We start from the raw sequence: 144,179 nt of genomic DNA, 5'->3' as shown, positions 1-144,179 counted from the left end.
CCCAACATCGGGAACATGTTTCCTGTCTCGAGCGTGTCCAATCCCTTAATAATCTTATATGTTTCAATAAGATATCCTCTCATCCTTCTAAATTCCAGTGTATACAAGCCCAGCTGCTCCATTCTATCAACATATGACAGTCCCGCCATCCTGGGAATTAACCTGGTGTACCAACGCTGCATTCCCTCAATAGCAAGAATTGCACAGGCTGGTGATGAGACATCATCTATCCATGGTATCTCGCCATGTTGCCCCGACCCTCTGAGCTAAACCAGCATCTGCAGTTCCTTGTTTCTACATTTCGATGCTTTTTAAAGTCGGATAATGAGAGTTGTAGGTATGTGTGTCGCTGTTAGTGAAGGGGGTGTGAAGGTTAAATTCTCCAACTTTAGGTAAAACCCCCTCCCTTCCTCTCCCCCACCCCCTCACCTTCCTGTGCCCTACCCTGGTATGCACCCATTTCCCCAACTATTCTGTCACCCTTTTCCCCCTCCATCCTCTTCCACTCCCCCTCCCCTTGACATGACATCTCACTCTTCCCCTATCCTTATCTAATTTCCTGTTGTCCCTTTTTCATCACTGGCCTATGTTCACCCCATCTGTAAACCAAACCCCCCTCACCTGTATCCACCCATCCATCATTCACCAGGCTTTGTCTCTGCCCCACCTCTTTTCCACCTTTTTCACCCCCAACTAACATCAGTCCGAGAAGAGTTCTGACCCAAAATGTCACCTCTCCATGCCCCCCAGAGTTACCCCGGCACATTGTGTATGTTTTGTTTTGGTAAAACATCATCTGCAATTCCTTGTTGCTGATTGAACATGCAGTGAAGCAGGGCAACACTTGAGGGGAACAAAAAGATTAACGTCTGAAGTGGGGTTCCGGCCCTAAAGCCTTGTGTGCACAATTAGAGCACAAGGTATTGGGGGGGTAGGGTATTGACATGGATAGAGAACTGGTTGGCACACAGGAAGTAAAGAGTAGGAATTAACGGGTCCTTTTCAGTATGGCAGGCAGACTATTGGGGTGCCACAAGGCTCGGTGCTGGGACCCCAGTTATTTATAATATATACTAACTATTTAGACGAGGGAATTAAATGTGATATCTCCAAGTTTGCGGATGACACAAAGCTGGGTGGCAGTGTGAGCTGCGATGAGGATGCCATGAGGCTGCAGGGTGACTTGGAATTGGATGAGTGGGCAGATGCATGGCAGTTGCAGTATAATGTGGATAAATGTGAGGTTATCCACTTTGGTGGCAAGAACAGGAAGGCAGATTATTATCTGAATGATGTCAGATTAGGAGGAGGGGAGGTGCAACGAGACCTGGGTGTGCTTGTACATCAGTCACTGAAAGTAAGCATGCACGTACAGCAGACAGTGAAGAAAGCTAATGGCATGTTGGCCTTCATTGCTAGAGGATTTGAGTTTAGGAGTAAAGAGGTCCTACTGCAGTTGTACAGGGCCCTGATGAGACCACACCTGGAGTTTTGTGTGCAGTTTTGGTCTCCTAATTTGAGGAAGGACATTCTTGCTATTGAGGGAGTGCAGCGTAGGCTCACCAGGTTGATTCCTGAGATGATGGGACTGACATATGATGAAAGAATGGGTCGACTGGCCTTGTATTCATTGGAATTTAGAAGGATGAGAGGCAATCTAATGGAAACATATAAAATTCTTAAAAGATTGGACAGGCTAGATGCAGGAAAAATGATCCCAATGTTGGCGGAGTCCAGAACCAGGGGTCACAGTTTAAAAATAAGGGGTAGGTCATAGGACTGAGATGAGGAAAAACATCTTCACCCAGAGAGTTGCGAATCTGTGGAATTCCCTGCCACAGAAGGCAGTGGAAGCCAATTCACTGGATATTTTCAAGAGTGAGTTAGATTTAGCTCTTGGGACCAGCAGAATCAAGGGATATGGGGAAAATCCAGGAATGGGGTACTGATTTTAGATGATCAGCCCTGATCATATTGAATGGCGGTGGAGGCTCAAAGGGCCGAAATGCCTACTATTGCACCTATTTTTCTATCTTTCTATTTCTATGTTTCTATGAAACGTCACATCTCTTTTTCCCTGGGAAGCTGACTGAGCCGCAGAATTACTCCAGCATTTTGTGTCTACCTTCGGTGTAGACCAACATTTGCAATTTCTTCCTGTACAAAGAGATTTACGATATAGGAGTTATTTCAAACCAAATTTTCTCTGCTAGTTTTTTAGTAAAGTAACGTAGAACAAATATAATTCTCCATTTTCTCCCCATACCCATATAACTCTCCCATCAAACATTTATCCAAATTCTCTGCAATAGATTTAGCATCGGCAGCCAATGTAGACAATCCTTTTCCATGGTTTGTGCTTAACCTTTACACTAGTTTTGTTTCCGCGCTATGTTAACCCTTCTGTGGACTGTTATTATATTTGGCCACCGATTAGAAATGGCAGTTTGACAACTTCAAGGCAAACTTCAGGTCCCTGCAAATGAAAGCTGAGGTGCTCCGCAGTGCTGCACATTTTCACCATAAATTGCATCATCTGGTTCCCCACAAGGACCCCCAAAATGGAACGGCGCCATCTTTGGTCATAAGAGCATAAGGGGTAGGAGTAGAATTAGACCATTCGGCCCATCAAGTCTACTCCGCTATTCAATCATGGCTGATCTATCTCTCCCTCCCAAACCCATTCTCCTGCCTTCACCCCATAACCTCTGAGATCCGTACTAATCAAGGGTGATTCCGTACTAATCAAGGATGATTCAGAATTTTCATTTTTATACTGAGATTTTAACTAAATTTAAGTTTAAAAATGAAAATTCTGAATTTGAAATTTGGAGAGTCACGCATATGTAAGTCACCAACATTAGCGATGATTGCTCCTCGGAATGCAACATGGGCAGTGAAGGCCCGACTAAGGTACAACTAAGATTCTGGAATCCAGAGAATGGAAGTCTCAAAGTGACAGGTACAGTGGCAGGGGAGGATGGGGTGGGGGGGGGGGGATCATCCTTAAATGAGTTATGAGGGTTAAGGTTTAGAAGTCAGATGAGATTGAATAAAGGATCCATTTCTAACAGGATTTGTTCCTAACAACTGTTTGCAACCGGAGCTTCTCTGAATTGGAACTGAAGAGCAACCATGCATGGGAGATGATGACAGAATCAGCCTGGACAGGAGGGCAAGCAGGTACAGCAGGGGTGGCCACTGACCGCTGAGGGTGTGTGTGTGTGTGTGAGTGTGTGTGTGTGAATGTGAGTGTGTGTGCGTGTGTGCGTGTGAGTGAGCGTGTGAGTGAGCGTGTGAGTGAGTGTGAGTGAGTGAGTGTACAAGTGAGTGTGAGGGTGCGTGCGTGAGTGGGTGCGTGAGTGGGTGCGTGAGTGAGTGTGTGTGAGCGTGAGTGAGTGTGTGAGTGCATGAGTGTGTGTGAGTCATGCTCCTTTGACCACACCGGCTAACTGCAAATCACTGATTCACATCACTGATTCACATCACTGATTCATTTGTGAAGCTCTGCTTTAAAGTTAGGAATTCTTAATCTGTTTCAAAGGTTTGCATCCTTCTTGGACCTCATTCAGAGTGGCTGAGGGCTCCAGCACAAACCATCTCAATTTCTAACCTACTACTCTGGTTCCCATTCCCTGCTTCCATGTTTAAAACCTCCCAAATAGCCTATAGCAAACCTCCCTGAAAGGATTAATAAAAGAGTCATAAAGAAAAAATATCTGTTGGATGAGTGGGCCGAAGGGCCTGTTTCTATGCTGTACGACTCTATGACACAAACTAGCAAAAACAGAATTAGAGATTTAAATAAATGATTCTTAAAATATTCAGTACCAGCAGCATCCAGCGTTGTGAAACCTGGAGGAAGCTGATTGACTACCTTTGACAAAATGCCATTGACAATAAAACTAAATGGTTCCCAACAGAAGCATTTCAAGGGGCTCTGCCTCATCTCTGACTGCAATCGGGTAAGGTCTGTGTTACGCAAACATACTTGTACAAAATGCTCTCTTCAAATTTGCATAAATACAATTAATAAAAACTCTGTTCCCCTGCTAACTAAATCACTTGCTAATATGTTTTGAGTTTTAGTTTTTTAAATGCAGCATTTAAACAGGCCGCTCATCCTCCCCAACCCTTTGTATTGTTTCTATATTAACCCAATTTATCTTGCAATCCCTACACTCTAGGGACAAGTTCCAGCACTGGGAGGTGCAAAAGGACTTGGGAGTACTGGTGCAGGATTCACAAAAAGTTAATTTTGCAAGTTGGATCGGTAGTAAGGAGGCAAATGCAAAGCTAGCATTTATTTCGAGAGGGCCACAATACTAAAACTGGGATGTAATGTTGAGGCTTTACTCCGCATTTGGAGTATTGTGAGCAGTTTTGGGCCCCATATCTGAGGAAGGATGTATTAGTATTGGAGGAGGTCCAGAGGAGGTTTACGAGAATGATCCCAGGATTAATTGTGTTAACATATGATGTGCGTTTGAAGGCACTGGGCCTGCACTCACTGGAGTTTAGAAGGCTGAGGGGAGACGTTATTAAAACTTTCCAAATAGTGAAAGGCCAGGATAGAGTGAATGTGGAGAGGATGTTTCTACTAGTGGGAGAGTCTAGGACTAGTCCGAATAAAAGGACGTACCTTTTCTTTCTTCAGAGGATGGTGGAATTGAGACATTCATTGCCACAGACGGCTGTGGAGGCGGTCAATGGATATTTTTCAGGCAGAAATTGACGGATTCTTGATTAGTAAAGGTGTCGAGGTTATGGGGCGAAGGCAGAAGAATGGGGTCAAGAGAGAAGGATAGAAGGTCATGATTGAATGGCCAAATGGTCTTATATTCTGCTCCTAGAACTTATGAACTTAGAACTTTAGGATATGGGAGAACACCAGAGCACATGGAGGAAACCAATGCGGTCACAGGGAAAACTTGTAAACTCCACACATACAGTCCCCAAGGTCACGATAATACCTGGGTCTCTGGAGTACCGAGGTAGCACTCTACCAGCTGCGCAACTGTGCCACCACTGAGAATTAGGTAATCGGGCTAGAACAAAAAAGAAAAGTAGACAATAATAGACAATAGACAATAGGTGCAGGAGGAGGCCGTTCGGCCCTTCGAGCCAGCACCGCCATTCAATGTGATCATGGCTGATCATCCTCAATCAGTACCCCGTTCCTGCCTTCTCCCCATATCCCCTGACTCCGCTATTTTTAAGAGTCAGAGATTGGGAGGAAGTAGAATGGAGATCTTTATTTGAGTAGGGGTGGTGATCAGAGGAAGAAGATGGATCATAATACCAGTGTACAGGGTTGAATGAGACAATAGACAATAGACAATAGACAATAGACAATAGGTGCAGGTGCATTTGGACCTTCGAGCCAGCACCGCCATTCAATGTGATCATGGCTGATCATCCCCAATCAGTATCCCATTCCTGGCTTCTCCACATATCCCCTGACTCCGCTATTTTTAAGAGCCCTATCTAGCTCTCTCTTGAAAGCATCCAGAGAACCTGCCTCCACCGCCCTCTGAGGCAGAGAATTCCACAGACTCACCCCTCTCTGTGAGAAAAAGTGTTTCCTCGTCTCCGTTCTAAATGGCTTACTCCTTATTTTTAAACTGTGGCCCCTGGTTCTGGAGTAAACAAAGCAACATGGAGATTTTGCAATAATTCTCCACATTGTGTGTAGAAAAAGGGAAAGGAGTTTCTTGTGTACTTCAATTCAATAAAATATGATGAAGTTTCCACGTGTGTGGAATCTTTATACAAGATCAGCTTCAAATTTATTTTTAATTGGTTGGCAGAATTTAATGGCTGTCAACTTACTACTGGCTGTGCACACAATGAGATGTTCCTTTTTGTAATTATTTTACAAATCTAAAGCCTTTCAGAAAAAAATGGAAAAACACTTTTTTTTCCCATGCTTTAGTCTTCCTATTTCATGTATGTTCCAGATGGTGCTGTACTTCACATCAGAATAGTAATAAAAATCACTGGCTCATTGTAATCTCGACTGATTTTTTTGTCTCCCTATTGTAACGTTTCACAGCCTTGCATATGAAATATGTATCTGCGTCCGCTTTAAAAATTGTCAAAGACTGCTTCCACTAATCTAAGAATTGACGCAGCCGCTGGCCCGCGGCCGAACCCCGGACTCAGGCCACCGCCGCCAGAACACCGTCCCAGCCACCGGAGCATCGTTCCAGCCCCGAGCCGGATCGCACTCACGTGAGTGCCGTTACCGTCTCAGCCTCGCGCCAGGCCGCCCCGACTCGGCGCCGCTCCTCCCTCGGGCTGGGCCGCCCCGACTGGACCCTGCACCCTCCTGCACCCTCATGCATCCTCCTGCACCCTCCTGCACCCTCATGCACCCTCATGCATCCTCCTGCACACTCCTGCACCCTCCTGCATCCTCCTGCATCCTCATGCACCCTCCTGCACCCTCATGCATCCTCCTGCATCCTCATGCATCCCCCTGCATCCTCATGCATCCCCCTGCTTCCTCATGCATCCCCATGCATCCCCTGCATCCTCCTGCACCCTCATGCATCCCCATGCACCCTCATGCATCCCCCTGCATCCTCCTGCATCCTCCTGCATCCCATGTATCCCCCTGCACCCTCATGCATCCCCATGCATTACCATGCATCCCCCTGCATCCTCCTGCATCCTCCTGCATCCCCATGCATCCCCCTGCACCCTCATGCATCCCCCTGCATCCTCCTGCATCCTCCTGCATCCCCATGCATCCCCATGCACCCTCATGCATCCCCCTGCATCCTCCTGCATCCTCCTGCATCCTCATGCATCCCCCTGCATCCCCCTGCATCCTCCTGCATCCTCATGCATCCCCCTGCATCCTCCTGCACCCTCATGCATCCCCATGCATCCCCATGCACCCTCATGCACCCCCATGCATCCCCCTGCATCCTCATGCATCCCCCTGCATCCTCCTGCACCCTCATGCATCCCCCTGCATCCCCCTGCATCCCCCTGCATCCCCCTGCACCCTCGTGCATCCTCCTGCATCCTCCTGCATCCTCCTGCATCCTCCTGCACCCTCCTGCATCCCCCTGCATCCCCCTGCATCCCCATGCATCCCCATGCACCCTCATGCACCCCCATGCATCCCCCTGCATCCTCATGCATCCCCCTGCATCCTCCTGCACCCTCATGCATCCCCCTGCATCCCCCTGCATCCCCATGCATCCCCCTGCACCCTCGTGCATCCTCCTGCATCCTCCTGCATCCTCCTGCATCCTCCTGCATCCCCCTGCATCCTCCTGCATCCTCCTGCATCCCCCTGCATCCTCATGCATCCCCCTGCACCCTCATGCATCCCCCTGCATCCTCCTGCACCCTCATGCATCCCCATGCATCCCCATGCACCCTCATGCATCCCCATGCACCCTCATGCATCCCCATGCATCCCCCTGCATCCCCATGCATCCCCATGCATCCCCCTGCATCCTCATGCATCCCCCTGCATCCTCCTGCACCCTCATGCATCCCCATGCATCCCCCTGCATCCCCATGCATCCCCATGCATCCCCCTGCATCCTCATGCATCCCCCTGCATCCTCCTGCACCCTCATGCATCCCCATGCATCCTCATGCATCCCCCTGCATCCCCATGCATCCCCCTGCATCCCCATGCATCCCCCTGCATCCCCCTGCATCCCCATGCATCCCCCTGCATCCCCATGCATCCCCCTGCATCCCCATGCATCCCCCTGCACCCTCATGCATCCCCATGCATCCCCCTGCATCCCCATGCATCCCCATGCATCCCCCTGCATCCTCATGCATCCCCCTGCATCCTCCTGCACCCTCATGCATCCCCCTGCATCCCCATGCATCCCCCTGCATCCCCATGCATCCCCCTGCACCCTCATGCATCCCCCTGCATCCCCCTGCATCCCCCTGCACCCCCATGCATCCCCCTGCATCCCCATGCATCCCCCTGCACCCTCATGCATCCCCCTGCATCCCCATGCATCCTCCTGCATCCTCCTGCATCCTCCTGCACCCTCCTGCATCCCCCTGCACCCTCCTGCTTACTCATGCATCCCCATGCATCCCCCTGCATCCTCATGCATCCCCCTGCTTCCTCATGCATCCTCCTGCACCCTCCTGCATCCTCATGCATCCTTACTTCATGGATGACATTTACATTACTGCCCATTTATCATCCTTTTAACATGTGCTATTTAGCGTGCTGTTAATTTGTTTTTATATTTTAAATTAAACAACATTTTAGGGGTGAATAATAATACTCTTTACCAGCCTAAAACAGTCCCTGAATTCCACAAATAACCCTTCCATCCTCCACCAAACTCACTTCTCCCTCCACCTTACTTCAGGATCCAAAGGGACCATTTCCTTTCAGACAATGTGCTGGACTCTTCCATCTGTGTCAGTGCCTGTATCCGCCTCACAGCATCTTCCCTAACAAGCAAAGGAAATGCAACATATCCCCCGCCCCCACACCCCATCCTCAGTTCAAGTTTGAAAGACTTTCTAGCAATTTATTTTTTAATTATTTTACTGTATTCGTTGCAGATAATGTGGCTTCTAAATCGGGAGCCAAAGATAGATTGTGCCATAGTTCTGTAGAACATATTTATCACATCTTCAATTCACTTATCACTTCAATTTACCATCCCACTCTCAACCCAGCCATTCTGTCCTCAACATCCTTCAATGCTTTAATGAAGCTCAATGGGGCTTTGAAAAGTGGCATCCAATCTTCTGACTGGGGCACCCGTACTGTCCTTTGGATTCCACGCTATATGCATCAACGTCAGGGCATCAACGTTTCCAGCAATTAGATCATCTTTCAAATATTCACAGCATTTTTCTTTGATAATTTCAGATAATAATTCCACTTCTTCCATTTTATGCTTCCTCCAGACTTGTTTTGTTTCTTAAGACGTCCCATTCCCACCGTCTTTATAACAAGAGAAATCGAATATAGGAGTAAAGAGGTCTTTCTGCAGTTGTACAAATCCCTCGTGAGACCACACCTGGAGTATTGTGTGCAGTTTTGGTCCCCTAATTTGAGGAAGGACATTCTTGCTATTGAGGGAGTGCAGCGTAGGTTTACAAGGTTAATTCCCGGGATGGCGGGACTGTCATATGCTGAGAGAATGGAGCAGCTGGGCTTGTACACTCTGGAGTTTAGAAGGATGAGAGGTTTTCTCATTGAAACATATAAGATTGTTAAGGGCTTGGACACGCTAGATGCAGGAAACATGTTCCCGACGTTGGGGGAGTCCAGAACCAGGGGCCACAGTTTAAGAATAAGGCGTAAGCCATTTAGAACGGAGACGAGGAAACACTTTTTCTCACAGAGAGTGGTGAGTCTGTGGAATTCCCTGCCTCAGAGGGCGGTGGAGGCGGGTTCTCTGGATGCTTTCAAGCGAGAGCTAGATAGGGCTCTTAAAAATAGAGGAGTCAGGGGATATGGACAGAAGGCAGGAACGGGGTACTGATTGGGGATGATCAGCCATGATCACATTTGAATGGCGGTGCTGGCTCGAAGGGCCTAATGGCCTACTCCTGCACCTATTGTCTATTGTCTATTGTCTATCATCTTGCACTGTCATCTTTTATTGTCGTTTAATGTCCCCTGCCTTTACCCTCTTGTAGGCCGTAACTATTATTCTCCCCTCCCCTCCCCGTTCTTTGTGCTCTTAATTTTGCTCACACTAACGAGTCCATTAAGCTAAAACTTACATTTCTTTCTCCACAAAATGCATTAGATTTTTACATTTCAGCATTTTCTGCTATTATATTACCTCCACAGCTATAGGCTGATTATTTCACCACACACACTATAATCAGGTTAGAAATTCTGAAATGTGCGGTGTACAATCGTACTTCACATACCACATACTTCACAAACAGAATACTCAACTAAAATTGTAAACTAGCTGGGTTTAAACCAATTGCTGGGCATAAAAGACTGTAGGCCAAGACCTGGTAAATGAGATTAGTACAGATGGAGAGGGTGGTCTGAAGGGCTAGTGTTTGTGCTGTATGTTCCTATGACTACAAATGGGTGCTCACTTAAAGGGTTTTACTTAAAAGGTTTATTTACTCAAAATATTTTACTAAACTTTCCGCTGGTTTCAGGTCAGAATTTTAAAGGAAGGTTAGGAAACATTATGTCCACAATCTTGAAAGAAGATGAATAAGATGAAATATTTTAAAGATATACACATAGTGAGTAGAAAAAGCTAATCCTGAACTAAAGGTTTAGTTTAGATTTTAGACATGCACTAGAACTATTCCACACCCTGGGGACAAATAGCAGAAGTCAATTAATCTCTTAAGGGCCTGTCCCACTGTACGAGGTAATTCAAGAGTTCTCCCGAGTTTCCCCTAATTCGAACTGGGAGAATGACGGTAATATTCGTTCGTAGGTACTCGGGGCTCTCGTGGACATTTTTCACAGTGCTGAAAAAAATTCACGAGGTACCACGTTTCCCAAGTACCTGCCGTTAGCGTTACGAGCCGCTACGAGACATCCACGAGCTCCGACGTACCCGCTACGTACATTCTACGTACTTACCACGAGTTTGATTTTTTTAAAACTCGGGAGAGCTCTTGAATTACCTCGTACAGTGGGACAGGCCCTTAACCCTTCACTTCTTTGGGGTGTGGGAGGAACAGGGTACTGATTTTGGATGATCAGCTATGATCATATTGAAGGACCGAATGGCCTACTCCTGCACCTACTATTTTCTATGTTTCTATGAAACTGTAGCACCCAGAATAAACCCACACGGTCACAGGGAGAACATATAGAAACACAGGGAGATCTTTTAGAAACTTACAAAATTCTTAAGGGGTTGGACAGGCGAGATGCAGGAAGATTGTTCCCGATGTTGGGGAAGTCCAGAACAAGGGGTCACAGTTTAAGGATAAGGGGGAAGTCTTTTAGGGCCGAGATGAGAAAATCATTTTTCACACAGAGAGTGGTGAATCTGTGGAATTCTCTGCCACAGAAGGTAGTTGAGGCCAGTTCATTGGCTATATTTAAGAGGGAGTTAGATGTGGCCCTTGTGGCTAAAGGGATCAGGGGGTATGGAGAGAAGGCAGGTACAGGATACTGAGTTGGATGATCAGCCATGATCATATTGCATGGTGGTGCAGGCTCGAAGGGCCGAATGGCCTACTCCTGCACCTATTTTCTATGTTTCTATGTTTCTATACAATCTCAGTACAAACAGCTACTGTAATGGGGATTGAACCCTGACACTCTAGTGCTGTAAGGCAGCAACTCCACTGCTGCTGTGTCACTGTGCTGTCCCTTATATCAATATTAACAATTGCAAATCAATCATTTTCTACATTGAGCCCAAGAAATATTGTTCTACATATAAGTAAGAACTCCGATTTTATAAGACCATTCAAATGGTGATGTATATTAGGATGGACACACCACGACTCACTGGGGAAGGTGCATTAAATGCACCTCCTCTAAGATTATGTTTGTGCTGGTCCTCATAAAACAGCAAAGCAAAACTTAACCAATGAAAATCCAACAACATGGTCTCTGCATAATGGAACATACTCACTTATTGGAAATTAGATATACATTGGAAAATGCACAAATGTTGCTGCACTCTGTACCTATACGAGGTGACTTGTGCTTTAAAATTTGCTGAGTGGGAAGTGTTTATAGTTCTGTTTTATTGATAGTTTTAGTTTCCATTTCTAAGAAATGTTGATGTCAGCAAGTTAGTATGCAAGGAAGTGCATTATTAAATTGAAATTATTTAAAGGACAGGAGGAATGTGTTTTAGAAAATGACACAAAAGGCTTGACCCATAGTTACTCCAGAACTTTGTCTTTTTTTTTGGTAAACTAGCATCTGCAGTTCCTTGTTTCCAGGTATGTATATTATTTTGTTTTTTTTATGTTTCCACTTTAGTCCTCTGTTTAAAGTGATCCTTCTAGTGTATCAGATTGACAAATACTGGCATTGTGATAAAAAGGAATTAACCAAAAGTCATTGAAGAAAGCCATGGCATTTCTGTGAGTCTTTTAACAATGATTTTATTAGCGACAACAGTTGATACTTACTATATATTTTTAAAACTACATCGCTTTGATTAATTGCAATTTGCAGCAAGTGTTATTTGATGAATTTGAACCAACATTAACAATCTATCAAAAAAAAGATCTCAACATTAACAATCTATCAAAAAAAAGATCTCACAAAAATCTAGCATAATGCTTTATTAAGTGTTTCCAGCTCTTTTCCTAATTCACACAGTTACTAACCTTACAGCCAGGCCCCAGGTAGTCAAGATGGGAGGGAATACATCGAAGTCCCTCACCCTGAGCACAGGATCGCCCCAGGGTTGCGTCCTCAGCCCCCTATTGTACTCCCTGTACACACATGACTGTGTGGCTAGGTTCAGCTCCAACTCAATAATTAAGTTTGCTGATGACACTGGTGGTGGGCCTGATCTCAGACAACGACGAGAAGGCCTACCGGGAGGAGGTGGCTGATCTAGCACTCTGGTGCCAGGATAACAGCCTCCTCTAGAACATCAAAAAAAACGAAGGGGCTAATCATGGACTTTAGGAGGGCACATCATCCGAGGACGTACACACCATTGAGGATAAATGGGGATACTGTGGATAGGGTGAACTGTTTTAAATATCTGGGAGTCCACATCTCCGAGGATATGACATGGGCATCACACGCCTCAGCACTCGTGAGTAAGGCAAGGCAGCGCCTTTACCACCTCAGGCAATTGAGGAAATTCAGAGTGTCTCCGAGGATCCTCCAGTGCTTCTACGCAGCGGCGGTGGAAAGCATCTTGTCCGGGAACATTACCATCTGGTTTGGGAATTGCTCTGCCAAGGACAAGAAGGCTCTGCAGAGAGTAGTGTGTTCGGCCGAATGCACTATGGGAACTTCACTTGCCCCCCTGCAGGAACTATACATCAGGAGGCGCAACTCCAGAGCCAACAATATCATGAGAGATCCCTTCCACCCCTGCAACGGACTGTTCCAGCTGCTACGGTCAGGCAAACGCCTCCGTTGCCATGCGGTGAAAACGGAGAGGTGAGAAGGAGTTTCTTCCCAGAGGCCATTCGGACTGTAAACGCCTATCTCACCAGGGACTAACTCTACTGAATGTTTATCCTTCCATTATTTATTATGTAAAAGAATATGTGTGTTATGATTGTGTTTATAGTTTGTTTGGTTGTTTGTCTTTTGCACAAAAGTCCACGAGCATTGCCACTTTCATTTCACTGCACATCTCGTATGTGTATGTGACGAATAAACTTGACTTGACTTGACTTTGATTAATTGCAATTTGCAGCAAGTGTTATCTGATGAATTTGAACCAACATTAATAATCTATCAAACAAAAGATCTCACAAAAATTGTGAAGTGATTCTTCTAGCATAATGTTTTATTAAGTGTTTCCAGCTCTTTGCCTAATTCACACAGTTACTAACCTTACAGCTCTTTACACTTAACTTGGTCGAGTTCCAAATCAACCCCAGCACACATCTGTTGATCAATATGTACTTGCTTCCCAATTTTAATTACAATGTGACTATTGTTCCTAACCATTCTCGCAACATTCTTTCCGACCCATTTCTCGTACTTTATCAGTTTTTAAGGGATATTTATTATCTTATAATTTTTGCTTTTTCAACTTTCTTTAGCCTAGGATATATGTTCCCTCCTCATTCCATGTGTTTTTATTCAAAGTTGCTTTATGTCTCTGGTCTATTGAAAGTTTCTCTTCTTAACAGTGCATAAGGCCCAGATAGAGTAGTCGTGGAAAGGATGTTGCCAGTAATGGGAGAGTCTAGGACCAGGCGGCACAGTCTCAGATTAAAAAGATGTACCTTTAGAATGTAGATGAGGAGGGACTTCTTTAGTCAGTGGGTGGAGAATCTGTGCAATTCATTGCCACAGACGTCTGTGGAAGCAAAGTCATTGGGTATTTTCAAAGCAGAGATTGATAGGTTCTTGATTAGTAAGGGCATCTAAGGTTCCTGGGAGAAGGCAGGAGAATGAGGTTGTGGGGAAAAATAGATCAGCCATGACTGAATGGTGGAGCAGACTTGATGGGCCAAATGGCCTAATTCTGCTCCTATGTCTTATGATCTTATGAAGAAGTTCAAGGGGCATGTGTTCCGATACTCCTCCCCCCTCCTCTCTCCCACCTCTCTCACCACCTCATCTCTCCCCCCTCCTCCCCCCCCTCTCCCTTCTACTCTCCCTCTCTCCCCCTCCCCACCACCCCTCCAGGCCCCCTCCAACCCTCCCCCCCCCCAGCCCCTCTCCACCACTCCCCTCCCCTCCCCCCACCCCCAGAGATTTATTTAGCTTTTCTATGTGGGGGAGGATGCCCCTATTCTCCGAATCACGCCTTCGCCCCCCTCCTCGCAGCCTACCACCTGGATTGGAGCGGCCTTTCCTGCCGGGGACCCAGACCAATGCTTCAGCAGCGGCGGCGCAGCGCTGGATACATCACGGAGCGGGCGATTGCTTACCTGGATTGCCGTTGAAGCTCTGGAGTGTTGGGCCGGCTGCTTTAACATCGGAGCTGTGATTCGTAGAGCTTCCAGCGGGGGCGGCACTGACTTCAACATCGGGGAGTCCTGGGGCCCTTTGCCGAGGGCCGCCAGCGTTGAATCTCCGCCCAGCGCGGCCTGTGGACTTCGGGTGCCACGGACTCCGGTAGGAGGTGGCCGACTCGGATGTCCAAGCCGCTGAGGATGTTCTCCTGTCCCGACGTCGGACTTCGATCAACCTGGCGAGCGGGCCTGAACATCGGGCCGTCCTGTAGCGGCAACAGCGGGGGGTTCGGGAGCCCCACGATCACGGGAGGACAACAGAGAGGATGACTGAATTTTTGGAGCCTTCCCTCACAGTGGGAAACTTTGATCCCGCTGTGTGGAGATGTCTGTGTTAAAGACTGACCACACATTTCACTGTACCAATTGGTACATGTGACAAATAAATGTATCTTGTATCTTGCTAGAATAAAATATACTGGACTGGTACTTCAGAGGTTGGTGTTTAATACAGATCAAATGTTCATGTCGGGGGGAGTGGGAGGATTTATGATCAGTTAATTAAAGAAAACTTGGAAAAAGAACAATAAATAATGGTGATCAGGAAAATACCAGATAAAACAAAAACAAACTGCTGGAGGAAGAACTCAGCAGGTGAGACAGCACCGGTGGATAGAAATAGATAGGCAACATTATGATTATTTTGATTTGGATTAAACGTGCATGGAATACAAAACCAAACGCAAAAGCCAAATTATCACTTTCGGCGGATTATTAAAAGTTTTTTTTCATAAGCCTTTCTGGTTTTGGCCAACATAAGTCTTGAGATGGATGGAATTCTCTTTATTAGATTAGGCGGCCCCAGGTGTGATTGGCTGACCAACCATTTATCTTTTCATTCTTTTTTTTGTCTCCACAGGCAGATGGAAGAACATCTTTCCAACTCATCCCTTGATGCCTGGGCCTCTCAATAAACCTGGCAATCCATCTCATTCTCTTTAGGTTGTTGTTTGAAAGAAAACAACTCCTGCTGTTCCCAAAATGAATAAAGAACATCTTTGCTTAATGTGGCTGGGATGAGATAATTATGTCAACTAAACTGTGAGCTGCAAAGCCTGCTCATCTGGCTTTAATACGCATCTTTAATGTCTGCATCCTGTAATGTTTTTAAAAACATATGTGAATTTACTTAATGTTAAACATAACAGTTAAACATAGCTCAAGACCAAATCTCTTCTATGAAAAAATAAAATCTCAAAACACGACATATAAATTCCTGTGTTTATTTTTATCTATTTCCAATTTACTAATCATGTTTTTAATGTTTTTCTCCACCATTTTCCTCACATCAAATCGGTCCTCTTCGCCAGCCCACTTTATTCAATTGTCCTTCCCTTCCCAATCTGGCACAAAACTCTAAATCTCTTTCCAGTTTATTTAAACGTCAATAAAACATAAAACAAACCAACAATTTCTACATAAAAATGAGGCAGAAGTCAACATCTGTTTCTGAGTTACTTCTGCGCTGAACTACTGGTGGAGTACTTGCCATCACATGCACTCAGCTTCAGCCTGGCCACACAGTACATTCTCCCCAGGGCAATCTATTTCATTCTATATATCCAGTTTTATGTTCCATGGGTGGGGCAAGGTATCGGAAATCCAGAAGGGAATTTCTTTCAGAAAAGTCAAGTTTAAATTAATGGTTTGAAATAAGGATTCATCATATTTCCAAGTCTGCTGATGATACAAAACTTGATGGGATTGTGAGAGAAAGGTGTAAGGCGAGTCAAGAGGTCATCGACAAGATGAGCGAGAAGGCAGGAACATTCCCCATTGCAAAATGTTGTGTTGATATGGGAAGTTATCCACTTTGGGGCACAAAACAAAAACACAGCAAATGTTTGAAGCGATAGAAAAATTGGATGTTCAAAGGGACTTTGTTCTCTCATACAAATTACTGAAGGCAAACATGCAGATGTGACATATGACTCGAGATGGATAGGGTATGCTGGCCTTTATTGCAGGAGCATTTCAATACAAGAGTAAAACTATCTTACCACAATTATGTAAGGTCTTGGTGAGATATACTCAGCATTGAGGAAATGCAGCACAGAATAACTAGACCAAATGCCAGTTGTGGCGCTGTGTAAATATGCAGAGAGACGGAGTAGACCAAGACTGAATTCTCTCAAGGTTAGAAGAATCAGATATCTCACTGAAACTTATAAGATCCATACAGGGATTGGCAGATTAGATGCAAAGAAGTTGAATGATGATGATGAAGAATTTTGATGATGAATTTAGAATTTTAATATTTCGTTTACTCTGAGGTAATTTATTCTTTTTCTATTATCACGTTATTTCCTAACTCCTATAGCAATATAACCATGGAAAATGTATTTCATTGTGTGAGACGGCTCAGCTGATTAGGCCTATCTTTAGAAAAGAAAAATATCTATTTCCCATCAGCACTAAGTGTGTAGACAGATCATGCCTCTTCAAATATTTGTCACAGTTCTGTCTAAATATGTTCAGCGTTTGTGTACGCAACACCCTCGCGCTGCAAGTGCTTATCGTCATCTGGCAAGGGAAAGAATTCTCATTCCCTTCAAACCCTTCCATTAATTATTAGAAATGTATGTCCAATGTTTTTTAATCTTCTGTCAAGAAGTTACCGACTCGACATTGCATCTATCCCCGACTGCTTTGTCAAGATGAGGGATTCTGATGACTTTTCAATGTTGGCCACACATCACAACCCGAGTTACCTCAACTCTCTCAGAAACATTAAGGCCTATTCTCCTGGATGAAACATCATGGCCTATTCTCCTGGATGAAAATGGTGTCAGGTATCCACATCTCTTCAGCAGCATCAAAAAAAACTGAAAATTCAGACCCCTCATAATTTTATACAACTTATTCAATTCTCCCTTTTCTCTTACGAAGGGAACCATCCTATCATATCCAGTCTTTTCTCATATTTGTAATTTTCCAATCCCTGCAACATACTTGCAAAATCCCTTCTGTACTCTCTGCTGCATACAATTCTACTATAACCATGCAGTTTGTATTCTCTGTGCCTTAACTAATAAAGCTTAATATCTCCCATTAAATATATGTGGACACACACTCCAAGATTTCTCTGCTCTCCTGCATGTTCTCTGCATTGGTGAGCAAGATGTCTTTGGTGTGGAAGAACAATTTGGTATTGCCTGAAGCCCACTACTGAACTTCCCCTGCTGCCAAGATCTGTGTGCCTCACAAACCAATTTCTAGACAATTATCAAGTACCACACACATGAACTGTGGCTGGGTCTTTCCTGACCTGTGTTGATTAGCCTCAGGCATCAGAGAATATAGGGCATCTGATTATATTTTATGACATTAGAATATAAGGAAGGCGAGCATTGTGCTACCCAAACCTCAGCTTACTGGGTAAAAAGTTTGAACTTTGATGTAGATGTAGCTTGGTCAATTTGTATGTACAATAACACAAAAACACTGACATTTGACTGTATAAAAAATACTGAAACATTCAGAAGGATAGTATTATTTTCCTCATTGCTTTCAGTGAGTTATGATATGGGTTGAAAATTGAAAGAAAAATCATTAAACCATATTTTCACAAAGTTTCACAAAGTTCATATTTTCACAAAGTTGGAAAAGTGAATTCTATATACAATACTCCTGGGGGCCACTCTAAACTCAGATTTAGATTTAAATATTATTAGTTTCTAATGTAACAGTACAATAAGCACTAAAAAGCACTTTAAGGTTTTTCAGCATTTCATGTGAATGAATTTTCACTTCTGCCAGAATTGATAGATCACGACTTTGAAAACACTGCGATTATTTTAATTCTGAATATTACTTGCTTGAAATTTTTGCAGTCTGTGATTCATGAGAAATTCTGATATTCTTTCACATTTAACAGCAACCACTGTGTGGAAGGCAAATGTAAAGGCCTGCTTTTAGATGGTCTTCAGTGTGAAAACACTGGTATGAAATAAATTGGATGAAGATGCTTCAAATCTCTGGAAATAAAATGGTGCTACTAAAGTGACCACTGATAGCTGGGGAAATGAAATCATTGTATTAACTGCTAGACCACACCTGCAAATAAGAAGTTGGATCAATTAACTGAGACAACACTATATTGGTAAGTGCACTGAACTTTATTTTTCTGTAAAGTTAATACATACAAATATTAAAAGGACAATTGACAAAGATTAAACAAATTTTAATTATTTTTAAAAACTTCCTGTATTCTTAGAATAAAGGGGAGGTCATTTAAGACTGAGATGAGAAAAAACTTTTCACCCTGAGAGTTGTGAATTTATGGAATTCCCTGCCACAGAGGGCAGTGGAGGCCAAGTCACTGGATGGATTTAAGAGAGAGTTAGATAGAGCTCTAGGGGCTAGTGGAGTCAAGGGATATGGAGAGAAGGCAGGCACGGGTTATTGATAGGGGACGATCAGCCATGAATCACAATGAATGGCGGTGCTGGCTCGAATGGCCGAATGGCCTCCTCCTACACTTATTTTCTATGTTTCCATGTTTTACTTCTTCACTTTCCACCATTCAGGGACCCCAACAATCGTTCTGCAACAGTCATCTGGAAAATAAATTGAGTGAACATTGAGATTTATTTTTGGATAGATTTCCCATATTCAAGTTCAAGTTCAAGTTCAAGTGAGTTTATTGTCATGTGTCCCTGAGAGGACAATGAAATTCTTGCTTTGCTTAAGCACACAGAAAATAGTAGGCATTGACTACAAAACAGATCAATGTGTCCATATACCATAATATAAATATATACACACATGAATAAATAAACTGATAAAGTGCAAATAGCAGAAAGTGGTTATTAATAATCAGAGTTTTGTCTGAGCCAGGTTTAATAGCCTGATGGCTGTGGGGATGTAGCAATTCCTGAACCTGGTTGTTGCAGTCTTCAGGCTCCTGTACCTTCTACCTGAAGGTAGCGGGGAGATGAGTGTTCATGAGATTCATAGGATTTCCCATTGACAATTTCAAAAACCTTGTTCAACAACAACACTTCCTATGAACCATCAGTTTCTTGAACCACACTGCATAATCCTAACCTCAGCAATAACCTAGTATAGACTTTGTTTTGGTTGCACTATGTACTTCCGTTAGCTCCATTATGGCGCGGCTTTAAATGGCCGCGGACTTGCTAGCGCCCGCCGGGGGCTCCAACATCGGGACCCGGAGCAGGGCTTTACATCGCCCGGCGCGGCTTTAAGTGGCCGTGGGGCTTGCTAGCGCCCGCCGGGGGCTTTGACTTTGACTTCGGGAGAGGAATGGAGAGCAGGGGAGAGACAAGACTTTGCCTTCCATCACAGTGAGGTGGAGATTCACTGTGATGGATGTTTGTGTAAATTGTGTTGGTGTGTGTCTTGGTTCTTTTCTTGTATGACTGCAGAAACCAAATTTCGTTTGAACTCCATGTGAGGTTCAAATGACAAATAAACGGTATTGTATTGTATGGTCTGGTTACTTAGTATTACTGATAATTTAGTGTTCTTAATTATTGTATATTATTCATTGTGTTGTGTTAATGTGCTTGTAAAGCTACACCAAGTAAAAATTTGAATGTTCCATTCCCAGAGCAGATGACATTAAACACTCTGGGGTCACCAAAAACAGTCACAAAATGCTGGAGTAACTCAGAGGGTCAGGCAGCATCCCTAGAGAAAATAGATAGGTGAAGTTTCGGGACCCTTCTTCCTGACCCAAAATATCACCAATCCATTTTCTCCAGAGATGCTGCATGACCCGCTGAGTTACTCCAGCATTTTGTGTCTACCTTTGGTATAAACCAGCATCTGCAGTTCATTGACATTACCCTTGAGTCCCCAATAGCTCGCAAACAGCTAAGTCCACAAGCAGAAAAGGAGCAAGTGGACCATTGTTGAGAAATGTAAAAGTTTAAATGATCCAGAATAGATGGGAAGATAGACATAAAATGCTGGAGTAATTCAGCGGGACAGGCAGCATCTCTGGATAGAAGGAATAGGTGATGTTTCGGGTCGAGAACCTTCTTCAGACTGAGAGTCATGGGAGAGAGAGACACAGAACTAGAGATGCTGCCTGTCCTGCTGAGCTATTCCAGCATTTTGTGTCTGTCTTCAGTAAAAACTAGCATCAGCAGTTCCTTCCTACACAGAGTAGAAGGGAAATTATTGTATTTCCTTCCTTGTACTAACTTAGATAATTTCACTGAGAGTGATAGTAGACAGAATGGATTGTGTTCTCCTTGGCTGAACCTGGTTCAGTAGTTAAAGTATATCAGCTTTGCTAGAAGGTGAGGAGGGAACCAGATTGAGTCAATAACTCATTTGCCAATCTCCTATACTCCTCTCTATAATCCATGATCATGTGAAAATATGAAATATCGCACCTTGCACCTGTTCAATCAGATCATCTCTCATTCTGCTAAAGCATGTGTAAGTCACTGAACTGAAACATTAACTTTATTTATTTCTCCATAACTGCTGCCTGACCGTAATTCTGCCACTATATTCTTCACTCAGGTTATTTCTTTCTTTGCACTGTCCATTATAGACAATAGACAATAGACAATAGGTGCAGGAGTAGGCCATTCGGACCCTTTGAGCCAGCACCGCCATTCAATGTGATCATGGCTGATCATCCCCAATCAGTACCCCGTTCTTGCCTTCTCCCCATATCCCCTGACTCTGCTTATTTTTAAGAGCCCTATCTAGCTCCCTCTTGAAAGCATCCAGAGAACCTGCCTCCACCGCCCTTTGAGGCAGAGAATTCCACAGACTCACCACACTCTGGGAGAAAAAGTGTTTCCTCATCTCTGTTCTAAATGGCTTACTCCTTATTCTTAAAACTGTGGCCCTTGGTTCTGGACCCCCCCCAACATCGGGAACATGTTTCCTGCCTCTAGCGTGTCCAAGCCCTTAACAATCTTATAAGTTTCAATGAGATTCCCTCTCATCCTTCTAAACACCAGAGTGTACATGCCCAGCTGCTCCATTACTCTCAGCATATGACAGTCCCGCCATCCCGGGAATTAACCTTGTAAACCTACGCTGATTATCTAACCCTTGATTGTACTACCACTTAAAAGCCACAACACCAGTTGAATGGACGCCGATGTTCCAGCCACATTACTGCATCTTATTCAGGCACATCCCTGTCCTGGATAGGGAGGGGAGAGAAAGAAATATCAAATGCTTGAATGGACCATTTTCACAAGTGTTCAAAAAGCAACTAATATGTCATTGTCATGGGGTGACAGATTATCAGACAAGCAAGATGCACAGTCTATGAGAAATTTAATAGCAAAGGGATCAAATGAAGGGCACGATAAAGGTTCCCTTAAAGTAAAATGAAATCCATAGATGTTCTTACATTTGTGTAAAGGCATCTGACTGAACAGCTGTAAGGAAGTATCATATTCAATTGTCACTCCATGAAACTGTGCATGAAATACAATATTGGAAGATTTTTCAGGCAGTTTGAGTGCTCCTAAATTGTAGTTGGAAAATTGGGATACTCTATAATAGAGTTTAAGTAGCAGCTTAAATTTTATTACTAGTTGAGGCAATTACTCATCATATTGTCATCTTCCATGAGAGTATGATAAATGGAACGAGCAGGAGTGCATAAACTGATTAGATTTATTTGAGGATTTTAAGTTCTTAGCGAGCTGTCATCTTGTTCTTCTTAGTCACTAGGGAAACGAGGAAGCAGCAGGACAAATATGAGCTCAGCTACACCCAGGTCCTTACCTTCTCTGTCCTTCCCTAATCCTGTGCTGTCAAATTAATACAGAAGAATGCATGACTAGAGATGCCACGTGGCTTTCTGTGTCAATATGAAACCTCCACCATAATCAGTTAAATTCTTCAGACAAGAATCCCTGGGAAATTCTGTAGGGGGCATATTATGTTACATTGATATCAGATTATTCTAGGCACTTTGATTGGGATGATAATAATGAGTAAAAATTGCTTGTTGGTTTCTGTGAAGTTCTCGTTTCAGACCTATAACCATATAACAATTACAGCACGGAAACAGGCCATCTTGGCCCTTCTAGTCCGTGCCGAACACTTATTCTCCCCTAGTCCCATCTACCTGCACTCAGACCATAACCCTCCATTCCTTTCCCGTCCATATAACTATCCAATTTATTTTTAAATGATAAATCGAACCTGCCTCCACCACTTCCACTGGAAGCTCATTCCACACAGCTACCACTCTCTGAGTAAAGAAGTTCCCCCTCATGTTACCCCTAAACTTCTGTCCCTTAATTCTCAAGTCATGTCCTCTTGTTTGAATCTTCCCTACTCTCAATGGAAAAAGCTTATCCACTTCAACTCTGTCTATCCTTCTCATCATTTTAAAGACCTCTATCAAGTCCCCCCTTAACCTTCTGCGCTCCAAAGAATAAAGACCTACCTTGTTCAACCTTTCTCTGTAACTTAGTTGCTGAAACCCAGGCAACATTCTAGTAAATCTCCTCTGTATTCTCTCTATTTTGTTGACATCTTTCCTATAATTTGGCGACCAAAATTGTACACCATACTCCAGAATTGGCCTCACCAATGCCTTGTACAATTTTAACATTACATCCCAACTCCTATACTCAATGTTCTGATTTATAAAGGCCAGCGCACCAAAAGCTTTATTTACCACCCTATCTACATCAGATTCCACCTTCAGGGAACTGTGCACAGTTATTCCTAGATCCCTCTGTTCAACTGCATTTCTCAATTCGCTACCATTTACCTATGTTGAGAAAGAGGTGCCATTTTGCCCAGAGTGTGGGTAAAATATAAACAGAAGCTTGTAATTCATTGAAAGGACATTGTAAAGATATATTTTGTTGTATACATCTACAGGTTACCAGAAAACAGAACTTGAAACTTTTTTACCAGAATCAGGAAATATATCAGAATAGCTTAAAAAGGAACTGCAGATGCTGGAAAATCGAAGGTGGACAAAAATGCTGGAGAAAGTCAGTGGGTGAGGCACACCCACTTTACCTCCCCCCCTTGACTCCATTCAAGGACCTAAGCAGTCTTTCCAGGTACGGCAGAGGTTCACCTGCACCTCCTCCAACCTCTAGATGTCAGCTGCTCTACATCGGTGGGACCAAGCGTAGACTTGGCGATCGTTTCGCCGAACACCTCAGCTCGGTCCACATTAACCAACCTGATCTCCCGGTGGCTCAGCACTTCAACTCCCCCTCCCATTCCGAATCCGACCTTTCTGTCCTGGGCCTCCTCCATGGCCAGGGTAAGGATCACCGTAAATTGGAGGAGCAGCACCTCATATTCCGCTTGGGCAGTTTGCACCCCAGCGGTATGAACATTGGCTTCTCTAATTTCAGGTAGTCCTTGCTTTCTCCTCCCCTTCTCAGCCCACTGGCTCCTCCTCTTCCTTTCTTCTCCCCCCCCCCCCTATTTCCTTCGCTCCATAGATGCTGCCTCACCCGCTGAGTTTCTCCAGCATTTTTGTCTACTATCAGAATAGCTTGATGTTATAACTTGACGTTTAGGTTAAAATTCATATGTTTGGTTCAAACCCAATTGAAATTTAGGGATTGGCAATAATTTCAAATTTAAAAAATGAAAAAGAATGAATTAACTTAACCTGAAAAAAAACTTAAAGAAAACCAAAGGTCCTCAAAAAATTTATATTATGTTGAATAAAAAACAGAAATAAACTGGATAAGGATCTGACGAAGAAATCAGCAGTGAAGAATTAAACGACTTCTACAGAACTTGTAGTTTGAGCAAATGGCATTTTGAGGATCAAGGGTTAAAATGGGAATTCTGTCTGAATAAGGTGCTGATATTTAGATATGTTACAATATAATACACTGTATGTGCTCATGTTGGCATTACATAAACCAGTAAAGGCTATTTGTGCATCTGTAGCTTATTGTAGCACATCTTTAAGTCATTTTCTAAACAGCACAATGTTCTTTGTCAGAACAACTGATGCTATCCACGTTTAGAAAGACTTCATAACAGGGAAAAAAGATTGTTACGGACATTCAGACTTTGAATTGTATTTCTTGCATAAGTAAGGTGCTTGGTGTGAAGTGATTTACCCCAGCCACCTCCTGTAACAACAAAAACCAAACAAAATAAACACAGAACACAAGCATGAGACATTCAGGAGCTCAGACAGCAGCTGTAGCAAGAACAAATAAGTTACATTTTCATGGGAGTCAGAACTGGTGAACGTTACAGGTAATAGTTAAAAGCATTTTAACAGCTTTTAGGAATAAAAAATGGAAATACAAACATAAACACACACACATCTACCAGTGAAAAGCTGGAGATGGTTAAAGCTGGTGATATAGAGTCATAGAGTCATAGAGTGATACAGTGTGGATTCAGGCCCTACAGCCCGACTCACTCACACCGGCCAACAATGTCCCAGCTACACTAGTCCCACTTACCTGCATTTGGTCTATATCCCTCCTAACCTGTCCTATCCATGTACCTGTCTAACTGTTTCTTAAATGATGGGATAGTCCCTGCCTCAACTACCTCCTCTGGCAGCTTTTTCCACACACCCACCACCCTTTGTGTGAAAAAGTTACCCCTCGGATTCCTATTAAATCTTTTCCCCTTCACCTTGAACCTATGTCCTCTGGTCCTCGATTCTCCTACTCTGGGCAAAAGACTGTGTGCATTTACCCGATCTATTCCTCTCATGATCTTATACACCTCTATAGGATCACCATTTATCCTCCTGCGCTCCATGAAATAGAGACCCAACCTACTCAATCTCTCCCTATAGCTCACACCCTGTAGTCCTGGCAACATCCTCGTAAATCTTTTCTGAACCCTTTCAAGCTTGACAATATATTTCCCATAACATGATGCCCAGAACTGAACACAATATTCTAAATGCGGTCTCACCAACGTCTTATACAACTGCAACATAACCCCCCAACTTGTATACTCAATACTCTGACTGATGAATGTCAATGTGCCAAAATCCTTTTTGACCACCATATCTACCTGCAACTCGACCTTCAAAGAACCATGCACCTGTACTCCTAGATCCCTCTGCTCCACAACAGAGCCCTACCATTCACTGTGTAGGTCCTGCCCTTGTTCGACATCCTCACACTTCTCTGTATTAAATTCCCTCAACCATTTCTCCACCCACCTGGCCAATCGATCCAGATCCTGCTGCAATCGTTCACAACCATCTTCACTATCTGCAAAACCACTAACAGTGAAAAGCTGGAGATGGTTAAACAGCTGGTGATATCAAAGTCTGTGGCAATGGAAACTAGAATGCAATAGAAGTTATGTAGATTTATTTGTATATCCAAAATCATGCACAATGTGCCAAAGAAAGAGACCCAAGACCAGGCCAAATGTGAGTTTTGAACTATATCTATGTTTCCAAGTTGCTGGACCTGTTGTCATCCACAGCCAGTTCACCCCTCAAGATAATTTGATTTTGAACTATAGATCATGTCACTGGTAATCCCCAAGGAAGGTATTTAGTTTTGTTTAGTTTAGTTTAGAGATAGAGCATGGAAACAAGCCCATCGGCCCAGCGAGTCTGCACTGACCAGAGATCCCCGCTATCCTACACACACTAAGGACAATTTACATTCATACCAAGCCAATGAACCAACGAACCTGTACGTCTTTGGAGTGCGAGAGGAAACTGAAGATGTGGGAGAAACCCCACACATGTCACGGGGAGAACGTACAAACTCTGTACAGGCACGCACCTGTAGTCTGAATTGAACCCGGGCCTCTGGCGCTGTAAGGCAGCAACTCTAACGCTGCTCCTCTATGCCCACCAACCCTGATATTATTTTGTCAATGCTTATATCCCAGCCATTTTTGCATGTGGGAAATTAGGTAGGTCTTACCACAATAGCTAGGTCTTAAAATACACTCATAGCTATCTTGTTGACTGTAGTAACATGCATTTATACATCTATTTCCTGGCTTCCAGTCATTAACCCTGAACCTATTTATATCAGTATCATAATACCCATTTCCCAAACTGGCTCTTATATAGTACTTAGTTCAACACTTTATGTTCAAGCTCTGTAATGGGATTTATTGTACGAGTTAACCTCCACATTACAATTCCACTATGCCTGCTTCTATTTTGCCCATACTTTTCTAACTGTTATTTCTTACTGTTATTTTTGTAGTTTCTGGACGTGATGCAAGACCAATTAAATGCATCAAATGATTCCAAAACTGTAGCGTATTCAATCCTTCAACACAATTATTAAATTAATGCTTTCCTTGATCTCGTGATTTAGCTTTGTAATTTCAATAAATTTACTGATTATTGTTTTTCTCTGGCACTCCTGAGGGCCAATCTAGATGACAACAGTGAGCATAGTTCAGAGTTGTTGATTTGAGCATGAAGCAATCCGTGGTTATGAAATGTACTTTATATCTTTCGATCTTTTCAAAGGTAAAATTCCTATAAATCGCTAACAATCTTTCAATATCAACGGTTTCAACCCTCAGCACAAGAAGTCTGTTTTACACTATTCTCCTTAAACCATGCCTTTGAAGATCTAAAACTGATCTTTCCTGTCTTGGTGCCTGACTTGCCCCCAGCTTATCAAATTTTCGTCAGACTTTTCCGTTCCAATAACCCTGAGGATACCAACTCTCATTTTTGCCATATTTTTGACAATAACCCATGTTATTGTCTTCACAAGGTCTTTGAGGGAAAAGCCACCAATATTAGGAACACTATTCAATTCTGCAAGCATGTCGATCATTGATCACATGCATAAATCTTTATGACCATCTTAATATATTTTTATCCTGACAACGGAGAGGGAATTTACTGTTCAAACACTATCATAAATACGTGGCAACTCCTTAGCAACTGAATATTTGTTACTTTTCCTCTGCCCACCAAACTTCAAATATTGATTTCCTCCATGTGCCTCTCTTCAAAATGTCTCCAATGACTCAACTAATTCCTCCTATTCCAAGCCAAAAAAAAATAAAAAATTGGCCTAGTTTCAAACTCCACAGGGTTCCAGTCTGATTGCTTGCATGTTGGTTGTATTCCTGGCTCTTTTCCATTTTCCTATCACCCTTCTCCCAGTTGTCCTGTTGCTTACATTCCTGTCTGAATGCTGTGGATAGAGAGTTTAAAGCACCACACCTGTCAGAATCATTAAGGATCTGAACTCTATTGGAAGATTAACAAGTGTGACAAAGACATCTGAACACAACCTATTGAAAACATTTCACTTTCTGAAAATACAATTATTTTGAATTAGAAATAAAGTGAAGAACCCAAATCACTGTATTCAATTTATTTCAATCTGTAAATTCTCATCATAAAACTCAAGTTATGTACAGGATTAATAGGTTCCAGCTCCGGCCACACCGGGGATAAAGGCAACAACATTTCTCCAATGTAAAGGGTATAGTGAATCGATTAAAATAATCTACATTCACCAAATGTATTCTTGCTTCATCATCCACTGATACAACCCCGATCATCTCAAGTTCAAGTGAGTTTATTGTCATGTGTCCCTGATAGGACAATGAAATTCTTGCTTTGCTTCAGCACAACAGAACATAGTAGGCATTGACTACAGAACAGATCAGTGTGTCCATATACCATTATATAAATATATACACACATTAATAAATTAACTGATAAAGTGCAAATAACAGATAATGGGTTATTAATGATCAGAGTTTTGTCCGAGCCAGGTTTAATAGCCTGATGACTGTGGGGAAGTAGCTATTCCTGAACCTGGTTGTTGCAGTCTTCAGGCTCCTGTACCTTCTACCTGAAGGTAGCAGGGAGATGAGTGTGTGGTCAGGATGGTGTGGGTCTTTGATGATACTGCCAGCCTTTTTGAGGCAGCGACTGCGATAAATCCCAATAAATCGATGGAAGGAAGGTCAGAGCCGATGATGGACTGGGCAGTGTTTACTACTTTACTGCTTCATGAACTCTAGAACAGGCTACCCCATTTCTCTCCAGTTGCACAAATTCTATGTTGCACAACATGTTGCCACCCTTCTCCCATCCAGGACTTTTCATTCCTCTAGAACTGATGTTTCATTTCCAATGCATTCAATTGAAAGATCTTGATCTCCTTTACAAAAATGTACACAAAAGATCACCCCTGAGAACCTTGCAATTTCATCTAACTTTATGTGTTATCCCAAGATCAAATCTCAGCTGCTTAGTATCCACCTCCCTTCTACTCCACATATACAAGCAGAATCTTCACCTTTTTGGTCAAACTCTCACCTTCTATTCCTTAAAATACTTATTATTTTACTTACTATTTTAACTCTATTCATTTGGTCAGGTATGGCATTGTAATGTGTGATATACCTGAGGGTGATGTCGTAATATCCCTCATGAGAAATTAATTGACATGTGGCAGAGTTTATGGGTCAAAGAGCGAGGGGTTGAAGGAATAGAGCATCATTTGTTAATGCGGTCAGATCAAAAATGGGGAGTGTAGATTAGATGGCAGGGACAGAGGTGAATCAGAAATTGCAAGGCTGAGGAAGAAGTGGTAAGCATTTCAGAAACTGGGAGATTTAGAAATTGGAGTCAGAGATTGGGAGGAAGTAGAATGGTGATCTTTATTTGAGTAGGGGTGATGATCAGAGGAAGAAGTTGGATCATAATACCAGTGTACAGGGTTGAATGTGACAATAGACAATAGACAATAGACAATAGGTGCAGGTGCATTTGGACCTTCGAGCCAGCACCGCCATTCAATGTGATCATGGCTGATCATCCCCAATCAGTATCCCATTCCTGCCTTCTCCCCATAATCCCCTGACTCCACTATTTTTAAGAGCCCTATCTAGCTCTCTCTTGAAAGCATCCAGAGAACCTGCCTCCACCACCCTCTGAGGCAGAGAATTCCACAGACTCACCACTCTCTGTGAGAAAAAGTGTTTCCTCGTCTCCGTTCTAAATGGCTTACTCCTTATTCTTAAACTGTGGCCCCTGGTTCTGGACTCCCCCAACATCGGGAACATGTTTCCTGCCTCTAGCGTGTCCAATCCCTTAACAGTCTTATATGTTTCTCCGTGCTTACCACGAGTTTGATTTTTTTTTTAACTCAGGAGAGCTCTTGGAATGAACTCGTACCATGGGACAGGGCTATTAAGGTGCAGATTTGATCACTGAAGAAACAAAACGTTGTGAATTCTCAACGTATGGGCTTTGTAAATGTTAATGTGGATTTAGTCCAAGATGTTAATCCAGACCCAGTCTGGCTGCATTAGGAACTTTGGCATATATGATGAATCCCTTTGACTCTGGTGTAAAACTGATGGGGAGGTTCTTCAAATAAAACAAAAGTGTTGATTTTGAAGGCAAGAGTAAAAGTGCTAGCCAGACAGGTGCACAAGAAAACATTGAACACCACACCAAACAGAAGAAGATGTTTGATTCAATAAGGTGATAAATAGATTGCAGAATTACTTTATTTCCAAATCTTTAGCAGTCATTAAAAAAAACCCAATTCAGAAACAGAAACCAAAGGCAGAACCATTAATAATCATCAGGCTGTGTTGAAGAATTTGCTTTGACACTACAATTTTGGTAGCTTCTTGAATCAAGTCTTGTGGGACTAGATCATGTGAGGTTTGATAGATGAGCAAATTCAGGTTGAGCTGTTAAATGCACACAATTTCACATTTGAGTGTTTATGTAAAACCACCACAGCGATGGGGGTGGTTTCCAAAGTGCTGAAGGATTCTGACTGCTGCTTAATGTCCATGTAAATACTGCTTGTGGGCAAATGTTAGTAGCAAAGGTAGGTGCTGTCAACCTGATCTTACAATATGCGAATCTGGAATGAAAGGCGAGATTTGTGGGAATAGTCATTCCCAATAGAATGGAGATCATCCAACAGATGCTTGCGCACTTGGGGCAGTGAACTGCTTCAATGGTAAAAATAATCTCACATACCATTACAACATGGAAGGAAACTGGCCAGCCCATCATGTCTATGCCTTCTCTCATAGCAATTCCATTCCTTTTCAAATGATCAATCTATTTCTTTTCAAATGATCAATAACTCCCCTCTAATTCTCCTACCATCCACCTGCACTAGAGGTTATTTACAGTACCCAATTAACCTACCAACCAGCACATCTTTGGGATGTGGGAGAAAAGCAGGATACCCAGAAAAAATTCACACAGTCACAAAAGACAATAGACAATAGGTGCAGGAGCAGGCCATTTGGCCCTTGAGCCAGCACCGCCATTCAATGTGATCATGGCTGATCATCCCCAATCAGGACCCCGTTCCCGCCTTCTCCCCATATCCCCTGACTCCGCTATTTTTAAGAGCCCTATCTTGCTCTCTCTTGAAAGCATCCAGAGAACCTGCCTCCACCGCCCTCTGAGGCAGCAAATTCCACAGACTCACCACTCACTCTGTGAGAAAAAGTGTTTTCTCGTCTCTGTTCTAAATGGCTTACATTTACGGGAAGAAAGTGCAAACTGCACCCAATACTCTCAAAGTTACATTTGCACAGGAGTTGCTACACCACTGTCCTGCTCTTAAAAAAGATACATGGCCTCGTGTGTTTAAGACTAGAACCAGGACAACAAATGACAGTAATGTTCAGCAAGTAAGCAGGTTCTCAAACTTAAGGAGAATACTTAAATAGAAAACCATAAAGGAGAGTATTGAAATTGATGAGATGTGTGAAGAGCAAAGCTGAAGCAACATGTTAAAGTAATTAACAGAGAATGCTGTAAATGTGCAACTAAATTGAAAATGAATGGCTGACATCTCACCATGAACACTGTTACAGCTGATGATTGTTCAATTCTATGCAACGATGTGTGCACCTCAAAAAATTCAATAGAGTGCCTTTAACAAAAGTTGCGCTGAAACTGAAGGCACATTCACTGATAAGCCCAGGTCAGATACAACATTTGTTTTGTTTTTAAATAACAAGCATAAAATGAAGTTTCCAATCATAGTAAGCAACTACACATAGAGATAATTTGCATTGGGGAAAGAGTGACAAAGAATTGAAGATAGGTTGAAAGATTGTGCCTAATACACAACCACATCGAGACAAGCTTCTATAGAAGTATGCAGATATGTTTAAAGATTCATATTCCAGCATTAAGGGACATAAAGCCCAAATATGGGCTAAATGCCATGCTGCAGGCCTAGAGTAATATAACATGTGCTAAAGGCACAAGCAAAGTAACAAACACAAATGACAGAAAACGTTGATCAAAACTGCACAGCATGATTGGGCAACAACATTTATTGGCCGCCCAAAGCAGCCAAAGTATCCCGTTTTATTGGAGACGATAAGGCAATCCTCAACTGAGGTTTGGTTGATGAAGAAAATCTGCTGTCAACATTGTAGTAATTACATGCAGAAATGGCAGGGCCCAGGTTTTTGCCAAGTTGGATCTCACACTCATACACACAATTAAAGAGGGGTAATGAAAATCAACACTATCTAACAATCAACATACAAAATGAGATTCGTTCGTAGACTTAAGCTGCACGACGGAGTGAATATATTACCTCAAATATTTCAGGTGTTATGCCATGTTTCTGCTGCTCCAACATCATTGCATGAACTGGTGAAGAAAAATGAAGCATGGAGATGGGAAAGGAACAACAGAAGGCATTTGTCCTCTGAAAGATATGTTACATTGAGAGCCCCTGCTAACTGGAGATGCTTCTAATTATGGGATGAAGCAGGGATGAGACACATTGTGGATACAAGGAACACATTAGCAAAGTGCAAGAGAAACTGTTCAGATTGAAAAGGAAACGTTGACAATCATGCTTGAGCACAAATTTTCACCAGGCCTTTTTAGCCAACTGTTCATGTTAAACATAGAAACATAGAAAATAGGTGCAGGAGTAGGCTATTCGGCCCTTCGAGCCTGCACCGCCATTCAATATGATCATGGCTGATCATCCAACTCAGTATCCTGTACCTGCCTTCTCTCCATACCTCCTGATCCCTTTAGCCACAAGGGCCACATCTAACTCCCTCCTAAATATAGCCAATGAACTGGCCTCAACTATCTTCTGTGGCAGGGAGTTCCTGAGATTCACCACTCTCTGTGTGAAAAATGTTTTTCTCATCTCGCTCCTAAAGGATTTCCCCTTTATCCTTAAACAGTGACCCCTTGTCCTGGACTTCCCCAACATCGGGAACAATCTTCCTGCATCTAGCCTGTCCAACCCCTTAAGAATTTTGTAAGTTTCTATAAGATCCCCCCTCAATCTTCTAAATTCTAGCGAGTACAAGCCGAGTCTATCCAGTTGTTCTTCATATGAAAGTCCTGACATCCCAGGAATCAATCTGGTGAACCTTCTCTGTACTCCCTCTATGGCAAGAATGTCTTTCCTCAGATTTGGAGACCAAAACTGTACGCAATACTCCAGGTGTGGTCTCACCAAGACCCTGTCCAACTGCAGTAGAATCTCCCTGCTCCTATACTCAAATCCTTTTGCTATGAATGCCAACATACCATTCACTTTCTTCACTGCCTGCAGCACCTGCATGCCTACTTTCAATGACTGGTGTACCATGACACCCAGGTCTCGTTGCATCTACCCTTTTCCTAATCGGCCACCATTTAGGTAATTGTCTACTTTCCTGTTTTTGCCACCAAAGTGGATAACCTCACATTTATCCACATTATACTGCATCTGCCATGCATTTGCCCACTCACCCAACCTATCCAAGTCACCTTGCAGCCTCCTAGCATCCTCCTCACAGCTAACACTGCCCCCCAGCTTAGTGTCATCCGCAAACTTGGAGATGTTACATTCAATTCCCTCATCCAAATCATTAATATATATTGTAAATAGCTGGGGTCCCAGCACTGAGCCTTGCAGTACCCCACTAGTCACTGCCTGCCATTCTGAAAAGGACCCGTTTACTCCTACTCTTTGCTTCCTGTTTGCCAGCCAGTTCTCTATCCACATCAATACTGAACCCCCAATACCGTGTGCTTTAAGTTTGTATACTAATCTCTTATGTGGGACCTTGTCAAAAGCCTTCTGAAAGTCCAGATATAACACATCCACTGGTTCTCCCTTATCCACTCTACTAGTTTCATCCTCGAAAAATTCTATAAGATTCGTCAGACATGATTTACCTTTCATAAATCCATGCTGACTTTGTCCAATGATTTCACCACTTTCCAAATGTGCTGCTATCCCATCTTTAATAACTGACTAGCAGTTTTCCCACTACTGGTCTGTAATTCCCCGTTTTCTCTCTCCCTCCCTTTTTAAAAAGTGGGGTTACATTAGCTACCCTCCAATCCTCAGGAACTACTCCAGAATCTAAAGAGTTTTGAAAAATTATCACTAATGCATCCACTATTTCTGGGGCTACTTCCTTAAGTACTCTGGGATGCAGCCTAACTGGGCCTGGGGATTTATCGGCCTTTAATCCATTCAATTTACCTAACACCTCTTCCCGGCTAACCTGGATTTCACTCAGTTCCGCCATCTCATTTGACCCGCGGTCCCCTGCAATTTCCGGCAGATTATTTATGTCTTCCTTAGTGAATGTTGGTCACTAACCAGATACATCGTTTAGCCATTCTTGGACCAAAATACCCAATTCCCACAATGTTTACTTCAAGAATTCAGCTGTGGGCCATTGTCATGCCCTAGAATTTCTTAGTTGATGCACTATCAAGATTGTCTTACAATGATGTTAAATAAAACGTGGAGAAAACAATATTTATCCCACCTACAGTAAATGATAATTCTCCAGTAACACTTGGAAGTGGCAGGAATGATACAGAGCATCCAGTCTTACGGCAAGTATATAATTTGAGTGGTGGAACAGATCTGGATACATGTTTGGTATATTTGCATATAAAGCATAACACACATAATGAGTGATCTGCAAATGGGACTGCAGAGTAGTTATACACAAGAAAAACTCCGATCTGTTTTTATGATGTGGTCATTCCAAGTGATTGCACCAGAAAACAAACTATAATTTCAACACCAGAGCGGTTGCAAAGATTGAAATTTAAACAGACCCGGTTAATGGGTTAAACAAGCTCCATTCCTTCATTTCATTGAAGGAGGAAAGCTGGCTAATATCTGTATGTAAGTGTGAAGTCACCACAAGGTGTTTTTTTCATGTCATCATGTGCATGTTCAGAATCTGAGAGAAACCTGCACTAAAACCAGACACACCTTTGAGAGCTCTCCACAATCCTTTGTAGTACTCTCCACTATATGTAACAAGGGACCACGAACCAACGGGGATATATTCATTACGTAATGTCTACACTATCCTGTTCATAAATATGTCTGAACATTAGCTTCAGTTATAATGTCCTACTGCACCTTATTTAGCATCTTCCAGAGAAAACGGGAGAAAATGATTTTGAAATCTGCTGCATCTTGCAAAGACTCCAAATATTTTTGCCATCACAGTCCTTCTTCCCTCATTTGTGTTCCTGATTTATTTTGGTTTTCTATTTCTCTTTTCCACATTAGTTCTTTTTCTATTGTGGTTTTTAAGCCCGTCACCTAGAATCATTGTTGGATGTGGATGAATAGGATAACATGTGAATCTGCAGAAGGCATAGAAACAGAATAATGATATTCTGTGGAACTGAAGGCATTTAAAAATGTTGCATTTATATGATGCATGAAGAATCTTCCTTCTGCAATATGTTGTGCCAAAAATAATATACAAAATCAGTTCTTAGAAAAACCTTGAATTCTATTTACATACAGTATCCTTCAAAAATTCCTATTCTGACCATTTGCAGTTGTGACAGTATGTATGCTGCCAGAAAACAACCAGCTACCAGTATCCAGAACCTGATAACCAAGGGTGACCCACCATGGTGCAGAGAACACAGGTCTCACACTATTAACAAGGGTCACCACCTGATCCCCCTAGCCTTGGGTTATAGACAATACACAATAGGTGCAGGAGTAGGCCATTCGACCCTTCGAGCCAGCACCACCATTCAATGTGATCATGGCTGATCATCCCCAATCAGTACCCCGTTCCTGCCTTCTCCCCATATCCCCTGACTCCGCTATCTTTAAGAGCCCTATCTAGCTCTCTCTTGAAAACATCCAGAGAACCTGCCTCCACCGCCCTCTGAGGCAGAGAATTCCATAGGCTCACCGCTCTCTGTGAGAAAAAGTGGTTCCTCGTCTCCGTTCTAAATGGCTCACTCCTTATTCTTAAACTGTGGCCCCTGGTTCTGGACTCCCCCAACATCAGGAACATGTTTCCTGCCTCTAGCGTGTCCAAGCACTTAACAATCTTATATGTAGCAATGAGATACCCTCTCATCCTTCTAGACTCCAGAGTGTACAAGCCCAGCTGCTCCATTCTCTCAGCATAGGACAGTCCAGCCATCATATGGCTGTCATATGCTAGTTATGAATCATATTTCATCCCAGTTTCAACTGTCATCCCAGTTATGACTCATGTTTCACTTCAAAATAAATAATATTTCCATGTAGTACGTGTACATCAAAATATTCAGGTCTCTTCCCCTTTTCTGTGAACAGTAATTTTGTTCCTGCAACATACAAACCAAAAGATGTGCGCTTTGACAGAAGCAGTAAGATACAATAAAATGCTCCTCTGAGAGGATTAGATTGGGTAGATGCTACTCTTGCCCAGAGTAAGTGAATCAAGGACCACAGGACATAGATTTAAGGTGAAGGGGAAAAGGTTTAATAGGAAACTGAGGGGTAACTTTTTCACACAAAGGGTGGTGGGTGTATGGACCAAGTTGCCAGATAAGGTAGTTGAGGCTAGGGCTATCCCAACATTTAAGAAACAGTTAGACAGGTATATGGATAGGACAGGTTTGGAGGGATCTGGACCAAATGCAGGCAGGTGAGACTAATGTAGCTGGGACATATTGGCCGGTATGGGCATGGTGGACCGAAGGGCCTGTTTCACTCTATGACTCTATGATTTACTATTTTCTACTTACTTTAGACTTAGTTCCTCCCACACTGTTGAGTGCATTGGGCAGCAAGCTTTCACCATTCTGTTTGGTCATATGTGACGTCTTCCACCCTCGATAGGTTTGTGTCCCGGGCTTCCAAATCCTTCTGGAATGTTCACCTCCATGTGAGTTTTGGTCGTCCTCTTTTCCTTCTTCCATCAGCTTGCCAGGTCATTGCTATCTTAGGTGCACGCTCTAATGACACTCTGAGTACATGTCCTGCAAATTTCATCCTGCATACCTCTATGTCCGGGCTGAGAGGCTTTGTTGCAGTTTCCCGGTAGATCTCCTCATTTGTGATGTGGTCACTGTAGCTAGTCTTCACGATCTTCCTCAAGCAGCGTTGTTGGAATGCATCCAATTTATTTTTCATCTTCACATTGATTTTCCATGTCTCACTTGCACAGAGGGCTGTAGGGAGGACCAGGGACTGGAAGAGGACCTTTAGCATCTTGGATATCCTGCCACTAGACCATATTGGCTGCATTCTTCTGAAGACTGATACAGCTTTGCCAAGTCGATGTCAACCTCTACATCTCCATCTACTGTGTACATGCTGCCAAAATAGGTAAATCTTGTGGCGTTCTCCACAGGTTCTCCATTGATTATCAGTTGGTCTATTGGCTGCTGGTCTCCAGTCTGCATGGTCCTAGTCTAGAGGTTGGACCAATCACAGAAACGGAAGTTGCAAATGCAACTAAGAATCTGAAAACTAACAAAGCAGCAGGCCTCGACCACATTCCAGCAGCACTACTAAAGAGCAGAGGGGGAACTTTGAGAGGGAAACTCACAAAGGAGATGCTATTGACTGTGGAAACAGGAGAGGGATCAGGTTGCTCTCAGTCCCAGGAAAAGTGATTTGTTCTGTGCTGCTACATCATCTTAGAGCAGCTCTGGATATGAAACTGTGATCAACAAGCAGGATTCCACATGGGAAGTTCCTGCAGCAAACAGATCCTTGTGGTATGGAATAATGCCTGGAATTTCAGAAGCCAACACTAATAAAATTTGTTGATTTCAAAAAGGCATTCAATAGTGTGCATAGAGACAGCCTGTGGCAAATTCTTAAAGTGTATGGCATCGCCGAGGCTTTCATAAACATCTTCAAGAACCTTTTACGAGGGATCCAGTTGCTACGTCAAGGTTGATTCAGGAAACACAGAATTCTTTGACATTGTCACAGGGGTAGGACAAGGTTGCCTTCTGCCCACCTTACTGTTTATTGTCACGGTCGACTATGTCATGCGGAAGACAATGAACAAACCTGACTTTGGAATACCGTGGAGAACAGGAAGATGCCTCACAGACTAGATTTTGCCCATGAAATTGCACTTCTAGCAGAATCGAGACACACCCTTCAAGAGATGACAATCGCTCTGGAGGAGAATGCATCAAATGTTGGATTAAAGATCAGCTGCCAGAAGACTTACTATTTTACATACCATTATATGTGTGTGACAAATCTTGGTACATGGGTCACCCAATCTTTGGCTAAGTATCCACTGCCTGGAACTGTTGAATGGATGCAAGTTTGTATACTGTATTACCAAGGAAGATAGTAAAATAGAAGCACCTCTTGCCACTAAGTGAACTAATTTTCTATTTTAGGTACACAAAATTGCTGGAGGAACTCAGCGGGTGCAGCAGCATCTATGGAGCGAAGGAAATAGGCGACGTTTCGGGCCTAAACCCTTCTTCAGACTCTAATTTTCTATTTTACCAGGTTTTGTCCTATCCAAGTGGCTAATTTGAATTGCATCAAACGGCTCATCTGGATAACAGATCTGGTTTCCTGTTTATCTAAAATTAAAGAAGAGGAACACAAAGGAAATGTTATCCCTACTGTTTTGATGGACAAAAGAAGGCCTGGAAATTAAAAGCATGTTACAAGGAGTTGTGCAGCTTGCCAAAACCTGCATCAATTCTGCCTGCCACTGCAAAATCCACAAGCTTTTCTTGTTTGCCTATTGCGTACATTTCCTGGTGCATTGTGGAAGGCACAGAGACAAAACGCCAGGAAGAAGGAACCCATTTTGAACCTGGGAGTGGCTGGGGTTCGGGACATTCGGGCAGGGGAATAGAGACATGAGATTTGGATCTGGGAGGTTATGGGAAGTGTGTCAACATAGCGAACAGTGGCTTGGTGGCAGAAGCACAAACATGACCCAAGGTGGAATTTTCAGCACTGGACTGGCTCCTGCTTCTGAAGACCACCTTTAAGTAATGGTGTTGTGGAGTTAATAGCACTATGAAAATACGGTAGTTCCAGTGCCCAATTATGAGCATTGAGAAAGTCCCAGGATTGTAATCCAGTGAATGCTGCATCATTTGACCCTGAAGTTGTCAGAATCCCATTTGAATCTGGAAATAAGTGACATTTAAACCGATAGCACTGCAAAATATTGTGATCGCCAATGGAATTTCTAGATCATAATCTTTTAAATCAAACATTAATGGAAATTTTAGCTTACCAACTCCATCTAGTGGAGATGTTATATCATATTGTTTTTTGGAGTATTACTTTTGTATGATGTTCTTCAATTTAGAAACGCAATTAGAAAATTTAGTCGGGCCATTAAGCAAGCATTTATGTAGAATTAGCTCATAGTTTTTCTGCATTTTTAATTCTAATGCCATATGGAAAATGAGACAACCAATAATTGCCATTCGTGGGGAATGAGGAAAAGCCAGTCTGAACATCAATAAAAACAGCCACTGTGTTCAGCAGGTTACTGAATCCCACCTCTAAAATTGCAATTAAGTGGTTTCACCTGGTTGCCATTGTGGATTCCATGTGGCTATCTGAAAGTCAAAGACTGTTAAATCATGTGCCTGGATTACTTCTGAAATTTAAAACATGCAAAAACAATTAATCCACCATAAAGTGATGATTTATTACTCTTCACAGACTGAATGAAGAATAAGAACATATTTTTTGGTTCCTCAGACATTCCACAGTATTCATATGCCTGACACGCTAATTGACATTCACTTTTTGGCAACAATTAAAAGATAGCGCACATCACTAAATCAGATAGTTTAATCTTCATTTTGTTTGATGTTTATAATCTCGGCTATTGAAAACTCTAATTCGAATATTGGTATAATTCCCAAAATGGCTGAGCATTTCTGACCATGCCAGACAAGGAAGTGTAGGATTTTGCAGGATCAAAATATTATTACATACCCTCTTTTTGATTTACAGACTATTCATGTCTGGATGTGTTGTACTGATAACTCATCGTGGTTTATCATAAATAATTGTCTAAAAATCAGGCCAAACAAATACCTCCAGTCTCTGCAGATTTTTCTGTTGACGTTGGCAATGATCAAGAAAAGTAGTAGAGGGTTAAATTGAAAGATAGAAATGAATCCGCAAACATGTGTGACTTAAGCTATTTTTCCTGGAACTGTTTCCAAAAACTACTTATGCCAGTCCATTAACACACATAGCAACACTTAGTAGCATGTTCAGTCTAAAGCGCAATACTTAGGATTGTGGGATCGGAGCTTTGTAGCATTGCACCAGAAACAATGCGTGGAATAGAACGTTTGAGCGGTCTATTTCAGTGACCTGTTCCCAAAATCAACCCAATTTTTCATGGTATTTATGAGATTACTGCAGCCATTTTTCCAATTCCTGACTGAAATGAATGACAACAGCTGGGAATATTAAATACCTTTCGAGGCACAGCCATAAAATTGCTAATCGGTCAAAGCCAGGTATTTCTACCCAGAATAACCTTTGCCTGAAATCTCGAGCATCCACCTGGATAATCTATATCGTTGATTGTAATTGAATTCTACAACTTTGTGTAATGGAACCAAGATGATATGGAAGTGGATGACTAACAAGATGACTGATTTCAACAATGGAAGAGCTATACAGTGGTGCAGCTGGTCAGAGCTGTTGCCACACAGCGCCAGTGACCTGGGTTCCATCCTGACCTCATATGTTGACTGTGTGAAGTTTGCACGTTTCCCTTTGACCGTGCGGGTTTCCTCCCGTTGTTCTGGTTTCCTCCCACATCCTAAAACCGTGCCAGTTTGTAGGTGAATTGGACTCTATAAAATTGCCCCTAGTGTGTACAGGGTCGGGACGACAGATGGCACAATGGGCTAAGTGTTCGGCTGGCAACCGGAAGGTAGCCGGTTCGAATCCCGCTTGGAGTGCATACTGTCGTTGTGTCCTTGGGCAAGACACTTCACCCACCTTTGCCTGTGTGTGAATGTGTGTGAATGTGTGTGAGTGATTGGTGGTGGTCGGAGGGGCCGTAGGCGCAGATTGGCAGCCACGCTTCCGTCAGTCTGCCCCAGGGCAGCTGTGGCTACAGAAGTTGCTTACCACCACCGAGTGTGACTGAGGAGTGAATGAATAATGCGATGTAAAGCGCCTTGAGTATTAGAAAGGCGCTATATAAATACCATCCATTATTATTATTATTATTAAATGAGAAAGTGGGATATCACAGAGCTAATATGATCGGGTGATCGATGGTCAGTGTAGACTTGGTGGGACAAAGGGCTTGTTTCCACGCTGCATCTCTGAACTAAACTCATAATCAGTAAGCTGTAGATGTGTGCTACCAGGTAACTTACACTAATATTGCCTGTTAGTGTCTGTAAAAGACACATTTCATTAATGTCCTTCATGTGTATGCACATTTAAAAGTAAAATACTGCAATGCTGAAAATCAGAAATAAAAGTGGAAGATACTCACAACACTCAACAAGTTGGGCATCATTAATGAGGGGAGAGACTGATTTAATATTTCAGGACAAATACCTTTGTCCAGATCACATGCTGATTTATTTTTATCTTGGTGAATAAATCCTTCAGATTCTTTACATTTTTCTTTGGATGACTATTAAAAGTTATTTCAGCAATATCAGAATATAGTACATCAAGTTACATTTATTGGGACGATTTGCCACTATGTGTGTAGCATCGGCAATATTTGAACAACACTCAAAAATCCAGTTCTTTGTGAAATATGTTTCTAAGATGCTGGAGTAACTCAGCAAATTAGTTAGCGTCTCTGGAGAAAAGAAATAGACGACATTTCAGGTCTGAGTCAGAAGGGTCTTGACCCGAAACGTCACCTATTCCTTTTCTCCAGAGATGCTGCCTGACCTGCTGCGTTACTTCAGCATTTTGTGTCCATCTTCAGTGTAAACCAGCAAATGCAGTTCCTTCCAACATATGTATCTAAGATGGATAGCTTTACAAGTTCACTCCAAATTTATAACATAGTACTTGGATTTTTTTCCACCGAGTGGCATCATAAGGGCTGCCTCGACAACTGTCTGACTCGTCCTTTTCTTTCTTTGTTGTTATTTTAATATGTGCTAAATGTATGTTTTTAGTGTTCTTTAGCCTTATATTATGTGGGGGGTGGGGGGAGGAGGTTGCAGGAAACTTTTTTTAATCTCTTACTCGACGGAGATGCGATTTCTTCCGTATCGTATCTCCGGCCACATTGCGGCCTAACATCGTGGAGCTGGCGATCCCTGTCGGGGGTCGACTTTGGGAGCTCCAAGCCGCAGGAGCCTGCAGGACTTAACACCGTGGAGCTTGGTTAAGGACCGACTTTGGGAGCTCCAAGCCGCAGCAGCTTCTATCGCCCCAACGCGGGGGCTTCAACCGCCGGCTGCGGGAGCTTCGATCACCCCGACTGCGGATGGTTTGATTGTCCCTACCGCAGGAGTATAACGAGGGAAGAAGATTAGACTTTATTACCTTCCATCACAGTGAGGAATGTGGGAATCCACTGTGGTGGATGTTTATATTAACGTTTATGTAGTGTCTTGGGGCTTTTTTCTGGTACGACTGTATGGTAAATTGAATTTCACCGTACCTTAAATGGTACACATGACAATAAAGGACCATTGAACTGTTGGATTTGTAAGTCCATCTTGAAAGGTATAACCAATGTTGGGATGTGTAGTGTTCTTGCACTATGTTGGTGATTACTATCCTGGAGCTTGTAAGATTGGGATAAATCATTCTAAATGAACAGTGTGGCAGAATAATTAGAGAGTTGTGCATTGTTGGGGGTGCTGGGCTAGAAATTTGCTACTTCAGTTCGAAGAGTATTAGCTACGAGAAGAGGATGGAAAGACCAGGATTGTTCTCTCTGGAATGCCGGAGGTTTCGGGGAGACCTGATAAAAGTTATGAGAGGCATAGAGTAGACAGTCAGAATCATTTTCCCAGGATGGAAAAGTCGCAAGAATGACCAATGATGCCATTCATAGGACACCATGGAGCACTCTCATCAGTAATGGTACAAAAAACATTTGCTTGAATCAATCTCTGAAATTGTTGGAATCATGTGAGACATACAAGCATGACTTCACAGGAGAAAATATTCCCAAACTTATTTCCATTCACAGCGCTCCACAAACAATTTCAGTGGCATTATATGGTTAGTTGACCTCCTTACTAAGGAGATCATATTACGTGAGAAGTGACCAATTTTATATTACATTAGTGTGCATATTTCAGAAGTGCTTAATTGCGTTTGATGCGCTGGGGCAGTTCCTCTTACTTCCAATAGATTGAATTTGGATAACATTGACAATCAAGGAAGAGAGAGGCCGATTATCCTGATCGTTATAAGTGAGGTCATAAGTGATAAGAGCAGAATTAGACATTATGTCTACTGCGTCATTCAATCATGGCTGATCTATCTCTTCCTCCTAACCTCATTCTCCTGCCTTCTCCCTATAACCTCTGACACCAGTACTAATCACGAATCTATCTGTCTCTGCCATAAAATATCCACTGACTTGGCTTCCACAACCTTCTGTGGCATTGAATGCCTCAATTCCACCACCCTCTGAAGAACAAATAAGGTACGTCCTTTTATTCTGGTCCTAGACTCTCCCACTAGTAGAAACACCCTCTCCACATTCACTTATCCCAACCTTTCACTATTCAGTAAGTTTTAATGACGTGTCCCCTCAGCCTTCTAAACTCCAGTGAGTACAGTCCCAGTGCCTTCAAACGCTCATCATATGAGTACTAAAGAAATTCCTCCTCATCTCCTTGCTAAAGGAACGTCCTTTAATTCTGAAGTTATGTCCTCTGGTCCTACACTCTCTCACTAGTGGAAACATCCTCTCTACATCTACTCTATACAAGCTTTTCACTATTCGGTAATTCCTAATTCTGTAATTCCCCATCTTTTACAGAAAACTGTGTGACTTGCATCAATGTGGACTGAAAATTGTCCCAGAATCTGGAACATTCTTGAAAGAAAATGCCAAGATGTCAGTCTGACATTCCACAGACAATATTCCTACAGCCTAAGAACTGTAGTCAAAATGCCCTCGACATGATTCCTCCCTTCTGCACCACCCAGGCAGCATTGATAACATGGAAAGGTTATTTTTACCAAAATCGCTGATTTATCAAGCAGAAATCTGTTGCACAACCAACTGATAAATATGGATAACCAAAAAATTGATTTAAAAAATTGCAGCTGGTATATTAGAAGATTCAAATAAAGAGGAAAGTATACCATATTAATAGCAAAAAAAATCCCCGTCCGAAGGATAGTTTGATGCTGTGCGATTGAGTTAGGCTTTTGTGTGTTTCATTCTGCTGATTTTCAATGTTACAGTGCTCTCTAGTGGCTGTGAATATAACAGCAATATAAAGAACGACATACTAATACATATTTTTTGACAGCTACTTCAGACATTGTAACAGACTATTTTGCAATCAAAGGAACAGTCCCTTATTTTCAACTTAATCTATTCATTCTGAGACAAAAAATATACGTGTATTCATTTTTATCCGTTCCCACCACCCTATCCACATTAATTTTGTAATGCATGTCAGTACATTTTAAATCTGCATAACACACTGTTATGTATGTCTGCTGAGGGATTTTGTTTGCTTCAATGTACAGTATGATTTTACTTGCATTGGTAACAAGCTCTGCATTTCTGTAGAGGCTGTTCTGATCCACCTTTGTAATTTCTGATGATGAGCAGATGTGAAATAAAAATGATTTTATCGATTATTTCGAATGTATTAAACGGGCATTACAGTAGCAAACTGAAGGAATCTGTACGATATTCAGGAACAATTAAGATTACCACCCCGACAAGGGTATCGTGAGAGTGGTGCAGTAATTTGTGCTGCTGCCTAAGGGCCTGTCCCACTGTACGAGGTAATTCACGTGTTCTCCCGAGTTTCCCCTGATTCGAACTCGGAGAATTACGGTAATAGCCGCTCATAGGTACTCGGGGCTCTCGTGGACATGTTGAAAAATCTTCACGAGCTTACCGCGTTTCCCAAGTACCTGCTGTTAGCGTTACGAGCCGCTAAGAGACGTCCCGAGTTCCGACGTAGCCGCTACGTACATTCTACGTGCTTACCACGAGTTCGATTTTTTTTAAAACTCAGGAGAGCTCTAGAATTACCTCGTACAGTGGAACAGGCCCTTTACAGCTCTAGGTAGCCGGCTTTAACCTGACCCTGGCTGCTGTATAAGTAGCGTTTGCTTGTGATTATGTCTTCCCATTACCAAAAATATTCTGGAACAGGCAAAAATAAGGAGGGGAGAAATGGTACAAACAGATTTCTTTGCTAGGAACAGGCACAGAGCTGGGACTGAATGGCTTCCGTTGTATCTTTATATGGCTGTTACAGATTTATATCATAAACTCACTGTAAACTGTTTTATTTTGTTTGTCATGTGCTTGTTTGACTGAAGTCTGCACTTTTTATGCAAATTTACTTATACAAATTTATGCATACTTCTACGTTTTTGGTATGATCAATATTACTTTCAGAAGGCTTTCGACAAGGCCCCACATAAGAGATTAGTATACAAACTTAAAGCATACGGTATTGGGGGTTCAGTATTGATGTGGATAGAGAACTGGCTGGCAAACAGGAAGCAAAGAGTAGGAGTAAACGGGTCCTTTTCACAATGGCAGGCAGTGACTAGTGGGGTACCGCAAGGCTCAGTGCTGGGACCCCAGCTATTTACGATATATATTAATGATTTGGACGAGGGAATTGAATGCAACATCTCCAAGTTTGCGGATGACACGAAGCTTGGGGCAGTGTTAGCTGTGAGGAGGATGCTAGGAGGCTGCAAGGTGACTTGGATAGGCTGGGTGAGTGGGCAAATGCATGGCAGATGCAGTATAATGTGGATAAATGTGAGGTTATCCACTTTGGTGGCAAAAACAGGAAAGTAGATTATTATCTGAATGGTGGCCGATTAGGAAAGGGGGAGATGCAACGAGACCTGGGTGTCATGGTACACCAGTCATTAAAAGTAGGCATGCAGGTGCAGCAGGCAGTGAAGAAGGCGAATGGTATGTTAGCATTCATAGCAAAAGGATTTGAGTATAGGAGCAGGGAGGTTCTACTGCAGTTGTACAGGGTCTTGGTGAGACCACACCTGGAGTATTGCGTACAGTTTTGGTCTCCTAATCTGAGGAAATACATTCTTGCCATAGAGGGAGTACAGAGAAGGTTCACCAGACTGATTCCTGGGATGTCAGGACTTTCATATGAAGAAAGACTGGATAGACTCGGTTTGTACTCGCTAGAATTTAGAAGATTGAGGGGGGATCTTATAGAAACGTACAAAATTCTTAAGGGGTTGGACAGGCTAGATGCAGGAAGATTGTTCCCGATGTTGGGGAAGTCCAGAACAAGGGGTCACAGTTTAAGGATAAAGGGGAAATCTTTTAGGACCGAGATGAGGAAAACATTTTTCACACAGAGAGTGGTGAATCTGTGGAATTCTCTCCCGCAGAAGGTAGTTGAGGCCAGTTCATTGGCTATATTTAAGAGGGAGTTAGATGTGGCCCTTGTGGCTAAAGGGATCAGGGGGTATGGAGAGAAGGCAAGTACAGGATACTGAGTTGGATGATCAGCCATGATCATATTGAATGGCGGTGCAGGCTCGAAGGGCCGAATGGCCTACTCCTGCACCTATTTTCTATGTTTCTATGTTTCTATTATGGCAAAATCTCAAAGATACGATCAATTTTCGGGAAGCAGGCTTCAATGTACAAACAATACACATTTAGCAAATGCAAACCTGGGAAAAATACATGGTCCCATTTTTATAATAGATTTAACAATATTTATTAACAATATTAACGTCACCCATTCCTTCTCTCCAGAGATGCTGCCTGTCCCTCTGAGTCCTGCCTGTCCCACTGAGTCCTGCCTGTCCCGCTGAGTCCTGCCTGTCCCGCTGAGTCCTGCCTGTCCAGAATTTTGTGTCTACTAACCATATTTAATTATGTGCTGGTTCCTTGTCTTTAATTGTTGTTGTCCAACACTCTTACTCCTATTATATAATACTCTTTTGGAAGTCATATCTTTTTAAATCTATCAATGTACTGCTTTCAATCATCACGCTACTTGCATGTTCCGTCCTGTGTGCTATGATGAGCATGTCCCTTTTCTTGGTGCAGAAGGCTTCTTTTCCCCGTGCATTGAGGAGGTTGGTGGCCAAGGATTGGCAGCAACTTGGGACAACATAACCAATGCCAAGTCCTGATATTATAATTTCTGATCTCTGTCTGTAAAGATTTAAAGTAGCTGAACTCTGCCAAGACGTTTGCTTCGGTTGGATCTCTTATGCCCCTGTCCCACTTAGGAAACCTGAACGGAAACCTCTGGAGACTTTGCGCCGTACCCAAGGTTTCCGTGCGGTTCCCAGAGGTTCCCGGAGGTTTTTGTCAGTCTCCCTACCTGCTTCCACCACCTGCAACCTCCAGTAACCACCTGCAACCTCCGGGAACCGCACGGAAAACTTGGGTGGGGCGCAAAGTCTCCAGAGGTTTCCGTTCAGGTTTCCTAAGTGGGACAGGGGCATAAGAACTTCAAAACCAACCCTCAACATAATCTTAAATAATGGATCTCAACTTGAATAAGAGGGACTATTCCTATGGCATATTGTATCTATGCATACCATCTATCTATGTTACAATGAAGGATCTTCAACCTGAAGTGTTTCTCATTCAATGAATGCTGCCGAACCTGTTGAGTGTTTCAAGCATTTTCTGATCTATTTCTAATTCCCGACATCTGCATTTTCTTTTCTTTTCCTCTATGCTTGTGCTCCTGCCACTTGTGCATTGCAGAAAAAGATAAATTAAGCAAAATAAGTGTGTGGAAGGGTAATAATATTCCCAGACCCATCCAAATTCCTCCACTTTGATGACCTCGAAAAGATCATCCACACATTTATCTCCTCCCGCCTAGATTACTGCAACTCCCTTTACACTGGCATCAGCCAATCATCCCTGTCCCGCCTGCAACTGGTCCAAAATGCCGCAGCGAGACTCCTGACGGGCACCCGAAAAAGGGACCACATCACCCCGATCCTGGCCTCTCTCCACTGGCTCCCTGTGCGGTTCCGTATACATTTCAAGACTCTCCTCTATGTCTACAAAGCCCTTAACGGGCTTGCCCCCTCCTACATTAAAAGTCTTCTCACCCACCACTCCACCTCCAGGTCCCTCAGATCGGCCGACTTGGGGCTGCTGAATATCCCACGGCCTAGGCATAAGCTTAGGGGCGACCAAGCCTTTGCGGTTGCAGCTCCTAGACTGTGGAACAGCATCCCCCTTCCCATCAGAACTGCCCCCTCCATCGACTCTTTTAAGCCAAGAATAAAAACCTATCTATATTCCCAAGCCTTTCCTGACGTCCACTGAGTGAGGGCTATATGTATATATGTATGTAGTTTGTTTGTTTATATTATTCTTGTAACAAATGTAAAGCTCTTTGGCCAACGGGAGTTGTTTTTTAAATGTGCTATATAAATAAATGTGACTTGACTTGACTTGACATCGAGAGCAGCATCTGGAATTATGCATAATAATGGGAATAGATTGTTTAGTTTAGTTTAGTTTAGTTTAGTTTAGTTTAGTTTGAAGATACAGTGCAGAAACAGATCCTTCAGCCCACCGAGTCCACACTGAATCCACACCGACCAGCGATCCCTGTACATTAACACTATCCTTCACATGCTAGGGACAATTTACACTAATACCAAGCCAATTAACCTACAAACCTGTACGGGAGAAAACCCATGCAGTCACAGGGAGAACGTACAAACTCAGTGCAGACAGCACCTGTAGTCGGGATTGAACCCAGGTCACCAGCGCTGTAAGGCAGCAACTCTACCGCTGCGCCACCTTGCCACCCTAAATCGCTCACCAAATTCAAAATATATGCTGGAAATGCAATAAGGACAATATAACTGAACAAGTTTGAAATACTCAGCAAGTTAGCCAACATCTATGGAGAGAGATCTTCAGCACATCATGCTTGTGATGGATGCCATGTTTCACAAGTGAAATGGAGAGACTGGAGAAAGGATACACGCATGGCATTATGTCATGCTACATTTGCACAATGCCAAATACTTTAGCACCCACCCAAAGTGTCCTTATACATCAGTCACTGAAAGTAAGCATGCAGGTACAGTAGGCAGTGAAGAAAACAAATGACATGTTGGCCTTCATAGCGAGAGGATTTAAGTATAGGAGCAATGAGTTCCTACTGCAGTTGTAGGGCCATGGTGAGACCACACCTGGAGTATTGTGTGCAGTTTTGGTTTCCTGATTTGAGGAAGAACATTTTTGCTATTGAGGGAGTGCAGCACAGGTTCACGAGGTTAATTCTCGGGATGGCGGGACTGACATTTGATTAAAGAATAGGTCAACTGGGCTTGTATTCACTGGAATTTAGAGGGATGAGAGGCAATCTTATAGAAACACATAACATTCTTAAGGAATTGGAGAGGCTAGATGCAGGAAAAAATCCCTGATGTTGGGGGAGTCCAGAACCGGGGGTCATGGTTTAAGAATAAGGGGTAGGGCATTTAGGACCAAGATTAGGAAAAACTTTTTGACCCAGAGAGTTGTGAATCTGTGGAATTATCTGCCACAGAAGGCAATGGAGGCCAATTCACAGGATGTTTTCAAGAGAGAATTAGATTTAGCTCTTTGGGCTAACAGAATGGGGGGAAAGCAGGAACGGGACACTGATTGTGGATGATCAGCCATGATCATATTGAATGGCGATGCTGGCTCGAAGGGCCGAATGGCCTACTCCTGCACCAATTTTTTATGTTTCTATGTTTCAACACGTCTGGCTCTTTCATTGTGGAAAATGGGATTTGCCTCCAATTGTATGGACCATGTGTATTGGGAGAGGTTGAAGATTGCAGGTAAGATTTTAATGAAGCCATGAAAAACATAATCTAGAGGCTGAGGTTGCTTTTCAACAGATATAATCTTTTAAATTTTTGTAAATGTTATTTATTTTGGATATTAGAAGTTTTATTTTAATTCCAGATAACCAGCAGCATTGATCTCAGAACTGCAGTCAAAACCTCTCTGTAAAATTTACATAAATAGCATTTCCATACATAAATCTTTTTTTTTAATGTTTTCCTTAGGTATAGGTATCTCAATTACACTAATATTTATTAAATGATTAACACGCTTAAGTGAATCGTAAAGGTTCACGATTTTCCATTTGAATGTCTTGATAGTTTCTACAATCTTCCATCATTATTTCTGTACAAAGCGGAATGCATTCAAACTCCGCTGCTCATGTTAAACTCATCCCATCTCATTTGTTCATTGACCCTGTGTTTGCAACCTTGCGCTGCCTTCCTCTGGACAATACTTTGATATTCATCCTGTTTTGGAATCTTCATTCCATCATGGTCTCACCACGACCCAACTGATTCATACCGCTCCAGCCAACATACTTTTGAAATCTTAGCTCCTTTATTCCTGATGTTAATCTTGGTTGGGATTTTGGGATGAAATGTTAAAATTGAGTATAGAAGTTGGGATGTAATGTTAAAATTGTACAAGGCATTGGTGTGGCCAATTCTGGAGTATGGTGTACAATTCTGGTTGCCAAATTATAGGAAATATGTCAACAAAATAGAGAGAGTACAGAGGAGATTTACTAGAATGTTGCCTGGGTTTCAGCAACTAAGTTACAGAGAAAGGTTGAACAAGTTAGGTCTTTATTCTTTGGAGCGCAGAAGGTTAAGGGGGGACTTGGTAGAGGTCATTAAAATTATGAGAGGGATAGACAGAGTTGACGTGGATAAGCTTTCCCCATTGAGAGTAGGGAAGATTCAAACAAGAGGACATGATTAGAGAACTAAGGGACAAAAGTTTAGGGGTAACATGAGGGGGGAACTTCTTTACTCAAAGAGTGGTAGCTGTGTGGAATGAGCTTCCAGTGGAAGTGGTGGAGGCAGATTCAATATCATTTAAAAATAAATTGGATAGGTATATGGACGGGAAAGGAATGGAGGGTTATGGTCTGAGTGCAGGTAGATGGGACTAGGTGAGAGTAAGTGTTCGGCACGGACTAGAAGGGCCGAGATGGCCTGTTTCCATGCTGTAATTGTTATATGGTTATATGGTAATCTCACCATCAATGGCAACTGCAACTTTAGCTGCCATGGGGTTTCCCACTATAACCTTTTTCATCTTTTCTCCTTTTCATTCTCCTTAAACCCTATTTCTTGGCGCAATAATTTAATCGTCTGTCCTGATACTTACTTCTGTGATGTAGTACCAAACAGTGGCTTCTGCCTTGTTACACACCTTACTACATTGTAAGCTCATTGGACCCAGCACATTGAAGCAATCATAACGAAAACCCATCAAAGTCTCCACTTCCTCAAGAGGATTGAAGAGATTCAGCTTGTCAACGAATACTCTCTTGAACTTCCACAGGTGTACAGTGGAGAACATATTGACTGGTTCCATCACAGCCTGGTTCAGCAAATTGAATGCTGGATTTGATCTTCCATTGGGGATTGGACAACATCGGCGATCGTAGCCAAAATGGACAACCAAGGGCTTGGAGGCAGAATTAGGGGTTAAAGTCAGTGAAAATCAGAAAGAAAGTGTGGGCCAGGTTACGGGAGACAGATCAGCAAGCCGCAGGTCCATACTAAAGTCAGGGGTGAGTGAGAGTCAGGTGTGATTGGAGGGTTATGGGGTATGTATGATCAATAGACAATAGGTGCAGGAGTAGGCCATTTGGCCCTTCGAGCCAGCACTGCCATTCAATGTGATCACGGCTGATCATCCCCAATCAGTACCCCGTTCCTGCCTTCTCCCCATATCCCCTGACTCTGCTATTTTTAAAGCCCTATCTAGCTCTCTCTTGAAAGCATCCAGAGAACCTGCCTCCACCGCCAGGCAGAGAATTCCACAGACTCACCACTCTCTGTGAGAAAAAGTGTTTCCTCGTCTCCGTTCTAAATGGCTTACTCCTTAATCTTAAACTGTGGCCCCTGGTTCTGGACTCCCCCAACATCGGAAACATGTTTCCTGCCTCTAGCGCGTCCAAGCCCTTAACAATCTTATGTGTTTCAATGAGATCCCTCTCATCCTTCTAAATTCCAATGAATACAAGGCCAGTCGACTCATTCTTTCATCATATGACAGTCCCGCCATCCCGGGAATTAACCTTGTAAACCTACGCTGCACTCCCTCAACAGCAAGAATGTCCTTCCTCAAATTAGGAGACCAAAACTGCACACAATACTCCAGGTGTGGTCTCACTAGGGCTCTGTACAACTGCAGAATGTGTGGGAGAGATGAAAGTCTGCCCTATAATAGAGGAAGTGGACACTCTACACGCCAGATTGTGACCTGCTCAGCTGTAGCAGGTTTTATAAGTTAACCTGAGAGTGCTCAGTGACAGGCACATCTCAAAACAACGTAACCTGCTTTTTCGGCTAAGTTACGCCTTTAATGCCCAGTGACCAGTTGAATTCCAGAGTGCTGTAATTCAACACAGAAATAATTGTCACCACGCTCCACTTCCCAGATAACTGTTTTTCATGTGTATGGTGCTGAAAGCAGTGCAGTCTTATAAAAATAATTCTCCTTACCAGGAGTTTTTCCGTTGCACTCAAACATGTACTGTATGCTCTAGTGAAGCAAATGGAATATCCTTTCAGTTACCTTTGGTGTTTCTTTGACAGTACTTGACTTGCAATCCTGCTTATATTTTCTTGTGAAAATCGATGCAACAATTGAAATAGATAAAAATAATAGAACTTTGAAGTACATGAAACTACTTAAAAAAAACATTGTTAGTCTTTTTCTGCACTGTAATTGAAGGGCATTATCGTTTACAAGGCTATCTTAAGTAATCTAGACCCCACAGATTGATGTATCTGTGTACTTGGTCAGTATGTATGTATGTGTATGTGTGTGTCCACGCACATGTGCGCACGTGCCTGTGCATGTTGGTGGCTGTGATCCCAAGATGGAATCCAAGCACTTTGAAAAACAGTGACAAGTGTTGGAAACAGACCGTGGCTCAAAGCCACAATAAACCTTTCATCCCAAGTCAATTAAATTATGAGTTCTTTGAAGATCTGGAGAAACTTGGTATACTGATGTTATTGCAGGCACATTGAGTTATGTTTTCCAATTGTAGTCAGATGTTAAATATATTCCAATCCCAAGGTTCAATTTACCTACCTGTTAAACTAGGTAATATTTTGATGTCCTGGTATACTCTGCTCATTCTTTGGTTTAAATTTGGTCTGGTTCTCACTTGAATGATCAATCTACCATGCATGAGACACCCCTGTTTGCTTTCATTAGATTCTATATCTCCACCTAAAGGGATTCTGCTTTAGTTTCCCTGCCATGTTAATGCAATGCACCTAGCCCCCTCTTGTGCAGAAGCCTGAAGTCCCACACCACCAGGTTGAGGAATAGCTATTTACCTAAAACTATCAGATTCTTGAACCAACCTGAGCAACCTTAATCCGACCTTAAAAATGGACCTCTACTGAAGTCAATCCGAGTGCTCCCCAACCGGAAACCATGGATGAACGGCGAGCTACATTCACAATTGAGGCCGGGTCCGCTGCATATACAGTATGTTAAATGATGTCGAGAGGTACAAGAAGGCCCAGTATGATCTCCGCAAAACCATCAAGAATGCCAAGAGACAATGCCGGGACAAACTTGAGTCCTAGTATAATCACTCGAACTGAATAAGATAACTGGCTGCAAAGAAAGGTCAGGCAACATCATTAGTGATAGTGTGACCTTACCCAATGAACTGAATGCTTTCTATGCTCGCCTTGATAATAGACAATAGACAACAGGTGCAGGAGTCGGCCATTTGGCCCTTCGAGCCAGCACCGCCATTCAATGTGATCATGGCTGATCATCCCCAATCAGTACCCCTTGACGAGTCGCACCCTGGCCACTCCCTATTCTCCCCACTGCCATCGAGCAAAAGGTATAGGAGTGTGAAATCGTACACCTCCAGATTCAGGAACAGTTTCGTCCCAGCTGTTATCAGGCAACTGAATCATAGTACCACTATATACAGTGCCCTAGTAACCTATCAACCTGCATGTTGTTAGGATATTGGAGGAACCCGAGCACCTGGAAGAAACCAATTCCTGCACAGGGAGCATGGAAAGATCCTACACAAAACAGCGCGGGAAGTCAGGATTGGACCCAGGTGGTCCCAGCTATAAAGCAGCAGCACTACCAGCTGTGGCACTGCGCTGTCATCTGGAACAAGTCTCTGAAATGTCACCCTTCTTGCGCTTCATTCCAATATCAGTTCAGTTTAGTTTATTGTCATGTGTACCGAGATGCAGTGAAAAGCTTCTGTTGCAAGCTAACCAGTCAGCAGAAAGACAATACATGATTACAATCAATATATTTACAGTGTACAGATACATGATAATGGAATACCGTTTAGTGTAAGGTAATGCCAGCAAAGCCCGATCAAGGATAGTCCAAGGGTTATCAAATAAGTAGATAGTAGATCTATCTACATCACTAACATCTCCCAACATTTCCTCTCTATCTCCCTCTTACTCTTGGGTGGTCAACACAGTGACCACAGTATCCCATAAGATGTTATGCCCTCCTTAGCTCTTAAATCCAACCAAATAGACTCTTCCTACACCTCTATAAGATCACCCCTCCTGTGCTCCAAGGAATAGAGACGCAGCCTGCTCAACCTCTCCCTATACTCACACTTCTGGCAACATCCTCGTAAATCTTCTGTGAACCCTTTCAAGCTTGACAATATCTTTCCTATAACATGTTGCCCGGAACTGAACAAAATATTCTAAATGCAGTCTCACCAACGTCTTATACAACTGCAACATGATCTCCCAACTTCTATACTCTGACTGATGAAGGCCAATGTGCCAAAAGCCTTTTTGACCACCTTATCTACTTGTGACTCCACCTTTAAGGAATCATGCACCTGTACTCCTAGATCCCTCTGCTCTACAACACTCCCCAGAGGCCTACCATTCACTGTGTAGGTCCTGCTCTTGTTAGATGTCCCAAAATGCAACACCGCACACTTCTCTGTATTAAATTCCATCAACCATTCCTCAGCCCACCTGGCCAATCGACCTAGAACCCGCTGCAATATTTCACAGCCATCTTCACTATCTGCAAAACCACCCATTTTTGTATCATCAGCAAACTTGCTAATCTTGCCCTGTATGTTCTCACCCAACCATTGATGTAGATAAATATTAGATACATTAGATACACTTAGATACACGTTAGATAAGTATCTCAGATACAGAACAAGTGTTTAGCAGTAGTACACTGAGATAGTATACAGAGAGTTCAAGAAGGAACTGCAGATGCTGGAAGATTGAAGGTACACAAAAATGCTGGAGAAATGCGGGTGCAGCAGCATCTATGGAGCGAAGGAAATAGGCGACGTTTCGGGCCGAAACCCTTCTTCAGACTGATGGGGGGTAGGGGGGAGAAGGAAGGAAAAAGGGCGGAGGAGGAGCCCGAGGGCGGGGGGGGTGGGAGGAGACAGCTCGAGGGTTAAGGAAGGGGAGGAGACAGCAAGGGCTAGCAAAATTGGGAGAATTCAATGTTCATGCCAACCAGACGCAAGCAACCCAGGCGGAATATGAGGTGCTGTTCCTCCAATTTCCGGTGTTGCTCACTCTGGCAATGGAGGAGACCCAGGACAGAGAGGTCGGATTGGGAATGGGAGGGGGAGTTGAAGTGCTGAGCCACCGGGAGTTCAGGTAGGTTATTGCGGACTGAGCGGAGGTGTTCGGCGAAACGATCGCCCAACCTCCGCTTAGTCTCACCGATGTAAATCAGCTGACATCTAGAGCAGCGGATGCAGTAGATGAGGTTGGAGGAGATACAGGTGAACCTTTGACGCACCTGGAACGACTGCTTGGGACCTTGAATGGAGTCGAGGGGGGAGGTGAAGGGACAGGTGTTGCATTTCTTGCGGTTGCAACGGAAAGTGCCCGGGGAGGGGGTGGTACGGGAGGGAAGGGAAGAATTGACGAGGGAGTTGCGGAGGGAGCGGTCTTTGCGGAAGGCAGCCATGGAGGGAGATGGGAAGATGTGGCGAGTGGTGGGGTCACGTTGGAGGTGGCGGAAATGGCGGAGGATTATTTGTTCTATTTGCCGGCTGGTGGGGTGAAAGGTGAGGACTAGGTGGACTCTGCCCTTGTTGCGAGTGCGGGGATGGGGAGAGAGAGCAGTGTTGCGGGGTATGGATGAGACCCTGGTGTGAGCCTCATCTATGGTGGCGGAGGGGAATCCCCGTTCCCTGAAGAGCGAGGACATTTCCGATGACCTGGTGTGGAACGTCTCATCCTGGGAACAGATGCAGCTTAGGCGGAGGAATTGGGAGTAGGGGATTGAAGAATGCAGGTGAACAGAGGGATCTGGGAATAACTGTGCACAGTTCCCTGAAAGTGGAATCTCATGTAGATAGGGTGGTAAAGAAAGCTTTTGGTGTGCTGGCCTTTATAAATCAGAGCATTGAGTATAGAAGTTGGGATGTAATGTTAAAATTGTACAAGGCATTGGTGAGGCCAATTCTGGAGTATGGGTACAATTTTGGTCGCCTAATTATAGGAAGGATGTCAACAAAATAGAGAGTACAGAGGAGATTTACTAGAATGTTGCCTGGGTTTCAGCAACTAAGTTACAGAGAAAGGTTGAACAAGTTAGGGCTTTATTCTTTGGAGCGCAGAAGGTTAAGGGGGGACTTTAAAATGATGAGAGGGATAGACAGAGTTGACGTGGATAAGCTTTTCCCACTGAGAGTAGGGAAGATTCAAACAAGGGGACATGACTTGAGAATTAAGGGACAGAAGTTTAGGGGTAACATGAGGGGGAACTTCTTTACTCAGAGAATGGTGGCTGTGTGGAATGAGCTTCCAGTGAAGGTGGTGGAGGCAGGTTCGTTTTTATCATTTAAAAATAAATTGGATAGTTATATGGACGGGAAAGGAATGGAGGGTTATGGTCTGAGCGCAGGTGTATGGGACTAGGGGAGAATACGTGTTCGGCACGGACTAGAAGGGTCGAGATGGCCTGTTTCCGTGCTGTAATTATTATATGGTTTATATGGGATGGAGTCTTTACAGGGGGCAGGGTGGGAAGACGTGTAGTCCAGATAGCCATGTGAGTCAGCCAGTTTGGTGCCATTTTCAAGTCGCAGTCCACTTCAAGTCTATTTCTCCATTGTATGTAAGTAACTCCTTCATTCTGGTTCATTACAAATCAGAAATATCCTCATTCCCTCAGGAAGTATTTTAACCCACCACTTGTGCTCTAACTCAATTTCTCCTCCTGAACTGGCCAGGATACATTGGAGCTCCCAAATACCACCCCTCCCCCCACCACCCGCCAACGTACTAACCCTTCCAATTATAAACGTTCAAAATCTCACCACACCACACATACACACATATACAAGAACACACTCCTCATTACATCCCTGTCAATTTATTTTTCCATGAGTGGTCTTATTCCAGTAAATGTTCAACTCCACCAACTCGTCCCGATTACTTTTGGTTGAGAGTCAATTTCAGGATTTTTAAATGAAGCCCGTGTGTGAAATTCTCCTGGGCTCATGTTCAAGGAGGCCAGATGGAATATATCAGCTCCACCATAGCACATTTCCACCCTGACCTACAAGGAATACGTACAAACAAAGTCATTTTTTTACACAGCGAATGCAAACAATTTCCCCCAGTTCTGGAAAACAGTGATAGAATGCACTTCTGGAAAACAGTGATAGAATTCCTTGTCACAAGCACATGTTGGCTTACGAACATAAAGCTAGGTTGGGTCACACTTCTTAAAGCATGGAACAAATCTTGGTTTTCTGTGAGAAGGTTAAAACAATGAGACAACCAACAAAAATTCAAAAGCTTGCCATTGAAAAGGTTGTGTGGCCCTATTTAAACATGAAAATATCTGCACTTTCCTTGGATTGCCTTTCAGCTCAAAACAGGGTAACTGACCACATACCCATACAAAGCAATGTAAAGTGACTGACAAACATACCCATGTGGAAACTGATTGCCAGTAATTCCCAAATGCAAAATTTAAAAAATAACAATAATTCATATTGTTTGCTTTGGCCATTAACTTCAGATTGGGCATATTCTCGGAGGGCAGCTGTGTCAGAGATGGTGGCATGTTGCCAGGTTTTGCCTACTGCATTCTTTGTTTCCATGTGGTTCCATTTTCTGGTTCATAAATGTGGGAGGTTGCCATTCTTTCACTTCAAACACAATGTTATGGGGGTCTTCCCCTGTAAAAGTGCTCTAATCTTTGCACTTCAAAGCTAAATTCTGTGCAGGATATTATTATTTTTTAAGGGAGACAAATATACTGGAGCAACTCAGCGGGTGCAGCAGCATCTATGGAGCGAAGGAAATAGGCAACGTTTCGGGCCAAAACCCTTCTTCAGACTGATTTTGTTTAATTTGCCTTTCTGAAAAGGTGAACTAGCAGTAACATTTCAGGGTTTTTATTTCTGACTTGTTACTCATTCATGTTCTTGTAAAAATGCCTGATCAGCGAGAATGCATACCATGCTTTGCACCTCTTACACTAAGAATGAATTATCAGATACGAAAAAATAATCAATACACTGATATCACCTCTGGAGTTCCTCAAGGAAATGACCCTGTTCACTCATCTTCCGCTACATCGTCAATGATACTTCTAGTTCAATCAAATTTGCTCCCCTCACCCATCAGGCAAAAGGTATAGAAGTGTGATAACCCACACCTCCAGATTCAGGGACAGTTTCTTCCCAGCCGTTGTCAGGCAACTGAACCATTCTACCAACATCTAGAGAGCAGTCCTAAGTTGCTAACTACTTCATTGGAGACCCTCGGGTTATCATTGATTGGACTTTACTAGATTTTATCTTGCACTAAAAGTTATTCATGTTATTCCCTTTATCATGTATCTGCACACTGTGGATGGCTCTAAATGTATTGTCTTCCCACTGACTGGTTAGCACACAACAAAAACTTTTCACTGTACCTTAGTACACATGACAATAAACTAAATTCAAAATCAAATGTCATCAAGTTATTAATTGGCCTGTTGCACTCGCTGGATAACATCCCCTAATGAGTTCCATTCCTCACAATCCTCAGCTTCTGTGGCTATCTCCTCTCCACCCTCCCCACCTGATAGTCAACTCCTTCTCACCTGTATCCACCTGTCGCTTGCCAGATTTTGACCCACCCCTCCCCTGACCTCTTCATCTGGCTACTTCCCCTCTGCCCCTACAGGCTAGATGAAGGATCTCCACCCAAACGTCAACAGTCCCTTTCCTCCCACACATGCTGCCCGATCCATTGAGTAATTGTAGTTGCTCTCCTTTTTTGCTACATAGTCTAGCATCTGCAGTCTTGGTGTGCCATCATTCTGTTGTCCACTCTCTTTTGTTTATATTCTCCAAGGTTATTTTGATATCACCTCCATGTTTGTGACCTCCTCCAAGAGCAAACTCTAAAATTGAAAATATCGTGTTAAATTAATTATAACGGCATTTAAAAAATTGAGATCCAATAATAATTTTTTGAGGAGCACCAATCTACCAATCTGATTGTAGATCCTTTAATTCTGCACTATCCACCACCTAGCTAATTCTTATTCAAACCAATAGTTCCCTCCAATTCCATGCACTTCCATTATTGTTACCTGTTTCTTTTACAGAACTATTCAAACGCCTTTTGAAACTCCACATAAAGATTATCCTAAAGGGTTCTTAATCTAACCCATCTGTTGACTTCTTAAAAATTGGAACAAAGTTCAGTAGATGTGACATCGTTTTATAGGTCCAACCTGGTTTTCTCTCATCAGCTCACATTTCTCTAGAAGCTTATTAAGTCTTTTCTTAATAACAGATGCTAATAATTATAACAGAATCAAGAAACCTAACCTAAATCTAGATGAAATTTATTCTCAATTCCATGTGCTGAATGTGTATTGTATTAATCCTGTATTCCATTCTGAAACTCGATTCTACCGAAGACCATGGAGATGTACTGAAGACAAGGAGGTTAAATTTGGATGGCACATTCCATGAGACAGGATCCCTAATGCTTGTTTTGTTTGATATATTTGTGCTTTTTCCTCAATATTGTATTCACAGATCATAAATTCCTCTAAACTGGAATCTTAATGAAAATTGGTTGCTGATCCTCTGACCAACTCCATCCATTTGCAAGTATGGTAACTAAAGATGCAGTTTCCTGTAATCTTAATTATCTGTTTCACTCTCACTCTCACCTCTTTAGACTCTTCTATCATTCAAATGTCATAGACCCAAGCTTGTTGATCATGCACTATCAGATGTAAACTGGAATTGAGATTATATATATAGATGGAGAAACATAATTCAAAATCAGTGCCAGGAACAACACCTCACCTTTCAACTGGGTACATTACAGCCTTCCAGGATCAGCATTGAGTTTGACAGCTTTGGGTAATCAGCATTTCTTGGTATTTATATTATATATTTACAGTCTTCATTCACTTGGTAATTGTAGATAATTAATTTGTATTTATATGTTCTCTAGAGGTTTTGTACTCATAACTTTATAATCTCCTTTAGCAATTATCCTCCACAATACCTGTTGCAGCTGCATGTTGACATTTAGTCATTTATGTACAACGATACTCCAGTCAATTTAAATATCAACATTTCCCTATCTGCCATCATTTGAAAATGCACAGCTATTCTGCAATGTACATCAAAATGGATCTCTATTGTCCACATTATATTGCATGTTCTTTCCCACTCATTAAACTTAACTGTATCCTCTTGAAACCTCCTTACATCCTCATCTCCATTCCTGCAAGCTCCTCGATGTTGAAATCCGCAGGCATCGTTGGTGCATCGATCCCGGGCAGGGGATCACAGGCTCCGATGGTTTACATCTGATAGTGCATGATCAACAAACTTGGATCTATGACATTTGATCATTGAACAAAATCCAGCGGGTGACACTGTCAGCAATGGCAGCTTCGCCAACGGTCTGTCTGTCTTCTTTGTTATTTTTTGTGTGTTTTTAAAAGTTTGTGTTAATGTTCTCTGGTTTGTTTTAAGTTGGGGTTAGGGGTGTGGGAGGGGGTCGGGGCAAACTATTTTTCAATCTCTTACCTTGCCGGAGATGCGATTGTTTTCCGGATCGTATCTCCGGTCGCTCTGCGGCCTAACATCATGGAGCTGGTGGCCTTGCTCGAGACTGACTTTGAGCTCCACCGCGGGGCCGTGGATTTACCATCGGAGCCTGTGATCCCCTGCCTAGATCCGCTCCTGCGGATTTCAACATCGTGGAGCTTGCAGTCTCAGGTAGAGACTGATGTCGGGAAGCTCTAAAGCAGCAGGAGGTTCGTCAGGCCCCGACCCGGGGTCCGAGATTGAAGAGATTGAAGGGAAGAGATTGAAATTTTTTTTCGCCCTCCATCGCTGTGAGGAATGTGGAGGAGTCACTGTGGTGGATGTTTATGTTAAAACTCGACTAAGTGCAGTTGGGTCTGCTCCCCCAACGCAATATTCCACCACTTACCCGTTCCCCCAACGCAATATTGCACCACTCATGCATAGCCCCCAACTGCGCAGACACGCCTCATTTCCCCTCATCCCCCAGCACTTCCTCCCCTCCTCTTCATCCTTCCTCTTCTTTCCCCTCCCCTCCCACAATCCCTCCCTCACCTCTCCCTCCCTCTCCTTTCCCCTACCCTCAGTCACTCCCACACTCCCTCCATAACTCCTCTCCCCTCCCTACTGGTGTTTGTCACAGTGGACACCACGAGTTTTGACGAGGATGTGGAGAAGATCTCCTCTGAGAGGGCTGTGAGGATGAGTCACCGCAGCAGCGGTGGACAAGTAACAGCCATTCACCCGGGGGATGGGCAGGCGGGACCGCCATTACCACAGAGGGCGGGCGGGCGGGGGAGAGGGGTGAGTGAGGGAGAGAGAGATGGGGCCAGAGCCTCCACTGAACCCCCCCCCCCCCCCCACCGCGGACCCTATTGTGTTCTGTTTTTGCACAAATAGATAAACCACACAAACCGGAAGAGCACAAGATCAGAGTTTTAGTTATGTATAAATAGATAGATGTATTTTGTGTGTCTTGTTGCTTTTTATTGGTATGACTAACATAGAAACATAGAAACATAGAAACATAGAAATTATGTGCAGTAGTAGGCCATTCGGCCCTTCGAGCCTGCACCGCCATTCAATATGATCATGGCTGATCATCCAACTCAGTATCCCGTACCTGCCTTCTCTCCATACCCTCTGATCCCCTTAGCCACAAGGGCCACATCTAACTCCCTCTTAAATATAGCCAATGAACTGGCCTCAACTACCTTCTGTGGCAGGGAGTTCCAGAGATTCACCACTCTCTGTGTGAAAAAGGTTCTTCTCATCTCGGTTTTAAAGGATTCCCCCCTTATCCTTAAGCTGTGACCCCTTGTCCTGGACTTCCCCAACATCGGGAACAATCTTCCTGCATCTAGCCTGTCCAACCCCTTAAGAATTTTGTAAGTTTCTATAAGATCCCCTCTCAATCTCCTAAATTCTAGAGAGTATAAACCAAGTCTATCCAGTCTTTCTTCATAAGACAGTCCTGACATCCCTACTACTACAGTCCTGACATCCCTGAACATACTAACGGTATGTATGGTATGTATGACTGTATGGTAAATCAAATTCCTCATATGTTGCAAAATATATTTGGCTAATAAAGTATGATTATGATGATTATGACATGGTTTGTCAAATCACTGGTCTCAAATGACCAAACTGTGCTAACTTTGTTTAATCCCATTGTTCCTTCCCATTTGTTCCATCGTTGCACAATTGTATATTCCAACATTTTCTTTACCATTTACTGGTCCATAGTTTCCCCATTTCTCCCTATTTCCTCTCTTAAAAAGATGAAATATGATGACATGCATCCAATCGTTTTATAGCCTGTTCCTTCATGACACCCAAAGTACATTACTAGGTCATTGAGATTTATGTCTGCAGTCTCACTAACTTCTCAAGTACTATATTTTAATGCTTATTTCCTCCAGTTTCTCATTCTTACTGGGTCCTGTCTTTAATGCCCTGGCAGGTTTATTATTTAACTTTCCATTTTCGCATTTGAACAATTCACTCATCTCTTTTTACCGTTCATTAATCTCGGTTTCTTTGCATTTGCCAGACTTTACTGTGACTTTATCTGGTTGCAAAATGTTAAATTACTAGATTTTCTTGTCAAATCATCCCAACTTGCATCTATGATATAACATATTAAAACCCAGTGACACATGCACTCTGGAAAAACAAGGAACTGCAGGTGCTGGTTTACAAAGTAAGATACAATGTGTTGGAGTAGGTCAGCATGTCAGGCAGCATCTCTGGAGAACAAGGGTAGGTGATACTTCAGGCAGGGACCCTTCTTCAGACTGAGTGTTGGGGGGGGGGGGGCGAGGGAGATAGCGAAAACAGAGGAGACACAGGACAAAGCCTGGCAAGTGATAGGAAGATAGATATAAAATACTGGAGTAACTCAGGGGGAAAGGGAGCATCTCTGGAGAGAAGGAATTGGTGACATTTCAGGTCGAGGCCCTTCCTCAGACTGAAAATCACGGAAAAGCCTTTCTCGTGATTTTCAGTCTGAAGAAGGGCCTCAATCCGAATCGTCACCCATTCCTTCTCACCAGAGATGCTGCCTGCCCCGCTAAGTTACTCCAGCATTTTGTGTCTATCTTCAGTTAAAACCAGCACCTGCAGTTTCATGCCCCCTCCGCCCTCTCTGTAAAACACAAAACTTGCCCCTCACATCTACATTATATTTTCCCCTCTCAGCTTATAGTTATGCCCTCTAACGTTGGACATTTCCATCATTGGTCAAAGGTTCTGTTTGTCTATCCTTTCGATGCCTCGCATAGGTTTATATACTTCCATCGAGTTTCCCCTCAACCTCCATCACTCCAGAAATAGAGTCCTAGAATGGAAAACCTCATCGATGGAAAGCCTCATAGAATGGAAAGCCTCCACAATATCTCCTCAGCCAGAGATATGGTGGAGATGGAGAAATTGAGCATCGGGGACAATGCCTTTGCAAGGGACAGGATGGGAGAAGGTGTAATCTAGATAACTGTATGAGTCGGTGGGCTTGTACTAGATGGCAGTAGATAGTCTGTCCCTTGTGATGGAGACAGGGAGATCAAGAAAGGGGAGAGAGTTGTTAAAGATAGCCTGAGTGAATTTGAGGTCATAGAATCATAGAGTGATACAGTGTAGAAACAGGCCCTTCAGCCCAACTCGCCCACACCGCCAACAATGTCCCAGCTACACTAGTCTCACTTGCCTGCGCTTGGTCCATATCCCTACAAACCTGTCCTATCCATGTACCTGTCTAACTGTTTCTTAAACGATGGGATAGTCCCAGCCTCAACTACCTCCTCTGGCAGCTTGTTCCATACACTCACCACCCTTTGTGTGAAAAAGTTACCCCTCAGATTCCTATTAAATCTTTTCCCCTTCACCTTGAACCTATGTCCTCTGGTCCTCGATTCCCCTACTCTGGGCAAAAGAATGCATCTAACCGATCTATTCCTCTCATGATCTAATACACCTCTATAAGATCATCCCTTATCCTCCTGCGTTCCATGGAACAGAGACCCAGCCTACTCAACCTCTCCCTATAGCTCACACCCTCTAGTCCTGGCAACATCCTTGTAAATCTTTTCTAAACCCTTTCAAGCTTAACAATATCTTTCAGGGTGGAAGAAAGTCATAAAATTAATGAAATCAACAAGTTCTGCACAGGTGCAGGAAGCAGCCCCAATGCATTCGTCGATGTAGCTGAGAAAGGGTTGGGGGGTGATGCCAGTGTACATTCGGAACAAGGACTGTTTGACATAACCAACAAAAAGACAGGCACACTGGGACCCATTTCAGTGCCCATGGCCACGCACCTAACTTGAAGAAAGTGAGAGGAGTCAAAAGAAAAGATATTGTGGGTGAGGGTCAGTTCACGAAGGCAGAGAAGAGTGTTAGCAGAGGGAAACTGAGTGGGTCCCTGTTCAAGTAAGAACCGGAGGTCCTTGATACTTTCCTTGTGGGGGATAGAGGTGTAAAGGGACTGGATGTCCATGATAAAGATGAGGCAATAGGGGTCTAGAAATTGAAAGGTATTGAAGACTTAAAGGGCATGTGCGGCATCTCAGATATAGGTCAGAATGAACTGGAGTGGTGGGATAGGATGGAATCAAGTGCTCTCATTAGTTTTACAATAGGTTTCTCCATTTATTTGCTGGAACTACAGCTATGAAAATAAGATATAGCTATTTATGTCATAGCCTCATTATGTTTTCATTCAGTGGACTATTTACCATAAAAGTAAGGCTTTAAAAAAAATCTTGCTCACTTTCTTTAGCATGGGGTTTTCTGGGTTCCAATAACCTGTATAACTCAGATGACTATTTTTTAATGTACATGCCAGCAGTATTCAATCTATAGGAAGACCAATAGACCTCAGGATTGGCAAACTTACCACTTTTCTTAACCAAGCAACCAGAGTTATAGGCTTTTAGTATGGATCACCGATCATAATTCTGGAACATGAAACCCCAGCAAACATTTTGATTGCATGGTGTTCAACTCCAGGCATAAAATGAAGGAGAGCTGTAGAATGAAAGTTAACTTGGCTCAACCTGAATCAAATGGTTATTATTCCAATCTATTAAAAGAAACTAAGCACCTATTGTAAGCTGACAGTTCATTACTGGAGCAGAGGTCTGTTCCATTAGTTGAGGTGCAATACTCCAAATGAGGTACCATTCCCTGACTGTTAAGTGCTAAGGATCCTGCAGCAATATAAATCAGTCAAAACAACCAAAAACAGATGAATTGGTCACTAAAGACTATTGCCTTGACATCAATGAAATTAATTTCGGAAGCAGTGCCTACAGTTCTGATCTAACTATACACCACTTTCAGCACCATTACACTTGGTTGAATTTTTAGGCAATTGACATTTAGGTGATTTACAACAACTACCAATTTACTTGCAAAGGGGATATTCATCTTCCCTTTTGCATAGACGCTTGCAGGTTGTTTTTTTGAATCGGTGAAAAGGTTCATTCAATGTGAACATGTCGCTCATTCCATGGTGAAAAAAACATGTGACAGATTATGCCTGATATACTGGATTGGAAACAAGATAATTTCAAAGGAATTCTGGAACGTTAAACCATATAATATTTTTATAATTTTCTGTTTATTTTAATCATACAATGTTTTCATATTATATTTCTATTTTCCTGCAATTACTATAATTTTCCAAAAGTTCCTTAATAAAAGCACTTATTGAATGCATGTCTGATTTGTAAACATATGCAAGCAATTTATAGTTTTTTCAAAATCCTTACATTAGTGTGTTAATTGCACTTGATTATGGAATATTAATACGAAAGCAGATAAAAACCTTTTCAGAGAAAACTTCCCTTTGATAGTGTATTATGATACAAAACAATGTGAACGTCCTAATGGTTGACTGGTGATGACATTTAACATTTTAAGGCAATATATAGATGTAATATACGCAAATAATTTGAAACTAACTGTTAGGCGCTCCCCTCCCCTGGTGAATGCTATGTACTTACTTTCTCTGTTTCTCTCCCGAGTACAGGCCTCGTTGCTGTGAGTCTGGAATCAAGGGGTTAAAGGCTCCTGTACCCGATTGGCCAAGCTGCGTCAGGTGACGGGTGACTCATCTGAAGCTTAAATACCAGAGTTTCCCAGGATTCTCTCTCTTCTTCGTAGACCCTGACTTGTGAGCAGCCTACTGGTGTGAGCTGAGGAAGGCCTGGCCACATGGCATAGAACTTTGTGTACTTTTACCATTACTTGTTAACAAATATTGAATTGGGACGGATAAGGTCTGACCTTAGTGTTTTCGGGTATTTTGTTTCAGGGTTATATCTCTTTAGGCAGGTTTTAGAGTCTCCGGTTCGACGGCCCATTACGTGGCTGGCTGGAGCACTGTTTAATTGTTTGTTAGTCCATCCATATCCCTGACTGGGTTGTTTAAATCAGGTTTGGGTTTTGTGTTCCATTGAATAATTAAAAGATTTTTGAACTTGAACCTGGTTTTTGAATTATGTTACGCCGCTCTGAAGTACCTGCATTCGGGAGTCGTAACAAAATGGGGGCTCGTCCGGGATTTTGAGGACCCTAGACGTTTTTGGGTTTTTTTTGGTAGGCTTCTGGTGACTGAGGTGTGAGGTGACTGAGGTGAGGTGTGAGGGGATTTTTTCTTCCCTGCTTTGAGGCAGTCTGTGTTGTGAGGGAATTTCTTCTTCCCTGTTTGTGGTAGCATTGGTGCCCAGGGTTTAGCTGGTGGTTTGGTGCTACATTAGAGATGGAATTTAAGGTGAAAGAGTTTGTTGAGGCTCCTAGTCGGGAGTTGTTTGATAAATGTACGAAGGAGCATTTGATTTTGCTGGCTGAGAACTATGCTGTGCCTATTGACAAGCATTCAAAGAAACACTCCATTAAATCGGATTTGTGGGCTGCGTTGGTGGAGGGTGGGGTTTTGCCTGGCTGTACAGACAGTCCCCCACCTTCTGTTCAGCCAGTTCAGAACATGGAGGCCGTCATTAAACTGAAGGAGATGGAGCTTGAGTCACAGAGAATTGCCTCTTTGTTAAAAGAGAAAGAGCTCATGCATGTTCTTGAAATGAAACGGCTTGAGCTTGAGGAGGAAACCAAAAGGGCTGAATTTCAGCTGCGGGAAAAAGAAATAGATAATTCCCGGGTTTCTTCTAGGGAACGGGAGTTTGATATGAGCAAGAACATCCGCCTGGTTCCCCCGTTTCGTGAGGAGGATGTGGACAAGTATTTCACAGTGTTTGAACGGGTGGCTTTGTCCTTGAAGTGGCCTAGGGACGTGTGGACCTTGCTATTGCAGTGTGTCCTTGTGGGTAAAGCACGGGAGGTGTACTCGTCTTTATCTGTTGAAAGCAGCCTGGACTATGAGTGTGTGAAGTCTACAGTATTAAGGGCTTATGAATTAGTTCCAGAGGCGTACCGGCAGAAGTTCCGGCGCTTTAGGAAGTTTGATAGTCAGACTTATGTGGAGTTTGCTAGGGAGAAGGAGGCACTTTTTGACAGGTGGTGCGCTTCTCAAGGAGTGAAGGATTTTGAGCTACTGCGGGCCTTGATGATTATGGAAGACTTTAAGAACTGTCTCCTTGAGAGGGTTGCTATTTACCTTAATGAGCAGAAGGTGAATGAGGTGTCTAAGCACGCGGTGTTGGCAGATGAGTATGTATTGACTCATAAATCTGATTTTGTTGGGCGATCCTATAGTTTTGGTGCACGACCGGTTGATCGTGGTGGTGTCGCCGGTGGCAGTGTCAAAGCTGTTTCTGTGCCTGCAAGTGGCAGCACGTTGATACAGGGGGAGGTCCGAGCTGATAAGGTTGACGGAAATTTGAGGACTAAGGAAGGTCCTGTGTGCTACTATTGTAGAGGGAAAGGGCACATGTTAAAGTCGTGTCCCGTTCTGAAAAAGAAGGATGCAAAGCCTGTGGCTTTGGTGGGTACACAGAATACACCTGTGGTTCCTGAGGTGCCTGAGTCTGATGAGTGTAGGAATTATTCTGCGTTCATCATGAATGGTTTTGTTTCTCTAGAGGATGGGGGTGATGGAGTTCCAGTATCCATCTTGCGTGATACTGGTGCTACTCAGTCCTTTATATTGGATGGTGTACTGCCGTTTTCTGGGGAATCATCGGTTGGGTCAAGTGTCCCAGTGGTAGGATTCGGGATGGATGGCATGGTAGTGCCTTTGCATACCGTGAGTCTCGAGTCCGAGTTGGTTTCAGGCCGGGTAACTGTTGGGTTACGGCCGTGTTTTCCCGTTGGAGGAGTTTCTGTGATTTTGGGGAATGATTTGGCAGGAGGTAGAGTTTTAGTTACTCCTGAGGTGACGGCTGTTCCGATGGTGCAGAGTCCGGATAGAGTGGCTATGCAGCATCCGAGGGTCTTCGCAGCTTGTGCTGTCACGAGGGCTATGGCTAAGAGCCAGGCGAAGTTTGGGGATGTGGTGGACCTGAGTGAGGGCATTTTAGGGGATCAGGATGATAGATCCTGTGTTGTGAAGGGTGTTTCTACATCTCAAGATGGGATAGTGTCTGGAAATGTGCCGGTGTCACTGTCACGTGACCGGCTGGTTGAGGAGCAAAAGAGTGATCCAGGTTTATCTGATCTGTTCGACTGCGCGATGCCTGAGGGGGATATGGATTCCACAGCAAAGGGGTATTTTCTAAGGGAGGGCTTACTGATGCGAAAGTGGTCTCCCTTGGATATATCTGGGCATGATGATTGGAGCGTGGTTGATCAGATTGTGATGCCTCGTCGGTATAGGGACGAGAGACTCTGTTTGGCTCATGATGGACCTCTGGGTGGACATTTGGGGGTCAATAAGACGTATGACCGTATCTTACGGAATTTTTTTTGGCCAGGGTTGAAATAGGACGTGAAACAGCAGTGCAGGTGTTGTCACATTTGCCAGGTGGCAGGAAAGCCGAACCAATCGATTGTTCCTGCGCCTTTATATCCAATCCCTGTGGTCGGTGAGCCGTTTGAGCGGATTCTAGTTGATTGTGTGGGCCCTCTACCTCGGACAAGGGTGGGCAACAAGGTTTTTATTGACAATTATGTGTGCGTCTACCCGCTTTCCGGAGGTGGTCCCTTTGCGTAGAATTACGGCCCCTACCCTTGTGAAGTCTCTCACTAAGTTTTTTTCGTTGTTCGGTTTGCCCAAGGTTGTGCAGAGTGACCAAGGTTCCAACTTCATGTCGAAGGTTTTTGGTCAGGTAATGAAGTTGTTAGATATTAAGCATTGTTACTCCAGTGCGTATCATCCTGAGAGCCAGGGAGCTCTCGAGAGGTTTCACCAGACTTTGAAATCTATGTTGAGGACTTACTGCCTGGAGTTTGAAAAAGACTGGGATGAGGGGGTTCATCTAGTTATGTTTGCGGTGCGTGAGGTCGTGCAGGAGTCTTTAGGGTTCAGTCCTGCTGACCTGGTGTTCGCGCATACTGTACGTGGTCCGTTGAGGGTCCTGAAGGAGAAATGGTTGCAGGAGAATACAAAACGTAGTATTTTAGACCACATCTGTACCTTTCGGTCTAGACTGAGGAGGGCATGCGAACTGGCAATGGGTAATCTTGCTTCTGCTCAGTCTAGGATGAAGGACTGGTTCGGCAGGAAGGCTTCTAGTAGGAATTTTTCTCCAGGTGACAAGGTCCTGGTGTTATTGCCTCTTCCTGGTTCCAGTCTGCAGGCTCGGTATAGCAGTTCCTATCAGGTGGTTAAGGAGGTTGGTGAGAGGGATTACGTTATTGGTACTCCTGATCGGAGGCGTAAGACCCAGCTCTGTCATGTCAACATGATGAAGCAGTACCATGAGCAGGAGCCTGTGGAGGTTGATGGGGAGGAGCTGTGTCCTTCGGTTTCGTCTAAGCCTGTTTTGGCTGCAGTGGTGCTGCCCCCTGACACGGGTGGTGATGTGGGTGAGGCACGGTTGTCTGTGACTGCAATACAATAAACCAATCATAAAAATGTCCGGGGCAACTGATTTGAGTGGCCAGTGCCAGTTATTAAAGTGTCCGTGCCAGCCGCAGAATCAGGTGACTGTGAGTACAGAGTGACTGTTTAGCAGCCTCACAGCCTGTGGTAGGAAGCTGTTTAGCAGTCTTGTAGTCCGGACTTTGATGCTTCGATATCTCTTGCCTGATGGCAGGAGATCCAGGTGTATGTGGAGGGGGTGCAGTTTGTCCTTAGCAATTCTCTGAGCTTTTTTCAGGCAGCGGCTCTGGAACAGTTCTTGTACCGAGGGTAGGGAGACGCCAATGATCCTCTCTGCTCCCCTCACTACCCTCTGCAGAGCCTTCCTGTCCGAGCAGTTGCAGGTGGAGTACCACGTATTTATGCAGTACGTGAGTACAGACTCCACCATACCCCTGTAGAAAGTCCTGAGGATGTTGGTGGGAAGTGAGGCCTGTTTTAGTTTCCTCAGGAAGTGCAGTCGCTGATGGGCCCGTTTGACGGTCCCAGTGGTGTTCCTGGACCAGGTGAGGCTGTCTGTAATTTGCACACCGAGGAACTTTATGCTCTCCACTCTCTCCACTGCAGTGCCACTGATGTTGAGGGGTGTATGCTTTGGCTGCGCCCTCCTGAAGTCGACAACCATCTCCTTCGTTTTGTCGACATTTAATTCTAGATTATTTTTGCCGCACCAGTCCACTAGTTGTTCCACTTCCTCCCTGTACATTGATTCGTCGTCTCCGCTGATGAGTCCCACCACTGTTGTGTCATCCGCGAATTTTATGATCTTATTGTCCCTGAATCTGGCAGCACAGTCATGTGTGAGCAATGTGAACAACAGCGGGCTGAGCACACAGCCTTGAGGGGAGCCGGTGCTCAGCGTGATCGAGCCTGAGGTATTCTTGCCAACACGGACTGACTGCGGTCTCTCTGTCAGAAAGTCCAAGATCCAATTATTTTACATTCATTGGGAATCTGTTAACTTATGAACCAGAGTAGAATGATTCCAACTTAAAATAATCTTTTCCATCCATATGCTGATAAGATGCCTCGTTTTAATCAGAGTTTTTGATAAATGGTACAAAATATGGTTACTGTTGGTTAGTTTCAAATTATTTGCGTATATTATTTACGTATATTGATATTCATTTCAGCAGTCATTTGGGAAATCCAAATGGTCAATAAAGCTTTTAATAAATGCAAATTATATATTTTCTCATTTGTTTATTACAGGCCAGCGAAATATTTTCCCTCCACTGATTTCAAAGCTACTGTGTTTTCACTCTGCAATTGACCAAAGGGACCAGTAACCAAGATGGGATTTTGGAAATTACATCAATTCTAGATTCATAATCTACATCTTATTATGAAAAACCAGTCAAAGTTGGGCACGTAAAAATATGTTCCCTCAATTAAAAAAGAGCGGACGTGAGGTTATCCATATTCTTAATTCTTGAACTGAGCTTCGCACCATAAGAGGTGGAGGCTTAATCCATTCCCAATGTTTGAAAGATGTAATTGTGTCATTAGTATGAATGTGTACATATGGATAAACATCAGATAAATGTAACATATAAATGATAGATAGCATTTACATGCAAGATGGGTTGACTGATTCACCTTGAGTCTCATCATAATTCTGAAGCATTTCATTCTCTATATTGCTCATTAAAATAGATCAGTGTATCACATGGTACTCAAATAAGAAACAATGGAGACCCAAGAGACCGCAGATGCTAGAATCTAGAGTAAAACACAAAGTGCTGGATAAACTCTATGGATCAGGCAGCACATGTGGAGGGGATGGACAGATGATCTTTCAGGCTGGGACCCTTCTTCAGATTGATTCAGTTTGAAGACTGAACAACTGAATTTTCTAATATTTCAATGACATTTTAATTATCTGACATGCAAAGATTTTTTTCAAAAACCTTATAACCTTAGAAGTTCTGGAGAACATCATTTTGAATAAATAATAGAAATATCCTGCCTCTAAATTGCTGTCATGACGGGTTATGTAGATATGGAATTCATCTCTGTTAAGGGTATGTGCCTTTTTTATCCTCTGCTATTTTATCTTCAACATGATACCTTAGAAAATGGAGTCAATTCAAATAGAAAGTTTATGTATTCAAGAGTCATTGCCAGTGCTTTACTGGGCTAACATTCAAGAGGGCCATAAGCCATCATTTCTATTTTTCCTTCATTCATTTGGGATGGATGAAGTTTGCACCTCACAAGGAGTGATGGCAAGCTCAGGAACTCATAGTTTAAGTATTAATAGCAGTCCTACTATTGGGGGGAAATTCCAATCTGAACGCTCAATTCTCATGTGTTTTAATTGTAAAGTTTACCAAGAATAAAACTCATGACCAACCATTCTATCCACATATTTACACTACACATTAGTAATCCTGGAGGATAGGTATTCAAAAATATGAAAGACATTTAGATTATTTTCCTAACCTCTCCAGTTATTGCAAGTAATTCAATGTTAATGAAGTATTGAAATGTTGAAATGTGGTGAAACATATTAGGCAGTATCCACACCAAAGTTCTACAATGCATAGATAATCACCCATTCTGTTTTAATTATTTTGACTGAGAGGTAAATATTGGCCATAACAATGCGGTAATTGCAACACTACTTTAAAAATTGTGTTTTCCACATCCATCGGCACCTTTGTATAATGGCCTTTCTAAAAGAGCACTCCCTCAGTACCCGAATGAACTGTCAAACTTAATTATCTGCTCTAAACATTGGAACTGGATTTGGATTCATGATTAACATTGAGCTTTGTCACTGAGTCAAGACTGTCACGTTGGATATGATGGATATTGTAATCCCAATCAACTCTTGGCTCCCATTAACATTTTCCAACTGATAAAGTTACAAGCAAATCCTAGGAGACCAGGATTTCCACAATTTTGTAGATGACTAGAATTAAAATCCACTATTAATCAATTGAAAGTTCCAATAACACACCATGTATCTGAGCGGTTTGACTGTGGAAGTAGCATTATACTGACTATTTATAGAAAGCCTTCTAATTTTACTTCACTGGCATCCAATACATATAATCACTTGTAAGAACCATATAGCACCCCTTGCTGTTATCGTATTTTGTGCAGAAATTGTTCAGTCTGGCTGGGATCTGGTAGCAAAACAGTGTTAATCATCAATCTTTGCTGCAAGACATAGCAGTCCTAATATTAGGGGGGAATTCCACCCTGGGCACTAATTTCTCCAGTGTTTTAATCGTAAATTTATCAAGAATCTGGAATCTCTCAATGACGCTAATTTGGGTTATTACTAACATAGCAGGGATGTTCCATTACTCAAGACCGCAGGATCAAGAAACAGATTTGGGGAAAAAAAATCACATGGTGTTGATAGTCAAGTGAATAAGTTGTTCAGAAAATTTGACTTAATGATTAGGGGAAAGCTGCGGTGAGCATGATTTATGGGTGGGTAATAATCTCTAGAAAAGAAAATTAAATATGAATCAAAAAAAGATTCAAGTCAGAAATAAAAAAAAGCCAGAATTAGTCACAAAATTACAGGAAAATTATTATTTGATAGTAATTTAATTATAATGGGGGCATTATTCCATTCAATTTGATGATAACAGTGCTTTATCAATTACAAATCGAGTTTAAGCATAAAAAATGACCACACTCATCTGACATATTTGACCATGTGACATACTTCTGGAACACTTTAATATTTATTTGATGTAAGGCTTTAACCAGCAAATTGTCGGTAAGAGACAAATTGTATTTTAAAAGTTGGCCCACATCCTTCACCACGAGTAATAAATCAGTATTGTAAACATATTAGTCAGTTAAAAAAAAATCTTCCCATCAACCACCTTTGCCAGCCCCCTGTCAGAAGTGGATAAATCGCACACACTGCAGAATTTGTGTGGATATTCACATATCTACTTGCCTTGTGGTTTATTGCCTTCATTTCATTCAAATTTTCCTCTTTATTTTTCTTGTTCTACTTTAATCTGTTTTCAATCCATATTAAAATAACACTTATTTCTAACATTGCTACTTGTTTCATACTTATCTCCCTTTTTTAAATAATTTGATGTCTACCAAAGCTAACTTTATTACGTCGGGTTGGTGCTAAATGACATTTGTGTTGAGGAATTTGGGGCATCTGATATCAGTATTAAGCACTCTTGATGAAGTACACATTAGTTAAATTGGAAATAATGTTTCTTTTAAATCCTCAATCACAACTTGAATGAGTCCCTACTGCATTAGTAGAACATTTCTCCCCACAGCAGCTCTCCTTTGGCCTCCTGAACAAACTCGTTCAGCACTGCTGGGTCAGGACCATGTTGATCTGCAGGTTCATATTCGTCAGCAACATAAATGCGAGGAATTGCAAAGGATATCTTTTGAATGGGAGTAAATAAAAAACTGGATATTTGATCATTTTCTCCGAAAGAGATGGCTTTTAGTTTTCCTTTAAAATGTATCAACCTACTTTGATTTTAAGTGGGCAGAAAATAATGTTGGCAGAAAAACCAGTGGTAGGAAATACCTTAAATGCTATCAATGATGCCAACAACCCGGAAAGAATTATAAAAGGGGCAGCACAGTGGCGCAGCGGTAGAGTCGCTGCCTTACAGCGCCAGTGACCCGATTTCGATCCCGACTATGGGTTTTCTCCGAGATCTTCGGTTTCCTCCCATACTTCAAAGACCCACAGGTTTGTAGATTAATTGGCTTGGTATAAATGTAAATTGTCCCTAGCGTGTGTAGGATAGTGTTAATGTGCGGGGATCGTTGGTCAGTGCGGACCTGGTGGGCCGAAGGGCCTGTTTCCGCTCTGTATCTCTAAACTAAATTAAATATGAAGCAAATTGAAGAAAGACAAAGCTTTCTAAATTGGTACCAAGGTCTTAGTCTTGAAAGGTATATAGTTGCCTATTCCTCCATTCATTCCACAGGAATCAAATCCTTAACCTTTATCAAATCCTAACAGCATGTGGCAGTACTTTCATGTATTATGCTGTGGGCTGCCCAAGAAGTGGTCTTACTATTTAGTTTTAATGCGATCAAGAAAATAGTAAGGCAAATACTACTCAACATTTATCGAAGTGCCAATTAAACAGCTACATTAAGTGAGGACCAATGTACACTTAATCAAAAACTTTGTTTGAAATGTCCTTTCATTAGCTCAACAAGGTCAACATATCCATTGAAATGCGATAATGTGCTTTCAGGATACACATGAACTAAACATTCACTAAATCATTTCTTGATTAAGAACTCCTCTAACAACATGGTAATTTAATTCTGCTGTCTGCCTTTCTGGTGCTGAAAATTAACTATGAAAAGTTTTAAATTTTGAGCCGAGAAACTGGATAGGAGAAAATCCATGTATGCCGTCTTTCATATATTTTTACAACATTTCCAAACAATTCCTATCTCACCAAGTGGGAAAATGGATTGGGCCCTTCCTGTTGCCATGCCCCAGTGCCATTACTCATGTATCAATTCCTGATAGACACAGGGGACAGCAGATGCTGGAGACTTGTGTAGAACACAACGAACTAGAGTAACTCGGCGAATCGGGCAGCGTATCTGGAGGACATGGATAGACAATGTTTCGATGGGAACAAAAAAGGGTTCCAACCTGAAACATTGCCTACCCATGTTCTCCAGAGATTCTGCCTGACCTGCTGAGTGAATTGCTGATCATATTTTGCACATCATCAATAAGCTTGGCACATATTATAACAGAATCAACATAATTGGATTAGAAGATCAGCATTTACAGTTACACATAATTCAAGAAGGAGAAAATAGTGCGGCCTGTGTGATTTAAATATCTCCCACTGTTACCAGTCTATTTGATGAAAGTTACCCATTGTAAATGTATTTTGATTAAAATTAATGACTGGCAGCCCTCAACACAGGTGAGGTTTCAATGAACTGGTAGCAGCAGGACAATCCGTGAAGCAGCTACTGGGTGCATTGGCACATGAGTCGTGACCACCTGTATGCTGCCCCATGCTTAGAGGAAAAGACGTGTGGCATTCACACCTCATCATCCACCCTACCCCCATCTTTCATATCAACATTGGCCCATTTGACCTAATTTCAGATAATGTAATCAATGCTGAGTCATTTTACCTGGGTCAGCATGCAAATCCCATTGCTACTCTTTGTCCAGCAAGAAAAGGTGTGCATAAAGTATGCAAAAAGGGGTTTAAATATTTTGCAAAGGGAATAAATCACAATAATGCTTTTTGGTTGAGCCAAGGTATCTCAATTTCACAATTCATTTTAGCATTAGGCCTAGATATGTTCTCATTCCTTTGTCAAATGTCCCATTGTATTTCACAAATGTAATGACATCATCAACATGCTCAAGAAGGAACTGCAGATGCTGGAAAATCGAAGGTAGACAAAAATGCTGGGGGGAGGATGGACTGACAGTGTATAGTGTCGGGTCAGTTCTACAGACTGATTGGAGCAGTAGGGAGAGAACTGGAAAAGAGAGGTAGAGGTGAACAAGTGATAGCTGGATATAGGTGGGAAATATCTGATGGGGAGATGGGTAGAGTAAGTGACAAAGCTTAGAGGTGAAAAGGAGTCAAAAGAATGCCAGATAATGTGAAAAGATGAGTGTAATGTAAAGCCGAAAGAGGGATGTGGGTGGAAGAGGCGAATACAAAAGAGAATGGAGATTTTTAAACAAAATTTGATTATCTATTTCTTTAGTCTTTCTACCTCCTTTTTCCCTTATCTTTTAACACAATCTTTCTGTTTCAAATTTCCTTCCGTACAGATTTTGCCTGGAATTTGTCATTCTGACATATTTCCAACCCCGTGGTGTCTTATTCAGAATCTCTCAATCTGATTTTATTTTTAAAGAGATAAATGGCTGTTCATTCAGGTCTCCAATGGCAGCTCCCATGAGGAGAAAGACTTATTTGCTTCACCCGTGGCATCAGTCGCCAGAATGTTCTTGTTGCCGTTAACAATAAACCCCATACTCCAGCAACTTCGCACACAAAAGTTTTAAGAGGCAGTCTTACTGTGCATATATTTAGCTGATTCACTCACTTTTGATCATATCTTCGAGAACTAGAGATGATCAGGTGCGCGTATTATGCATTTTGTGACAGAATTTGAGTTTAAGCAGCCTAAAGTAATCAGCCCCGGGGATATATACTGATCAAGTGATAAGTCAGCTTTTATGGAAGTTATCTACATCTAAAATCAAACCATTCAACAATAGATAATCGATCATTTAATTCCTAAATTAGAAACATAGGAACATAGAAAATAGGTGCAGGAGGAGGCCATTCGGCCCTTCGAGCCAGCACCGCAATTCATTGTGATCATGGCTGATCGTCCCCTATCATTAACCCGTGCCTGCCTTCTCCCCATATCCCTTGACTCCACTAGCCCCTAGAACTCTATCTAACTCTCTCTTAAATCCATCCAGTGACTTGGCCTCCACTGCCCTCTGTGGCAGGGAATTCCATAAATTCACAACTCTTGATTTTATCTCTACTATCTCTAGCACATTGGAGTAACAATCCCTGAAAAAATGAACACCACACTACTTGAAACAGTGGAGATATGACATTTTTAATGTTCTACGCAAAAATCTCTCCAGTATTGTAAAAATACACATATGCATGGGTGGGTAAATGAAAATGGAAATGCAATAGCCAAGTTAATGTTCTATTTCTTCAAGTGTTTTGATTATGATAATGTTATTCCTGATAACTGACCACCTTCATTGCCATAATGTTAGTACTTGTTGCCCTCCCACAAAGTATGCTCCAAACCTGCAAGACCAATGATCCCGAGGGGACAATTATTCCCCAGAAATAGGAATCCAAAAATTAATGTTGCTTTCGTGTGTTAACCATTTCAGTCCCTACTATTTGTCGTCAAATTTTACAAAAAGTATAAAGGAGTCATTGACAATTTCATCCCAAATGCGTCAGGAGCCTTCACCCACCACATGCAGGTTCAGCATTACTATAGCAGGCATGTTTGCACATGATGGCTATAGGAACACATACTATATTGTTCCCAACATATTTTTGGAAGATTTGTCAATGTAAATATTAAATATTCTGGCTTTCAAACAGATGTGACTTGTATGGTTCAATAAAACTCTACCCATAAGGACAAAGCTTCATATGCATGGCCTCCAGCATCAATACCCAGAAGTTTATTATCGATGTAAATCTCCACGATTTGTAGAGTACTTATTTTTTAAAGTACAGAGGCCCTGAGCTAATATTTTTCCTGCCGATAATTTCATATCTGAAGGGGAATATATGTCAAATTTTGTTTTTCAAACACAATTTCTTCTGAAGAAATCTTTATTCATGGCAAAGGTCATTATCAGGTCTCTGTCTCCGAGATCGAACCCGGGTCTCCGGCTCTGCAAGCGCTGTAAGGCAGCAACTTCCACCGCTGCATCACCATGCCATTTAGAGAAAGTGCAGAAATAGGCCCTTCAGCCCACCGAGTCCATGCCGACCAGGGATCCCTGTACATCAGCACTATCCTACATGCTAGGGACAATTTAGAGTTTTTAACCAAAGCCTATTAACCTACACACCTGTACATATTTGGAGTGTGGGAGGAAACCAGAACACCCGAGGAAAATGCAGGCAGTCACAGGGAGATTGTACAAACTCCGTGCAGACAGAACCCATAGTCAGGATTGAACCCGGGTCTCTGGCGCTGTAAAGCAGTAACTCTACCGCTGTGCCATTATGCCGCTCCTATCTCACACATAGATTTGTAATTAGGTATGTTTCTGACACCCGGGTGAAGCAGCAACTCTACCACTGCTTACCTGAGTTAATCCACTTCTTTCACTCAACCAGTAGGAATAAAAGTCAATGATAACAAAGCACAGGTAGTTTGCTGGTCATGATTTTACACCATCTTACAGGCATAAAATCCATTATAATATCTTTACATGAACCATTGATTCCCATTCATCAATTTTCATCTCAAAACTTATTACAGTACCTTTTTGGTGGAAAACTCACGAAGGAAATGTTCAACCACACACACAAAGTCTAATGCTCAGTGAAATTGTGAAACGAGTCTTTGAGAATAAATATGCATGTAACATGTATAAATGTTGCGGCCCAATCTCCCGCTGGGGCAGGGCTTTTAAAGCAAAGATTGCCAAGGCAAATGTCATGTCTTGTCACTTCAAAGCAGATCTGCCTTTGAGTCTGAGGGGCTCAAAGCAAGGCCCAGCACTGGATGCCTCAAACAACCAATAAGATATCAGATTGTTGGAGGTGATCACTGGGGGAAGGGGAGCAGGAGATGTGGTTGTCAGTATCCCGCTCGCTAAACTAATTCACTTGCCTCTAGATTGCCTGCCTCTAGAATATCAAGCTTGATTGAAGAATCGCTATTTCAACGTAGGGTACGGTAAGGATGAATTTCTGAAATACAAATATTAAATATATATTGCAATGGGGTTAATGTCAACATCTATATCTATCTATCATATCTATCTATCTATCTATAAAACTCTCGTGCCATCCGTCCGGCTGCCGTCCGTCCGGCTGCCTTTCTGCCTTTTGATTCGTTGACTTTCTGCCTTTTGATTTGTTGACGGCTGCTCCTTCCTATCAGCTTCCAACACACTTCGAAACAGCTTCCAACACACTTCGAAACAAACTTGCAAGACAGGAACACTCTGAACCTTTCACTGCTGCAGCAGGCAGGGGAGGTGCTCAGGGGAGTGCTGGAATCTTACATTTGGGAACGGCTTCAGTTCCATTGGAGGAGACGAGTGCATGGTGGAATATTGGGTTGGGGGATCACACCATTGGGGGAGCAGACCCAACGGGTCTGCACTTGGTCTAGTACTTCTTAAAAATCTGATCTTGTGTATATGTGTGTGTATATGTGATTGTCTTTACATCTTCACAAAAAAAACTACATGGTAACGATAACATTCTTACATATTCCGGTTGACATTTTTCTCGTAGAGACCGGGATGACCTTATCTGAACATTTCATGCTTTATTTCTCGTTGTATTCTCGACTCATTACTGATTAAGTCAAAAAACGTTGAAATTAAAAACAACAGCTTCAAATGATGACATCACAATGGCGCACCAAGCAGTGAAAAGCCTGAATGAAGATTTAATCATATCTCTGGCATGTTATTCGTGATTAAAGCTTTAAAAATGCCAACTTTTACAAGATTTTTACATATTCTGAACCCTTTTTTTCCGTCGCAGAGGACTCTTTCACTGAACATTTTATGCTTTATTTCTTGACAATACTGATTAAAGTTTAAAAAAATTAAAATACCTTAAATTACTAACTGACCAGCTTCAACTGATGATTTTTTAAAGATCACTGCTGAGGAAGGCAAGGGGAGTGCTGGAATCTTTTGTTTGGGAATGGCTTGAGTTGGAGGGCCATGCCTCCCGTGGGGGCTACGGGTAGGGAACGGGTGTGTTGGGGAGCAGACCTAACGGGTCTGCACTTGGTCTACTATACTATTAATACTCTCGTCTTGTTTGTGTGTGTGTGTGTGTGTGTGTGTGTGTGTGTGTGTGTGTGTGTGTGTGTGTGTGTGTGTGTGTGTGTGTGTGTGTGTGTGTGTGTGTGTGTGTGTGTGTGATCATATCTACGCCAAAATGGTACACGGTAGCGCTAAAATATTTACAGAACCTTACTCAGCTTTTCCCCGTCGTTGCCCTTGTCAAGTTTCCTTCAGATTTTATTTTATTTTACACAAGTTATTGATATTTCAAAGTTTAAAAAGGCCAAATTTTTACTGTTAAATCCTTGCAGCCCCAGCTTACAACAAACTTCCACACAAAGTTGCAAACCAGGAACACTCTGTGCTTCCACCTGAATGGAATGTCACAGTCCCCCGACATTTGCAACAATATTGCCATCAAAGAACATTTGCTCCTGCTCCTGCCAGCACAGGAGGGGAGGGGCCAGGGGTAGTATAATTTGAATTGGAAGTGCTGGGGGAGGCAGGGGATGTGCAATTGGAATTTTTTTTTTTAGTCCAGTGCTGGGGGAGGCAGGTGGAATCTTACGTTGGGGAACGAGTTGCATTGGGGGACCAGACCTCCCATGGGGTCTATGGGTGAGTGGTGGAATATTGCATTGGGGGAACGGGTTGCAAAGGGGGACCAAGCCCTCCCATCTGACAGGGACCCAACGGGTCCCACTTGGTCTAGTGTATTACTAAAAGGGATGGAGGGAGGGTGCATTTTTTAAAATATATTTTAAAGTCACAGTACATAGAATTTTTTTTAAAGTTTCAAATGAGGGAGGGTGATTAAGGCAAAATGAGCAGCCCCTGTGCAGCTGGGGGCTATGGGTGAGTGGTGGAATATTGCGTTGGGGGAACAGGTTGCGTTGGGGAAACGGGTGAGTGATGGAATATTGCGTTGAGGAATGGGTTGCGTTGGGGAACCAGGCCTCCCATGAGGGCTATGGGTGAGTGGTCAAATATTGTGTTGGGGGTACGGGTTGTGTTGGGGGACCAGACCTCCCATGTGACAGGGACCCAACAGGCCCCATTTGGTCTAGAACAGCGGTTCTTAACCTGGGGGTTGTTTGGGGGTTTTCCGGGGGTCATGAAGGGGTCATAAATAATAAATCATTTTTTTGAGCCCATTTTTAGGAACCTAACAAAGGTACATACCACACACAGTATTTTGTTTGTGTATGCGCACACGTATACACACACAAACTGTGTGTGTTGTGAACCATGTCTGCCGAGAAGCGTACGTACAGTGAAGCATTTCTCAAGTTTGGCTTCACGAGCATTGTTCAAAAATCCATGGTCAAGCCACAATGTGGTATCTGTGTCAAGGTTTTGAGCCATGAGAGCATGAAGCCCACAAACTGAAGATCCATTTGGAGTCTTGTCAAAGCGACCTGGCGGGGAAGGGCGTGGACTGTTTCAAAGGAAAAAAAGCCGCACGCAAAGGTTCCCGCATCGATTCGACAGGTCACTACGCTCGTCAAAATGAAGCAGCGCTGGAGGCTTCATACCGGATTGCTTATCGAATCGCACAGACTAAGAAACCTCACACCATCGGTGAAGAGCTTATCAAGCCATGGTCAAAGCAGCTAAATTGGTGCTGGGGGAACAGCAGTCAAACAAGTTCAGGCAGATTTGCTTTCGAATGACAGTCAAAATTCAAATCTCAGATATGAGATTCTGCTGCAAGTAGTGAGCACTGTGAAGAGCAGTCCAGTGTATTCACCGCAACTGGACAAGTCAACAGATGTTACCTCATGTTCCCAACTGCTAGTCGTGCATACTGTCGTTGTGTCCTTGGGCAAGACACTTCACCCACCTTTGCCTGTGTGTGAATGTGTGTGAATGTGTGTGAGTGATTGGTGGTGGTCGGAGGGGCCGTAGGCGCAGATTGGCAGCCACGCTTCCGTCAGTCTGCCCCAGGGCAGCTGTGGCTACAGAAGTAGCTTACCACCACCGAGTGTGACTGAGGAGTGAATGAATAATGCGATGTAAAGCGCCTTGAGTATTAGAAAGGCGCTATATAAATCCCATCCATTATTATTATTATTATTATGTTCGTTACCTCGATGGAGAAGCCATGAATGAGGAGTACCTGTTCTCAGAGCCATTGGCCACTACCACTCAGGGAGAAGATGTGTTCAGAATGCTGGAAACCTTCCTCATCAAACATGAGCTTAGCTGGGAACAACTTGTTGGGGTGTGTACAGATGGGGCACCTTCCATGTTCGGATGCAGATCCGGCTTCAAAGCCTTCGTGATGGATGTCGCTCCCCATGCCTCCTTCACCCACTGCATGATACATCACCATGCTTTAGCGATGAAGACTCTCCCTCCTGGTCTTCGAGAAGTGCTTTCAGATGTGGTGAAGATTGTGAACCACATCCAAGGGAGCGCAACAAGCTCAAGAATCTTCAAAGTGATGTGTGAAGAATTGTGCACTGATTTTACTGTTCTGATATTCCGCACAGAGGTGCGCTGGCGTTCGCGTGGTAAAGTTCTCAATCGTTTGATTCAACTTCGAGAGGAAATAGCGCTGTTCTTGGAGAGAGGGTGTACCGAGAAGGAGAATCAGCTTCATGAAAAGCTGCAGGGTGAACTGTTTGTGATGAAGGTTGCTTACTTGGCTGACTTCTTCGCCGAGGTGAATGCCTTGAACCTGTCACTTCAAGGAAACCTCCCAATGCTGCACACGGCTCGTGATAATGTGGCAGCGTTCAGGAGGAAGTTCAAAGGTTCAAAGGTTCAAAGGTTTCTTTATTAGTCACATACACCTAGGTGTAGTGAAATTCTTGTTGGCAATGCAGCACATAAAAAAAGAATACAAACATGACAATAATAAGGAACTTTAACATAAAAAACATCCCCCCACAATGGTTTCCATTATGAGGGAAGGCACTAAGTCCAGTCCCATCCCCATGTCCACCCATAGTCAGGCCTATTGAGGCCTCCGCAGTCGCCGCTACGGAGGCCCGATGTTCCAGGCCGTTCTCGCCGGGTGATGGTGCTCCGGCGTCGGGAGAATCCTCTCAGCGGCTTGAGACACCTGGAACGGTCGCCTCCTTACTCGAGACCGCGGCTTCCGAAGCCAACAAGGCCGCGCCAGATGGAGCTCCACTACTGGCGATCTCATCGCGAGATCCCAGGCTCCCGTTGAAAAGTTCAGCGCCGCCGCCCGCAGCTCCGCGATGTTTTACTCGGCGGTCTTCAGCTCACCGGAGCTCCAGCGCGGCGACCCGGGCAAGGCATCGCCCGCTCCTCAATAGCGCTCCAGCACTGTGCCGCCGCCGAAGCCGAGGTTCTGGGCGGTCCCCTCAGGACACGCCGCTCCAGGCCCGCTGGTAGGCCGCGAGGACGGGTCGACGGTGCAGCCCGGAGAAAAGCTGCCTCTCTGACCAGGTAGGGACCCTGAAAGGTAGTTTCCCCCCTTCCCCCCCCCCCCCCCCCCCCCACACCCCCCACATAAAAAGACTAGAACTCCATAACAAAAACACTTTAACTAACTAAAAATTTTAAAAAAGAGGTGAAAAGACGGACAGCTGCAGAGCTGGGCAGCCATACCATACAGGACGGCGCCCCCTGAGAAGAGTCCAGGATGGTGACACGACTATCTTCCCTGAGAGCTCTACCTGTTTTCATGGGATTGTTAAAATCTAAGAGGTCTTTTCCCTTTCAAAAATAACTCTGGAAATGTTCATGGTGCGTCTATAGATTTGCGATATTGCGATATTGTTGCCAAAACTTACTTGGCATGATGTCCTTTTTTAATTTTATTAGGAGACTAATAAATGAACTTTGCCAATGAAATTTTAAATAAGCATAACACAGCTAATGATAAACTTAACAAACTGCCAAATAGAGAATTGGCCATCTGTCAAAATATTGTCAACAGTAAGGCCCATGCTCCCTAAGGACACCTTAGAAGTGTGTATGAGTGAGATTGTTCACTTGATATCTGTAGAATTGCCTGGATAGAGTGAAGCGTGAATCCAGATGGACCGGTTTTGGCCTTTATTGCACTTTTGAATCTGTTCTTTTTAATCTTTGTACGGAGTAGAATAATTTAGAGGTCCTCACAATAACACAATAGAGGGAAATTCTGGAATCCTTGAATGCAGAAGTTTGTTTTGTTATCTCTGAAGCAAAATAAGTTTTCTTTTGCTTCAGAGATAACAACCACTGTTATCAGGATTAACAACCATTGATATAAACCGTTTAAGAAGGAACTGCAGATGCTGGAAAATCGAAGGTACACAAAAAAGCTGGAGAAACTCAGCGGGTGCAGCAGCATCTATGGAGCGAAGGAAATAGGCAACGTTTCGGGCCGAAACCCAAGGGTTTCGGCCCGAAACGTTGCCTACTTCCTTCGCTCCATAGATGCTGCTGCACCCGCTGAGTTTCTCCAGCTTTTTTGTGTACCATTGATATAAACCCACTGACTCCCATGGCTATCTGGACTACACTTCTTCCCACCCTGCTTCCTGTAAGGACTCCATCCCCTACTCCCAATTCCTCCGCATGCGCCGCATCTGCACCCAGGATGAGGTGTTCCACACCAGGGCATCGGAGATGTCCTCATACTTCAGAGAACAGGGGTTCCCCTCTTCTACTATGGATGAGGCTTTCACCAGGGTCTCTTCTATACCCCGTGACTCTGCTCTGACTCCCCATCCCCCCACTCGTAACAAGGGCAGAGTCCCCCTTGTCCTCACCTTCCACCCTACCAGCCGTCACATACAACTAATAATCCTCCGACATTTTCGCCACCTCCAACGTGATCCCGCCACTTGCCACATTTTCCCATCTCCTCCCGTCTGCTTTCCGCAGAGACCGCTCCCTCCGTAACTCCCTGGTCAATTCGTCCCTTCCCACCCGAACCACCCCCTCCCCGGGCACTTTCTCTTGCAACCGCAGGAAATGCTACACTTGTTGCTTTACCTCCCCTCTTGACTCCATTCAAGGACCCAAGCAGTCTTTCCAGATGCGGCAGAGGTTCACCTGCACCTTCTCCAACCTCATCTATTGCATCCGCTGCTCTAGATGTCAGCTGCTCTACATCGGTGAGACCAAGCGTTGGCTTGACGATCGCTTCGCCGAACACGTCCGCTCGGTTCACAATAACCAACCTGATCTCCCGGTGGCTCAGCACTTCAACTCCCCCTCCCATTCCGAATCCGACATTCCTGTCCTGGGCCTCCTCCATGGCCAGAGTGAGGACCACCGTAAATTGGAGGAGCAGCACCTCATATTTTGCTTGGGCAGTTTGCACCCCAGCGGTTTGCACCCCAGGTAGTCCCAACTTAGTCCTCCCCTTCTCAGCTCTACCTCTTCCTTTCTTCTCCCCCCCCCCCCGCCCCACCCTCACATCAGTCTGAAGAAGAGTCTCAAGCCGTAACGTTGCCTATTTCCTTTGCTCCATAGATGCTGCCTCACCAGCTGAGTTTCTCCAGCATTTTTGTCTACCTAAGTTTTCTTTTAAATTAGATGTACGTCACCCGTCTACAGTGTGTGTACCAGACAAGAGCAATGAATGAAATCCACTGTAAACTCTCTGCTTTCACTTAAAAACAATAGAAGCCTAGTCGTCTGTAGCCATTTGGATAGTCATTGCCGAATTCAGCAGCAAAGTTTCAGTTGATACCTCTGTTCAGTTGATACCTCTCAAGCTCTCTTTAAAAATGATGACCACATTCTGTCAGCAAACATTCCAGCGCATTGACTAAGAGAACTAAATCCAAACGATTCAAAAATTCCAGATATCTATTCAGGACGAGGGCCGGTCATCATAGTGGTACAGCTATTGGACCCATTTACCTTGCAACTCCAGCAACCTTGATTTAATCCTGACCTCTGGTGCTATCTTTTAACTGCTGTAGATTTTGTACAATTTGCACTATCCTACACAGTAGGGACAATTAACAATCTTTACCGAAGCCAATTAACCTACAAACCTTTACGTCTTTGGAGTGTGAGAGGAAACCACTATTTCTCCATCAGGTGATGCCACCACGATGGCTGCCTCGCCAACAACTTGTCAGTCCCCTCTCTGTTTTTATTATTTTAAGTATGTTTTAAAAGTATGATTTAGTGTTTCTTGGTTTGTTTTAGATGGGGGTGGTGGGGGTAATCGGGGAAACATTTTTCAGTCACTTACCTCGACAGAGATGCGATTTCTTGCCATGTCGCATCTCTGTCCCCCGCTGCGGCCTACAACGTGGAGTGGTGCGGACGTTCCTGGGGACTGGAGCTTCAAGCCGTGGGCGCGGCGAGGACTTTAACATCGGGAGCTGCGATCCTTTGCCGAGGGTCGCCAGCGGAGATCTGACCGCTGGACCTGTGGACTTTAACGCCGTGAAGCCGCGGTCTCCGGTAGGAAGAAGCCGACTTGGGAGCTCCATTCTGCAGAGTGTTCCAATTCATCCCGATGCCGGAGTTTTGATGATCTCGACAAGAGGGCTTGAACATCGGACTGTCGGCAGCGGCGACTGCGGAGGTTTCAAAGGCCCCGATCGTGGGTGAACAAAGGAGGAAGATGACTGAACTTTATTGCCAACCATCACAGTGAGGAATGTGAATTCCACTGTGGTGGATGTTTATGTTAAATTTTATTTTATATGGCTGTGTGTATTGTTGCTTTTCACTTAGTATGGCTGTATGATAACTCAAATTTCACTGTACCTCAGTTGCTTAAGTGGCAATAAACGCAAACTTGAACTATATAGCTACAGAGAAATATGTCAGTAAAAGATGAAAAAGTAAAGCCTGAAAAAATATATACAACACACATGAACAATATGAATCAAGCTGGTAAAGATGAATAGGAAGGGAACTAAGAACAATATAACAATACCTGTGAAAATAAAATGGACACATATAAGAGAGAAACATTTTAATATTTACCACATCAAAAGGAAACGAATCAATTACATTTTCTTTCAAGACGCAAGTCACACTTCAAGACATATTCCTAATTGCAGACAAACCCATTACATAAGATTATTTATTGTTTAAATATATTTGTTGTATTCATTTTTATTTGCATATAGAGTCATAGAGTCTAACAGCACAGAAACAGGCCCTTTGGCCTAACCCGGCCATGCCGACCAAGATGCCCCATCTAAGTTAGTTCCATTCACCCGTGTTTGGTTCATATCCCTCTAAGCCTTTCCTATCCACATACCTGTCCAAATATCTTTCAAGTGTTGTTATTGTACCTGCATCAACTACTCCCTCTGGCAAAGAGCATATCAAGATTAAATACCATATGCACATTATTACACACAGATGTCATATGTTACATAAGGTATACAAAATACTACAGTTAGAGATAAGCATCTAGAATCTAAATCTATCTGCAATTGATATAGTGCTCAGTCCTGAGGAATTCAGACTGAATATTTTCTACAATGCCACACAATGGGCGTAATAAACAGTTGGTACATATTTATTCTCCTGAGAAATCTATATCAACATCTGGAATCACTGCATAAAACATATCTCAGTACTTTGCGGGTCACTGCAAGCCCACAAACCCCTGCATTTGGCAGAAGTATCAAGTGGGAGATCACAAATCACTTGCAGCATCCTGTGGAATGTTACATCCTGCTGCTTTGACCTCGAATGTAATCCCAGGTAACTTCTCTGTTTCCCTTTGCTCGGAAAAAATATGAATAAGCTGTATCTATCCCTGCATCATTACAATAAGAGAGGCTGACTATTAAAATATTTAGGCAAATGCTGGAAATATGAAATAGAAACGTTAGTAATATTCAACTGTGGAAAGAAAAATGGGGTCAACATTTCTGGTTGGAAGACTGTGTCAATTGTGATGACAGAAAATGACAGGAAACGATGTAGAGAGGATAAAGAATTTACACAATTCTGAGAAGAAAATGGGTTTGTTAGGAAAGTATGATTCTTGTTTACTTGAAATATAGGTAGGATGTAAAGCATGTGGTTTTATACATTAATTAGAAATTGAAGTGGAAGGATAGTGTTGAAAAATTAAGTGAAGACAAGGTTCCAGGAGACCATCAGCAAAGAGAGAGACAAAAGGATTGCCTATCCGTAAAGGGCCTGTCCCACTTGCATGCGATTGCGTGCGTTTGGCGCGACCAAACGGAAGCGGAGTTCGCGCGAAGTTCTCGCTAAGTTCGCGCGTGACGTCATTTACGTCGTGCTTACAAATCAGCTGGGCAGGAGGCGGGCCGACTGAATTTGGGCGTCACACGGCGTCGGGTGGTGACGTCATCATGCAACGCCACGCCGGGCTGGTGAAGTCATCACACAACGCCACGCGCTAGTCAAGACGCTGCGTACGACGTCAAGACGCTGCGTACGGCCGCAATGCACCTGCGTGCATACGCAGGCCGACAGGCCGTTGGTGCACGAAGATTTCGGTCACTGCAGGAATTTCGGAGCCCCGCGCGATATCGGGACCAGCCCCGCACAAATCCATACCCCTCCGCGCTTCTAAGTGGGACCGGCCCCGCGCGGCCATACGGTGCCCGTACGCCTCAAGCGACCACGAGGTCGCGTAATTTGCGAGTCAAGGTCGCGTAAGTGGGACAGACCCTTAAACGAGCAAAAATAATGTTATTGAGGTGTGAGAGAGGAGTGTTGGAATAGGCTCTACAAATAACACAGCAGCATTCAAGTATACTCTCCAGTAGGAATCCTTAGTCAAACTCTCACTTGTAATGGATAAAACCCAGAGAGCTTGATTCTGTAAACAGGAACCACACAGTAAGACATAGGCTACCGATGTTTAGACTTCAGACACCTCGTAACATGGTGAAGTAAAATAGAAAGTGCTGTACAAAGGAAATATGTGCAGTTCATGCTCCATCTGTTGATTCTAATTCTCATGTGCTTTTCTTTCTATGGCGTTAACTTCAACGTGGATTATTTTTTATAATTAATCAGACATGGGGTCATCTAAAATCAATGTCCCGTCTGTTATTTAAATGTTAGACTAACCATAATTGAGAACAAAATACTTGCAGCTACTTAGAGTTATGAAGTGGATTTCAACCTAACCAAAGAATTCTAAAGCTAATCAAGACAATCTCATTGTTCCTGTTGAAAATGCCAGATAAACATATGGTCCCTGAGTGCATGAAATTACATATGTTTTAAATAAAGAGCTTAATTTTAAGAATGAAAGATGATAAATCATCTTCCTAATCTTAAACATGTCCATGCAATGACCTATCACATGTTACATACATTTAAACAGAATGTCATTGTATTCAAGAGAGAGTTAGATATAGCCCTTTGGGCTAACTGAATCAAGGGATATGGGGAGATAGCAGGGTCAGGGTACTGATTCTGGATGATCAGCAATGATCATATTGAATGGCGGTGCTGGCTCAAAGGGCCGAATGGCCTACTCCTGCACCTATTTTCTATGTTTCTATGTTTGAAGTCTCATGCAAAAAAAAAATTTAACTTTATCCTTGTCTCATATTTGTAATTAATTTCACTATTCCCCAACTAAAAATTCTCTGACTTGGTAGTTTAGTGGAGATGTTTTTATAACTACATACAAGGGGAACAGCATTGATGTTATTTCAGCATCGATAGCCACAGTGCTTTTCTATTATAGTATTAATCATTGTGCCAAACTGTTATTAGAACATTCTTTTTCAACTAAATTTTATGTTTTTAAATGCATGAGGGATGGAAACCCTCTTCCGATTTTGGACAGCAGCATCAACAGTAAGTATTCCCAGGTCAGATATAGCACAGGTTGGAGACTAAAGTAACTTCACTCTGCATTTCCCGAGTAATTGATTCCACCTTTAAAAATGACCTCCTTGGATTTTACTTGTACCAGTCCATAAACGTGGCCTCATTGTGTGAGATTGCCCATTTGGCACCATTTGGAAACAGCTTTGTGTTGTGGGCGTATATTCAATATTAACAAGCAAGGGCTGCCCAAATACTGTAGCGATCAGATAGAAACTGATTGCAGTTGGTATGAATTGATTTAGAGCCATGGAAAGAATGTCCTAATATATCCTAACTCACCTCTTACTTTTACAGGTTTATGTTAGCAGTAATACCTTGGCATTCAATCAACAAGTTATAAATGCGTGTTATTTAACATGATAAATATCAATTGTTTTTATATTACATCTGAGTGTAATAGCTATTTCAACAGAAACTAATGTAGCAGCTGATTAATGTCCTATCAAATGATAGCATAGAAATCCAAAAGCATCACATTATGCAGCAGTCATTTTTTTCTAAAGTGTAACATTATTCTGACCATTTCTGAGTCACCCCAAATGTTTGACCAAGCACTTTCAGTCATAAATCAGCTTTGCAAACATCTCCTTGTCATTTTTTGCGTGTGTTGATGTCACTTTCTGTGCATTGCTTTTGGGAACATAATAGAGGAAATTAGGTATCCCACTTTATTTCAAACATCTTGAATCATATATTCAAGTAGCTACACTTTCTAACTTTGGGCATGGGTAATCGTTTCTCATATTCAAGTCATGATGCTATTTTATAGGACTTTGGTTAGACTGGAGTATTAGGCTGGGTTTGAAGTATTGTGTGCAGTTCTGGTCACCCTATTACAGGAAGGAGGTGGAGGATTTGGAAAGGGTGTACAGGAGGTTTACCAGAATGATGCCTGGATTAAGGGGTATTAGCTATAGGAAGGGGTTAGACAGACTTAGATTGTTTTCTCTAGAATGCCAGAGTATATGAAATTATGAGGCATAGATAGGGGAGGCAGTCAGAACATAGAAACATAGAAACATAGACAATAGGTGCAGGAGGAGGTCATTCGGCCCTTCGAGCCAGCACCGCCATTCATTGTGATCATGGCTGATCGTCCCCTATCAATAACCCGTGCCTGCCTTCTCCCCATATCCCTTGACTCCACTAGCCCCTAGAACTCTATCTAACTCTCTCTTAAATCCATCCAGTGACTTGGCCTCCACTGCCCTCTGTGGCAGGTAATTCCACAAATTCACAACTCTCTGGGTGAAAACGTTTTTTTTCACCTCAGTCTTAAATGACCTCCCCTTTATTCTAAGACTGTGGCCCCTGGTTCTGGACTCGCCCAACATTGGGAACATTTTTCCTGCATCTAGCTTGTCCAGTCCTTTTATAATTGTATATGTTTCTATTAGATCCCCACTCATCCTTCTAATCTCCAGTGAATACAAGCCTAGTCTTTTCAATCTTTCCTCATATGACAGTCCCGCCATCCCAGGGATCAATCTCGTGAACGTACGCTGCACTGCCTCAATCACAAGGATGTCCTTCCTCAAATTAGGAGACCAAAACTGTACACAATACTCCAGATGTGGTCTCACCGGAGCCCTATACAACTGCAGAAGAACCTCCTTACTCCTATACTGAAATCCTCTTGTTATGAAGGCCAACATTCCATGAGCTTTCTTCGCTGCCTGCTGTACCTGCACGCCAACTTTCAGTGACTGGTGTACAAGGACGCCCAGGTCTCGCTGTACCTCTCCCTTACCTAACCTAACCCCATTGAGATAATAATCTGGGATTAATTGAGAAATAATCTGGGAATAATTGAGAAAATAACCTTTTTTTCCAGGATGGAAAATCAAACGTGAGAGGGCATAGCTTAAAAGTGAGAAGGGAAAAGTTTAAAGGAGATGTGCGGGGCAAGTCTTTTTACACATTGGTGCTGAGAGTCAGGAATGTGCTGCCAGGGGTGGTGGTGAAGGCAGATACAATAGTGGCATTGAAGAGACACTTGGATAGGTACATGGATATGCAGCGAATAGAGGGTTATGTGAAGGCAGATAAGAGGTCTGAGCATCAATGTTTGGCATGGATATTGTGTGCCAACACCTTGCTTTTTCTGCCTATCACCTATCAGCCCGTCTCACTATCTTCCCTATACACTCAATTGTGATGCAGGCTCTCGATCTGAAATGCCATCCACCCCTTTTCCTGCACCGATGTTGCTTTTTGACCCACAGTGTCCCACCGACAATTTATGTTTTGTTCCAACCTCCAGCATCCACAGACTCTTTTGGCTCTATAAAATTTTATTTTTTTTCTGCATAATTGTTTTGCTTTCTTGTTTTTAATGATTTAAAAGTGATTTCAGTTTCAAGCTATATCATTTAGTTCTAAAATATACTGAATAATTACTTTTTTTAATGTTGCAGTCATTTTTAAAAATCTAATAAGGAACTGCACATGCCGGTTTATACCGAAAAATGTCAAATTTATAACATAATACTTGGATTTGAAAGTCCATCTTGAAGGTATAACTTTTGTTTTTTTTATTGTCGTTGTTTAGTCATTTGAATACTTCTGAAAATCAAGGGTTTTCAGATACATCCAAAGGCTTTAATAGCTTGTGTAGCTTGCAAAACCTGGGGACATGGTTTTGTTAACTGCCCATGATCATTTCTGCCCTTTGGGGTCCAGTCTTGTTTCTTGCCTACCCTGGGGAAAGCTTTACATCGCACTCAGTCCTTGTATAATTCAGGATTTGAAACATACAAAATGTGGTGACATTGGGGGATTCATAAAGAGAAAATATTACCTTTTTTTCATATGCACTGACAGGCAGCAAATGGCAGGCAAAACCAGTGAGCAGAAGACACCAAGATGGAGACACAAGGGAGACAGCTCCAATGGAGACACAAGGGACTGAGGATGCGAGAGTGTTGAACAAAAATAACGTGTTGAAGGAACTCAGCAAGTCAGACTGTATCTGTGGAAGGAAATAGTCAGATGATGTTTTGGGTTGGGACTGCCTGGCCTGCTGAGTACCTCCAGCACTTTGATTTTTTGCTTGTTTGTTCCAATATTTAATTCTATGGGCATTTGGTCTGTTATCCACTTTTTCAATTGGAAACAGATTCAAAACAATGGGCCAGCATGCAATAGAGTAAAATTACTGCATGATTTTCCCTGTTTTCCCTCTTGCCACCTCTCTCCACAAACTTCTTTTAAATTAGATTAGAGACACAGTGCAGAAACAGGTCCTTTGGCCCACCGAGTCCGCACCGACCAGCGATCCTTGCACATTAACATTATCCTACACACACTAGGGACAATTTACATTTATACTAAACCAATTAACCTACAAACCTGTACGTCTTTGGAGTGTGGAAAGAAACCGAAGATCTCAGAGAAAACCCACGCGGTCACGGGGAGAACGTACAAACTCCGTACAGACAGCACCCGGAGTCGGGAGCTTCGATCACCGGCTGTGCGAGCTTCCATCGCCCTGCCTGCGGATGGTTCGACTGCCCCGTCCGTGGGAAAATAAGGAGGAAAGAAGGTAAGACTTTATTGCCGTCCAACACAGTGAGGAATGTGGGGGAGCCACTGTGGTGGATGTTTATGTTACCTTTTACGTAGTTGTGTCTTGTTGCTTTTTTCTGGTATGACGGTATGGTAAATCAAATTCACTGTACCTTAAATGGTACACATGACAATAAAGGACCATTGAACCATTGAACCCGGGTCTGGTGTTATAAGCGCTGTTAGGCAGCAACTCTACCGCTGCGCCACCACACCACCCTTGTATGGCATAACATGTCTAATGAGCCACTGGTCCATATGCCCATATCTCCATCAGAATTATTGTCATTGTTCGGCCTAAGAATGCTCAGGCTTTGGTCATTCATTTCTAACCACCTCACTCCTCATGGAATTGCCATTGCTCTTCAGTCTTCACTTGCTTTTCTGTCCCCGTAATTGTCATGGCCTTTATTCATCTAATGTACTTTTGCCCACTTCTTCCACACTTATGAGATTTGTTCTTCACCAAATATACAATAGAGGGTGCTAGTTGCTCACAAGTTGAAATCTCATGCATATTCACATTTTAACTTCAGCAAACTACATTGACCAGCAGGATTCCAGATTTGATTCACAGCTAATATTTACCAGATTGTCAAAGACGTTTCCTTAACTATGGCCTGATAATGGCAAAAAAAACTTACACTTAAATTTTGGAAAAATGCATCTACCCCAACTCTTAAAATGTGGATCACAGGCATGTCTGAGATGCTACATCTTGAAGATATGACTCGTCTTAGCAGGAAATTCAGAGCAATTTTCAAAGGTATGGTCTCCTTTCATTGATTCATTACAAGGATAGTATGGTGCAACACAACTTCGGAATTAAACCGATTTACGGACAGGGTGATGGGTGTGGTGAGAAATGTAGCAGGTATATCAACACTTTTTGGTCTTTTTTTTAATTATTATTTTTCGTTTTGGTCTTCTTATTTTTTTTTAAGTTTTTACTTATCCATTCTGTGATTACACTCTTTTTTATTATTTTAAGTACGTTGAGTGTGTAGTCAGGGGGCCTAATCTTTTTATGTGTGGGGGGTGGTGGGGGGGAAGGGGGAAACTGCTTTTCGAGTCCCTACCTGGTCGGAGGGGTTGCCTTCCTCCGAGCAGCGACTTCGACCTGTCCTTGCGGCCTACCAGCGGGTCCTGGAGCGACGTTTCCATGAGGGGACCTGGCCAGAACATCGGCTTTGGCGGCGGCGCAGAACATCGGCTTTGGCGGCGGCGCAGCGCTGGAGCGCTATTGCGGAGCGGGCGATGCCTTTCCTGGGTCGCCGCGCTGGAACTCCGGTATGCTGGGACCGCCGATAAGAACATTGTGGAGCCGCGGTTCTGTGGAGCGGCCAGCTGCGACGCTGAACGTTACATCCCGGAGCCTGGGATCTCTTGCTGAGATCGCCAGTGTGCGGAGCTCCGTCCGGCGCGGTCTGTTGGCTTGAAAGCCGCGGTCTCCGGTGGGAAGGCGGCCGTTCCTGGCACCCCAAGCCGCTGGGGGTTCTCCCGACGCCGGAGCACCATCACCCGGCAAGAACATCGGGCGCCGTGGCGGCGACTGTGGAGGCCTCAATAGGCCCGACTTTGGGTGGACAAGAGGATGGGGACTGGACTTTGTGCCTTCCCCCACAGTGGGAATCACTGTGGGGGGATGTTTTTGTGTTGAACTTCTTTTTGAATGCTGTGTTGTATTTTTATTGGTGTGCTGCAAGGACATCAGAATTTCCCCTGAATAAGGGGATTAATAAAGTTTAATCTAATCTAATCTAATCTAATCTTTCTCTATTTTTATATTTCATTTTTGTCAAATTTAAAATGTAAGATGCACAATAAAAATGTATTTTGTCATATGCCGCGGTTTATACTGCTGTACACTGCTTCTAATAAAAATATTAATTTAAAAAATAAAAAAATCTTTACCAGATTGTATGGTTATATGATCAATCCTTCTGACTTCATAACAACAGTCTTGAGCAGAAAATTAAATTTGACCATTTTCACTGTGGTTTTCTTCCAAACACATTGCTGGAACTTTCATCAGTAAACTGTTGCAATGCAGAGAGCAGATTGACATATAGACCGAAAGAGATAAACCCCAGAAATGGCTCTTCAGCCCACAAAGTCTTCATCAACCACCAATTTACAGTAATGCTATCTTAATCAGGTTTGATTTCTATTCAATTCTCTCCAGAATCTACAAGTCACCTACATAGAATGGGGGAGTTAAGGGAGTCAGTCGGCAATCTTTGGGATGCGAAAGGAAACTGGAGCACTCAGAGAAAACCCATATAGTCACAGGTTGAATGTGTAAACTCCACACACAGACATGACCCAAGGTCAGGATTGAACCAAAGTCTCTAGTGCTGTGAGGCAGACACTGTAATGTCCTATTCTTAAAAGGGCGATATACTTAAAGCAATAATAATTGTTCACAACTAATATTCTGTAGGGTATACATTTTGTCATCCTACACAGAGGTTCAGAGGCATAATACTGCTTTCTTATTGGTTTTACATGCCTCAAAACCAATTGTTGACTGGAGTCGAACATGAGTGTAAACTTTTCCAAGTCCAATGGATCACTCTGGAAATTCGACTGGGCAATTACGGTTATGATTTTCTCCAACATGTTCCTATCAAGTCACATCATCCCCTGTGTGTTAGCACAGTATTGACCAAGTTATTCCAAATTGCCCATCATTGAACACTCTTAGCACGCCGGTTTTAATAACGACACTCCAGGATGGAGCTACATTCAGGTTGGTTCCTGTACGCAGATTGACTCCTTTGTGCAACCACCACCCACCCACCCATCCACCCACCATGTCTCTGGCCCGATGATGTACACCCAGGCTTTATCCTCACTGTATAAGTATGTAGGTAAAGAGTGGTGATCTTGGCAAGGCACCGGGCAAATGAAGTGTCTGCGAAGCTTCAGCTAACATAACTTGACATCATCAGGATCCAAAAGTAAGTGAAAAGGACAAGATTGTACCTTTGCCTTGAAGAAAAGTGCTGTAACTGTGCTAATAATTGAACATCCAAATTCATTGAATACAAAAGGCAAGCAAAGAGAGTTGTAAGTGTACCAATATCTTTGACATTTGGTATGTCAGAGAGGATTCTCTTGAACTTCTACAGGTGTACAGTGGAGAGCATACTGACTGATTGCATGACGGTCTGGTTCAACAACTTGAATGCCCAGGAGCGAAGAAGACTGTAAAACATCTTCCCAGTCACTGCCCAGTCCATCACGGGTTCTGACCTCCCCACCATCGAAGGGATTTACTGCAGTTGCTGCCTCAAAACGCCAGCCAGCATATTCAGAGACTCACAACACCATGGCCACACACACATTTTACCCCTGCCATCGGGAAGAAGGTACAGGAGCCTGAAAACTATAACATCCAAGTTCAGGAACAGCTTCTTCCCTATAGCCATTCGGATATTAAATACACTACAACCTCAAATAAGCTCTGAACTACATAAACTATATATATATATCGGGTGCAACAGCATCTATGGAGCGAAGGAAATAGGCAACGTTTCGAGCCGAAACCCTTCCGAAACGTTGCCTATTTCCTTCACTCCCTAGATGCTGCTGCACCCGCTGAGTTTCCCCAGCACTTTTGTCTACCTTCGATTTTCCAGCATCTGCAGTTCCTCCTTAAATATAAAGTTATCTCATCTGATTCGGTAAAATTACTCTTTGGCCTGGGAGCTGAGACCATTACATTGTGGAACCCCTCTGGTCACCGGGAGAGGGCAGCCCAGGTAAACCTCCCCGATCTGCCATCGGGTGTTAAAAAAAAAAAAGGTGCAATCCTCCTCAGTCCTTTCTTGTCAATGTCAGGCACACACACGGTGCCAGGCGGCATCTTGGTTTCAAGGATTTACATCAGGACTCCGGCTGTACTTTATACAATGGTTTCGGACCGCTTGCACCCACTTGTGCTGAAGGTGCACCAAATATACTAGAGGAGCTCGGACGAGTTCAGTTGCAGACATGCAGGCGGATCGCCGTCCTTCCTCCCAGAACAGTGGATGCCAAAGAGCCCGGAGCGGCGGTGCTCAAGGACTGCAAGCTGGGTACAACTGGCAGCATATAGTCCCTGCTCTAGTAACCGGGTCAGTCCTGCTGCCCATTTGTAAACGCGTTTCCCTTTTCCTCGTTTAACCGTTCATTTCGTTTATTTTTATTTCTCTGCATTTACTTTCGTTCTCGCCTGCAAGGTTTCCTGGCCATGTCCTTCTTTAACATGTAATGAGAACAAGAAGGGGTTCGGCCCGAAACGTTGCCTATCTCCTTCGCTCCACAGATGCTGCTGCACCCGCTGAGTTTCTCCAGCACTTTTGTCTACCTCTGATAACAAGGTGTAGTTGCGTTCAGAAAGAAGTCGTGTATACAGAAAGTGTCTTTATAAATAATCCAAGTCTATCTGCAGTGTTTAATGAAAATGACTCAGATGCTCAGAATTAAGTATAATTGCAACGATTAGTATTAAAAGTATTGAAGACAATTCTTGTTTTTTTTCTAGGAATGTGACGGGTTTGCGGAAATTAGCAGAGCTAGAAGTTGTGCAAGTTCTGAGTGAGTACGATGAGAAAGGGCACACTCTTGTGCACTGGGCAGCGCTCACAGGATCGGCGTCTCTCCTGAGTTACTTGGTGCTAAGGCTTCCTGTAAATCTTCCCACCCGCTCCGAGCCGGTGCAGCGACCTATTCATTGGGCTGCAGTGAAAGGGCACATCACTGCCGTAGACATATTGTTACAAGCTGGCGTCTCGCCGGATGAGAGGGATCAGAGAGGATGTACTCCGTTGATATTAGCTTCGCAGTTCGGACACATTGCCCTCTGTTGCCACCTGATGAGGAAGGGAGTCAGTCTCCAGGTCTGTGACAGCCAAGGTGACAATGCATTGCACTGGGCAGCATCTCAAGGTGAGGTGTAACTGGTTTTGCCTGCGATGCACACGAATAAAAATATATAATTTCATGTTTTTCTTTACTTGTGTAAAAGATATATGTACTCCAGCAAAAAAATCGTTTTGATGATTTACAGCTAAATTGACTTTTTTTAACAACCATAAAAAGGAATGTAATGTCAACCGTTCAGGATCGCACTGTAATCAGAGATACTGAGCTGCATTTGCTGTCCATGATAGTCATTTATTTATATAACGTTTCTCTTCATTTAATGTATTATTAGCATTTAGAAAAGTTCATTTTATTTTCCGTTCTCAATTTAATTATCAGACTTGGATTTGATGAGATCTGATGAGATTTGAGATTATTGTTTTTTCAGGAGGTGATCTAAAACAATGAAGAGTTAACCCATGTTTACACCCAAACTATTCTCCTCTTGTAACGTAAGAATATTTAAAGTTGCTTGGGTGGCATGGAATATTTTATTCACAGTTGCAGACTGACATATGATGAAAGAACGGATCGACTGGGCTTATATTCACCGGAATTTAGAAGGATGAGAGGAGATCTTATAGAAACATATAAAATTCTTAAAGGATTGGACAGGCTAGATGCAGGAAAGTTTTTCCCAATGTTGGGGGTGTTCAGAACCAGGGGTCACAGTTTAAGAATAAGGGGTAGGTCATTCAGGACTGAGATGAGGAAAATCTTTTTCACTCAGAGAGTTGTGAATCTGTGGAATTCTCTTCCACAGAAGGCAGTGGAGGCCAATTCACTGGATGTTTTCAAGAGAGAATTAGATATAGTTCTTAGCGCTAACAGAATCAAGGGATATGGGGATAAAAGAGGAACGGGGTACTGATATTGAATAAATTAAACGAGAACTTACCAGTTTGAAGTTTGATCTTGATTTTATGAGGAGTTACGATGAGCGATTACGTGAAGAAGGGCCGTCCGTCTGCGTGCGCGTCAATCTTCAAAGCAGCGGTGTTAAATCACAGATAAAAAGAAGACCTGAGAATAGTAAGATTGTGAAGAAACTAGAACTTCCATATGACCTTGATAGTATGAGGGTGGGAGCGGTGGGCACGTAATCGCTCATCGTAACTCCTCATAAAATCAAGATCAAACTTCAAACTGGTAAGTTCTCGTTTAATCTTACTATTTTACTTCGGAGTCACGTGAGTGACTACGTGAAGATTTGAAAGCTCTGTGATTTTACGCCGGTTACGAATCCAGGCGTCACACACTGAATGGATTGACCATGGATGCGTGTAATCATTAAAGCATTCAGACATTACGTAGTTAAGTAAAGACACTGATGCTTTAAATGAAAGAAAGGTTTTTTTTTTAAATAGTTACCCCTCCCAACCTTGGAGGGAAACAAGGGAACAGAACTTAAAATGGTACGTGCAAACACCCCCGGTCTGGTTATGAGTTTGTTATAAAACCGGTGGACCGTTCATTCATTCGTCCATCCTGCAGCCACTAGGATGACGTCAAGGGGCACGTCCATAGCTCTTGCTGCCGACGTAGATGCAGCCCTGGTGGAGTGAGATTTAACAATATAAATGTTCACTCCTGCTACTGCCATTACCTCTTTTGTCCATCTGAAGATGATTTGAGTTGACACCTTCTGGTGTGGTTTTTTATGGCTGATGAGGACAGATTGTTCTGAGCCTCTGAGGTTCTCCGTAACTCTCAGATAGTGGTGTTAGTATGTTACCACACACACAACTGTTGGTCCTCTGGATATCCCAAGAACTGGATCTTCATCCCTGGCATTCCTGGCCTGCTCTGTTTTATCAGGTTCCTGATTATGAATATTATGTTGTTCATATTGGTGGTCATGTAGTCCAACCGTAGCTTTTGCAGTGTCTGGACTCTTTGTGCTGTTAGTAGTGCCATCAGCATACCACCTTCAGGGTTAGTTATAGGCGGTCCCCACTGTCAAAGTAGGGTTAGTATCACGCTCACATCCCATGTGTCCGTGTACCTTGGCCTTGGAGGTATTAAATTGTAAATTCCCTTCATGAATTTTGTTGTAAAGGGGTGCGTTCCTATCGACCCGTGCCCTGCTTCCAGCATCAGATCGGGGGAGAGTGTGCCTCTGGCACTATAGATTGCACTATAACTTTGTTTATAGTTATAGTACAGAGTTGATAGGAACTCCAAGACATCTGTTATCCGAACTGTGTTGTATTTGTTCGGACAGTCCTGTGCCTTGAAATGCCCTCTTCAGAATCTGCAGACCAACAAGTTAATACGTTCATGTAGTGGATGATTGCTCCCTGTAACTGGGTTCACTGTACCCAAGGTTCCTGCTCTTGGGTACAGCCATAACTGGCTGGACTATAATTCCCAAAACATTTTGGGAACCAGGCTTGAGTAAGCCAATCTGGCACTACCAATATGCCTGTGGCTTAGTCTTGCTTGATTTTGGTCAAGCATCGGTTTGTGAGACAAATTGGCGGAAAGCATACATAAACATTCCTCCCCAATTGAGGGAGAAAGCATCCACTGCCTTTGCTCCTGGATCCAGCTCGCAGGACACATATCTGGGTAACTGATGGTTTAGTCTAGATGCAAACAGATCAATATCTGGTATGCCAAATCGTGTAGTTATTTCATTAAATACTGTCTGATTCAACATCCATTCTGTGTTGTTATTAAACATTCGTGATCCAGCATCTGTCACCGTGTTATATCTACCTCGTAGATAGACCACTGTAACCCAAATATTCCTCTCAATACACCAGTGCCAAATGAGGTTCGACAATCTGTCGCAAGATACAGATTTTACACCACCCTTGTAATTGATATATGCCACCGCTGTGGTGTTATCAATCTGAATTTGAACAAGCACAGGTTGCATGTTGCTACAGAAAACCTTGAGTCCATATTGTTCCCCCAACAATTCTGGGTAATTGATTCCATGTGTTGGGGAATTACAGACTCCTGCTCATTCCATCTGCCCCCACAGCTCTAGACTGTGTTTGTGGCTCCCCATCCTTAGCCGCTTGCATATGTCTGAAGAACCACCGATGGCTTTTGAGCAAAATTTCCCTTGAGCTGTCTCACGTTCGTTATCCACCATAGTTATTCAACAATGGCCTCTGCTGGCAATCCATAGTTTTGCCAATTTGGCCTGCATGGATTCTGAGTGTTCGTTCCTTTGCTTGCTGTAAATTCTGGTAATGCAAAGGCCCGTGACGTACTGTTGGAAATGCAGCTACTATTTGCCAATTACACTCGCTGTTTGCCTGATAGATGGCTAGTATTTGATGATCAGGTCATAGCAGGCTTACTTAAATCTTGGTGTTTGCCCCTAGGCAAAGTCACCAACATATTTACTGTGTTTGATAGTAAATCCTAGGTAATCAATTACCCTTGTAGGTGTCAATTTTGATTTAACTGGATGGATGAGGTAACCACATCTTTCAAACAGGGTTTTGGTTTGCTTTGACTGATGCTTCTGCCAATTCTTGGTGACTCCAAAATGAAAAGTCCTCCAAATGTGCCATTACTATGTGGTTCTGAGACCTTTGTAGACCCAGAATTGGTTTCCGTAGTTTAGTCAATAGTCTAGGAGCTGATGGCAACCCATTTGGCAGAGCCATGCCATCCAGTTAAACTTCAAATATCTCCTGTTCTTAGTGAATAGACACCGAATAGTATGCATCTTTGAGGTCGATGCATGCCATGTGACCATTTTATAGGAAGCTCCTATAAACAGTTGTTAGACCGTAACAAAAATTTACTGTTCTGAAAGTCTATACTGCACATATGAGTTAAACGTGGATGAAGTGACATCCTCCATATGTCACCTGTCCTGAAAGGCAATCCTGCCCATAATACTGGGCCTGCCTCGAAGACAACTCCGGTCTGAGTTCCAAGTCTGCTTGGAACCTATGTATGTTGTGCAGTAAATATAATCACGTTATTATCTGTTTTTTAAACCAGATCTGAAATTCATGTTATTGTCATTTTGAACAAAAACACAAGAGTAAAAATTACCAACATGTAACTGGTCCACAATCCCTTGTTTCAGTAAACCCAGACCCACCTACCTCCATGGCTACCGGTGGTCTTGTGGTAAGCCCAACGGCCCCTGATGCGGGTTCCTTTTCTCTCCTTGATTGGGAGTAGGACTAGGGAGTGTGGATTCCATGTTTCTCCTGACCTCTGCTTGGGTCTTGGTCTGAAAAACCTCATCATACTGAGCCTGCCTTGTAGGACAATTCTGGCCATAATTCTGAGTCTGCCTTGAAAGACGACTCTGATCATATTTCCGTGCCCGGCTTTCAAGCTACCACCGGCTTCAGTGAACCGCTTACCCCCTATGGAGGTGTGGGGTGTGGGCCTACTGATGAAGTTTTGCTTGTCGTTGGTACCTTGATTGGTCCGACAGCTTTTGCTTCCTTCTTCTGGACTTACATGAAGAGAGGATTCGGCGGCTGGTTTCTCCAAAGTCACCCTGATGGCGCTGTTCCCTTGCCGGCACTTGTAGCGTTGCCAACTGCTGGCTCTTGAGGCCATATGCATGTGCTTCAGTATGTTCATACTTTAAATTCGAGATCAGTTACCTACTGATCACTCGCACTCCCCTCCACTGAGAGTGAGATTTGTAGGCAGCCCTGAAAAAAGGTGCTGCCGCAGGCCCCTGAGGATACCTGCGCTGACATGGCACCTCCAGCAGACCTAAATGAGGTTCTTGCTTTGGGTCAGACTGAAACTGACCGTGGATGCTCCTCTCCTTAGAGCAGGAGACATTTGTGCAGCCCTGAAACAGGTGCCGCTGCCTGCGGGTTCTCCATAATACCTGGGCTGTCAATTAGCTAGATCTCCATCCAGGGAAGCACCCAGTGGAACCTGGACGATTGCAGAAGTACTTCTTTTCTTTTGTTTGTATGGAAACTTATTATTCATTTTATGTAAAGCACTTTGGTGTCAATGCGAGTTGACTTAAACAGTGCTATATAAGTAAACTTACTTACTTACTTCCTTTCTTCTGCTTGTCCCTGGGAAGGTTTCCCCCCCTGTTCTTTTGTACTCTGATTCAGAGTGGTTTCTTCCATATGTACTTCGCCCTCCAATGGGGAAGACATTGGGCTGCCGCATGTGTGAGGCTGCTGGCACGGCCTGCTGTAGGCCCGTGCTGATACTGCTCCCTCCTTCGGAGCAGATCATTGTTGGAGCAACTTCTCCATAAGTTGCTCCATGTGGGAGTGTCGTCCTCAGACGCTCTCCGTTGAGGGAGGGTATCCCTCTTCCCCGGACTCATCTGAGTCAACGGGTTTGTCAGACTTGCGGGTGGTATTACGTCCCGCAGGACCACCACGGAGCTCCTCCTCCTGCAACAAGTCTCGTGCCGGTTCTGCTGCCAGCGCTGTATGTCGGGATCAAGACCGTCGCCCGCTACTGGGAATGCTGCGGTCTTCGGCAGCCGACTTCCCCGCGGACCGTCTCCTCGACATCTGGGCTATGAAACTACAAAAAGCTTCAAGCCCGTTAGAACGCAGGTAAGTAGTTCAACTTTCCTTACCTGCCCATCCCAACGGCTGGGAGGACACAGTGTCTCTGCCAGTCCGTCGTGCGCGTTGCGTTCAGACGTAATGACGCGCACGCAGACGGACGGCCCTTCTTCACGTAGTCACTCACGTGACTCCGAAGTAAAATCAGCCATGATCATATTGAATGGCGGTGCTGGCTCGAAGGGCCGAATGGAAAATTCCTGCAACTATTTTCTATGTTTTTAATTTATTCATTCTAAAGTCACATAATTATGCTCTATATGTCATGTTAGAAAAAAAGATTATATTTGATCGAGTGCGTGTATATTCCAAGGCATTGACATATAACATTTGCAATGCTATTCATCCCTCTCTAGTTACATATTATACACTTGAGATCTACTTGTCCATGTTTCTGATGGTATAAATTGGTTTTCCATAAACCTCAACCACACTCATTCATTATTTGTACTTGATGGATAACAAGTTATTTAACAACTAGCTAATTTGCATCACAATTCAAGGAAAAAAGTATGCTGAAGTATGCTACTGAATGCTGTGGATGCTTTCAAGAGAGAGCTAGATAGGGCTCTTAAAATAGCGGAGTCAGGGGATATGGGGAGAAGGCAGGAACGGGGTACTGATTAGGGATGATCAGCCATGATTACATTGAATGGCGGTGCTGGCTCGAAGGGCCAAATGGCCTACTCCTGCACCTATTGTCTATTGTCTATTGTGATGTAAAATGAGCATCTTCTGAGGATGTCACTTTGTGAAATGTCAAATTCTTATACTTCCAAGGATTAGACAATTTAAACAAGTCCAAAATAAATTAAAGCAATGTACATTGCTCATCTTTTTTGTGCACTGCCTTTCTCTTCAATTATGACTGTAAGCATGTCTATTATTACACACTCATTGGTGTGCAGTTTTAACAGAGACAAACACATTTCATGTGCATTTATTGAAGGAAATGGTAAGTTTGACCTGCACCTAAATCAGGATCTCATATGCCCTCTTAATGGTGGCTCTGATCGGACAGCACACAAAGCAGCACTGATAGGGAGTAGTTATGGGCCTGTCCCACTTAAGTTACTTTTTAGGCGACTTTTTAGGTGACTGCAGGAGACCATGCGGTAGCCATATGGTTGCCACATGTTTGCAGGTGGTTGCCGGGGAGTCGCCTTCGTGGTCGTGAGGAGTTCCCACATTCTGGGAACTAAGCGCGGCCTCATTATGGTCGCCGCAAATTTTTCAACATGTTGATAAATCAGCAGCGACTAGAATGAAGCCGCCATGGAGAGTAGCGAGAATTCTCGTGCCGTAGGTGGGTTGCCAGGAGGTCCTAGTCGGTTGCCAGGAGGTCGAAGGTTCTGGTAGGTTCTTGTAGGTTGTAACCGGTGCTGACTGGCGAATTTCATTGGCTCATTGGGGAAAAAAAGGTAAGTAGTAGTTTTCAGAACCAAGGATAACCGACCGGTAATGTTCACTTGGCGCCGACCTGTAGGGGGTATGGCTGCCTAGCCTGCAGCTGTCTGTTTTTCATTTCTTTTTCCTTATTTTTAGTTAGTTTAGTGTTTTGTTTTTAAGGAGTTCTAGCTTTTTTATGTGTGGGGGAGGGGGGGGAAGGGGGAAACTAATTTTCAGGGTCCCTACCTGGTCGGAGATGCAGCTTTTCTCCGGGCTGCACTTTCGACCCGTCCTCGCGGCCTACCAGCGGGCCTGGAGCGGCATTTCCTGAGGGGACCGCCCGGAGCCTCGGCATCGGCATCGGCGGCGGCTGCGGAGCTGCGGGTCCGAGGAGCGAGGGGACCGCCCAGAGCCTCGGCATCGGCGGCGGCGGCACCGGCATCGGCGACGGAGCTGCGGGTGTGAGGACTGCGGTGCAGCGCTGGAGCGCCATTGCGGGGCGGGCGGTGCCTTGCCTGGGTCGCCGCGCTGGAACTCCGGTGAGCTGGGACCGGCGTTAAAAACATCGCGGAGCTGCGGGCGGAGGCGCTGAACTTTACATCGGGAGCCTGGGATCTCGCGACGAGATCGCCAGTTGAGCTCCATTCGGCACGGCCTTGTCGGCTCCGGAAGCCACGGTCTTGAGTAGGGAGGCGGCCGTTCCAGGGTTCCCATGCCGCTGAGAGGACTCTCCCGACGCCGGAACATCATCACCCGGCGAGGACGGCCTGGAACATCGGGCCTCTGTAGAGGCAACTGTGGAGGCCTCAATAGGCCCGACTATGGGTGGACATTGGGGATGGGACTGGACTTTGTGCCTTCCCCCATAATGGGAACCTTTGTGGGGGGATGTTTTCATGTTAAAGCTATTTATTATTGTTATGTTTGTATTCTTTCTTATGTGCTGCATTGGCAAAAGGAATTTCACTACATCTAGGTGTATGTGACAATAAATCAACCTTTGAACCTTTGAATGTACACCAAGCTTCACTGCCGTGTATCTCTGGCTTCTCAAGAGTTGTCTGGCTTCTTAAAAGTTGTCTACACTCCTTAACCATCTTAATTACAGCGCCAACCTTCCTGTTCATCGCGGCGTGTGTCTGTATCACCTTGGCTTTGCACCGTGTGACTTTCAGACAGCGCTCGGATTTAGGTTGTCCATATTACTGCAGCCATTAACATATACTACAAAGGAATTCCCCTTTTGAAGCCTTCATTACCCAAGGAAAATAAACTGTTGCTCATCTAGCATCCTATGACTGGGGCCTAAAATTACTACATGGGATGAAACCAAAGGAATTATTACCTGATTTGTCTGAAATTTCAATGAAGGTATTATCCCATTTTAAATATGGAAATATTCTGCCAGTATGGTCTTTGGGGAAGAGAAGAAACATTGAAGGGAACCCTGCAAAAATAGTAGCAAGGAGGAAGGGGACAGATAAATAACGGGTCTTCATTCCGTTAAGACCCCTGACTCAATAGTGGCACTGTCTGGCTTGCTAAGTACCGAGTATTCTTCGGTAAAGTTCACTGAAGTTCAGCATTGGATGTCACCCAGCTTATTTCAGTACTTTTACTGGGCTAGAGTTACCGGAAATATCGCTTCCTATGCTGGCCACAAATAAACTGTTGGGATATCAAATACTTCCAAATGTAATGTGCCGATGTGTTCACTGCCTGTGAGGTTTAATGGAACATATTATGGTTTTTACATCACAGCGTATAAAGAAGTATGTCCCATTATTTCTGCGGGATTTGTGAAGGGACATCAGTTTCACATCCAATGGTGTCTAACTCATTTGACCTTTGGTATGTTTGTATATACCTCCACCTGTATCTGAAATGGAAGATAAGCCCTGTATGGGACACGGCTGCTGCAGGAAATGCCACCTGCCATACAGCATCATGCATGCACAATACCAGGTACCAAGAAATGTTTGCAACCAAGCCTGACTAATGATGCAAACAGCTTTCCTTCTTATTCACAGGAAGTTATGAAGGTCACTTGAGCAGGTGCTTGGAAATGCTACTGTCTGTAAATTCCTTTCCAAGTCACACTGCATCCTGACTTGGAAAAATATTTATTTTCTTTCAATAATGTTCAGTCAAAAATCTTTACCTTCACCATCAGAAGGGTGGTAGAAACTCAACTCATCTGGCCACATAAACACCACCGCTACAAAAATAATTCAGAAATTATGTATCCTATAGTAAGTGACTCATCACCTCACACCTTATGGCCTTTTCATGATAGACTATTCAGGAGCGTAATGGAATCCGAGCAACCCCCAAGTTATGCAAGAGTTCTATTCCTATGAATTGATTTTTCCTCAAGTCAGAAACATCAGTCTTCCACAGTAGCCCATATTGTATCGCTCTGCATACATTTGCTATTATTCTTTAATTTCATTGAATTTTCTTTGATTTCATTGATCGGCCGACTTGGGGTTACTGAACATCCTGCGGTCTAGGCATAAGCTCAAGGGCGACCGTGCCTTTGCGGTTGCAGCTCCTAGACTGTGGAACAGCATCCCTCTTCCCATCAGAACTGCCCCCTCCATCGACTCCTTTAAGTCGAGACTTAAAACTCATCTTTACTCTCAAGCCTTTCTTCATGTCCTCTGAGTGAGGGCTATATGTATGTAGTGATGTATGTACGTAATCTATGAACCAATGTTGTATAACGTTAGTACCTCCACCAATATAAAGCACTTTGGCCAACGAGAGTTGTTTTTTAAATGTGCTATAGAAATAAAAGTGACTTGACTTGACTTAACTAGTCACCACCCACAATTAAGTTAATGGAATATGTACCATATCAAGTCATCAATAAATGCCATGAATCATTTTATTGTTAGTACTAGCTTGAAAAATATTTTTCAAATGTATGGGGGATTTTGTGTAGAGTTTGATTTCCATCCAGGGTAGCTCCTGTACTCATTACTTGCTGTGATATGTGCTGTACAAAGAACTCAAGACCTTCAACATCATCCAGGACAAAGCAGTCCATTTGATCGGAACTCCATCAAGCACATGAAACATAGATTTCACCACTACCAGTACACAATGTTTACAGTGTACACCATCATCCAAGCTACTCTGACAGCATCTCTCGAACTCTCAACTACTCCGACCAATAAAGGCAAGGACAGCGGACACATAAAAACCTGCCGTTTCCCTTCCAAATTGCACATCTTGAAATATATCACCAGTCCTTCATCGTCACAAGAACTCCCTACCCAACGTCACTGTGTGAGTATTTTTAACCAAAAGTGCAGTGGCTCAAGAAGTGGCTCATCATCCTCTTCTTAAGGATGAAGGTTAGGGGTAGGCAATAAAGCCATGTTTTGCCAGTAATACCCAGATCACAAAAATGAATAAAAATCTATAAATAAAAACTGATTGAAAGATCTTCTATGGGTATGTATCAAGAAAAGATCAGTAAAGGCAATTGTGGATATGATCTTTACAGGCAGAAACCAGAGAATATCAGGCAGCAGCAGCAAGCCCAACACCGCCTACATTTTATTGGGAAATACTGTTCAGCTCCACAGGTTGCTTGATGACAATGAGGATGGACATGTTCTGCAATACTCTGCATAGCCATAATATACAGGGGAAGCTCTTTTGAAAATGGATTGGTTGCATTTTAACAAATGGATTCTGGAAGTATTGTGCATGAGGGTGATTGGAAATTAGACCAATTTTTTAGAAGCAAGAGGTACAAAGGACAGCGTGTGCAGTACTTTAATCTGGAGCGAAATACCAACTGCTGGTGGAACTCAGTAAATCAGACAGTACATGTGGAGGCAGAGGAATGATTGAACTGAAACACTGACCACCCCTCTACCTCCACAGATACTGTCTGACCCACTGAGTTCCTCCAGTAGTTTGTGTGTTGCTCTAAAAATCGAGATCTGACTGAGAGAGCAACAGCTGAGTGGAAAAGTAGTTCACTGTCACAGACAGTAATGGATGGCTTTTATAACTCCCATTTTTCAAAAATGAGAATCCAACAAAAAGAACAAGTACACTACAGAATGCATAAAATGAAGAACTCACTTGAGTGGAACCTGCCTTCAAAAACTTTTCAAGGAGATTCAGCACAGATGAGTGCTACTGCCAGTGGCAACTTCTACAATTAGATGAATATTATATCCTTAAGGTCATAAGCTCTAGCTAAAACAACAGCTTCCATGTATATTTTCTCGGAGGCCTAGAGAATTGCCAACTATTTGCTAAAAGAACAATAAATTTCCCCTTTTCCTTCTTTAATGAGGCCACAGCAGAATATATCTCATATCCGCTATCAGATACCACTGTGGAGATGGCCCTCATTGCTAGCATTCACCTAATTTGCTTAAGTTACCACATTTGGTTACTTAATGCCCAGGCACAGGGACTCATGGAATTCAAGACCACAGCTTTATTCTAGCAAAGAGCCAAGCACAATCCGATCCATCCATATCTACTTGCTTGCTGTGGGTAGGAAGTAAGTTATGGAGTCAACCAGTATGGGAACTTGCTCTTCAGCCTAAGTTGCCCAAGCCAACCAATATGCCCCATCTACACTAGTCCCACCTGCCTGCATTCCCCATATCCTTCTAAAGCTATCCTATCTATGTACCTGTCCAAATGTATTTTAAACGTTGTGATAGTACCTGCTTCAACTTGCTCCTGTGGCAGCTCCTTCCATATAACCACCACCCAATATGTAACAAAGTTACCCCTCAGGTTCCTATTAAATCTCTCCCCTCCTCAACTTAAACCTATGTCCTCTGTTCTTGATTTCCCTACTCTGGGTAAAAAAATCTCCATGCATTAACCCGATCTATTCCTTTTATGTTCTTATACACCTCTATAAGACCACCCCTCATCATCCTGCGCTAGTCCTCGCCTATTTAACCTCTCTCTCCCTTTAGCTCAAGCACCAGAGCCCTGGCAACATCCTTATAGATCTTCACTGTGCTCCATAGAGCTGAGTGGCATCTTTCCTATAGTAAAGTGATCAAATCTGAGCGTAAAATTCAAAGAGCGGTCTCACACGAGTCTTGTACAACTGTATCATAACGTCCCAGGCTCGCTACTCAATTCCCTGACTGATAAAGATGAATTGCCAATAGCTTTCTTCATCATCCGAGCTATCTGCGACTACACTTTCTGGGAACTATGTACTTGTGCTGCATAATTGCAACACTCCCCTTGAAAAGGATAAATATTAATTGGCTCTAAACTATATTTATATTAGCTGATATTTTCTAAATCATGTTAATATTTATCCATGCTTCTTTCAAACATCATGATGGGTGTGGTAAAATGGTGGATTATTGTTGTACAGATGCATATAATAATATCCTGAACTTATGGCATTATTTCATGTTCATATATTGTATACTGACCTTCTAACATAGAAACATAGAAAATAGGTGCAGGAGTAGGCCATTCGGCCCTTCGAGCCTGCACCGCCATTCATTATGATCATGGCTGATCATCCAACTCAGTATCCTGTACCTGCCTTCTCTCCATACCCCCTGATCCCTTTAGCCACAAGGGCCACATCTAACTCCCTCTTAAATATAGCCAATGAACTGGCCTCAACTACCTTCTGTGGCAGAGAATTCCAGAGATTCACCACTCTCTGGGTGAAAAATATTTTTCTCATCTCAGTCCTAAAAGATTTCCCCCTTATCCTTAACCACATAATATCATTCAGATATGTTGTCAATCATATTTGTGCATATGTAGAAGGTCATATTTGGTGAAACAATGCAGAAAATGGTGCATCAGGACACAAAAATCTACATGAATAAAATGTTTATGCTTTAATAGTGGCAAATGTTCCTATCCACAGCAACATATGGTAGGGTCTGGCGGTAAATTGGGAGGTTTGTTGTATTTTTATGTTTTAGCGTTTACACACCAAACATTACATTGTATAGTTGGAATTGAAACTGGTTGAACTATGTTTTGTCATTCAAGATTTGGATGACTTCAAAATCATTTGATGATGAAAGTACATATTCCTTCCTATTCACCAATCCTTATGATTGTTGAATCTAAACCCTCAGACGGTAGGTTCTGGCAATGGAGTTTCAGAACAGAGGAGGTGTATGGGGTAATCCGTAGCAGAGTTTTACTATCGTTTCCTTCCACAATCAAAAACATGAATGTCTTCCTTTCTTTACCAGGTTTTCCATACTTCTCCTTCCCTCTGCTGCTCTGTTATAACCAATTATATACATTTGTTCTGCCCCCTTACTTTGCTTCTTAATGTGTCCCATTACCATCCATATTGGTCTTGCATCATGGTCCCATGTATCAGATTATCAGTGGCACCTACAGCTCTTTCATAGAATTCATCCTCCTCCTTGTGCCCCAACAGCTAAACACACCCCGTCTCCCTCCACCCACCTGTTCCCTTTCCCTCACTCAGTTGTTGCTTTAAAAAGTCTTCCTTTCATTTTACAGTTCTGACGGATGGTCATTAATTTAAAATGCAAAGGCTGACTCACTATCCTCAGCTGCTTGCTAACCTGCAGGAGCGCATTTGTGTTTCTGTTTCAGATCTCCACAGTTATGATATTGTGCTTCAGTTTTGAGTGTGTTCATTTTTAGTTTTGATTTCTTGTGCAGAACAGTATAGAAAGGTAACACCAGGTGGATTCTTTCCTCTTCCAAGCTAAGTAATTGAAATTTGCCGTCCAGGCCACCTTGACTGTCCAAGCCTATGTTACAAAGGAATTGCTCACTCAGACACTGATTCTGTCCCCACATGTGCGCAGTGCAGGCATAAAAGGGACAGCTGTGTGGTTTCATTGATGCAGTCACTATAATGAATACTTTGCATTTATTGCAACATAAGTCTTCATACTTTACTGCCATTTAGAGAATAGACTTAATGTAATAATAACATTTCCCTAGCTAATCTTTTAAATAGTTCCATGAGGCAACTATTAGCAGTAAGACATTACTAAGAAATATGAGGCCAACAACATTTCTGTTCTCTAACACCAGTTGTGGTAAACACATTCCTAAACTGTGGCCAACTCTCCAGATGGGTCCTTGTATGAAGAAACATCCACCTCTAACTGTACTCATATGTCCTTACTTTCACCCAGTTCACCTCAAGCCACACAATGAAATTCAATTAGACATATTGCATGTAATTCTGATTAAAACAATCTTGAAGTAAAGCATCAGTTGGTGGCATGCAATAATAATTAGACTGATCCATTCTTAACTTTGTATTTTTTTCCCACTGCATTATTTTTTGTTTTATGTAGGACACTGTGAGTTAACTCGCCTGCTGATATATTCTGGCCTTTCTCCCGCAAAACAGGATGACTATGGTCAGGTAAGAGGCATTTAATCTTCTGTAACTTTTACCTTCCCTAAATTTACTCTTTTCCTTGTTTGAAATTGCCTAGAAAAGTCCCATGTTGCTTTCTTCTGCTATCAAACCTACGATACTTGTTTTCAATCATTAATGTCAGCAAGCTGTTAAAATGTGAAAATTACAGGCAAGCCTGATCCTATGCATAGGATATTGCTTCTCATATCACAGGAATCCTGATTAATATGTTCTCCATATGCGTCCACAGCATTCACGCCAGCTCTAACTATCAAAAAGTAATCTAACATTGAAAGAGGATATCCACATGCAAATACTTGAATGCTTCATTAAATATTTAAACGCAATTTATTGTTTGTTACAAACTAAATAAATAAAGGGCACTGATAAACTGATAAAATGTAAACTGATAAAAGATTATGTGAAATGTAAACTCTCTCTTTCTACAAATGCTGAACATTTGCAGCATATCTGTATTTATTTCAGATTTGAAACTCTACAGAATTCACAAATGAATACAAAATGGCTGGCAATGCAATTGTTTAAGATAGATAGATAGATAGATAGATAGATAGATAGACAGACAGACAGACAGACAGACAGACAGACAGACAGACAGACAGACAGACAGACAGACAGACAGACAGACAGATAGATAGATAGATAGATAGATAGATAGATAGATAGATAGATAGATAGATCCCAAGAGCTATAGCGGCTCTGAACCGGCCCTAATGAGTGCCCCCCCCACCCACCCCCTTTGGACAGTCTCCCTCAGATGGTCACGTCAATCAATTCAGCTTGTTTATTTATGTATTGTATTTATTTACCTTTCTTGTACATCAGTGGAGCTGCATACTAAATCTCGTTGCACTGACGTGCAATGACAATAAAAGATATATTATTATTATTATTATTAGATAGATAGATAGATAGATAGATAGATAGATAGATAGATAGATAGATAGATAGATAGATAGATAGATAGATAGATAGATAGATAGATAGATAGATAGATAGATAGATAGATAGATAGATCCTTTATTGTCATTCAGACCTTTCGGTCTGAACACAATTCAGGGGCAGGTAATATGAAATAGGGCTAAGGGCTTTGACAATTGGGTCTTGACCTAATTACATTAAATATAAAGTATTGATCTCAAACTAATTTTATTGCATTTTTGGATATAATCAATTAATCATCAGCATTAATTCTCTCACCAAGTTAAAAGGTGGTGGGTTCAAGTGCCGTTCCACAGGCATAATCACATCATTTTTAAGCAAACAACTGCAGTGCTTCCGTTGCTGGAACTACTGTCAACAAAACTTGGCTGCAGAATATCCATCATGCCAAGCATTCAGTTCCAATGTGGCATCTTATGCATGTGCGTGCATTCATAATGTAAATTGTGACAATCGTCATACTGGGAAGGGAATTAGAATATGTGATCATGTTGCAAACAAGGACATGTTGCAAATGATGTCAGTGTGCCCTTGTCCTCACCTTCCACCCTACCAGCCGTCGCATACAACATATGATCCTCCGACACTTTCGCCACCTCCAACGGGATCCCACCACTCTTCCCATCTCCTCCCCTTTCGGCTTTCCGCAGAGACCGTTCCCTCTGTAACTCCCTAGTTAATTCGTCCCTTCCCACCCACACCACCCCCTCTTCTGGTACTTTCCATTGCAACCGCAGAAAATGCTACACTTGTCGCTTTACCTCCCCCCTCGACTCCATCTAAGGACCCAAGCAGTCTTTCCAGGTGAGGCAGAGGTTCACCTGCGCCTCCTCTATTGCATCTGCTGTTCCAGGTGCCAACTGCTCTACATCGGTGAGACCAAGCGCAGGCTTGGCGATCGCTTCGCCCAACACCTCCGCTCAGTTCGCAATAACCAACCTGATCTCCCGGTGGCTCAGCACTTCAACTCCCCCACCCATTCAAAATCCGACCTTTCTGTCCTGGGCCTCCTCCATGGCCAGAGAGAGTCCCACCGCAAATTGGAGGAGCAGCACCTCATATTTCACTTGGGTATTTACACCCCAGCGGTATGAACATTGACCTCCAATTTCAGGTAGTCTTTGCTTTCTCCCTCCTTCCCCTCCCCTTCCCAGCTCTCCCACAGCCTACTGTCTCTGCCTCTTCCTTTCTTCCCCCCCCCCCCCCCCCCCCCCCCCCCCCCCCCCCCCAACATCAGTCTGAAGAAGGGTCTCGACCCGAAACGTCGCCTATTCCTTCGGTCCATAGATGCTGCCTCACCCGCTGAGTTTCTACAGCACTTTTGTCTACCTTCAATCAGTGTGCAATGCTACTTTAGCGCCATCACTGCCGAAGGATGGGAGGAAGAATTAAGAGAGGGCATACGGAACAAAGAAACATGTTGGAGGCGGAGAGAGAAAGGACCTCCAGCAAGAGATAATGAACACCAAGGCTTTTCAATTAAATATTTCTCCTGCACACACTACAATGAACAAGAAGGCACAGGAAATGTCACTTCAGTCATTAGGTCCTCGATGGAATACATCAGATGCTGCGACTACAACTTCAGGAACAACATAACCAGAACAATTTGTCTGTAAAGATCACAATGATCATCAGTTTTTACACTACCTATTCATATCAGGCAGAAGCAATATTTTGCAGTTTGCACACACTTACATTAATAAGGCGTGGTCTGTACTTCAGCAGACTGAAATCTTTGCCATTTACTGTATTGTCCTGTTTGTAATTAACGTCCTCAAACTTGTCTCGATTAAATTTGTATATTCTATTGAACTGCCTGTGTTGTATTCGAGATTGATATTCTTTGGCACGATTAATGTAAAGGTCAAAATATGAAACATTAACGTTGTTTCTCTCAGCATATGCTGCTTAACCTGCTGGATCTGTCCAGTATTTTTCTGTTTTATTTCAGATTTACAGACTGTACAGGTCGTTGTATAACCCAGTATCTTAGGAAGTCCCATGCAAGTCTGAAGAAGAGTCTTGACTCGAAACGTCACCTCTCAATGCCGCCTGACCACTGACTGACACAGCACTTTGTGTCTCCATGGGTTCAAGCATGACTTGATACCACACCATTTCAGTGTGTTTTGACTGATGAGGTCCAAGGGGGAAGCATAGGTTTTCTGTAGATGGGGCAAGAGGTGCCTGATGGTACTGATAGTTAGTTGGTCTGCAAGATGGTACACTCCCTCTGTTTACCAGGGCTTCTATTTGCTGTCTGACTCACGGACTCAAGAATCACATACCATCCTGAATGCTTCTTCTCCACTTTAACCAGTCAGATGCCAGAAGTTTCCAGGAGTCGGGGAATTCATTTTTTTTAAATAATTTTATTTATTAGAAGTAAAGTACATTACATTAATACAAGCCAAATATAACTTATTACATTTCTTGTACCACTTCATTTTTTAAGCTTTAAAAAGAGAAAAAAGTAAAGAAAGTGAGAAAGAGTCGTGAATGTGTGAAAAAGTGATCAAGAAAAAAGACCCATTACACGAAGAGTTAGAGAAAAAAGGTTAAGAAATAGGCCGTAGAAAAGAAAAAAGAGAAAAAGAAACAAAAGCTCTATTAAGAAGAGAGCAGAAAGGGATATACCAACTTCGTATTTTTCATCCCCCCCTTACCAGATCCTGAAACCATTTATTTTCAGAGTACTGTTGCACCTTATACTTGTAGTAAGTCGATGAATGCAGACCACGTCGTTTGGAAGTGGTCTGGTTTGCCTGCAAGAAGGAGTCTCATATCTTCCAGGTGTAATGTTTCGAACATATTTGAAATCCACATATTTATTGTTGGTATAGGGGCATTTTTCCAGAATTTAGGTATAAGTTTTTTCCCGTTATTAACCCCTAATTAAATAGATTCTTTTGAAACACAGTTAGTCGGGAAATTCTGCACTTCTTCAAGAATGTTTTAAGCATACCCAGGGAATGTGGTGCCTGGAAAGCGAATGTCGTAACTTACCCAGCGGGGCTGACCAAGGGTAATTAGGACCTCAATGCTAGAGATGTTTGTCCCAAAGAGAATGCTGAAGTTAGTTTGCTTGCCCTTTCAGTGAATTGGGAGATTTTGCTGAGACAGCATAGATGGCATTTTTCCAATGTCTTGAAGTACTGGCTGTGGATAATCCATCTCATTGAAGAATGTAGGATGGCTAGGATCTCAATGATCTCACTGCTGTCCAGTAGACCATGAATGTATGCCAGGTCGGATGTTTTGTTCTTCCAACAAATTTATACTCAATCCACCGAAGGTTGATTTTGCTTCATTTTGCTTCCAGAGCTAAAAATACTCCTTTGCTACGTTATAGTTATGCATCCCAATAAAATTCTAAGATCAAGAACTATTCAATGATAAGACAGTTATGTTTTCAAAAGACAAAGGTGACTACAGAACCATTCTTTTGTTGACAGTTTTGGGGAAAGACCACAGTGTCCTTACAACATTAGGGATTTCTTCATGTGATTACTTATTTAATGAGTACATTATCAGACACAGAATGTTGTCAACAATGATTGCACGATTCACAATGCCTAGCCACAATACTCTTCCAAATCAAAACAGAATCATGGTTACCCTCTCAAATAAAATTCACATGGAGAAGATGAAACATGAGCTCTTGCTCCTACCTAGGTGCCTGCTGAGTTAAGTGACACCAGAGTAGTCGCGCAAGCAATCGACTAGTCATCAGTATGAAAGTAAGCATTCAGGTAAAGCAGGCAGTGAAGAAAGCAAATGGCATGTTGGCCTTTATAACAAGAGGAATCGAATATAGGAGCAAAGAGGTCCTTCTGCGGTTGTACAGAGCCCTAGTGAGACCACACCTGGAGTATTGTGTGCAGTTTTGGTCCCCTACTTTGAGGAAGGACATTCTTGCTATTGAGGGAGTGCAGCGTAGGTTTACAAGGTTAATTCCCGGGATGGCGGGACTGTCATATGCTGAGGGAATGGAGCGGCTGGGCTTGTACACTCTGGAGTTTAGAAGGATGAGAGGATATTTCATTGAAACATATAAGATTGTTAAGGGTTTGGACACGCTAGAGGCAGGAAACATGTTCCCGATGTTGGGCGAGTCCAGAACCAGGGGCCACACAGACTTAGAATAAAGGGGAGGTCATTTAAGACTGAGGTGAGAAAAAACGTTTTCACCCAGAGAGTTGTGAATTTATGGAATTCCCTGCCACAGAGGGCAGTGGCGGTCAAGTCTCTCGATGGATTTATGAGAGAGTTAGATAGAGCTCTAGGGGCTAGTGGAGTCAAGGGATATGGGGAGAAGGCAGGCACGGGTTATTGATAGGTGACGATCAGCCATGATCACAATGAATGGCGGTGCTGGCTCGAATGGCCTCCTCCTGCATCTATTTTCTATGTTTCTATGTAAATTATGGACATACAAAATCTTCCAGAATTGTGATTGAAATATGCATTGTAGACTATCTAAGTGAAGGTTTGATGAATGTGACACAGGATAGAGGGGCCCTCTTATAAATAGGATGCAATGTTGGAAGAAACTCACTTTCCATTCAACCTGTGGTTAATGTCACCCACCTGCCTTGCAACTTATTTTGAGTCTCAGTAATATTGCAATATGTAAAATACCCTTGAAGAACTTATAACATTGTATAAATCAATCAAGGGTCACATCCATATTGTGACTTCTTGGACTAAGTGCCAGAGGGCAAGAATGCCTTTGTAAGCAGTCTACATCTTGAAGAGTGCTGTCAAGGACGGAAATATCTGAAAGGGGAATGTTTTTAGAGATAAGCAGAAGCCCAAGGTACAAGGTAAAAAGAGTGTCATTTTTATCATTAAAAACAATTACAGGTGCACAACCTTTTATCCGGAGTTCCGGAAACCGAAAAGCTCCGAAAACCGGACATTTTTTCCAGGATGTCGTCTGCACACCAAAGCTCGCATTTGGCGCCAAACTTGACCCGAAACGACCCACAGTCAATCCAGGTCTGTACTACTGTAGCGGCTGCCTCCTCCCCGGAGACCGGGGAGACACTTAAACATCTGTAAATCATTGCTTAAATGTTAGTCAGTTAGTTTGGAGGGCTTTTATGTGAAGGGGCGGGGGGGGGTGAAGGGGGGAACTTTAATTCTTAGTCCCCTACCTGGTCGGAGAGGCGGGGAGCAGGCAATGCCTTACCGGGTCGCCGTGCAGTAAGCTCCGGAGCGCTGTGGCCGCCGACTCCCAATATCGCGGAGCTGGGGCTGCGGGCGTCTGGCCGCGGGCGGTGCCGGTTGGAGCTCCGACCCCGGCAACTCTACCCCTGGATGCCCGCAGCCCCAGCTCCGCGATGTTGTGTGTCGGCGGCCACAGCGCTCCGGAGCTTACCGCACGGCGACCCGGTAAGGCATTGCCCGCTCCCCGCTGGTATCCCAGCGCTGTGGCCGCCGACTCCCAACATCGCGGAGCTGGGGCTGCGGGCGTCCGGCCGCGGGCGGCGCTGGATTTGGAGCGCCGCGCAGCCAGGGGTAGAGTTGCCGGGGTCGGAGCTCCAACCGGCGCCGGACGCCCGCAGCTCCAGCTTCGCGATGTTGGGAGTCGGCGGCCACAGCGCTCCGGAGCTTACTGCACGGCGACCCGGTAAGGCATTGCCCGCTCCCCGCCTCTCCGACCAGGTAGGGGACTAAGAATTAAAGTTTCCCCCTTCACCCCCCCCCACCACCACATAAAATCCCTCCAAACTAACTGACTAACATTTAAGCAATGATTTACAATGATTCCCCGGTCTCCGGGGAGGAGGCAGCCGCTCCAGACTTTTCAAGCCGCCCGCGCTACCTACCTAATCTACGCTAAAAATCTTCCATTCGGAAATCCGAAAATTTTTGAAATCCGAGAAGTGTCTGGTCCCAAGGCTTTCGGATAAAAGGTTGTGCACCTGTATATTCATTTAACTAGGAAAATCCCATTTTACAAGAACAAAAAGTATATAATACAGCAATTAAACTGAAACTTAAAACCTGATTTCAATGGCATTAGGTTTTTAAGCAAACACTTTACTGACAGTAGAAAGTGTATTATAAAAAAAAAAGGTTTGAGCTAAACTGCAATCTACACCACAACAGATTCTCAGGGTCAGTTCCCACATCAATGTTCAACAGCCTGAATGAGGATTGGCATGGCAAGTTTTAGGCTATTTTCTGTGCTTCGATAACTCTTATTACCTTCCCAAGAGTCTTACACAAAATCTGTAATATATTGAGGGACTTTGACAAAGTCCATTCGTACAATTCTTTGCAATGAAAATAAAATCACTTCATTAACGCAGCAAGCATATCATATCTTTATCATACCAGCAAGCATATCTTTGCTGAAATATACTGTACATACTAAGCAAAAATTCCATATCATGCATAAACAGATTGTTATTATTTTAACACATTATGAAAGCTATTTTATTATTTCAGTATGTTTTTGGACACTATTGGATGCTATTAATTTTTTTTTATGTGCAGCCCGGTGGCTATATTTGTCTTGGATAAAAGATGACTAAATTATCTATGGTATGACAGGGCTGGTCTTTCCGCTGTGCTAATTTAAGACCAGCAGGCATCATGCCCTTTGTCTCACCTTACTCTACAGTTGAATTTAAGCTGCCTAGCCTGCTTGTGGTTCTTTGGTTGGTCAGGCCAAGAATTAATTTTAGTTCTGTTTCCATTCACACCAGATACTGAAGAGATTGAATTGTAGATTTTGGTGTAAAATGATCCAGATTTTGTCAAATTGGCCATTCCATGGAGACCCAGGATAGTGAAGAATTCCCCAGGGTTCAGATGCCAGCACGTCAGATCCCTGCTCCCACCTCTCAACTCAGTGAGTTCTGCGGTGGTCCCTATTCCCCAGAGATGAGGAGCTAGATACATTTTGTAACTGGTCCTTCAACTTTACACTGAAAATGTGAAGGAAAGGAGTCGATTTCATTTTTATTTTAACTAATATTTTAATGTTTTAACACGTTTTAATTATTTAAATCTACTTAAAACAGTTTTTACACATGGCTCAGCTGCAGGCACAATTTAAAACAATTGAAAAGGCATTCACAACACAGATCATTAAGCATATTGGTGGAGTGAGGCTGCCTAGGTGCCATTAGAAACCATGGTGGCAAGGCCTCAAGTTTGTTTGGACCTGCACAGTTGCAAAATGTTCGTTCCAGAGGTTGAACCTGAGGCACAAACCTGGTCAAGAAAAATCAGGTCCAATGTTACAAAAAATGCCTATTGAAAGATACAAATGGAAATCCAAGTAGCCTGTGGTGGACTTATTGGTTTCAGAGCGTAGGTAATGATATTGTAAGGGGCCACAGATAAAAGATTGTGGATAGTTTTGCAGTTCATTAATTATAAAACTATGTTCCAATGCAAGAAGTATGGAAACTTGGATTGTGAAATAAAGATATCAAATATTCAACTATTTAGTTGAGCTTTACTAAATAAATATCTTCGCCATGAAATCTGACCTAGGAATTCAATTGTGTCAAGCATCATGTGAATAAAAATTCATATAGAACAAATGAATGAGCCGGAGAATCACAGAGGGGGTGCAGCAAGAGAGGATGTTGCAGAACTCTCATCGGAGAGGGAGAACTTCTTCAAAGCCGGCATAATTGAGGAGATTTCGCAGTGGAGCAGACAAAATGTGTAGGAAGGAACTGCGGATGCTGGTTTAAACCGAAGACAGACACAAAATGCTGGAGTAACTCAGCGGGACAGGCAGCATCTCTGGAGAAAAGGAATAGGTGATGTTTCAGGTCGAGACCCTTCTTCAGACTGAGAGCCTGGGGAAAGGGTAATTAGAGATATGGACAGTGATATAGTTTCTCTTTCCCCTGACTCTCCTTTGTCGGTGGTTCGTGAAACAGATCGCGATTGTTGTGACTTGTGAATTGAGTCACTGGGAGACTGAAACTGGTAAATATAGTAGCATTTATTCTTCACGGACAGACACTCTCGGACCCTCTTAGTGATATCACCAAACTCAAAATACTTTTAAGTATTTATACTTGTAAGAACAATGGATAAAAGAAGGTGATTCACTAAAATGTCAATACCTACAATAACATTGTTTACTTTATTAAGGATATACCGAGATACAGTGAAAAGCTTTTTGTTGCATGCTAACCAGTCAGTGGAAAGACAATACCTGATTTAGAGATTGTAGTGTTTAATAACCTGATAGTTGTTGAGAAAAAGCTGCTCCTGAACCTGGACGTTACAGTTTTCAGGTTCCTACATATTCTTCCCGATGTTTGGAGTGAAATGAGTGTGGCGATGGTGGTGTGGGTCTCTGACGATGCTGATGAATAAAACACAAATAAACAGTTATGTCCCTTACTGTGTGAAGGGTAAAGTAAAAAAAACATACTTTCTATTTACAAAGTCTCATCGTAAGATAGTGCAGTCTACAGCTTATCTCTGTCAGGTGATGCCTTTCACTGAATGGATACAAGAGTCAGGCTGGTGACCACCATTACAGTGCATTTGGAATTAATTTCCTGCTTACAACCATAAACTAATATGATATTATGACTTATCTCCCCATGAGCTAGTCATATAAAGTTTGAAGTTCTGCTTGCTTGTCTACTCTTTGTACAGAATAACTATAATTTTAAATTACATTATTAATTGACCCACCAATGGTCTCTCAATCTTTCCCAGAATTTTACTTTCAGCATGTTTTAATAAGATGCTAAATCTGGTGGTCTGGATTTTGGAGTCCAGTCACTCAATGCTATTTTACATTTTATAATATTTTCTGACTTACATTATAAGTGTAAATGATTCCCAAAAGAGAACTTAAAGTTAGCTCTTCATTGCTTTACCTTGCAGAAATTCATTCTGGCAATGGTTCCAAAAATCAAAATGTCTCTGGATTTGTGTTAGTTCATAGGAAACCAAAGGATTGACCATAAAATCCTACCAGAAATAGCTTACTTTTCAAGAAATTCAAAATGTTTTACCCTAATAATCAGCTTTTATTCTTTTCTAGACACCATTGCATTTAGCTGTCCTTAGTGGCAGCCTCCTCACTGTCCAGCTGCTGTGTGAGCAGGTAGGTTAAACAATAGAAAAGATGTCTACATTGTAGCTCAAGTTCAATCCATGGTCATTCAACAATTTAGAGAACTTAGGGCCATTTTATGTGGTGAAAAAATGGTCAGTATCATAACGGTATGTGCCAGGAAATGATCATTTTTCTCAGACTTGAGAATATTATGTACCGGAGTCAGTACTGCAATCATACTGGGTTTTTTTAATGGTGAAGCCTGCGTTGGATTTATGACTCAACCTTGTCCCCGAGGGAAGCTCATATTGATTATTATTAATTGCTTTTTAATTTCTTGTATAGAAAGCGTATCACTTTATTCCTGCACAATTCTGCAACATAACACTTGAACTAAGAAGTTTCATTATTAATGGTGATGGGAAAAAAACAAATCTGATATGATTTCTGCATCAGATTTCATTCAAAGGTTACAAAGGTCTTTTATTGTCACATGTACCAATTAAGGTACAGTGATATGCGAATTACCATACAACCATACAAAAATAAAAGCAACAAGACACACAACTACATATAAGTTAACATAAACATCCACCACAGTGGATTCCCCACATTCCTCACTATGATGGAAGGCAAAAAAGTCCAATCTTCCTCTTTATTCTCCTGCGGTCGGGACAGTCGTAGCTCCCACATCCGGTGATCGAAACTCCCGCGTTGGGGCGGTCGTTACTCCCACGGCTTGGAGTTCCCGAAGTCGGTCTCTGACCAGAGATCACGGGCTCCGTGATGTTAAGCCCGCAAGCACCCATGGTTGGAGCTCCAAGGTCGATCCCTGGCAAAGGGATCGCGAGATCCGCGATGTTAAAGTCCCGCGGTGGAGCTCTCAAAATTGGTCTCCAGCAAAGGCCGCCAACTCCTTGATGCTAGGCTGCAGTACAGTACTGAAAAAAGAGATTATGGATGAGAAGGGAATGGAGGGTTATGGTATGAGTGCAGGCAGGTGGGACTAAGGGAAAAAAGTTGTTCGGCACGGACTTGTAGGGCCGAGATGGCCTGTTTCCGTGCTGTAATTGTTATATGGTTATATGGTTATATATTAGAAAAAGTTTCTAATGGTGGCGCCACCCGGTGGATAACAACTAAACTTGAAAAAATATCCTTAAGAGATAAGTACAGCCAACTAGTATTGGAATATTTCTTAAAGAATAGTGGTTCAATTTGTTTTCCCAAGATTACATCACAATGGGAAGCTTGGACTATCGTGCCAAGTTGGCCTCCTAAAACTGTTAAATCCATTCGGCTCCAATTTCCTTTCTGATCCGCTCTACCAACTGAATTGTAACATTGCATTGAATAGAGCACATGATATCCATTAGGCGTTCAAGGAGGCTGGGTGAAAGGGGTGTGGGACAGTGAAGAGACAACAGTGGGCAAGGGCACATGTGTGTGTGTGAGTAAGTGAGTGAAAGGTAGGTGTTGCTGTGTGTATTATTAATTAGTTTCCATGCAGCGGAGTCTGCTGTCCAGTTGGCTTGTACTACCTTGCCACTGAATTGTGGCCTCTGTCAGGCCTATGGGGTACATGGGACTGATGTGCAACAGTTAAACCATATTTAAAAGAAAATACAAACAGCCAATTTCCACGTCGCTGTGTGATGTTTGGGACCTGAAATGTCAGAATCTTCATGGATAACCCTGGTCGGCAACAGACCTGAATGTCGCTTGGCTAACAGCTCGAGAACTCACACACTTTGACATCATTATCACGGCTCCGTGTCAGGCACAACAGGCAATAAGAGTCCATCTTAAATAACAAGGCAGTAGGTGAACCTTCTACTGGTGGGGTCAATCTTCTGATGGTGAGTGACATTACTTTCATCAAGAATGATCTAGACTGACAAATCAACAACTCCCCTTGTGAAATTATTGAACTCATGACCCTTCAGCTCACACAAACATGAAATCAGTATGGTGATCTTTTCACACGCCCTAACCCAGGAAGCTATAGATTAGGCCAATCTTAACCTGATTTTGAAACCTTCCTGATTCACGAACTATAGGGAGATAAACTGTTCCTCCTCGGTGACTTCATAGCTGTAATATTATTGTAAATAATAGAGACTCAAGAGACTTCAGATACTGAAATCTGCAGGAGGAACTGAGGGAGTCAAACAGTATCTGTGGAGGGAAATGGACAGTTGACATTTTAAGTCCGTGCCCTTCATCTGGATTGAAAGAGTAGAGAGGCAAGCGATAGGTGGACAAACAAAAGATGGGGAACAATGAGAGGTCTCACATGACATCCGCTGAAGAGATGAAGAAAAGTGCATTCCTTAAAGAGACTTTGCAGTGGACTATTATAATAGAATCAAATAAGGCTGCAGATTCTGGAACCTGGAATAACAAATAATTTGCTGGTGGATCTCAGCACGTCGAGCAGCATATCAGCAGGGAAAAGGACTGTTAATGTTTCTGGTCTGGACCCTTCATCTGGACGGAAAGGGTCGAGGAAGATAGCCAAGACTGTCCATTTCCCGTCATGGATGCTGCTTGACCAGTTGAGATCCTAGCAGATTGTTTATTGCTCCTGACTGCAAACAACTTACACAAATGGGAAAATGAAGAAGATTGTTGGTCAATAAAATTAGGATATTTAATTAGAATCAAATCTTTTCCAAAATGACTTAGTTTAGCTATACTATTACCAGCAATCCTTTAACTTATTCTTCTTTCTCGTTTCAGAATGGAGAGGAATTAGAAAATGAGGATAAAAATGGAAACACACCTCTGAAACTTGCAAGAGGTCAACAGTGTGAAGATATCATTGTCTATTTAGGAAATACCATCACTAGTCTATCAAAAAGTCGAAATCTGAAATTTGACTGGAGGTAAAGTAAGCAAATAATTTGTTTAATTTACTTTCTATAAATATAACACATTATTACAGATGCAGCCACAAAAAACAATTTCTGGCAGTTTTACAGTTGAGTTTCGAAAGCAAAAAAAAAAAATTTAAGAGCATTTGCTAAATTAACAATTATGTAAACAGCACAGAGGAATTACCATCAAAGATGTGCAATAGGAGTGGATAAAAGTGTATGTATTTCTTACTAGTTTGTTTTAAACATGAGGATGACAACATCAATAATGAAAGTAGACAAAAATGCTGGAGAAACTCAGCGGGTGAGGCAGCATCTATGGAGCGAAGGAAATAGGCAACGTTTCAGGCCGAAACCCTTCTTCAGGCTGAAGAAGGGTTTTGGCCCGAAACGTTGCCTATGTTCATGGTATTTTTCTTGGCATTGAAACATTCACACAAAATCTTGAACATCTATCTCACATGGTTTATCATGTCGTGCAGAGACCGTGCAGAACATTTGTAGCTGGTTGTAACTTCTGAGAGATCATCTGTATTTCTATTAAACCTATAAAATATTTTCTTTGCATTAAGCAGCAGAGATGATCTTCTTCAACATTTGCATAAAACTTTGTACTTCACTAAAGATCTGCGACTACCAACATGTAATCTAGTAAAGTGCAAACTTCCTGAAGTCATGACTGGTGAACAGTACCCATCTCAACACTACTTGAGAGCAAAGACATAATCACAAAAAGACGCAAAGTGTTGGGGTGACTCAGCGGGGAATGCAGGATGTCTGAAAAATATGGTTAGGTGTCTGAATAAGGGTCCCGCTTCGAATCGTCACCTATTCATGTTCTCCAGAGACATTACCTGACCCCTTTTGTGTCTATTATTGCAAACAAGCATCTGCGGTTCCTTGTGTCTAAAGACATACGATGATACAATACGATAGAACTTTATTTTTGGCAGGAGGGAAATTGATCTGCCAACAGTCATAAAACACAAGATACATGAAATTAAAGTGATGAGTGGAAAGGATTGGGGATGTGCAAAGATTTGGTGGGGGGGGGGGGGGGGGGGGGGGGGGGGTGTGAGTCTACCCCACGACCGAAAAGGAGGAGTTGTACAGTTTGATAGCCACAGGGAATTAGGATCTCCTGTGGCGTTCTGTTCGGCATCTTGGTGGAACCAATCTGGTGCTGAAGATACCCCTCAGATGGACCAGTGTGTCATGGATGGGGTGAGCTGTATTGTCCACGATGCTCCACAGTTTGAGAAGCATCCTCCACTCCAAGACCACCGCCCATGAATCCAACTCCACCCCCATTTTGGAGCCAGCCTTCCTGATAAGTTTGTTAATCAAGCTTGATAATGGCAGCTCTCTCCAGACTTTGCACAAGACTATAACATAGAATCTTCCATGGTCAACAATAATCATAAGCAAATGATCAACAAATTATAAATATGCAAATTCAACACTTACATTAATCGATGTCCCTTTAGGATATATTTATCTGTTCTTATATATTTGGCATTATCATTGCTTGTTTATTGAGGCTGTCCTGATCCCTGGCCAGGATAGGGAAACATAGAAACATAGAAAATAGGTCCAGGAGGAGGCCATTCAGCCCTTCGAGCCAGCACTTCATTGTGATCATGGCTGATCGTCCCCTATCAATAACTCGTGCCTGCCTTCTCCCCGCATCCCTTGACTCCACTAGCCCCTAGAGCTCTATCTAACTCTCTCTTAAATCCATCCAGTGATTTGGCCTCCACTGCCCTCTGTGGCAGGGAATTCCATAAATTCACAACTCTCTGGGAAGTTTGTTCTCACCTCAGTCTTAAATGACCTCCGTTTTATTCTAAGACTGTGGCCCCTGGTTCTGGACTCGCCCAACATTGGGAACATTGTTCCAGATGTTGGGAACATAAGTCCCGCGGCAATTATAAAGCCGAGCCGGGTGATGCAAGGCTGCGTTCCGGGTCTTGGTGTTGGAGCCCCCGGCGTGCGCTAACAAGTCCTGCGGCCATTTAAAGCCGCGCCGGGCGATGTAAGGCCCCGCTCCAGGTCATCCTCAACCCCGCAACTCGGGCGGGAGAAGTCGCCGTTGCTGAAACCCCGAAAAACAGTCTCCCACCAGAGACCCGCGGGCTCCCGGTGTTACTGTCCACCAGACCTGCGGTTGGAGCCCCCGAATCTCCTAGGTCGGGTCGCAGCAGCGCGCCACCACAGCTCCTCCCGCTCCGAACTCGGCCAGCTCCACGATGGTGGGTAAGTCCGCAGCTCCGCGACTGGAGCCCCAGGTCATCCCGGTTGGAGGCCGCTCCACGGTGCTCGGCCCCAACGACAACGGAGACCCGACAGAGAAAAGGTCCGGTTCTCCGTGCAGGGGAAAGATTTTTAAAAGTTTCCCCACCCCCCGCCCCCCACACACATACCCAGTTTAAAAAAAAATAAAAACTACATAGAAATGAGACAAAAAATAAAAAAACGACAGAAGGACTGCAGAGGCCGCTGCAACGTGAGTCGCGCCGCCCACCCGACTCATGGTATTGTATTCTTCAGACCATGCTGGAAAATTGTACAACTGTGAAAGAGTTCTCCCAATTTAAACTCAGGTCCCCAGATATTTGTTAGGAAATCTTTGCAAGGTCAACTGGACTGTGAGTGGCTTTGCTACCTTTACCAGTGTCTTGATCAATGCAGGTTGATCTGTTCAATTTGTGTTAATGCTATAAACAGCGCACTATATTTTTTCCATGGCTCATTTGCCACTTCCACAAATGCCATTCAGAATAAACCACAGGAATTCATTCCCATAAAGTTGATCATGCTTCCCATTATGGATATCTTGGTGGTGGACTAATGCTAACTAATGTTTTGCTTTGAAAAGAGGTTTACTAGTGACAAAAGTGATTTATTTTACCTTCCAACAATTAATGTTTTTGTTATTGTCAAAAGAAATCCAAAAACCTTTATGGTCCCCTCTTTCAACAAACAGACTAAAACCTTATCAACTGTTGCATTAGGAATTGAACGTGTAGGATTTTATTGTTTTACCACCAACTCGGATTGAAAATTCTTTACTAACAGTGAGAAACATCTTTTGAAAAATGATTTCTTGAGAACTTATTACATCCCTTCTGAGAATTGCCAAATGTTCTAAAGTTCTTTATCATATAAGATGTTTTGCATCTGCAAAGTAATGATCAGGTTTCCAGATGAGCTGCAGTACAATTACTTTTTTCAAACTATTTTAGTTGTTCTTTTTTTTAAATACCATTCCAGTATTTGGAAATGCAATTGAAGAAGACTATCTTTGTAATTCCTATCACGAGCAAAGGGTGAAAATATATAGACCCCATATGTTAGCTGTACCATAAATGAATCTACATCATCATTTAGATTGGCTATAGTGAAGACAATGTTCAATGCAGAATTAATGATAAGTATTAGCAACCTTCTTTGTTTTCTGTTGGATTTATTTTTCTGAGCAAAACAAGGATATTAACTTTATTTTCTGTATCTTCCAGAGTTCTTGATTGAATTCAATCCCTTAGTAAAAATCAGAAATCTAATTCATATTTTCTAATTCTTTACAGTGCATTGGTCTTTGGCCCACCAGGAAAATCAAAGGGGCCAATTCTTTTCTTCTATGGCTGTTTGCTGTTGTGGGGTTACCCTACCTATTTTACACAGGTCAGTAAATTCAGACATGCTGAAGTTATAGTCAGCTGATATTCAGCACTGTGTGCGATATTTTACCAGAAAACCCACTGTGATACAATACTATATGATTTCTATTATACAACATTATGGCCAGGATTTTGCAGACAGTGATGAAGGAAGGAGTTTAGTTTGTACACAACACCGACATTGGTGGAGTTGTGGACGGTGAAGAAACCTGTCAAAGTATGCACCAGGGTATAGATAGTTTAAAGATATGGGTGTAGAGGCACCAAACGCCGTGAATAAACGGTTTCTTTATTCAGGCATTATAGGTTAGATATACATGCACATTTAGTCCTCTAACACAAAAGTTTTTGCTGCTGCTGCAAGGCTGTTGCCTCTTGGGCTCGAGCTGAGGTGGCAGGACACTCACGCCAAGAGAGAAGAGGAAGAGAGAGAGAGGGAAGGTTGACCCGGGGTTTGTTGTATAAGGCACACCCCTACACCCCGTGCCAACTCCTTCCCGCCATTGCCCAGTCACGTGACCCTACCCCCGACTGCCGAGGGTTCGTGTAGCAAGTGGCCTAACCACCGGGTGAAGAAATTGAGTTTAATCTGACCAAGTGGAAAGGTATTGCACTTTGAGAGGTCGAATGTAAGGGTAAAGTATATAGCTAATGGTGAGATCTTTGATAGCATTGATGTAGCAAGATCAGTGGGATCTTGGGACCATTGCTCCTTGACAATGGCAGACAAGTAAATAGAATGATAATGAAGGCAGATAGTTTGCTTGCCTTCCTTGTTCGGGATATTGATTATAAGAATCAGGAGGTTGTGTTGCAGCTTTATAAAACTTTGGTTAGGCTACATTTGGAGTATTATATGCAGTTCTGGTTGCCCCATTACAGGAAGAGAGACTTCAGAGAGGGTGCAAAGGAGAGGTTGACCAGAATGTTGCCTGGGTTAGTGGTTATTAGCTCCAAGGAGAGGATGGATGAACTTGAATTATTTTCGCTGGCACGTCAGAATCTGAGGGGACAGCTATTCAGAACACGTTGCCATAGCAGCTAATTGCTAATTTTAAACCATCGAAAAACAATGTTCCAAAATTTGTGCCATGAAACCAGTTGTTGATATATTGATTGAAATTTGCACTTCTTCAGAATATGTCATGTTACTGGTTCAAATCTTCTGACAGGATTTGTGTCAGGCTTGCTAATGTAATTATATTTTTGACCCAGGGCTTTCGTGGAAGTTAAGCAATTGCTTTTTAAGGTTGTTAAAGCAATTTATGTCTGATGGACGTTTGATGAATGTCAAAACAGGAAAGTAGACTATTATCTGAATGGTGGCCGATTAGGAAAAGGGGAGATGCAACAAGACCTGGGTGTCATGGTACACCAGTCATTGAAAGTAGGCATGCAGGTGCAGCAGGCAGTGAAGAAAGCGAATGGTATGTTAGCATTCATCGCAAAAGGATTTGAGTATAGGAGCAGGGAGGTTCTACTGCAGTTGGACAGGGTCTTGGTGAGACTACACCTGGAGTATTGCGTACTGTTTTGGTCTCCTAATCTGAGGAAAGACATTCTTGCCATAGAGGGAGTACAGAGAAGGTTCACCAGACTGATTCCTGGGATGTCAAGACTTTCATATGAAGAAAGACTGGATAGACTCGGCTTGTACTCGCTAGAATTTAGAAGATTGAGGGGGGATCTTATAGAAACTTACAAAATTCTTAAGCGGTTGGACAGGCTAGATGCAGGAAGATTGTTCCCGATGTTGGGGAAGTCCAGAACAAGGGGTCACAGTTTAAGGATAAGGGGGAAGTCTTTTAGGACCGAAATGAGAAAAACATTTTTCACACAGAGAGTGGTGAATCTCTGGAATTCTCTGCCACAGAAGGCAGTTGAGGCCAGTTAATTGACTATATTTAAGAGGGAGTTAGATGTGGCCCTTGTGGCTAATGGTATCAGGGGGTATGGAGAGAAGGCAGGTACAGGATACTGAGTTGGATGATCAGCGATTAACATATTGAATGGCGGTGCAGGCTCGAAGGGCCGAATGGCCTACTACTGCACCTATTTTCTATGTTTCTATGTCAAGAATTATGCATTACAAGCATTATATTAAAATTGTTCCAGTTGTGGACACCAAGTAGGAAACTGTAGAAAGAATATATATAATGTGAACATATGTTAACATTACTATTAACTCGCACTAAATTTAAAGAAGAAAACCAGCTGGCCACAAATAAGATAAGTATAGTTTGACAAATGTGTTTCTGAAAATGTATCTTTTCACCATGATGGCAAAACAGTATGCCATTAATGGAGGGAGACAGACAAACGTGGTCCAAGTCACATGGGTGAAACAGACGTGCAGAGTCTTTATCAACCATGAAAGTGAATGTGAGTTTGAATTCAATGGATGTGATGAGCAATTCAGATCAACATATATAGAAAATATTTGGTGATTCTAATTGTTCAATTTGATCTATTTAATCGTGCAGAGCATTTGGCTAATTTTGGATAGAAAGGGGAGAGTATTTGTTTAATCTAGCATGAAGTACTTATGGATTATCAGCTCATTTGATGGAACAGAAAGTTTAAGAAAAGCAAATTAGTAGCAAAATTGCACTGACAAATATTTTCCTGTGATTGTGGATTCAACTCCAAATTTCTAGCATGGTGGATTTCCAGCTTCAGATTTGATAAATTAAAGTGAGAAGCCATGGGATGAAAGTGAATTTTAGCCATTACAACATCAAATAGATCAAATAAATCACTTGCACCTCCTCCAACCTCATCTGCTGTATCCGCTGATCCAGGTGTCAACTTCTCTACATCGACGAGACCAAGTGCAGGCTCGGCGATCGTTTCGCTGAACACCTCCGCTCAGTCCGTCTTAACTTACCTGATCTCCCAGTTGTTCAGCACTTCAACTCCCTCTCCCATTCCCAATCTGACCTTTCTGTCCTGGGCCTCCTCCATTGTCTGAGTGAGGCCCAGCACAAATTGGAGGAACAGCCTCATATTTTGCTTGGGTAGCTTACACCCCAGTCGAATGAACATTGAGTTCTCTCACTTCAAATAGCCCTTGCTTTCCCTCTCTATCCTCTCCCCCTTTCCAATTCTCCCACCAGTCTTACTGTCTCCGACTACATTCTATTTTTGTCCCGCCCACTCCTCTGACATCAGTCTGAAGAAGATTCTCGACCTGAAACGTCACCCATTCCTTCTCTCCAGAGATGCTGCCTGTCCCACTGAGTTACTCCAGCATTTTGCGTTTACTTTCAAAGAGATTTAAGTCTTGCATATTTCATGCTTATGATGTTGAACAACTAGATTTAGATGTTTTAAGTGGCTGACAATCATACGACAATTTTACCAATATTTTGGGGGGGAATATAAAGGGTCTGAACCAACTTATGTGTTACATTTCGTGTAATGATTATTCTATAACTTTAGTGGAGGTTACCAGTAATAATAACAGCTGTTCATGTGTTGTTATAGTTTGCATTAATCGCCCCTGACCAAAGGAAGCTAACTTAAGGGGAAAAAAGTTTCCTACAGCACTTTACTGCCACTGATGATTTTTTTGGTGCAGAGCTATGATGTAAAAGGCACAACTTCATTTTTATTTCACATCCACTCCAAAACGCAACCCTACCTCTTTCCGACACTTCCCTACCATTCCTTGACCTCACCATCTCCATCGCAGGGGACAGACTCCTGACCGACATACATTACAAACCCACTGACTCACATGGCTATCTGGACTACACGTCTTCCCACCCTGCCCCCTGTAACGACTCCATCCCCTACTCCCAATTCCTCCGCCTACGCCGCATCTGTTCCCAGGATGAGACATTTCATACCAGGGCATCGGAAATGTCCTCGTTCTTCAGGGAACGGGGATTCCCCTCCGCCACCATAGATGAGGCTCACACCAGGGTCTCATCCATACCCCGTAACACTGCTCTCTCTCCCCATCCCCGCACACGCAACAAGGGCAGAGTCCCTCTGGTCCTCACCTTTCACCCCACCAGCCGGCAAATACAACACATAATCCTCCGCCATTTCCACCACCTCCAACGTGACCCCACCACTCGCCACATCTTCCCATCTCCCCCCATGTCTGCCTTCCGCAAAGACCGCTCCCTCCGCAACCCCCTCGTCAATTCTTCCCTTCCCTCCCGCACCACCCCCTCCCCGGGCACTTTCCGTTGCAACCGCAAGAAATGCAACACCTGTCCCTTCACCTCCCCCCTCGACTCCATTCAAGGTCCCAAGCAGTCGTTCCAGGTGCGACAAAGGTTCACCTGTATCTCCTCCAACCTCATCTACTGCATCCGCTGCTCTAGATGTCAGCTGATTTACATCGGTGAGACCAAGCGTAGGTTGGGCGATCGTTTCGCCGAACACCTCCGCTCAGTCCGCAATAACCTACCTGACCTCCCGGTGGCTCAGCACTTCAACTCCCCCTCCCATTCCCAATCCGACCTCTCTGTCCTGGGTCTCCTCCATTGCCAGAGTGAGCAACAGCGGAAATTGGAGGAACAGCACCTCATATTCCGTCTGGGGACCTTGCGTCCTTATGGCATTAACATTGAATTCTCCCAATTTGGCTAGCCCTTGCTGTCTCCTCCCCTTCCTTAACCCTCTAGCTGTCTCCTCCCACCCTCCCATCCGCCCGCCCTCGGGCTCCTCCTCCTCCTCCCCTTTTCCTTCTTTCTTTCCCCACCCCCCATCAGTCTGAAGAAGGGTTTCGGCCCGAAACGTCGCCTATTTCCTTCGCTCCATAGATGCTGCTGCACCCGCTGAGTTTCCCCAGCAATTTTGTGTACCTACCTCAGTAAAGTCTTGATGTGGGATTTAAATCCATGATTCAGAGGTGAGAATGCTATTGTCATTCAAAATCACCAATTGAAATGTGAACGGAAAGTAAATACATAAGTAAAATATTATGGGGCAGGATTTATAATTTAACAATATTTGCCTTAATATAATATCTGCTACATTGAAATGTGTTCATACAGAGAAATAGTCTGGGGTATTTCAAATAGTCCCAATTTCATAGCCAACTCGGCTCTCTAAAGTATTCAGAACAAACCTAACAATCTTCACAATTACTGTATTTTAAATATCCACCTCAAAACTTAATTGCAAATTGACTGAAAGCAATAAGGAGCTGATTTTAACCTGAAACAGGTTGTGAACTGTGGTGGAGCTCTTATTTGACACATATGGTTTAGCAAAATCTGTCAGAATAATGTGAGCCTCTCAATTTGATATCTATTTGATATCCAATCCAAATATGTTCCCTAACCTTGTGAATAACATACACTGAAACCTCTACATGTACCATTACTTCTGATTTGTCATTAGTAAATAAAATGTTAGGAACAAATTATCCAATTGAGTTCTTCAGGAGTTTTGATCCAAAAATAGACAAATTTATACTTAACTGAACCACAAAGAATTAAACTTTTATAATTAAAGAACATTGGTACAGCAATGATGTGAATAGGGATATGTTTGCTATAATGCTAAGTTATCAATACATATGGAAAATATGAACTGCAGAATTTTATAGGTATTTTTTCATTAGAATGCTCTATCGAATAGAGAGCATCTCAGTCTGTCTAAGAGGATGTAGTAAGTATTAAGTTACATATATTAAAAGCAAATTCATTAATCTGCCACTAATGACTAGAGTTGCTATCTATTCTATTGCACAGATTGTCTCAATCTCATTGAACAGGCTAATGGGCTTCCATATCACCTTCTTGATCTGCAATGTACTGATGTGGTATCTATTCCTAAAAGCTTCTGTGATGGATCCCGGTTTTCTTCTAAGAGACTGCGAAAAATATGACCATGCTCTCAGACAGGTATAATACCTTGCCTTTGTCATGGGCCAAGGAATGTGTTCCTTGCAGTAAATTTCAAGACTTGTTTCCTCACTAAATGTTTATAGCCAAAGATGAGATTGTTTTCAATTCTAAGCAAATACTTGCATCTATGCAATCCGAAAAAAAAGAATTTTAAAGGATTATAAATTTAACTTTATGCTTGAAATCACTAACTCTGGTCAATATTATAGTAATGGGGAGAGTTGAATTAAAATATCTGTTTACTATATGATATGTAAAATGAATCTCATACTAACAATCATAAGAACTAACTTGTTCTCAGTTACCCGAACTGAGAAGCTGAGACTGACAAGCACAGGACAATTTTAAAAGCTCTTTGACCAAAGAGATGGTAATTCTCAGTCTATATGCCAACACAAAGGCTGCTGTTATTGGAATGTGGACCAAATTCCAAACTGCTGGAGGAACTCAGCGAGTCATACAGTATCCATGGAGAGAAATGGCTAGTCAACCTTTCGGGTCAAGACGTTTCCTCTGGACTGAGAGAGTGGAGGGCAGAAAGCCATAGTGCGGTTGTAAAGAAGGGTATGTGTAGGTAGATCTGAGTGGCGAGAGGAACCAAGGGCGAGCAGGTTACCTAAAATTAGAGACTTCAGTGTTCATGCCATGTAATTTACCAAGACAAAATATGAAGCGCTGTTCCTCCACTTTGCATTTCCACCACCTGTCACATCATCCCCTCCCCATTCCTTTCTGCTTTCCATAGGGACCACTCTCTCTATTACTCCCTGGTTCACTCATCCCTCTTCATCCATCCCCTCTTCCAGGCACTTTCATTTGCAACCATATGTGTAGGAAAAGCTACATCCTCACCATCACCACCATCTAGGGACCAAACATGGACATTGAATTCTCTAATTTCAGGCAACATGTTAGTTTTTCTATTCATCAAGATCCTCCCGCAGATACCACTCTTTCCCACAGCACCCTGCCCCCTTTCATAATCATAATCATAATAGTCATTTATTAGTCAAGGATGTTTTGCAACATACGAGGAATTTGATTTGCCATAGTCATACCAATAAAGAGCAACAAGATACCCAAATAATTTTTTAACATGAACATCCACCACAGCGATCCCCCCACAATCCAAACTTCTTCCCTTCTTTGTTCTCCTGCGGTCGGGGCAATCTTGGCTCCTGCAGCCAGCGGTCGAGCCCTCCGCATCGGGGTGACCAAACTCCCGGGTGATCAGCTCCCCCGCGCCGGGCGATCGGACCCCGGGTCCGGGCTAGTCGAACCTCCTGCAGCTTGGAGCTTACCAGCATCAGTCTTTCACCCAGCTTCTATCCCTTTCACCCCATTTGCCCGTCACCCACACATTCCTCCTAATTGGGTCCATTCTTCCCACTGTTCCAATCTGCTCACCGAACCTCTCTTATTTGGTTGGTTTCCCATCAGATTCCAACATCTGTGGCCCCAGGTTACCTCCATCAATAGTGTACATGCTTCCATTGTTATCTCCACCACCTGATGACATCGATTAATTCATCCCTCCTCACCGCGATCCAACTATCACATGTCAGCTCTTGCCTCACTTCCTCAACTCTCTACACTGCCCACTTCCCCACTGCTCTTTCAGTCCAAGGAAGGGTCTCAAGCCAAAATGTTGACTGCCCTTTTGTCCACAGATGCTGCCTTACCTGCTGAGTCTCCAGCAGTCTCTTTTATGCTCAGTAAACTTGGGTTATGTTAAGTTATTGCATTTGAACTCTGTGGTCTATGAAATGTAATCTAATTAAACACAACATGGTGTTACTGTGAGCAACTATCTAGGAGATGCACTAGGATTTGCAGTTCATTTACAAACTTTTGAATCTACATGAATGGAATTGGTTTCATTTGTATACCGCTGTGTACTACTGATTGTAGATACTCTTGAATCTATTTAGCATAGTGAGAAGACTGATTGCTCACCCATATATTTAAAATAAAAAATAATGTCCACATTGTTAACAGGCAATTGTCACTCCACAAAGGGCCTGGGCAATATAATCTAAGTTTGACTCAAGCCTGTAATTATTTAACAATATTCAGGTCTAGCAAGAAACACTCATGCTTAAACACTTATGAGACTTCTGTGAAGGTTGAGAGGATCTGCTCCATAACTGGAAACCTGCCTCAGTGAAGTCATTGTTTTGTATCATTTCCATTGGTCCTCATCCTGTAGTTACAACTCCAAGCCCCTTTCAGAATTCATTATTTATGTTGTACCTTTCTTCTGCCGAAACCTGCAGTGAATCGCTTTCCAGTAATGGCTGACCTTCCTCTCTGACCCAAAACTTCCCTAATGATTCAGATACATCAAACAATGGGAAGGAACTCGGGCATGGCATTTCACATAAATCTCCCAATGCAATCCACTTCTATTAGTTTAGTTTAGGGATAGAGCATATAAACAGGCCCTTTTGCCCACCAAGTCCACACCAACCAGCGATCACTACACTAGTGTTATCCTACACACTAGAGACAATTTACAGATACCAATTAATCTACAAACCTGCAGATCTTTAGAATGTGGGAGGAAACCGGAGCACCCAGAGAAAACCCAGGCGATGACAGAGAGAATGTATAAACACCATAGAGACAGCAACCATAGTCAGGACCTAACCCGGTTCTCTAGCACTTTAAGGCAGCAACTGACATCGATACCATTGTATGCATATGCCGAGAAGTGTGTTCAGCTGGGGTTGAACAGATTCTAATCTTGTGTGTTGACTCGATAAGAAGAGGAGGTAGCAACTCTACCGCTGTGCCACTGTGCTGCCCTGATCGAATCACACTTGAAACAGCAAGCTCTGAACTATAATATTAAAGCTTCTTGTGACTGTGCTATTTCCAGTAACTCTCCCTTCTGTTTAAATATTTAGAATGTAATTTACTGCAACATTTAAACAAATCATCTAATATTTTATAATACATTTGTCACATCACCCCACTGCTTTCTTGTGCTTTGATGAACTGACAGATAATCTGTTAGTATAAACCCTAGTGATCACAAATGTTTACATATATTTGTATAGTTTCTTCTCTTTGTTGTTGCTGTTGTTCGTGTGAAGGAGTTACTGTCCTTTACTGTGCTCTCCAGCAGCAGTGCCTTTGCAGAGACATTTTCACAATTGTACCAACAAATGTGCCAAATATATCTCTGGAGAGCTTCTGACTCAGGCTGAAATCAGGCTTCCTGACAAAATGACCAGGTTTAAAGTTATTGACTATTTTTTGCAGGATACAGACATCTGATTACTCTCTTTCTATATCCAAGAAATAATTAACCTTCTATTAGATATCATTTATGTAATGTTCAGAAGGAAGTTCATGTCTGATTAATTTAGTTAAATGCTTTGAGGATGTCAAGAACATGGTGAGAAAGGAATTGACTCAACAATCCTTTAAACAGTACAGTAAACACTGATAAATTAGCACCATGAGATAATCATATTTTATTTCTTAAATAGGGAATTAAGAAATATATTGTATTAATTTTTGAGAAGTTATTGAATTATTTTTTTCTTGAGCAATCCAGAGGAACTAAAAATAAAACTCTAAGGAATTGAAGTAATCTAGTGGCATAACAGGTAATTAATACAATAGAATAATAAGTAAGCATGAAATTACAATTGTATCTGCCTCAGTCATTTCCCAGAGATCCGTACTGGCTTTTAATCTTTTGCCGTAGATATGATTTTGATAAAGGGATAGAGAGTTCAAAATCTAAATTTGCAGGTGACACGAGAGGTAGAGTAAATTGAGTAGGAGGGACTTTGGTATTCCAAAATTATATAGACATATTAAGTGAATATACCACGTGTGACATTTGCAGATTCCTCTAGGTAAATACAAGTTATTTGGCTGGTATAGAATCAAGTGAGACACATCAGAAAGTCTTCTAATGTAAGTGAGCAGGGGCACATGTGTGTCCATGACAACAGATCCCTAAAACCTAGTGCTTGGGTATAGAAAACATTTAAGAAGTGGCACTATGTTTTTTTTTCCCAAGCATTAAGTCCGTCATTTAATAATTAAGAGGTCAAGGTTGCAACATGGATGTTTGATCATTTGCCCAATTTGTATGAGACATATTCAAGTGTCACTGGATTACAAATGTGGCCCTCATCGGATCCGTCTTACTCCATTTTACAATAGGTTAATATATTCTAATATATCATTTATTTCCATTGCTGGGGGATTCAGTACAAGAACCCATCATATTTAAATTGGAGGTATGCTACATACCTTAAAATCAAGAAGATTATTTTTCACGTGAAGCAAATGTTTCACCTCTCCTTCCAAAGATAAATTGAAATACTTGAAGTCTTAAGTACTTTAAGTTAGTTAGGGATATCAATAGAATATTGGTGACTAAATAAAGTCAAGATAAATGTCAGCCATGATCTTAATGAATGTTGGGACAAAATGAGGCAATCACATCCACAAACACAAATGTTATTATTCTACATCATTATATGTTAGTGATTTTCATCACCTTTATTCAATAGGGTTGGTTAAATTGGAAGAAAATGACAATACCTTTAAATTACATATACCTTGCACTCCATGCCTTAATTCAATGTCAGTACAGCGTTATTTTAAATATACAGTTGCAGGAATCAGGAACATAGCAGGTTCATCAGTATTAATGAAGGAAAGAGGCAAGTCACAATGTTCTGATAATCTTAAAATAAAAATATTAGTGTATCTTTTCTCATTACAAATGCTGGTGGAAAATAAGTATTTATAGCATTCTGTAATTTTGTTTCTATTTTCTATGAACAGTTTACTTAGATGGTATGATCATTGACATTTCTACTTTTAGGCAGTTTATTTTGATCAGTGGGAACAAGGAAAGAATCCTCTGAGCAGACTTTGCCATACTTGCCACATTGTGAGGCCTCTCCGGTCCAAGCACTGCCGTGTAACAAACCGCTGTGTGGAATACTTTGATCATTATTGTCCTTATATTTATAATGATGTCGGCTACAGAAACAGGTACTGGGGTATTAATTTCACTCGGAGTTTTAACATTTTTGTGCTGTCATTTATATACTTGTGTAGAATGCCAAGTAATGTATAGTTCCTCATATATTGTGTTTTACTCAGGACGTTCTACCTAAGGAATACAAATTTGAAAATAAACCATACTGGGGCATTGTGCAATACAATCCTCACCAAGGAAAAAACATACATGTATAACTTTCCTACTCTAAATATTCTTTACAAACTTTATTTGTGTTTATTTTTCCAGAAATTATTTTTTGGGTTTCCTAGCAACAATGTGCCTTAATAGTGTGATGGGAGTCTACCTTGCTTGGGACTGGTTTAATGAGATGGGTCGCAGCATATTCATTGGAATCGGATTCATATTCCTGTCTGTTATTACCGTCATATCAGCAATAATGACTGGCATATATGTATGTAATATTTTTGTCTTTCGCATTACAATCTTTCTTTCACTAGTTCCTTTCCTTTTTTATGCAACGATAATATAGCTGAGCTTAATATGGCATTATCCATCGTCCCTAAATGGCTTTCAGGAGGTTCACAGGATTTCAAAAACAGATACATGCTCTATATTCTTCATGAAGTAGACACTTAGCCTAATTCTAGATATTGACACAATTAGAAATTGTAAATCATACAAGTTAAAATAGTGCCAGGCTTTCATTTTATGTTGACTTTGTTGCCCTTTAGAGGTTTCCTTGGTTTAAGCAACCAAAATTCAGTGTCAAACTCTGTATTACACCAAGGATCATCTCTAATGCATTTACATTTATAGCCTCAAAGTCTAATGATGTATGCCTGCAATACATCAAACAAAATATATACTAGATATTATGGAGTTTAAATACTGTTGATTATTAATTCATTCAGAAAGAATAACTCGGGCCTAGAAATTCATCAGCAGTCAATAGTGTACTGGATAATAACTATATTGAATTGTACTCCTATAAGATTGGAAGCACAAAACCACATGATCCTACTATAGCTAATTAGGAGAGCTTAAACTTCCATATTTGCTCTCCATTAACATGTCTCCTCCTCTCAGCTATATGCTATTTTTATATCATTGTTGTTGTTACCATCTTTTTGCCAATTTTGGAATTTTCATCCCAATGTTTTCGAACACTATAACCCTTTGATGCCCTTATTCTACATAAAGGCCATAAATGAAATGCACAAGTATAAAATGTTGCTCCGTGTTTGAGCATCTGCAGTTCAGTTGAGCATAATAAATTTGACTCAGGAATACATGTTGTGTTGAATATAGAAAAATAAAACTTTTCATTGCTATCTTGCTTATTGATACTGATACTGAAGAACATCTAATCATACAATATTTAATTGTGATTATTTACAGTTCTATATGGCTGCACTTAACTTAACAATAAATGAACACATGAATCAGAAGAAATACAGTTATCTTGACAAGAATGGACATTTTCATAACCCGTTCAACAGAGGTTTTCGACTGAACTTAATGGAGTTCTTTCACCTAATTGAGCCACAGAGGGAGTATGAACTCAGTATACTGGATGGATTGCACATCATCTGAACAAAATAAAAACCTTGACAAGATCTACAACTTTCTTCTTTCAAAATTAAGGCACAAGCATCCATCTTATATGCATCGTTATATATTAATCTATTTTGAAAAAGAATATTAAGATACACTACCATAAAATGGTCAATTCACTAATTATGTATAATTACGATGAAGTACTTTTCTTTTAACATGTTAATAAATATACAAAAACGGTCTGGAGCAAACATTCTTGCAAAATTATGCAGTTAAAATAACTGTGAGTATTGCTTGCTTCCAAAATCCAGATGTAGGCGTAAAGGACTCAGAATATCCTAAAACCTTGGATGGTGTAATATGAAGTGCAAAGACTGCTTGGCAAAATTCTATTTACTCAGGGAGTTAGTTGACTATAATGGATTATTTTCCTTGGAATTGCTTTTGCTATCTGCAAAACTTGACTTTTAAACATGTATATGCAAAGAGAAATTGTTTCCATTTTCAAATCCACAAGAAATGTTTGACAGTGTTTAAAGATGCACAGATACGCATGGATTATCTTTGAATGTTTTCCAGGTGAGGGACAGAATATTATGGTTTCCCTATCAGTATATGTTTTCAATTTTGCAGAACTATTGACATCTTGATATTTTGCCAGGTTAAATGAAGTTAACTTTCCCCTCTAGAATATATCACATTGTAATAACTCTGTTATTGCAAATTCCTAATGTTTGTTTAATTTATTTGAACTGTTTTCAAATTGTGAAACTCTGAAACTCAAACTTGAATTTGTTGATGAAGATGCCTACTGAATATAAATGTGTCTATAGATTTCACAATTGTGATTTATCAGCTGAACTGAGTCACAGGCTTCATCTCCACCAATTGCATTTGATGCCCTGTCAGCTGCATAACTATTATTTCCTCTAAGATGAATCAAACCAAATGAAAACCAAATATAATCATGTCTGCACTTTGTATCGGCTTATCTTATCATCAAATAATTCTTAATTATAGTTTTCACTTCTAAGCATATATCACATGGCAGTTTAACCCAGATTGATTTCCAAATTGATGACAAAAACTGGAGCAGTAACTTTCCATGAGACTCTACGACAAGGACAGCTGCTATCAAAATTTAAGGTTGAACATGTCATACAGCATTAATATATACTAATGTCACACAGGAGGCTTGGTCTCCCAACGCAATATTCCACCACTCACCCATAGCCCCCAACTGCACAGGCGCAGCTCATTTCCCATCATCGCTAGCACTCTCTCCCCCTCCTTTACACCCTCCCTCTTCTTTCCCTTCTCCTCCTCCCCTCACCAATCCCTCCCTCACCTCTCTCTCCCTCTCCTTTCCCCGACCCTGTCACTCCCTTCCTCCAAAACTCCTCTCCCCTAGACCCTACCCCCTCCTATCCCTCTATCCGCCACCTCCCCACTCCTCACCCCCCCCCCCCCCCCCAGCCCTCCTCACCTCCCCTATCCCCCCAA

General features: G+C 42.7%; 1 protein-coding gene and 1 long non-coding RNA gene across 3 annotated transcripts; one reads left to right on the top strand and one right to left on the bottom strand.

Moving 5' to 3' along the window:
• Positions 1-70,258: 70,258 nt before the first annotated feature.
• LOC116988929 lies at positions 70,259-87,601 on the bottom strand. The gene is made up of 3 exons (XR_004416143.1): positions 87,441-87,601; positions 86,237-86,240; positions 70,259-70,269 (listed from the first exon to the last, which is right to left on the bottom strand). It is a non-coding gene; the product is annotated as an uncharacterized LOC116988929 (long non-coding RNA).
• Positions 87,602-98,250: 10,649 nt separating this feature from the next.
• LOC116968299 (probable protein S-acyltransferase 23) lies at positions 98,251-142,915 on the top strand. 2 transcript variants are annotated; one of them, XM_033015063.1, is made up of 10 exons: positions 98,251-98,555; positions 98,966-99,369; positions 113,603-113,673; positions 123,677-123,739; positions 126,434-126,579; positions 130,158-130,254; positions 135,965-136,117; positions 140,976-141,148; positions 141,405-141,570; positions 142,518-142,915. In XM_033015063.1, the coding sequence occupies exons 1-10, from the start codon at positions 98,434-98,436 to the stop codon at positions 142,710-142,712; spliced, it is 1,590 nt and encodes a 529-aa protein (XP_032870954.1). In that variant the 5' UTR covers positions 98,251-98,433; the 3' UTR covers positions 142,713-142,915. The 2 variants fall into 2 exon arrangements, with proteins under 2 accessions (XP_032870954.1, XP_032871043.1); XM_033015152.1 differs by lacking the exon at positions 141,405-141,570 and having other exon boundaries at positions 142,518-142,674.
• The last annotated feature ends 1,264 nt before the right edge of the window (positions 142,916-144,179 follow it).

The sequence above is a fragment of the Amblyraja radiata genome, chromosome 1, assembly GCF_010909765.2.
Source record: "Amblyraja radiata isolate CabotCenter1 chromosome 1, sAmbRad1.1.pri, whole genome shotgun sequence".
Lineage (NCBI taxonomy): Eukaryota > Metazoa > Chordata > Chondrichthyes > Rajiformes > Rajidae > Amblyraja > Amblyraja radiata.
The sequence above is the reverse complement of the archived record's forward strand: the minus strand, read 5'-3'. Positions and strand labels throughout refer to the sequence as shown.

Excerpts from the sequence above, each read along its gene's own strand:
- LOC116968299 (XM_033015063.1), top strand. The coding sequence starts at position 98,434 with ATGCAGGCGGATCGCCGTCCTTCCTCCCAGAACAGTGGATGCCAAAGA. Across the intron at positions 126,580-130,157 it reads AATCTGAAATTTGACTGGAG|TGCATTGGTCTTTGGCCCAC; the intron begins GTAAAGTAAGCA and ends AATTCTTTACAG. Across the intron at positions 141,571-142,517 it reads CAATAATGACTGGCATATAT|TTCTATATGGCTGCACTTAA; the intron begins GTATGTAATATT and ends GATTATTTACAG.